Source organism: Trichosurus vulpecula, chromosome 8 (genome assembly GCF_011100635.1).
Source record: "Trichosurus vulpecula isolate mTriVul1 chromosome 8, mTriVul1.pri, whole genome shotgun sequence".
Lineage (NCBI taxonomy): Eukaryota > Metazoa > Chordata > Mammalia > Diprotodontia > Phalangeridae > Trichosurus > Trichosurus vulpecula.
In genome coordinates, this window is record NC_050580.1 from 124,325,018 (window position 1) to 124,469,196 (window position 144,179).

At 41.7% G+C, this 144,179-nt stretch overlaps 2 protein-coding genes across 2 annotated transcripts; one reads left to right on the plus strand and one right to left on the minus strand.

The window, feature by feature from the left end:
• The first annotated feature begins 3,484 nt into the window (after nucleotides 1-3,484).
• HAPLN3 (hyaluronan and proteoglycan link protein 3) lies at nucleotides 3,485-9,850 on the plus strand. The gene is made up of 4 exons (XM_036736913.1): nucleotides 3,485-3,608; nucleotides 5,501-5,869; nucleotides 8,513-8,815; nucleotides 9,564-9,850. Exons 1-4 carry the CDS (start codon nucleotides 3,485-3,487, stop codon nucleotides 9,848-9,850), a joined length of 1,083 nt encoding a protein of 360 aa, XP_036592808.1.
• Nucleotides 9,851-13,058: 3,208 nt separating this feature from the next.
• ACAN (aggrecan) lies at nucleotides 13,059-98,262 on the minus strand. Its single transcript, XM_036735915.1, has 19 exons — nucleotides 98,239-98,262; nucleotides 56,289-56,365; nucleotides 53,446-53,829; nucleotides 51,820-51,994; nucleotides 50,454-50,581; nucleotides 48,888-49,181; nucleotides 45,072-45,527; nucleotides 42,059-42,233; nucleotides 40,866-40,993; nucleotides 39,494-39,787; nucleotides 38,864-39,049; nucleotides 36,651-36,764; nucleotides 32,490-35,933; nucleotides 22,370-22,483; nucleotides 18,675-18,833; nucleotides 18,091-18,173; nucleotides 16,986-17,130; nucleotides 13,897-14,079; nucleotides 13,059-13,171 (listed from the first exon to the last, which is right to left on the minus strand). Exons 2-19 carry the CDS (start codon nucleotides 56,356-56,358, stop codon nucleotides 13,095-13,097), a joined length of 6,609 nt encoding a protein of 2,202 aa, XP_036591810.1. The 5' UTR covers nucleotides 56,359-56,365; nucleotides 98,239-98,262; the 3' UTR covers nucleotides 13,059-13,094.
• Between the last annotated feature and the right edge of the window lie 45,917 nt (nucleotides 98,263-144,179).

Here is a 144,179-nt window from a genome sequence, read left to right on the forward strand (position 1 = left end):
TGCTTATGGTCCAGCCGCAGGGTTCCCTTGCCCCCCCAGTATACTCTGTTACATCAAAGTGTAAGGAAAGGAGCACAAGAGGTCAGTAGACATAGGTTCTTCTCCCAACTTTGCTACTAACCAGCTGTGTGACTTTGGACAGGAGGCAGCTGGGTGGTCCAGTGGATTGGGCTTCAGTCAGGAAGGCCTGAGTTGGAATCCTGCCTCAGATGCTTACTAGCTGTGTGCCCTTGGACAAGTTCCTTCACCTCTCTCAGCCTCAGTTTTCTCATCTGTGAAATGGGAATATTAATAGCTCATTGCTCAGAGTTTGTAGTGAGGCTCAAATGAGATAACATTTATAAAGCACCTTGCCAACCTTGAAGTACTCTATAAATTGTAGCTATAAAATGAGGGGTTTATTAATCTCTAAGGTACTTTCCAGCTCTAATATTCTAGAAGGTGGTTTCATCCTCAGTCCAAATGATGCCAGGAAGATCAGAACAGTTTTGGGGAATGGGGAATCAGCCTGGTGCTCTGGTTTCTTCCTCTGAACGATTCATAATTGGGCTGAATCCTGGGCTCTCCCTGTTTGTATCCCAAAGCCAGAGGAAAATCAAATTGGCCTCCGGTGGTAGGGAAGAGCAGAGTATTGTGTGCCTGCTCTTTGGGCTCTTTTGTTCAATTGGATGCAGGATGTGAGTGGAGCAAAAGGATATGGGGAGTGTGGAATGAAGTCCAGGAGAGCAAGGTTAAGAAAGGAGTGTTCTCCAGTGACCTTGTGTGGGCAGAGAGGTATTTCCATCTCTCAGCTTCAGAATCACAAGAGTGCAAAATCTGGAAGGAACTTTAGAGATCATCTCGTCCAACGCTTTTATTTTATAGGTGAGGTAATTGAGGTCCAGCGAGGTGTAATTACTTGCCCATGGCCTTACCTCAATGGCAAAACTGGGATGAAAGTCCCTCTTTTACCTCCCTATTTGGGGTTATTTCTACTACGCTAGTCAGTCTCTCCAATTTATACTCTGGCTACAAGGGCCTATATATACTAATTTAGATTTAGAATATTAGACCCCTTCGTTGTCTCCAGCCTGGAACTAAAGAAATGAGAGAGGGGAAAAGTTGTGGGGAGCCAAGGTAGGAGAGACGTCAGAGCATAATAGAAAGAATGCTGAACCTGGATGGGGAGGCAGGCTGTCTGACAGAGGAGACTGAACCATCATTAAGCAAGTGGTACCCCGTCACTTGTCACATTAGATGATTAGAAGTAAGAAGACTTGGGTTCGAATTTAATTATTACCACTTAAGGGGTTCAGAAACCTTTATTTAATTATAACCTTCTGAGTTACAGTTGAGTCATCATCTGTCAAATGGGGAAGAGAATCATAACACAGGTATGTTGTGAGGAAAATGCTTTGTGAATGTGATGGGGCCTGACTGATGAGAGTCCAAGGACCATGCTCATGGGCCCCATGTAGATGATTGGTGAATTTGCTTATGGAAATGTGTGATGATGCTGAATGGAGGTCCTGGCCCTCAACTGTCTCCTGTCTGCTTAGTAATGAAAAAGAGGGGCCTTATGGGTGACTGGTGGCTGAGTTGGAACCAAAAGTGTATACCAAAGATTCCAGTAGTCCAAAATTGGAGGCTTTATCAGAGATCCAGTGACCAAGCTTGGGTAGGCAGCATTCCTGAGGAGTGACATGCTTGACCTGTCCCAGCTGTGGGGTGATGTTGTAGCTGAGATGAACTCGGAGAACTCATCCGTCTGCCCTGCCACATCCAGAAGTGAACTCAGAGGTAGGAAGAATGTTTGTAGCTGCCACTCTCAGTTGGAACCCACTCTCCCCAAGGACTAAAGTGGTTCTTCCAACCTTTCTAGCTCTAACAAAGTCCTTTGCCAAAAGAAAGAAGATACAAATAGGCTCCATCCCAGACATGGACTTGCCAAGGAGGCCACATGCTCCAGGGTTCAGAGAATTATCCTTACTCCTTGTGTGGAACAGGAAGGAAAAGCTGAGTTTCTCCATTGGAAGCTTTGGTATACACTCTCGGTTACAGTTCAGTGGCCAGCCATGAAGAAAGCAGTCAGGGAACCATCAGAGAATACCTGTGTGTGCTCTAACGTGAAGAACTGGGATCTTCCATCATTGCATCATTCCAGAAGCAGGCTCCTTAAACATCCATGTGGTTCCACTGGGCTTCCTCCCAGGGCTGGGCCCTCATTGGCCATCACATAAAGCCCTGTATAAATGTAAACTGCTGTTGAACCAAAGTAAGTCCTTCTTTCCCTTACATTCCCTGTAGCTATTGCTTCCAGGTTCTATGTAGCTGCATATGAACCCCAAAGCACCTAGAACAGTATATGGCACATAGTCTGTATTTAACAAATGCTTTTTGATTGATTGATTATGTCTTGTGGATACTGCTGGGAACATGAAACAGGGCCCAAAAACTCTAGTTATCAACACCAATGACAACTCTGTGGAGCTGGTGATTAGCTAGTACTTTTGGGGGTATCTTTGCTGTTAGGAGGACGTTCCTTCTATGTGTTCTTTAGCTGGGCAGGGACTGGCCTGAGAACTGGCTGCAGTTAACTCCTCCCCACCAAAAATAATCATTCCTGTTTCTAGCTATATGGTATTTAGTTGGAAGGTTGGGTTGAACATCTTTTTCATTTTTGGTTACTGATTTTGTTTTTAAATTTTTATTGATAACCTTTTGTTTGGTTGTTCTCCTGTCACCTCAGAGAGCCATTCCTTGTTCCCTGCAATCTTGAGTCCATGAGGGCAGGGACTAATTTTTTTTGCCTCTTTTTGTATCCCTGTCACTTAGCATAATGCTTGGCACATAGTAGGCTGATGAACTGTGGAGAGTGCAATATATCCATCAGGTGGGAAAGAGACACAGATTCATTCCCTGAGTCTGCTGAAGAGGATCCTTATGGCTCTAGTCTCCCTGTGGGGTAGAGAAGAATTTGGGGGTAAATGGAGTCAGAGACCCAGGTCCTGGAGGAGAACCAAAGTATGTTCCCTCTGGTTGTGGGCAGACTGCCTGACAGACAGGGCATAGTTCACTGGGGCAGCCAGCTGGACCACACTCAGCCTGAAGGGGTGGGAGGGCTGGCTGCCAATCTTTCTTAGCAGGGAGGCCAGACCCAGGGTTAAGCAAGACATTGAAAAGCTTAGCTTACCACCCAGGGCTAAGAAATGGGAGGAGAGAACGTGGATTCTGGTTTCTTTGTGGCTTTGGAGTCATCTGCAAGGGAATTTTTCATGGATTGAGAAGGAAGCTCAGAGAGGGCACCTTGGCCGTGGCCAAGGCAGGACTCAGCTGGGTCTCTGTTGCTTTACCAAACTGTCTAGACGTCCTAAGGATGTGTCCTGTACTCCTCTCCCAATGGAGTCATTCTCTTGGTCTAACCCATGTGCTCTTTTCTTTTCAGCTGGCTCGTTTGGAGCCCTCAACCCTTAGCCAAGAGCAGTGGAGTTTCTCTGGATGAGAAATGCTGCTGGTGCTGCTGATTGTGTTCCTGCTGCCCTCTGGCTGTCCTGGACTCCCTTTCTACAATGGTTTCTACTATGGAAATGTCATGAATGACAGGAGCCACAGAAATGGCAATGGAGAAGGTGGGTGTGCCACCAAGCCAGGGGACCTTAATTTTGAGTGTTTAACCAATCAATCAAACAGCACTCTTAAGTGCTTATCTATAGCCTGAACTGGCAGCTAGGTGGCGCTGTAGTGCACAGAGCCCTGGGCCCGAAGTCAGGGACACTCAGCTTCCTGAGTTCAAATCTGACCTCAGACACTTACCAGTTGTGTGACCCTGGGCAAGTCGCTTCACCCTGTTTGCCTCAGTTTCCTTTTCTGTAAAATGAGCCAGAGAAGGAAATGGAAAACCACTCTAGTATCTCTGCCAAGAAAACCCCAATTGGGGTCATGAAGAGTTGGAAATGACTGGAAAATGACTGAACACAAATATTCTGGTCACTGCACTGGGGATACAAAGAAAGCAAAAACAATCCCTGCTCTCAAGGAATGTACTTTTAAGAAAAAACATTTTAATTTAGATCTTAACAGACATCACATACAGTTCAGAGTTCTTAAAAATTCAAAGTTTTGTTTGTCTTTACAGTGCTGTATGATGAGAGCATATTGTTCTCCTGGTTTTGCATGAGTTTAAAAAATAATTTGAAAATGGCTTCCCAGATTTCTCTGAAATCTTCCCTCTCACTATTTCTTAACAGTGCAATGCTATTGTGTTACATTGGTAATTCTCAAAGGATGTGAGGCTAGTTCCACTGGGTGTGCCATGGAATTTTGGATGTTATATTAATGCAGAAAAAAGAAAAAATTTGAAATAATTTTGTTTAAATGCATTTTACTTGTCCGCCCACCACATGTAGTATGGCAAAGCACAGTATTCATAAAACAAACAAAACCTGCTTATTATTTGTATGTACTAACCTCAAAATGCATCAACCTTGAACTCACAGGGAACTCAACAAAAACAGCTGCTCTTATTTAAGGGAAACTGTGAATACTACAGTTTTTTGACTCTCTGTGTTGCCAAATTAAATGTTCATCCCTTTGAACAAAAAGTTTGAGAACTAGTGCATCGCGTTCATGGGTCCCAGTTTGATTCTTCTTTCTCCAATCAATGGGGATCTACTTTGTTTCCAGTTCTTTGCCACTACAAAAGTGTTGCTATGAATATTTTACTGTTGGGCCTCTATTTTTTTAAAATAAAAATTCATTGTAATCACAGCTCATGGACAACTCTTTAGCTTTTAGGTTGGACTGAAGAGGCAGCTTGTCCTTAGCTCCTTTCTTCCACTCTCTTCTAGGTAAGAAGGGAAGCTAGTTACCAACACCAACTCTGTGGAGCTGGTGATTGGCTAATACTTTCAGGGGTATCTTTGCTGTTGTGGGAGGACGTTCCTTCAATGTGTCCTGTAGCTGGGCAGGGACTGGCCTGAGAACTGGCTGCTTCTTCTAGTTGACTCCTCCCTGCCAAAAATAGTCATTCCTGTTTTTAGTTGTATGGTATTTAGTTGGAAGGTTGGGTTGAGCATCTTTTTTCTTTTTCTTTTTGTTTCGTTATTGATTTTGTTTTCAGATTTTTATCAATAACTTTTTGTTTTGTTGCTCTTCTCCTGTCACCTCAGAGAGAGCCATCCCTTGTAACAAAAATAAGAGGGGGAAAAAGTGGTTTAGCAAAACTAACAACTCCATCTAGTCTGATAGTAGATACAAAGTTCTGTACCAATACTCTCCCACCTGTGCAAAGATGAAAGGTAAAAAAGAGGTACATTTTATTCTCTCTTCTTCTGGGCCAAGTTTGCAGATTGTCTTTTTCTCAGGACCTTTTGAAATGTTTCCTTAGACCTTTAGTTGCTCTAATTTGGGTTGTGAGCTGTGGTTGTGAACTGTATGAGTGTGATAAATACTTCGGGACATCTTGATTCTTGACGTTGGCCTTAGACAATTCCTCACCTTGGATTCCCATCTCTCCCAAAAGGTTTCTTCAATGGGGTGAAGTTGGTGGTAGAGACACCCGAGGATCCCTTGTTCACTCACCGAGGTGCCAATGTGACCCTGCCCTGCCGCTACCACTACGAACCGGCACTGACATCCTCTCGTCCTGTCCGGATCAAGTGGTGGAAACTGGGGGAGAATGGGGCCCCCGAACGGGATGTGCTGGTGGCCATTGGGCTGAGGCACCGAAGCTTTGGGGAGTTCCGGGGTCGTGTTCATCTTTTACAAGAGAAGGAGCAGGATGTCTCCCTGGTGATCCGTGACCTGCGCCTACGGGACTATGGACGCTATCGATGCGAGGTCATTGATGGGCTGGAAGATGAGAGTGGTGTGGTGGAGCTGGAACTAAGGGGTGAGCAACTGGGGGAGAGAAAGATACACACACACACACACACACACACACACACACACACACAGAGTGAGAGAGAGAGAGACAGAGAGTCAGAGCCAGAGCCAGAGACAGAGACAGGCAGACAGACAGAGAGACAGAGAGAAAGACAGAGAAAGACAGAGAGACAGAGAGACAGAGACAGAGAGAGAGAGGTGCTTGGGGTAGGGGAGCCAAAGGGAAAGGGATGGGTGTGGTTTGACCCTCTCTGTTCCTAGGGTAGGACTGCTTTCAGAGTATCTCGGGATTTAGATCTTTAAGGGACTCTAGAGATCATCTAGTTCACCTCTTTCATTTCACAGATGAAGAAACTGAGGCCCACACAGAGAAATGAAATGATTTGCCAAGACTTACGCAGGCAGTAAGTCACAGAGCCAGGTTTTAACCCCAAAGTCTCCTGACTCCTCCTTATCTCATGTTCTTTCCAGAATGTTGCCTATTATATTCTTAGTATTTCAGCCCCTGCCATAGCTAGCATTTATATAGCACTTTGTTTTGTAAGGTGCTTTACCTATGTTATCTTATCTGATCCTCACAACCAGAGAGGGAAGGGCTATTCTTATCCCCACTTAACTGAGGAAGAAATGGAATCTGAAAGAGATTGAGTACCTTGCACAGGGTCATACAGTTAGATGTCTGAGGCAGCATTTGAACTCTGATCTTTTTTACTCCAAGTCCAAAGCTCTGTCCACTAGACCACAGTTCATAGCCCATATTTATAGAGCTCTTTTCATACGGTATCTCATGTTATCCTCTTAACAACCGTGTGAATATGATTCCCAATTTATAGATGAGGAAGTGATTTGCTTAGCTCTAAATGTCTGAAGCAGGCTTTGTGTCTGTATCTGCTTGATTCCAAGAACAGCACATGCTGTCAGCATGTCTAGCATGACTGCTAACATGCCGTTGGTGTGTCTAGACTGCAGAAGTCTGCATTTTTCTTCTCCTAAAGTGGGGAGGAGAGAGATGCTAAGAAGCATGAGGTAGGGGGCTTCATAGGATGAATGTATGGGCTTGATGTCTAGTCCTGTCTTCATCTTGGCTGCTTGCTGGCCTTGTGACTTTGGTCTCACTCACTTTGCCTTTCTCTATATTCACTTATTTACCTGTAAAATAGGGCTACTATCTCCCCTGATACCTTCATAGGGTTGTCAGGACTGAATGAGATACCATATGTGAAATCTCTTTGGAATCTGTAAAACTATGAAAACACAAAGAGTTATTATTTCTCTGATTCCCGAATCTGGGTCTATGTGAGTTTCCTGTGTGTAGGGAAGCAAGTTTGGTTGGTGACAGAGGCCATTTGCTGGATACCTCTCCTTTGTGGAAGGGAGGGCTTTCTGTAGTTGGGAGGGCCTCTCTATAACATCAGAGAGGTGTCTCTGTGGCCAGGGTGTCTATAGTCCTGTCAGGCTTGTTGCATCAGGAGCTAGGTAAAGGAAAGGAGTAGATACAGGGTTGAGAGATCCATGGGCTGGTAGGGGGTGGGGACTTGTAGGATTACAAGTGGAATGGGGGATGGTTGGGGGACTGATTAGGGAGCTGGGAGGGAGTAGACTCAAAGCAGTAGATAGGAGAGGAGAGGATGTTAGATGGGACAAGAGAAAATGAAGTAGCTGGGGGTCAGATGTGTGGTCTATGTGGTTGAGAGCCAGACAAGTTATGAAATGAGAAAGGAACCTTTATCTTTTCCATCCCCTCACCCAGACCTCTTCTCCCCAATCCATGCATCTTATTCCTGGTGTGTGGTGCCTTAGGCTTATCTAGTTGTTCAAATGTCTTGCTTTAGGATGTAACCTGAAGCTTGGGATGGAAAGCCAGACAAAGGTCGTGCAGATTCCTCAGAGATCAGGCCACTAGGAAGAGTTTCTAGGGTCTTAGGCCACTGCTGATGGCACCCTGCTGCTTCCTAGAAAATAACAAAAGAGTTGCCTAATGAGGTCACTTGAACCATAGGGCTAGATAATGAGGGCTAACCCTGCCCTTTACCTGGGATGTGAAAGCTGCCACACTGGATTCCTGATCTGGTGGGTTGCTGTCCTTCATTCTCAAAGAGGACCCAAATGACATCACTGTGCTACAGTCAAGTTTCAATGTGTCTGACTGTGGCTGATCAGACCAATATGAGCTCAGAATGCTCTCCCACAGGTCAGACACTAATAGTCCAAGTGAATTTTGGGGGTGGATACTCCAAATTTGGGCATTGCTGATCTGATCACTCAATGGAGGCCTTTCTCAGGACCTAGAGACAGGGCTGAGACATCCGTTTAGCGTTTCTTCTATCTCTCCTCTATTATTCTCCCCATGTACTTTCTCCCATTTCACTCTCTCCACTGGTTTTTTTTCACTTCACATTGGCTTGTATCATAGATACCTACCCGTTCTACCTCCTGCACTCCCAATACATTCTGCTAATATATAGTATAAAGAATAAAGTTTTTCTCTCCTCCTAGACTCTTTGTGGAGCAGTTTCTAGCTCAGATAACTCACAAGGACCTATCCATCCTGACCCTAGGCTTGCTTTCTGCAGAAGCCAGTCCTGACTCATCCATCCAAATCTTCCTTTGGTCACAACTTCTTGTCCTCTCTCTCTCTTCTGCTTGCCAGGTGTGGTGTTTCCCTACCAGCCTCCCCATGGTCGCTATCAGCTCAACTTCCATGAGGCACAGCTGGCCTGTGAGAAACAAGACGCTGTGCTAGCCTCCTTTGAGCAGCTCTTCAGGGCCTGGGAAGAAGGACTGGATTGGTGCAATGCAGGCTGGCTGCTGGATGGGACTGTGCAGTATCCCATCACCCTGCCTCGGCAGCCTTGCGGGGGGCATGGCCTAGCACCCGGGATCCGCAGCTACGGGGAGCGTCACAAGAGGCTACACCGCTATGATGTCTTCTGCTTCTCTTCCTCTGTGACAGGTGCGTGTCCCCTGGGAGATCCTCAGCTTTCCTCTGCATTTGTCTGGTCATAGGTCTCTGAGGAGGCTTTCCTGGATCAGATCGGAGGTGGGGGTGGGGGCTCGGTGACATTGGTCATGCTTTAGCATGGGAAACTCAGCCCAGAGGCTGTGCCAGGGGTCTTTAACTATTAAATCAGAATCAGAGATCAAAGAATCATGTATATTATATATATAATATCACATATTTTATATATGCATATATAGAAATATATGTAGAAATACATATTTAGATAGCTATAGAAATATGTATGTAGAAATATATACACTTAGAAATATATGTGCGTATATCTACGTCTACACCTGTATCTATATATCTTGTTCGTACATTGTTATCTGCATGTTGTCTCCCCCATGGAGGAACCCTCTGAGAGCTAAGATTATCTTCTGCTTTTCTTTGTATCCCCCACACTTAACACGGTGCCTGGCACATAGTAAGACACTTAATAAATGTTTTTAGACTCATTGGATTAATAATAATAATGACATTTAATAAAGGGCATTGATAAAGAGCTTTAAGGTTTGCAAAGTGCTTTACTAAACACAAATATTATCTCATTTGCCCCCTATCTAAACTTTGTATCTTCCTCAGTGTGCTCTGCATACAGTAGGTGTTTATTAAATGCTTACTAAATTCAATTAAAGTATGATCCCTGCTGTGTTGATGGCTTGAACGCTCATGGCTCTCCTTACCCCCAATCTCCCTACAGGACGGGTATATTATTTAGAGCACCCAGAGAAGATGACGCTGGCTGAGGCAGAAGAGGCCTGTCAGGAGGATGGGGCCCACATTGCCAAGGTGGGGCAGCTCTTTGCGGCTTGGAAGTTCTACGGCCTGGACCGTTGTGACGCAGGCTGGCTGGCTGATGGCAGCGTCCGCTACCCTGTCACCCGTCCCCGGCCTAACTGTGGATCCCTCAATCCTGGTGTGCGAAGCTTTGGCTTCCCTGACAAGGAGAGCCGGAAATACGGGGTCTATTGTTACCTACAGAGCTAGGGCTGAGGGGCTGGCCTCCCTTGGCCCCCACCTTCCTCCCTTTCCTTTTTCCTCTCCTCCCCCTGCTCCCCCTCAGGGCTGGTGTATTTATTGAAAGTCTCATTTTCCCTGAGGGTTGTGAGAAGATTTAGATGACTTTTTTTACATTTTTTCAACAATTTGTTTAAACAATAATATTTTTTATTATGCATTTTTTAAAACCAAAAGGGGAAATTGAATTTTCCTAAGATATGCCTTCTCACACATCTTTCTTACCTCTGGGCTCCATCCCTCACCTTGGGCGCCCAGTAGGAGCATAGAATCTTAATGCTAGAGGGAACTTCAGAGATCATCTAGTCCAATCATGTCATTTTATGGATGGAGAAATAGAGTCCCAGAGAAGGAAAATGACTTGTCTAAGGTCACGCAGCAAGTTAGTGGCAGAGCTTGAATTAGAACCCAGATCTCTAATCTCCTAGTCCACAGTTCTTTTAAAGTACCCTGGGTTCTCCCTTTTCCTTCTGTTGGTGGAGGTGGGGGGCTATTCCTTATGTGAGAGGAAAGGAGAGATTCAGGGGGTCCCTATCCATCTTATGTTGACATACAACAAGACAGGGGACTCTGAAATCAAGAATTTGGACAGCTCTTGCTAACTTGGCCTTGTGCCTCTCACACTTTCCTTCTCTCCTCTCATTTCACTGGGGACCACTCTTGTCCAGGTGAGTCCACATTGGTCCATCCAAGAAGTTGATGCTCCAAACAACACCCCAAGCTCCACATCTATGCCTGGTCCAAGGGTTTTTGTGTCTCACTCCCATTTTCTACTTCCTTTCTGGGGAACTGCCACTAGGTCCATGTTTCCCAAGAGCTATAAATGGTGCTATGACCTTTTAAACCAATTCTAGTTCCTTCTTGGTCCCTTTTCCTCCCTTTGTCTCTACCTACATAATTTTTTTGACTAAGCTTTGCTCCGTGGTGAGGTATGTCTGTGGGCAGAGAAAGAATCAGGGTGCTCACGTGTGTACGTGTTCGTTGGCAGTGGATGGGGGAAGTATGGGAGAATTACTGCTCCCCTGAGTTGGAGGCTACTGCCATGGAAATGTTTTTTTAAATGCATCCAATAAATTTGCGAAACAAAGAGTCATTTCTTAGAAGGCATCATCTGAAGGGAGGAATGAGAAGGGAAAGCTCCTGCTGTCTTAGTGAATCCTTGTTGCTCCTGGAGGCTGGATTCTAGGGTCAGATTTATTTTCATTACACTTTCACCCAGAGCTGCAACTCTGAGCTGAAAACATCTTCAGGCTCTCATTACAGATGCACTCTCTGCTCCTGGAGACAAATAATATTATAGTTATCCCTTCCACATCACAGGGATTAGGAGCATAGCACCCCCTTGATCTAGAAAATCCGGATAAAATTTTTTAGTACCAGAGAAGCCTGATTATTATTGTATTAAAAGACAAAATATGTTAACATTATACAATACTATCCATTTGTTTTATGCATTTCTGAGTTTCTAAACTTTTTCTGTGTCATCTGCTGGCCTTTGTGCATTGTCTGTGGCTTCTGCAAAACTCCCTAAAATTCCCATTTAATTTCTTATGCTGATCTGGGATATATCAAAACCTCTAGGGGGAAAGTCATGATGTGGAACGGATAGCTGTATATAGGAATTCCCTTTTTTGATTATGGTAAAACAATTGGAGAGAGAGAGGGGTTCAAGCAGAGAACCAAATGTGGCCGGTGGATTTCTAAGACCAGCTGGAGGGTCTTCCCTCTCTGCTCTCTCCCACTTACCTTTCGGAGGCCCCAGAAATCAAATGTGAAGGATGCATCAAATTCTGATCATCATTTACTGCAAATATTCTTCTGTGATTTCTCCCCCATTTTCTTCTCACTGTCTAATCCTTTCCATATATCCCCTCCAAGCGCATATACCAACTTCCTTAAGTATATTCTGTTTCTAGAGCACTGTATAAAGCCCAGTTCACAAGCCCTTACCTTAGTTGCTTCTTGACCTGAGCATAAAATGAATCCATGAAGACACACAAACAGATACGCATACACACACACATTCCATCGTATTAGCCCCAGTTTCCTTATCTCTAACATCAGGGGGGGTGGATGAGATGACCTCTAATATCTCTTCTAGCTCTAAATATATGGTCCTACAGAAATCGTTCTGATAAGAATAAGCCACAATGAGTTTTACTGTATATGGCTTATAGCAGCTTGTCTGCTGTACACACACCTAGTTCCAAACTTTCTTTGAACAAAAAGAATTTATAACCTGCAGAGAGTTAGCCAAAAAGCCTTTCCATTTCCCCAAATGTCCCTTCAGTAAGCCCTTAGTTCTCCGGCGCCATCCCTTAAATTATAAGGAAAAAAAAGGACTCTTCCAATTTTTTTTTTATTATCATCATTGTCAGTTTTCAAAAATATAAATAGGTGCACGGAACCATGGTGGCCTGCCCGGTCCCGGGGGGTGATGCTCGAACCTTGGATCAGGAGTGGCCCCCAGCCCTGCTGTGACACTGGCTGTGATGGCAGATTGGTGGTGAGAGGAAGCCAGAGAAGCTAATTAATCATAGAGTGGAACCAGCCCCAGAAGCCATCCTCTTTTGAGCTTCTCCTTCCTTCTTGCCCTCCCCATGTACCTTCCTCCCTCTTCCCCCCTCCCCTCTGACTCCTGCTCTTATCACAGACCCCCTACCTCTTCTAGCCCCTTCACTTCTGATACATTCAACTACAGTTCACTAGTACAGCATTCTCCAAGTCCTCTGGCTCTGGAACATCCACATGATCCCACTCTCCCTCTCCCTCTGCTAGCCCTTCTTGGAGATTAAATAACAAATAATTACATTGTTCTTGGATAAAATCAGGAAACAAAAAATAATCTTCTTTATTTAACTTAACCCCCTCCCCGTATCCCCTCCTCCCCCCGTCCCTGCCCTGGTCCCTGAAATAGGCACAACATAAAATTGAAGAAAAGTACCTAAACTCAGACTGTGGGGAAAAATATGTGACTGGAATCTAGTTTTTTTTGCTTTAGTGCTTTGTGAAAAGAAAATAAAACAAAATATTTTGGGGAATGATTTTTTTGGGGGTGGGTATATACATGATGTGGGTTTTTTCCTTTTTAATGTAATTCCTTATATGACAGAAAGCAACAAGAAGGTGACAATGACTCTATGAAATAGTGTCAGTTCCGTAAGGTCTGTCGGCTCATTCTGTCCTTTTTGGCTCTCTGGGGGGAATTGACTGTCTAGTGGGCTGTGCTGTGGACGTTGCTCCGCTGAGGCTGCGAGTTTCGCCTTTGTAGTCGTCGCTTGTGGGTGGCAGCTGTGGAATGGGAGGAGGGCATAGCCATTACTCAGTAGAAGGAGAACAGGGTGAGCCTACTCTGACCCCATTGATGGTTCCCTTCCATCTAGTTCACTCCCTTTGGTTCTAGCTTCTATTTGGTGATGTCAGCTTCTACCGGTATCTCTGGGCTTTGCTTCTTCCCCAGACCTACCTGACCTATCGGGTCTCAGCCATAGTTAACAGACAGGTAGAAAATCTCTGTTTTTCACAATAAACACCCTCATGGATACTATATTCCTAATATGATTCTGCTCAGCTTTATGGACCTATCGGGCCCTGGGGCCAAAGAAGGCAGCTGGGATTCCAAGAAAGTTCTTGGCAGAGGAAAGAATATTAGCATTGGAATCATGGGATCTGGGTCCCAGTCCTGACTCCACCAACTGTGTAACCTTGTACAAGTCATTAATTCTGTCTGGGCCTCAGTTTACTCATCTATAAAATGAGGGGATTGATCTAGATAACCGCTAAGGTCCCCTTCCAGCTCTAATTCTATTATCATATTTTCCTATGACTCCCTACCCCCATTTTTTTCCTAAGTAGGAACTCATGCATTTTTCAAGAGTAAAATTCTAGAAATTCTGGAGGAAGGATGCTTATGCTGAAATCCTTAACTCTCTATGTTAAATCTATTGATTAGATCCTCCCAGGATAGCATGGGAGAGGAAGGAAGCATTGAGTGAACAGACAGAGCCAGTACTTACGGTCTATGCAGGCTATCTGTGGCTCTTCCCAGTGTCCACTAGGTAAGCATCGGATTGTGGGTACATGGCGCTGGACAAAGCCCTCCTTGCACTGGTATCGGACCAGTGAGTTTATTTCATACCGGTCCTTTTTCTGTCCAAAGGTCCTAGCATGTTCGACGACAGGAGGGTCTCCGCAAGCCACTGTAAGATTGAGAAGGTGTGGTGAAGCAAAGATATACGTATTAAAATTTAACATCTTATTTTTCCCCCAATTACATGTAAAAATAATTTTTAACATTTGTTTTAAAAAGATTTTTGAATTCCAAGTTCTCTCCTCATTGAGCAGGCAAGCAATTTGATATAGGTTATACAAGTGCAGTCATGCAAAACATATTTCCATGTTAGTCATGTTGTGAAAGAAAACACAGATAAAAAAACAAGAAAAATAAAGAAAGTAAAGAAAAAGTATGCTTTGATCTGCATCCAGGTTTGATCAGTTCTTTCTCTGGAGATGGATAGCATTTTTCATCATAAGTCCTTCAGAATTGTCTTGAATCATCGTATTGCTGAGAATAACTAAGTCATTCACAGTTGATCATTATACAATATTGCTGTTACTGTAAACAGTGTTCTCATGGTTCTGCTCATTACACTTTGCATCAGTTCATGTAAGTCCAGGTTTTTCTGAGAGCATCTTGCTTGTCATTTCTTATAGCACAGTAGTATTCCATCACAATCTTATATAACAGCTTGTTCAGTCATTCTCCAATTGATGGCCATCTCTTCAATTTCCAATTCTTTGCCACCACATAATGACCTGCTATAAATGCCTTTGCATATATATATATATGTGTGTGTGTGTGTGTGTGTGTGTGTGTGTGTCCTTTTCCTTCTTATTTTTTTAATCTCTTTGGGATATTGACCCAGTAGTGGTATTGCTGGGTCAAAAGGTATGTATGGTTTCATAGCCCTTTGGGCATAGTTCCAAATTGCTCTGCAGAATGATTGAATCAGTATACAACTTCATTAACACTGTATTAGTGACTCATTTTCCCCATATATCTTCCAACATTGTCATTTTCCTTTTCTGTCATATTAGCCAATCTGATAGATGTGGGGTGATAGTTCAGAGTTGCTTTAATTTTCATTTCTCTGATCAATAGCAATTTAGAGCATTTTTTCATGTGACTATAGATAGCTTTGATTACTTCATCTGAAAACTTCCTGTTCATATCCTTTGACCATGTATCAGTTGAAGAATGGCTCTTATTTCTAAAAATTAAGCAAAGATATTTTTGAAAGGGCTTAGGGCTTCTGGGTTAATGAGGACTTCCAGATTAACCTTAGACTGTACCAAAATACAGCCACTTCTGGGATGAGATGGGTAAAGGAATGCAGAGAAGGATGATAGAGAACAGATCAAAGGCACACACTATCTACGGGACCCAGGGGCACGCCACTTAACCTCATTAGGCCTTACTTTCCTTATCTGTAAAGTGAGATCTTGACTATGTGAACCCGTAGGCCCCTTCCAGCTCTATCAGCCCAGTCTTTTGCAATCTCCTCTTGCGAAGCTAGTCTGGCTCTGGGGCTTTGCTCCCTCTGTCTCTTTCACTGGATATTTCTACCTTTAGACTCTCCCTCTGCTCATCCATGTCTGTTTTTTTTTAGGCTCAGTTCAAATCCCATCTCCTCCCTGGAGCCCTCCCATCAGACCTTATCCCATCAGTATCTTTTCCTCCTCTGAATTTCTGTAGCACTTGTGATCTACAATACATCTTACAATCTAGTCTATCATATGCTACTTTATATAATTTTCTAATTCTTTGATTGTAAGCTCCTCAAGATCAAAGTCCAGATTTTCTACCTCTGTTCCCCTCACAGAACCCTGGATAGATAGTGCTGTGCACAGAGTAGGTAAAACAGAAAACATCTCTTGATTTGGTCTGGGTAGTCCAGTGCCTCCCTCAAAAGTATCCTCCTGTATTCAGACTCTGAGATAACATTTCACCTGGAAGGTAGTTTAAAAAGGGCATATTATTTCAACATTTGGTTCAGTGCAGAGAGAGGCTTCCCTCTGGGAACAGAACAGAATCCTGGGTGAGTTCCTGGCAGCTGAGACTCTGAACAAATGGACCCCTTATTGTGGAATTTTTATCTGGATTCCTCTGGGATTTAGGAGAGTAGGAATAAAGGTTCATGGGCTTCTCCCTTGTCAAATCATAGCCAGAAGATCACAGATACAGAGCTGGAAGGGAACTCAGAGGCCATCTAGTTCAATCCCCTTATTTTACAAATGAGGAAACTGAGGCCCAGAGGAGTTAAGTGACCTAAATAAAGTCACACTGGTAGTAAGCATCAGATATGACATTTGAACTCAGATACACTGAATTCAAAATCTTGAGCTCTTTCCATTGTACCATGATGATTCTCCTAGTTTACATATATGGAATCTAGGTGGCGGAAAAGTTAGGCATTTGCGCATGGAGCAAGTGTGAACTAGACTTCAGGTTTGTTGTCTCCCAAGTCAGCGGCAGATAGATAGATAGATAGATGGATGAATAGATAGATAAACAGACAGACAACTATAGATAGATATTGACATATATCTATCTATAGATATCTATATAGAAACCTATATATCTATATCTTTTATACATTTATATCTATATCTATATATCTGCCTATAAATATATCTATATCTATCTATAGATCTCTTTCAATCTCTCTCTCTCAATCTCTCTCTCTCTCTCTCTCTCTCTCTCTCTCTCTCACACACACACACACACACACACTCACTCACTCATACTGTCCCAGTCTTTGAATCATCTTGGTCCATTCAACTGGGGCAATATTCCTCCTGTGAAGTGGATGGGATTGTAGGATCACAGGTTTACAACTAAAAGGGGTTATAGAGGCCACTGAGTGCAACTCTCTCATTTTATAGGTAAGAAAACTGAGGCCCAGGAAGGCTCTTGACAAGCCCATAGATAGCACGTGTCTTAATCTGGACTTGAGCCCAGGTCCTCTGATTCCAGAGCCAGTGTTCTTTCTTTGTAGGCCCTAAGATTCTCTTAGTGTTTGCTGTGGTGATGGCCTTAGCTTACCTGTGCCCTTCTTACACGTGAATGGCAGGTGATAGTTGCAAGGGACATCATTCCATTCACCCTTCTCATGCCAGATCATCACTACGCAGTCTTCCCCAGTGGCAAAGAAGTTGTCTGGCTGGTTGGGTCTCCAGTTCTCAAATTGCTGGGGACAGGATATGGGGCAGAAAGCGAGAAGTTGGCAAGGAGGAAGATGAACCCCTTGCTTCTGTCTGTGCTCAGTCCTGGCTTTCCTCAAGCTCCCTTCTCCAAATGTTCTACATCTTGCTCCTCATGTAGTGAACCTTAGTTTGTCATTAGAGCAGAAGCTGCTTAAAGCCTGGTGGCATTGTCTGTGGTACCTTGGAGAATGTGCTTCTCTGATTATATAACCTTGGCCTTCTACCCTTAGGATCTCAAAACATTCAATAAAAATTCACAGAATTTGCTGATGACACATGTCATTTTCTCTCTTTGGGGGGAAACTAAATGATCTGATTTTTCCAGTTTGGCCTGAAATGTTTATGTTAGAAATATGGGTTAGAACCCATGAAAAAGTCCAAAGAAGATTCTGTGGGGTTTTCTTTTCGGGAGAGAACACTCTCCCTTCCCCTTTCCTGATACCTGTCTTAGAAGTCTTAGCTCAAGTTCCATGAAACTTTCTAAGATCATTCCAGCCAGTAGCTATCAACTCTCTTTCAAGCCATATTTTATTTCTTATCTCTATCACTCACTTGGTGCTTATATTGTTTCATAAACTACCTTTTCACGTTTTTCTGACTAGATGATAATCATCTTGAGGGCAGGCACTCTGTATTAGGCATCTATTTATCTCCCCAAATGCCCAAACACAGCGTAAGTGATATTTAAATATGTGTTGCTTTTTTCCCCTTTCCTATGTCCCTTTCCACAAAGTTGAATCTCTATCCCAGCTTTTTAACTAATCAGTCAATAAGCATTTATTCAGCACTTAGTATATTCTAGGCACAAGTCTGGGATTCAAAGAAGCAGCAAAAAACAGTCCCTGCTCCCAAGGAGATTATAATGGGGGAGACTATATTAAATGTGAATTCTAGTTATTATTACTCTGAGCCCTTCTTTTTTTTACTTGGGTATCGTAACTCACCAAGGGGTGTCCATCTGACCAACGGAAATCACCTTCGATAGTTCTGTCATTGAGTCCAATCCATTGGTAGTCTTGGGCATTGTCTGGGGGGAAGCAGTGGAAATAGGATGACACAGTGAGGGAACTTGACTTAGGAAATAATAAACATAATCTGAGAAGATGGAGATGTGGAAAAAGTGTAACAGGGAGGTCAGGCATTTTACAGTTTCAGGCCCTTGTCAACCTGGTCCTGGGGGACTCATCCAACAGTGTAAGCCTGAGTACCTAGATACTCAGTCAGCACTAAACAACTTTCTAGTGATGGTACAGGTTGGTAAAATCCATGTGAGTGACCTATATTGTTTTGGGGATGGTTTAATATGACAGCAGGTTGCCCTAGAATGTGAGGTGGTCTGACTCAGAAGACTTGACTGAATTGCTAGACTGGGGCACACCAACTTTAGTTATTAGAGCTCGACTTACCTTCAACCCAGAATAGGCCCATGATTCCTAGACTCAACTATTCAGACTTTGCTCTTAAGATGCTGTCTCTGTGCTTGTTTTACCCCTAACTACCCAACCTTGGTGGTCCCCTTTCTACTCACTGTTGACGAACTCCTGCTCCTCAGGTGTGACAATGCTGCTCAGATGAGACTGGTGCTGTCGGCATTGGCTCTCAGCATTGACCCAGGTTTCCCGGTCAGGGAAGTGCCGGTAACAGTGTCCCTGGAATTTGGTCCATCCCTCTTCGCAAATCTCCTGGTCTGAAATAAACATCAAGGACATGAAGGGACATCCCAAGGGTTGAGCTGAGATCCTGGTCTTGATCAAGCCACCTCAAGTGCCAGGCCCCAAGTGAGGGGAGAGGCTCAGCTAAAGGATTCTATGGTCTTAACCTCACAGGAGTCTCAGAGCTCTGGCTGTGAGATTCTAGAGACCCTGCATCCCTGCCATTGGCCTAGAAATGTCTCTTTTGTTGGAAATAAGTTCCAGAGTACAGATGTCAAATGCATGGCCTGCAGTCCACTCTTGAGTAAAGACTGAAGTAGATTAAATTATAATTGGGAAATATTTAACAAAATAAATAAAAATACAATGAAACATAGGTAACATTACATTTTTTAAAACTAAGTCAATACATGGCCCAAAAGATCCTTATGTACTACTTGAATTTGACCCCAGAGGATGGGCATTCTCTTCTGAGCCTTACCTCTTTCTCAACAAAAATAGATTTTAGTTTGAAAAGTGGAGAAGAGAGAGAGAAAAGGCTAGAAGTCAGGTGGAGAGGATGAAGTAGTTTAGAGAAGCTACAAGGTACCACAGTCTTGGGTGGGCACATAGTGTTGGTAGGGGCAAAGGATTGAAGACAATAGAGGGATAAATAGTATAGGACATTTGGCACAGAGCTGGAGCTATCTCTCTAGCCAAATCATTTAAATGAAATAACTTCATGGAAAGATAGGATTCAGAGCTTTGGAAAGACTTGTTCCATAATGGGATCAATCTTTGGGTCTACCACCTTCATGTTATGTGAGGGACACACCAAAATGAGCACAGTTGGCCCTTCAGGGGATATGGGGAGAGGATTGATTCATTGACTAATCCTAGGGTCACATGCTGAAACCTTATGGAATACAAAGGAACAGAGGCTTATAGAAAATTATGGGATCTAGGGAAAGCCATAAATTATGCTGCCCCCTCATTTAACCAAGGGGATATATGCCAAGGAGATTTGACTGTTATTATTATTATTTGTATTTCCAATACTAATTTCTTATTTTACCCCCAACACCTTCTCAATTGAAATAGTTGAGCCATGGGAATGCTGGGTTTAGGCATAGTGGAATTTCTTCTTCTAGTGTGTGTGCAAGTTTACTTCTTTGGATTCCTGCCTTTGCAGGCTAAGGTCTGAATGCCCTGCTGAGGAAGCAGAGAACAGAACAAGTGGTAGCTGGAGAACTAAAACATTGAATGTGGAAATGGAGGCTATGGCAGATTTGAAGGCAAGAGGAGAGGCATCTATGAGCAGTAGTAAGTCTAGAAAGGAAGTACGAAGGGGATTAATGAGAATTTTAGAGCTGGAAAGAACCTTAGGTTCTTTATTTTATTGGGGGAAAGCTGAGATTAAGGTGAAGTGACTGGCCCAGAGTTATATAGTGTCGGAGCCAGGACTCCATCCAATTCTCCTCCCTCCTGTCTTGTCCAGTGGTCTTTCTATCATATTATGCCGCTCTCTTCATTCCTCCCATAACTATTGCCCACCCTTTTACCCATGAGACAAAATGAGGTGCTGAGGAGATCACCAGAGCAGGGACTATGGTGATACCAATTCCACTCCCCCAAGATGTTCGGCTGATCCTGGACAACTGGCCATCTTGACCCATCACTTCCCATCCAGCTCAAGAGGTGATGCTCAGGGCCAAAGTAGCTAAGCGAAGCAAGAGGGAGCAATAGCCCTGGGAAGGATGGAGAGAAGACTATGAAGGAGGACCTTCAAAAGGCCGAGAAGCAGGGCAACCAGAAAAGGAAGCCAAGTAAACCTTGAGAAGCAATGAGATCTAAACAGAGGATTTGTTAATACAGTTGCTATTGAAGAAAGCAGAGTCAAGATGGGTCAGAAGTCTTAGAGGGATTCGATCTAAGATGCCCATGACTAGGAAGATCAATTGAATTTTATCTGAATTCCTTGTCTGCTATTTTTGTTTGGGAACAGAGGTCTGTCATTATCTTATCCTCATTCTGAAAGATTTCACCTCCCTCCCACCTCTAGAATCAAAATTAATATTTTTGTGTATGTTCCAGAATGCTCTCCTTCATCCACTTTTCCATTCTTCCCCTAGGGGACGTTGTAAATACCCAAGCAACATTGGGGAGAAGGTTCTTGAAAGAGCTCTTCTTTCCCATCCCAAGTAAGATTCCATGTACCAACTTCTTGAGGGAGGTCGAGGCATTTTCTTCCAGAAGTATTACATTCCACTGTGAATTCTGCTCTCTTGTATGGAAGTGCCATGGGACATGGATTGTCGTTACTACATGTCTACCACCCCATCTCTTCCCCAATACTATATTCACATAATGGGACAAGGAACACCTATCCTGGGACTTAAATACATCTCAGTTGAGTTCTTGGAGTTTTATGATCCTCTCTCTCAATAGCTGCTGGCATAGTTCAAAGAAAATAGCCTATGTACTCCATGCTTCCACCTCTCCATGGAATATTGCTACTAGGTCTCAAGGATTTGCTCTTTCTAAGAAGAGATGCTTTCTGAGGTCCAGGAGGTCTATGATGCTTCCAGTTAGAGAGAAGGGGTTGGAAGGCACTGAAGATGAACCAGGTGGGTGGTCTCAGGAACCTGGAAAGGTCTATAAGGTTCAAGTGTTATTTAGCGTTTAGTACATTAGCATTGGTTTTGGTAAGCCCTAGGAAAGGAAACCTAGCCAATGTTCATCTAAAACCAGGCTCTTTTCTGGTATATTTCCTTCCATGAGCCTCCAAATCCACTTGCAGTAGAGGAAAGATGGCAAAGGAGAAAGAAAGAGAGGCTGAATGCAATGCCTGTTGCTGTAGCCACCAGAAGTTACAGAGATGGAGGCGTCATGCAGCTATCCCTGTTCATGCATAACCCTAGTTCCCCATTCATGCTTGAAAAACCAGAGGACTCCAAGATGGCAAATCTGTTTGTTTTTTTCTTGAGAGAAGAGAGAGGCAGCTCAGCCTTGGTGACATGGTGACTCCCAGGGCCAAGGAAGTTCCCATGGGAATATCAAGAGAGATAATGTCATTATTTCCATCCAGGAAGGTACAGGGTCACCAGGGAGAAAGCCAAATCTTGCCACCCCACAACTTCCTTCAAGACAAATGCGTGAAATTAGCACCTTCCCTTCAGCCTGATGCATTCCTGTCTTGGTGAGTTTTAGGAGAGCAAGGTAGGTTGGAAGTCCCGGGGAGGATTAGTGTTCCAAAGATCCCACATAGACCCAAATTCCAAGATTGCAGGTTGGCCCATAATCCTCTTTTGCATTCATATTTGCTAACGTCCAAAAAGGGGGGTTTCTAGTTGTGCAGCAAGACATCTCAGTCACTTCCTCAAAAACAGTTGCTTGGCTGGTGTGATGAGTCATAACCCCATCTACCTGAAGATAAAGCCTTCACTTGGTGGAGAGGCTGTTGCTTAGAGTTAGAAGTTAGATTGGAAATTCTCAGGAAAAAGAAAGGGAACAGCTGGGGGAGGTGAGGAGGAATGAAGGAAACATGGAATACGGTGGTTAGTAACATTAGCTGAAGCTGGGGTGGCCGTACCGATCTCACACAGGTCCCCTCCGTAGCTGGGAAGGCATAAGCATGTGAAAGAGTCGATGCCATCCACGCAGGTACCTCCATTCAGACAGGGGTTTGAGTGGCATTCATCGATGTCTGTAAGAAATGAAGGGCTGCCATTAGGACCTCTGGCAGACAAATCCAATGTGATGATGGCCCGTTGCTCCACTTGTCCAGGGCAAGACCTGCTTTTTGTGGAGAGGACTGGATGGGGATTGGTTTGGTGCCCTAGGTACTGTTGTTGTTGCTGCTGCTGCTGCTGCTCCTACTGAAGCTTTAACTGCCATACCAAGAGATTGAGGATAGATGCTATCCTGGTGGTAGGAGGAGGAAGTTGTAGGGAGAGTATCAGGTTTCATAGTTTGTTCCAGGTGATATCATCATACACCAAATGATTTGCATGAGATTAGTGGTGATGTTTCTCCAAGATATCGAATCTTCCTAATGTTCCAATAAGCAATTAATTGATCTGGCTTCTAGAAAGGATTCACCAAGAGTCTAGGCTATTGCAAAACACACTCAGGAGAGGCTCTTGAAAACTACTCATCACATTCCATTTCCCATTAGACCATAAAGGTCTTTGGTCTTTCTGGAGGCTACACATCCTGGAGTTCTGGACCAGTTTTTAATTATAAATAAGTGAAGGAGAGCAAAGTTGTAGATCAGGGATAGTAAAAAAAAATTTGCAAAGATGATACCTGTCTTTTTAAGAACTGATGAATGGTCCACTCATTGAATGTAGGATCGGCAAATGGCATTCATATAAAAGAAAATACATCTCTCTGTTGTGATTATCTTTTTCCTTTTAGTGATCTCTTCCTGAAGCTCCAAAGTACTTCTAAGACTGTGGGCACTAAATTTGTTGGGGACTTTGGTGGAGGACAGTAGGGGGAAAATGACTTGATTTTCTAGTAATCTTCCAAGGCCAGTTTCCTGCAGGCTCAATGTTCCAGAAGGTGATTTCTCAAGTCAGACACAACTTTAATGGTAGCCTGGAGAACTAGAAGCTTTGTATTTACTGGTTGCTTGTCAATTCATATTAGATGTTTCAGGAGCTAGTTTTATTCAGTCTTGTTATTACTTAGTTGTTTTCAGTTGTGTCCAACTCCTCATGACTCCATTTGTGATTTTCCTGGCAAAGATACTAGAGTGGTTTGCCATTTCCTTCTTTAGCTTATTTACAGATGAGAAAACTGAGGCAAACAAAGGTTAAAGTGACTCGCCCAGGGTCACACACAAGTGTCTGAGGATGAAATTGAATTCAGGTGTTCCTGAATCCATGCATGGTGCTCTATCCACTGTGCTGCCTACCTGCCAGATTTATTCAGTAAGTATGGGAACTGATGAGTTATGGGATGTTATGCTGCCAAGTTCCCACCTCTCTCTTCTGCCTCCAACAGACTCTTCCACTCTCTGTTCTTCTGATATCTAGATGATGCCACCAACAGTTTTTTTATTCAGGCAGGTGGACTAATATGATTAATTTACCCAGTGGCTCTGGGTAAATTAAAGTGTCAAGGACAAAGTCTGGATAAGAACTGAATAACCTTGAGTTGTTCTCTTTCACCTTGACACCCCACAATAACTCAAAAATTCCTTCCTCCATTGCCTGAATTTGACCCCAAAGACTGAGGATACCCAAAGAGTTCAGTTTGGTCCAGGCACATCGTGACTGGTGAGTATCTATCCATCTTCTCCCTGCCAGGCTGGAGAGGATATGGAAATGCTTCTTCATTTCCCTTTTGTCATGGTGCCACAGGATGATTGTCATAAGCTTTTACATTTCTTCATAGGGTATCACCAGAGTGAATGGTTATTTCTGGTTTGAGGGAGCCAGACTTTGTCCTATATGTTTGGACTCATGACACCACACAATTGTGGACCATGACTTCTAAATAAGAGACCTGGGGGGAAATTCCAGAATGTCAAGGTGCTGCTCTCATGTGCAGTTATATCACCTTCTGGCTCTTTTGTCCACCATTTGGCTGCAGCATATTGTTGGAATAGGATCCAGGTGTTGTGTCTCCATTGTGACAAATGTACAGAGGGAAATGTGTTAGAGTTTTCCTTGAATAATTTAGGGGTGTCAAAGCCAGATGAAACTCTTATTTGAGAAAGCCAAAAATTTCAAGTCTCTGGTAAGACAATTAAGAAACTTTCCTCTTGATTCTGACATTAGCTTTGGGTCTACAGGAGTCATCTACTTGGGATAGAAGGTGAGCTCACTCAGCTTGCAAGTTGAACATCTTCAGTCTTTCTTATCTTTAAATTTTCTTATATTTTATCTTCAGAGAAATTAGAGAATGGGTCAGAAATTGACAAACTCAAGTTAAGTCTACTGAAATTCATCCAGTTGAAGATTCAAACCCTGTCTAATCAAAAAAAGATAACGAAACCAAAAAGGAAAAAAAAAGGCAAATCCCAAAATGCACGGAGGGACTGATGATAATCCCAACATACACTAGGATTCCCAGCAGCAGCAGTAGCAACAGTAGGTCACACCAATCTGCAAGATAGAAGGTGGAGGTGGGCAGGGCTCTCACCTGAATAGGAAAGCAAGAGTTCTTTGTCCATTAGCTTCTATTATGTGTCAGGGTAAAGCACCCTGTTGGCAATGGGAATAAAGCAAAAACAGGAGCTAAAGCAGGCTATTCAGCAGGGAATAAGGTTGATCTCTGGAGTGGGCAGAAACATTCATTGATTGTTTAGAGAACTTGGTGCCATGGTCAGAGACTCTGACCAACCTAAGGTCAAGGAGGAAGGGAGGGAGACACAAAAGGAGGTCATACATGATAGCTCTCCAGGTGTTCACAAAGGGTGGGCTATACAAAGGAAATACTTAGTTCATCACCTCCATCCTAAAGGCATCAATCCATGGGACTGTTGTACAAATTTGATCATTGGGCACTGCACATGACCCAATGCAGATACGTGGGCTGATAGAAACTACAATGAACAAAATCATATGCTGAATTCTCAGAAACCAGATGTTCCATGGTCATCCTGGAGGTAGGAGGATAAGGGGAGAGAGACTCTTTATCAGGCTATGTATTCTTGGCTTATGCTGTAGTCAGCTGCAGTCATTCCCTTCTCTGGGCTGGGTGTGGGGGAAGAAAAGGCATCTCAGATTCTCAAAGGTTGTCAGCTCTTCCTCTGGTCTGGAGTAAGTGAGATCTTGACAAGCTCCCCTTTTCTCTTCATGCTCTACTTCCTCTCAGATAGAGTCTTAGAAGGTCTGGGATCCTTCTTCGTTTCTGAAACTGTGCGAGGAATTTAGCTCCACCAAATTTCATCTGAGAGATGAAAATTCCAAACAAATCAACAAGATTTAGGATGGACATTTGGCCATTCCATGTCTCAACTTTGGGAGATGGGGAGAGTCCTGTGGAGGAGGGAAATGCAAATCAAGTATTGTGGGGAAAAATGCCATAAAGGTACAAAAGTGAAGTGGGCGAAGTTCAGGAAATGATATTAGAAGTTGGGCCTCTCACATACGGAGGAAGAAGATCTTAGGGCTCATTGCATTGAACTCAAAGTCTGGCATTTCATGACTTTATGTCCGGTGTAAACAATGGGATTGTAATGAACATCTTGTGAGCATTGATTGGGCAATCCAGAAGGGGTCAAAATGCTTAGGGTTCTTTTCCAGTCTCCTCTCACCAAGTGGAATGGTTTTAATTAATGACAAATAATGTCATCCAAAGCACCTAAAGCTAAGATCTCATTCATCTTCATAGGAATCCTCTAGCAAAAGGGAAAATTCATCTTGGATCCCTATGTTAAGGTCAAGGAAATAGAAGCAGAGATTTGCAATGGTGTTTTCACCATGGTATCACCAGAAAGTGTTATTTCTCCCAATGCTCCGATCAATGTTCTTGCCCTATGGTCTGTCCATGTCAAAAATACAGATTGAAAAGTTATTCTGAGCTCAGAAAGAGGTGGTATTTGACCCATAAGAAGGGCTGAAGGAAGTTCTACAGGTTGTGTTTTTTTCTTTTTACCTATCATATTCTAGATAGATGATGCAAGGGTAATTCTCCAAACTGAGCAGAGCAAGGTTAATTGTTTGGCTTTTTGCAGAATATTGCACCCACACTATGTATATCTGATGAGGACTATGAAGAATAGGGGCAATTTGACATGAGAATGACTGAGAAATACAAAGTTCTTTATAATTTACAAAGCCTCATTTAAAGCCTTATCATTATCTACAGTAACAGCTAAAATTTGTATAGTGGTTACTATGTGCCAGGCACTGTGCTAAGTGCTTTATCATCATCATCTCATTCTGTCCTCACAACAGCCCTGGGAGGTAGGTGCTATCATTCTCCCCATTTTACAGATGAGGAAACTGAGGCAAAAAGAGGTTAAGTGACTTGCCCAGGGTTACACAGCTAGTATGTGTCCGAGGCCATATTTGAACTCAGGTCTTGCAGACTCCAGGCCCAATATTCTACCCACTGTGCCACCGGGCTGCTTTATATCTCATTTAAAGCTTCACAATATTTCTGTGAGGTAGATTCTAGAGCTATTATTATGAGGAAACTGAGGCTTGCAGAATGTAAGTGACTTGCACAGTATCACCTAGGGTGAATATAGGTGGAAGGGTTCAAACCCAGGTTTTTCTGAGTTCTAGTCCAGGACTCTATTCAGTCCAGACAGGCCTCCTGCCTCTAATTAAACAATGACGTAAAAAATACACTAATCTTGGTAGGGCCTGATTATTGCCTAATTGTGAAAACATATTAATCATCTACAAGTCAGCTTAACTGGAAGTTTAAAATATATGGTTTTTTTTTTCTGCAAAACCAATACAAATGGTAAGTCAGTACTTTAATATGCCAGGGAGAATACTTCCCCTCCCAGGGAGAAAAGTTTCTTTGAAATATAAACTTTCCCCGGGGAAAGAGAAAATGTCAGATCTCAAGCTCAGAGCATGAGATCAAGAAAGTGAGATCTGGCAGTTAACAGAAAAAGAAACCGATTAAGTTTTATGTTCATGGCCCTCTTAACTACCCAGTTAAGTGGAGCCCAAACAGTTCCATTGGTGAGCAGAAAATTAGATGTGAAATCTGGTTTCAGTTTTAATGCCCCCAGGTGCTAGCTAGCAATGGAAGGGGAGATTCTGAAATGGATTAGATTAGTGCGAACAGTTCTGCCTTTAGTCACTTAGGGATCAGAGAATTCATTAAATGGATGTTTATTGCAGTGTCAAAAAAGCTGATTAATAATTTATCAAGGACTTGTTTAGGGAATACTTGCTAAACAAGACAAAGATAATTGTCAAGTCCTTTCTCTTAGGCCTAATTATAACCTCAAACTCCCACGCCTCCTCCCCCGCCCCCCCCCCCCACAATGTGGGATGTTTCTTTAGTTATTCAAATATAGCAGTAAGAAGAATGCTATGTCTTTGAAAACAGCCTGGACCTTTGGCCCTATTCTGAATGATGGATGAACAGGAGTCCAAGTGAAAAGGTCCTGCTTTGGTTCAGGATCCACCTTTGAAAAGGCAATGACAAGTGAGTAAATGATGAATCATCTTAAGGACAGGAAAGTTATTTAGAGCTCTTCCTTCCTTCCTTCCTTCCTTCCTTCCTTCCTTCCTTCCTTCCTTCCTCCCTCCCTCCCTCCCTTCCTTCCTTCCTTCCTTCCTTCCTTCCTTCCTTCCTTCCTTCCTTCCTTCCTTCCTTCCTCCCTTCCTTCCTTTCTGCTTTTTTCCCCTGCCTTCCTTTCTATCTTCCATCTAACACTTAGTAAGCACCTCCTAGTGTGATGCCTTGTGCTAGCTTTAATGGTACAAAGGCCCTATGGCTCCCATAGAGCAGAATTGAACTTTTTTATTGTTGTTCAGTCATTTCAGTCATGTCTGACTCTTCATGATCCCATTTTTGCTTTGTTTTGGTTTTTTTGGCAAAGATTTTGGAGTGGTTTGCCATTTCCTTCTCCAATTCATTTTACAAATGAGGAACTGAGGCGAGCAGGGTTGAGTGACTTGCCCAGCATCATGCAGCTAGTCTGAGGCCAGATTTGAACTTAGATCTTCCTGACTCCAGGCCTGGTGCTCTATCCACTGCACCACCTAGCAACCCCCAAAATTGAAATGGTGACTGAATTTTTAGCTCACAGAGAAAACATTGACTTAGGACAAGCCATTTTGGTCTTATGTTAGGCTAGCCCAAAATAGGGGAGGCTTTACCATTTTACCTCTAGGGAAACCCCAACCTTCACAAATCTGGAGCCATGCCCAGCAACTCTTTCAGACCAGAAGCTGTTTTAAATGCTCATCTGGGAGCTTCCATTAGCACAGTGGGCTAAATGGATTAAGACCTAAATTCTAGTTCTGACTCCATCACTCACTTATTCATTGTGTGATGCTGGGTAAGCCTCCTGCTCGGCTCAGCTGCAGAATAGCTCTAGATACCATCTACCTCATGGGAGTGTTTGAGGAGTAACAGTCAGAAAACCCTGTGGAAACATAAAATGCTTAGCCAGTGCTGAATCAGAAGGGCCCATGGTAAATTAGGTAAGGTCCACTTAATAGCAATCTCCTCGTTTCAGGCTGGCTTGCTGCTCAAGGACATCAGTCCTGCTGAAGCAGCCAGAGAAAGATGTCTGTGGCTTCTTTTTTCTATTAACATTTCGGTATTAAGTGTCAGGCTGGAGACAGAGTTACTGAGAATCAGAAGGAGCTGAAAGGACAGAGCGCATTATTCTGATCCTGAAAGTCAGTCCTGGTTTTCTTAAAATTGATTTTGTTCTCTTAAGCCTAAGGAACTTCGAGTAACCCAGGGTGAATTAGAGGGGAAACTAGGCTGAGTATCATGTCATCCCTTTCATACAGCAAGACATTAACCTATGAGTTAACTTTCTTAGGTTTTCTCTGTTCTACCACTCAATGGTGAGTTTTATGGAAGGGATTCTGGCAAAATGTCCTGAAAAATTTCCTCCAGAGATGTTTGAAAATGGAACTTATCCCTACTCAGGGCTGGTTCTCTCATTCTCAGTTCAGCCATCAGCAGCTCCTCAATCCCAGCCCCGGAATGCTGGAAAGCACAGATATTCTCTCTCAGCTCCCTGCAAATACGTTTCATGGCCTCTTCACCCCAAATGGGAGGCAGCTGTGGAGATTTCAGCCCATATACCAAGGAGAAGGAGTCAATCCCATCCCTAGGGTCACCAGTCCCCACGGAAATGTGGATACCTTTGTAGTAAGGAAATTAATTTTGCTTGTAAAAGTCACCATTTGTTGCCCAAGAAATTAATCTCCTTGTAGTCAGTCTGAAAATCATCCTGGAAATGAACCCTAGCCACCCCCATAGAAGTAATTCCTCTGGAATGGGAGAAAGGGTTTAAGGATGCACAGTATTCGTATATAGCCACAGTCAAAAAAGGAACTATTTTTACTATATGAACTATATTTTCCAGCTTCTGTTTATATATACATGTATATCTCCTGTATATATGCTATATACAGTATATTTATTATATAGTTTATACCTATATAATATGTAATAAAGATGTTAGTTTAAATATATATATGTATATATAAACACAACGTATCTTATTGCATATATATGTCTATGATATTGGATATTGTGTGCTCGGTTTTGTTTGGATTTTTCCTTCCATAACTCTGTATTCATTCTACTAAGTGAATGAGGGAAAACAGATGAGATCCTTGCTATGGAGGCAGAGACCCCAGCTTTTCTGAAATTGACTGACCCAGACAGACCCCGGACATCTGCAAAGCAAGTAATGCATAAATAACAGTGGGTCCATAGAATCATAGGTTTGTACCTGGGAGGGTCCTTTGAGGTCAGCTAGTTCCACCCCCTCTCTCAACAGTTGAGGAAAGTAAAGCTGAGAAGAAAACTGCCTATGGTCACAGAGGTAGTAAGTGGAACAGACAGCATTTGAACTCAGGTCTTCTGATTCCAGGTCCAGCATTTTTGTTATGCTGTATCCACGATGATGAATTTTGAACTTTGCAGGGAAGGTCCTGGAGCATCTCTTCTTTCTTTAGATCATGTACACCTAAACGATGCTATTGCCTAGAAGCATTTGGGGTCATTGATGCTGCTTAAAAGGAAGGTGTGTTGATTTAAAAACTGCAATAGCAGTAACATGGTATGTAACATTGGGATAGGAACAGGGCTGTTAAGGAGCTGATGCTCAGATACCATGCTAGAGAATCAGAGGTCGGACTCTCATCCGCTCATTTTTTTCTTGCTGTTCCAAGTTGGAGGATCCATCCTGGCCACCTCCTGGCCCTCCTTCCACCTCTTGCCTCCCAGGAAAAGCAGCCCAGCTGCTCCGCTTGTAGTTTGGGGAAAATTCATTCAAGATAGTAGTAAATGTTAAGCACACATGTGATATTAGATCATGGGCCTTCCCTGGGCAGGTGTTCACTGTGTTGGGCAAAGGGGTGTGGGAAGCCAACTATGTTTCTCATTTCTACTTTGGTTCATAAGAATACTGTACTCTACAGAACCTATATCCATGAGCACATCCCAGTTCTTCCAGCTGCTGGCACTATAAAGCTATCATGCATCTTCTCATTATCCATATGTTTTCTCACTCATGAGAATATATGCTCCTTGAGTGCAGCACCTGTGTTTGCTTTTTCTTACAATAACAAAGGTCCCCAGCACCTAGTATAGTGTCTGATGAGAACTTAATAAAAATCTTTGCTGATGGATTGACTTACAACCTGGCTTTAGCCTACTTTTCTAGTCTTACGCTATATGATTCCCCTTCATGTACTATGGTCCAAACTGGCCTTGTTTTTCCACTGCATGACAGTCTGTCTCCCATGGCCATGACTTTGCACAGAGGGGCCCTTCATACCTACAATGTCCTCCTTTTCCACTTCTGTCTTTTAGAATCCTTAGTTCTCTTCAAACTCAGCTCAAGTGTCAGGGGATCTTCCCTGACCACCCCAGCTACTAGCGCCTCTACTCCTTCTCCAATTACCTTGTATTGATTTTGTACAAACTTATGTGTGTTCATATTATTTCTCCTGATAGAAAGTAAATTGTTTTAGGTCAGGAACTGTTTCATTTTATCTCCAACATCTAGCATTGTGCTTGACATGGGGTAAACACTTAAAAATACTTGCTGGGCAATTGATTATCCCATGTGCCATACTAGTTTAACAAACCCTTGAACTGATATAGTAGATAGAATTCATACCCCAAATCTAATCCTGAAATTGGGATAGAGAGGTGCTTCTGGGAATTTCCTCTTTTTCTGCTTATTTTCCTCTTACTCCAGAAGAGGGCTTAGGGAACTGAATATCTGCTTTGGCTCCTGCTGTTGGAGCTCTGGACTCTGAAGAGAACCATGGCAGCATCAATGTTGGGTAATGGATTATTTATATTCACTGCCTCAATTTGCTTATGCTATATGCTGTATTTCTCTTCTCATGTCCAGGTAAACTGAACTGGGGCTCAGTGGTGAATGCAGATGCCTCTTCTAAAGCTGGGGGAGTCTACCGGCCCTCCCCCATTTAGGCTAAAGAAGGAGCTTACCTATGTCACAGCGATTGCCCATATACCCAGGGGAGCATAGACAGATGACACTTCCCTCCCTCTCCTGGCAGGTCCCAGCTCCACATGGCTCTTCAGCACATGACCTATGGGTGGCTGCAACCAGCAGGGGAAGAGCAGATCAACCCGATTATCTCGCCACTTTGGGCAGCCACTTGGGCAGCCTGACTGACCTCTCAGCTAAGGGAGCTGAGGTCTCTGGAGTTCTTAGTACACCTGTTTTGGGTCAATATGTTTCTACCCAGCTTTGCTTTATTAGATGTCGAATCCCATTGATTTTGTGTGGGCTCTGTGGAACTTTGAAAAAGATGCTTTAAAAACAAAGGAGAGGTGGAGAGAGCCCACAAGAAGCAAAGAAGGCAAACTAATTAGATACCACTTTTTTGTACCTAGTAGAGGGGTCTACTGCATCATTTCTAATGATTTCATTCTCTTTTTGTGTTTAGAATCCAATAAACCACGTCTATATCTATATTATGAACAGCTTCCCCACCCCTCCACCCCACCCCCTCCACATATTCACTATATTTGAAGTCAGAAAAAAATAACCATACCTTCAGTTGTGGACTCTGATTCTTGTCTCCCATCTGAGGAAGCTTGAGATGCAATGGAAGTGTCTGTGGGGGAGGGAACTGTTCCAACTCCTTCAGTCTCTTCTCCTGATACTAAAGGACTAGAGGACTCAATTTCTGTTTGAGCCTCTTCAGGGCTCTGGGTCGGATACCTGAATTCAGTGTCCGAAACACTGGTGCTAATGACTACATCTGGCAAAGAGATGTCACCTGAAATTTCTGGCAGGGGTGGGGTTGGGAGTCCAGAAACTTCCCCACTTACATCAGTCCTGTTTTCAAGACTCACAGGGAATTCACCACTGGCCAGAGGCACAGATGATGTTTCTAAGTCCACATCTTGGGGGCTGGATGTTTCTCCATTAATATCATGTGTAGTAGATGTTTCCTCGGAGATCCCAGGAAAGGCAGATGATTCTCCACTCAGGTCAGGTGTGGAGGATGGGTCACTGGTCACTTCCTGGAAAGTAGATGTTTCCCCACTTCCATTTGATGATGAAGGTACTTCATGGTCAGTTTCATAAAGTGCAGATGTTGTGCCACTTACATCAGGGACAGCAGATGCCTCAGGATATGCTGATAACTCACCACTCACCTCAGGAACTGCTGATGCCTCTACCTCAGTTTCATGGGTTGTTGACATTCCACTGAACTCACCAGAAACTGAGGACTCTCCACTGGACTCAACAAAATAAGGAAGTGTCACGGTAGATCCTTGACCGAGTTCTTGTGAAACTGTTGGTTTGGTAACTGCTTCCACTAAATCTGTGGTAATCAAAGTGACTTCTGGAAACCCTGAGGCCTCTCCACTGCTGCTGGTGACTGCCAATGATTCTCCACTTACATCAGTGACCCCAGAAAAATCACCACTGAAAGATGGTGTGCTAGATGACTCTCCACTGGTCTCTATCAAGCCTGGCTGTGACCCACTGAGATCCACACTTCCAGATACTTCCCCAGAGGCTTCTGTTTCTCCTGAAGGGGTTCCACTGATTTCTAAGACCCCAAAAGGTCCTTCTCCTGCCTCTTCTGCTGTTGAAGTTGGAGTTGTGGATTCAACCAAAGTTCTATCTACAAGAGATACTGTGGGAAAACCAGACGAAAGTCCACTACTGTCATATTCTCCAGATGTCAGGCCACTTCCAGTCCCTGCTCCTGAGGGTTCTCCACTGAACTCCACTGATCCACTTGGCAGGCCACTAAATTCTGGGGCACCTGAAGCAAGCCCACTGGATTCTATGGTTCCAGATGATTGTCCACTGAAGTCCACAATTCCAGAGAAGTTACCTGATAGATCTGCCTCCCCAGAAGGAAAGCCACTTATTTCCACAGAACCTAAACCTTCTTCCTTTTCCCTGAATGCAGTTGGGGCCACTTCAACAAAACCAGTATCAACAAATGTAACACTGGTTGATTCACCACTGCCACTTACAGTCCCAGAAACCAAACCACTGAGATCACCCACCCCACTCAGATCAGATATTCCAGATGTTTCACCACTGAACCCAGGAACTCCAGATGGTTGCCCACTGATATCAAATACTCCAGATGTTGCTCCACTGAGGTCAGTTACTCCAAATGGTTGCCCACTGCCAAATAGTACTCCAGATGTCTCCCCACTGATATCTGTTATACCAGAAGGCTCTCCACTGGGTTCAAGTACTCCAGATGTTTCTCCACTGGCATCAGGTAATCCAGAGGGTTGACCACTGACATAGGGTATTTCAGATGGCTTCTGAGTTAAGTCAAAAATCCCTGATGTCTCTCCACTGGCATCAGGAAAGCCAGATGCACTGATTCCAAATATTCCAGATGTTTCTCCACTGGTCTCGGGAGTTCCAGGTACATACCCACTGACCTCAAATAGTCCAGATGTTTCTCCACTGGCTTCAGGAATTCCAGATGCCTGTCCACTTATTCCAAATATTCCAGATGTTTCCCCACTGGTATCAGGCAATCCTGATGCCTGTCCACTGAGCTCAGTTCCTGAAGGTAGTTCACTAGTTCCTCCACTAATATCCCACTCTCCAGATGGCAGCCCTGATATTTCTCCTTGACCACTGATTCCAATGGTTCCCTTCCCTTCTAACTGGCTGGCAGTGGTTGCTGTGACCACTTCCACCAATGTAGTATCAACAAGAGAGACAGTTGGGAATCCAGATGGAAATCCACTCAAATCAGGCAGTCCAGATGCGAGGCCACTTCCAAAGTCCACCCCCGAGTGCTCACCACTAAATCCAGATGGCAAGCCACTTGTTTCTGGAGTTTGGCCACTTCCTAGAGCTCCAGAAGGCAGCTCCCCAAGGTCCAAGTGTTCAGAAGCAGACCCAACTAAGTCTTCTCCTGAAGGTAATCCACTAACTTCAGTAGTGCTAGACCAGCCACTTACATCTGTTTCCCCTGAAGCCAATCCACTCTCCTCAGGTAGCCCAGAGCCTTCTCCAGATGAAAGGCCACTGAAATCCACGCTGCCAGAGGGCAGTCCACTTACACTGCCCTCAGAGGGCTGCCCACTTGTTTCAAACCCTCCTGAAGCTTCTCCACTGGCAATGAAGTCTCCACTCTCATCTGGAACACCAGATGGCTCTCCAGAAGCTGATAGTTCCCCACTGGCACTCACATCCGGAATACCAGATGGCTCTCCAAAGACTGATGGTTCCCCACTGGCACTCACATCTGGAACTCCCAGATCTGGGATACCAGATGGCTCTCCAGAGGCTGATGGTTCCCCGCTGCCACTCACATCTGGAATACCAGATGGCTCTCCAAAGACTGATGGTTCTCTGCTGGCACTCACATCTGGAACTCCCAGATCTGGGACACCAGATGGCTCTCCAGAGGCTGATGGTTCCCCGCTGCCACTCACATCCAGAATACCAGATGGCTCTCCAAAGACTGATGGTTCCCCACTGGCACTCACATCTGGAACTCCCAGATCTGGGACACCGGATGGCTCTCCAGAGGCTGATGGTTCCCCGCTGCCACTCACATCCGGAATACCAGATGGCTCTCCAAAGACTGATGGTTCCCCACTGGCACTCACATCTGGAACTCCCAGATCTGGGACACCGGATGGCTCTCCAGAGGCTGATGGTTCCCCACTGGCACTCACATCTGGAATACCAGATGGCTCTCCAAAGACTGATGGTTCCCTGCTGGCACTCACATCTGGAACTCCCAAATCTGGAGCACCAGATGGCTCTCCAGAGGCTGATGGTTCCCCACTGGCACTCACATCTGGAATACCAGATGGCTCTCCAAAGACTGATGGTTCCCCACTGGCACTCACATCTGGAACTCCCAAATCTGGAGCACCAGATGGCTCTCCAGAGGCTGATGGCTCCCCGCTGGCACTCACATCTGGAATACCAGATGGCTCTCCAAAGACTGATGGTTCCCCACTGGCACTCATATCTGGAACTCCCAAATCTGGAGCACCAGATGGCTCTCCAGAGGCTGATGGCTCCCCGCTGGCACTCACATCTGGAATACCAGATGGCTCTCCAAAGACTGATGGTTCTCTGCTGGCACTCACATCTGGAACTCCCAAATCTGGAGCACCAGATGGCTCTCCAAAGACTGATGGTTCCCCACTGGCACTCATATCTGGAACTCCCAAATCTGGAGCACCAGATGGCTCTCCAGAGGCTGATGGCTCCCCGCTGGCACTCACATCTGGAATACCAGATGGCTCTCCAAAGACTGATGGTTCCCTGCTGGCACTCACATCTGGAACTCCCAAATCTGGAGCACCAGATGGCTCTCCAGAGGCTGATGGTTCCCCACTGGCACTCACATCTGGAATACCAGATGGCTCTCCAAAGACTGATGGTTCCCTGCTGGCACTCACATCTGGAACTCCCAAATCTGGAGCACCAGATGGCTCTCCAGAGGCTGATGGTTCCCCACTGGCACTCACATCTGGAATACCAGATGGCTCTCCAAAGACTGATGGTTCCCTGCTGGCACTCACATCTGGAACTCCCAAATCTGGAGCACCAGATGGCTCTCCAGAGGCTGATGGTTCCCCACTGGCACTCACATCTGGAATACCAGATGGCTCTCCAAAGACTGATGGTTCCCCGCTGGCACTCACATCTGGAACACCAGATGGCTCTCCAGAGGCTGACGGCTCCCCGCTGGCACTCACGTCTGGAACACCAGATGGCTCTCCAGAGGCTGAAGGTGCTTCACTGAAAGAAGGCTCTACAGTACTTTCTTCAGGAATAGCACTAATGGGAGGCCAGGATGAAGGACTCACTGAAGGAGGAAAGGAAAAAAAGGGACTTTATTGATAAGCACTGATAGGACCCTGTGGCCCCTTACACCTAAAAGCCTAAGCCCACTTTTATCATTCTCTTTATACTACATATGTCATACTGATGGAATTCTTAACCAGGGGTCCATGGACCCCCAAAAGATTCAGAGGGTCTACAAACTCTTACAAAAAAGGAAAATATTTTGATAACTGTATTTCAATACTATTAGTGTCCTTTCTATGCATTATACTTTATGTATTTAAAAAACATTATTCTAAGAATGGATACATATTCTTCAATAGACTGCCCGTGACAGGAAAAAGGTTAAGAATCTTTGAACTAAAGACTTACAACATCCCTGGAAGGAGGAAAGGTGACACACCTCTGACACTAACTCACTTTGTGTCCTTGTGCAAGCCACTCAACCTCTGAGGGCCTTAGTTTTTTCAAAATGATGGTGGTGATAGCAGTGGTGGTAAGGACACTAGAAGTCATCTGTAGAGCCCTTTGTACCTCTTATATTTTATGACTTTGACTAGCAACACTACTACTATAAGTTTATGCTACTAATATCATGTTCAAAAATATTTTCACAGGTATGTTCTTTCTTCTCACCTCAGGAGTGGGTATTATTTTATGGACAGGGAAATTGAGGCACAAGAGAGGTTTAAATGAATTGATTCAGACTCATAAACTTAATCATTCTCTGGTGCTTCCACAGATCCTTCTAGTCATTTTCCATTAGTAGCTTCAAGTGCAGTCCAGGTTCACCTGTATTTTCACTTCTAGCAGTGACTTTTTCCTGAGCCCTTATGGGAGTAAGGGGCTCTCTCTGTCTCTCTTACCTCTCTGTCTTTATGTCTGTCAATGTGTCTCTTTATGATGACTTCTCTACCACATTTTAGAGAGTGGTGACATATAGTGCCAGTGCCTGGCACATAGTAGGTGCTTAATAAATGTTGATTGGATTAGATATAGTGCTACAATATGCATTCAATTCACCAGTTACTGAGTAGCTACTATGTATAAGGCATTATCCTAATACTGGGAATACAAAGAGAGAATACTTGTTCTCAAAGAGCCTTTGATGATACCTTTATGTAGTTTGTCCCATGATGGACTAATTATGGCAGATAAGAGAGAGAGGTGTTTCCTGGAATCAGTAATCAATAAAGGAACCCCAGAAAGTCCCTTGCTCAAAAATCTCTCTCTCACATATTCTAGTAATTGGAGAGTCCTATAGGAATAACTCTTTGGGGATACAAGTAGTCTTGATACTGGTTAAATCTATTGATCACTCATACTCTAGAGTTAAATGTTTTGATTAGAACACTATTGGCTGGAATGGGAATTTTTACTAGGGAGGTAGGTGGGGAGGAGGAGAAAGAAAAGGAGAATTGTAGAATTTTGGGACCCCAAAGACCTTCAATCATCTAGTGCCACCTCCTCACTTCTGAGGCAAAAGAAGCATGGGTCAGACTCTTGCCCGTATAACCCTCTTCCCCTTGGCACTGCCCAAATACTCTCTCTCTCTGTCTTTATACTCCCTTCTTTGAGGGACTATGAAACATAGAAGGTTATGGAGTCAGGAGTGGTCCTGCATATTTGAAGCCGATAAAAAGGAGGTACCATTTCTCCTTTCTTTTCCGTCTCAGCATCGTTGAAGTGATATACATATAGTATAATTGACTGGTAAATTAATTAATGGTGTTGTGGATGCTAAACACTCTCTTTGAGTTCAGAGCCTCAGAGACATACTTATGCAGGATTGCACAGAGAATCAATAACTGATCTGAGAAATAGGAGACAGGTCTCTGGGATTCCCATGGAGAGAAAGGATTCCCCACCTGAGTAGAGAGGGCATTGCTAGCAATGTGGTGCAGTGGATAAAGACCTAGACTTAAAAGCAGGAAGACCTGACTTCAAAACTCACTTCAGATCCTTATTAGCTACATGACCCTGGACAAGTCACCTGCATTGTTTGCTTCAATTTCGTGAAGGAGTTGGACTAGATAGGCTCGAAGGTCCCTTGTAGCTGTAAATCTATGATCCTTTGGTCTAGATCAAGATGTTTCCTAGGAGGCATGGGTTCATGCTGACCTGAGAGTAATGAAGTAGTTGTTGGAAAAAATTCTGCTTCCCACTCTGTCTGATTCTCGGGTACAGTAGTAAATTCTCCCCTGGATAGGGCTTCTCCCTCCTTTGGAGCCACCTGAGTTGGAATCAGCTCTTCTTCAATGATGGAGACCTGTGTGCCACCTTCTTTTTCCTCCAGAGAAGGCCCAGCTAAAACATTCAAGAAGAGACAGTGAATGACCTCACAAGCAGGAAACTCCTACCTCAGATTACTCAGGGTCCTGTCCCAGAGCATCCATTTAGGACATAGTTCTTGATCCCTGAAGAAACAGGGACAGACAAGAGGGAGGTTCTTCTGTCAATACTCACATTCTAATGCACTCAGGCAAACAACTTGGGCTTTGATGGAAAAGCAAGAAGTGCTGAGATAATAAGCTCATGTTGCATCCCTCTCTGCCTTTGCCCTATGTCTGGGAAATCTTTCTTTGTGATGACTCTTCTGCCCCACTTTTAGGTTATAGGATCATCTAACAGGTACATGGCTTGGAAGGGCTATAGGGAGGGGACTATAAAGACAAGTAATTCTGTAACATAAAGGGACCTTTCCTACTGCATTAGGGAAAATTGGGCAGTGTGAAAAGGGTGACATGGTACCTTGGAAACAGTAAACATGGTGCCGGGACAGGGGGTGAGGAAAGCCAGTCTGGTTGGAGTACAGGTAGACAGTTCTAACACCTGGCTTGTCCCCACCACATGCAGAGCGGGGCGTAATGATAGGATAGCGGACGCTGCCATCTGCCAGCCAGCCAGCATGGCATTTGTCCAGGCCCCGGCGCCAGGCAGCATAAAGCTGCCCCGTGGAAGCCAGGGTGGCGTTGTGCTCTTCACAGTATTCTTGGGCTTCTTGGAAGGTGAACAGCTCCGGTCGAGTGGCAAAGAAGACCTCACCTATTAGGAATATACAATTAGATTCGATTGCTCCCAGAGCCAAATACCCTGTCTAGAGGCACCCCTTCCCCGTACCTCCCCTGGGTTCTTACAGACATTTTCACACAAATACACATATATTCAAAGTGTCATCATCCCCTCCTTCACACATATACTTGTGGTTTATACAGAGTATGGCTCCAAACTACCTGAGCATTGTAGGGAACTGCTGGGTGTAGAAACTTCTTTCACCAATGTAGGTTAGCTACTAGTCTATAACCCAGAGTCTTGTTGAGTTGGCTGAGGGCACTGGGAAGTTAAGTCACTTGCCCATAGCCATGCAATTAGCATATGTCAGAGATAGGACTTGAACTCGGATCTTCCCAGTTCCTATATCTAGCTACCTCTCTTGAATGACACATTCTCCTATGACTAAATGAATTTTCCTCATTGGACACTTTGAGTGCTGCATACAAGTGCAATGTATACTTTAGTTCTTTTAGTGTGCGCATATGGCTTGGTGTTGGTGCTTTTCTTTTCTCCTGGTCTGTGGTTCGTGCCCTGGAGTCAAAATGTTTCCCTGTTTTGTGCTGGGGAAGTACCACTGAAGGTACTAAACAGAGAGAGAGAGAGACAGACAGAGAGAGACAGAGAAAACAGAGAGAGACAGAGACATAGAGACAGAGACATAGAGACAGAGACACAGAGACAGAGAGAAAGAGATAAAGACAGATTTAGAGACAGGGAAAAAGAGACAGAGAGAGGGACAAAGAGAGAGACAGAGACAGAGAGATAGAGAGACAGAAACAGAGAGAGATAGAGACAAAAACAGAAAGAGAGAGAAGGAAAGGAAGAGAGAGTAAGAGACACAGATAGACAAATAGAAGCAGATGCAGAAATGGAAGGAATATGGCAGTCTAAAAGAGAGATTGATCCACGTTTTTCCCCCACTGGATCTTTTCTGACTCAGAGAGTTGTGTAGGAAGGACAAATGGTACTTCTGGGATATTTGCCCATTGCTAAGGAGCTCCATCCAAAATTCCTCATGTTGGGCCCTCAACCCATACAGAACAGAGCTTTGGGGATGTTGATTCTGTACCCAGTAGCCAGTCTACGTAGCAATATACATCATAGGTCTCTGATGCTGGGCGTAGGCCATAGGTCCTGACGCCTGGGCTGCTGTCCTTATCTCCGACACACTGGGTCCGGGGACTCACAATGGGGTATCTGCAAAGGAAAGAGTGGAAAAATGTTTAGCTCCAGACAGTAGGAGACAGGGCTTTTGAAGAAGACGGCATTAGTCACTTATGGACTTAAAGGATGTCTTTGGTTCTTCTAATGGAAGTATGATGAGGAATCCTGGACCTAGGACTTCCAGGCACAGAGAAATATCTAGCTCTGATACAGTAGCATCATCATGAACATTAGTATTGGTTGTGAGGATGGATTTGGTAACTTCATAGGTGACCTCTGATTACAGAGAACACCCTGGGAATTGGGATCACCAACTAAGCAGGAAAGGATTAAGAATGAGCAGGGCAGTTATCTAGAGAAAAGGCAATGGGAAAGAAGGCGATGACTTAACCCATCTACTCAGTGACTCTTGGAGAAATAAATTGTGAAGACTTATATTAAAAGTCTTTTTTTAGTCAGGACTGTCCCTGGATGTCCGTTGTTCTTTGTTTTTTTTTTTTACATTGGCTGCAGAGAGAAATCAATAGCTATAGCTTGATTCTGGACTCCTAAGAATCTGTGAGGATGTCTCTTGAATTCATTTCCTGTGGCCAAATTCTGCTGTGCTGAGACTAGAGGTCACCATGGCTGGGAAATTGCCTAGGAGTGTTGTATTGGTGGAGCTACCTTAGGAATAGACTGGCCCAGAACAGACTAAATTCAAGTACAGAGTTGGAGGACCACTTTTTCTGGATGTTGTAGAGGAGACTGTAGGGTCATTGACATGGAGATGGAAGAGAATGGAGAGGTCATTTAATCCAACACCCTCATTTTGCATTTGAAGAAACTGTGACGTTGAGGAGTGAAGCGATATGTCCCAGGATTTCTGATCATAAGGCCATAGGTCCAGAACCAAAAGAGAACGAGAGGTCACTTTATCCAATGGCCTTGTTTTATAGACTAAGGAAACTGAAGCCCCGAGAAGAATCATGACTTGCCTAAGGATTCCTGCTCAGATATAGGTTGGATTAGATCTCCGAGGTCCCTTCCAACTTGGAGATTCTGTGATTTCTATCTGAAGACTAAGGGAGAAATGGAGGCCCTGGCTCTGGGGCTCACCTGACTGTCTGGTCCTGCAGCCAGCCAGCATCACATTGTTCATAGCCAGCCTCATAGGCTGCCTGTAGCTGTTCTGGTGTAGCAATGACAGCTCCTGTGGCCCTACAGGCCTGTTGGGCCTCTTCATAGGTGAGAGAGTATCTGGTGGAACCTGGACGGTAATGGAACACAACACCTGGTTGGAAAGAAAAGAAGGGAAAAGTCAGCCTCAGGTATGGGTGGTGGCAGTGGTGAGGGAGATGCAGATTGAGACTTCTTTTCAATCAGCCTAGTGATGCTAAAAGCATACTTCCTGCTTCTACTCCAAAGCCCAACATTCCAAATAATTTTTACTATTGCATCACACCTGTAGGTTTACTCATCGAATTAGCCAGACATACCACTAGGTTTCAAAGACTCAGTTATTCCTTTCATCATCATCATCATCATCATCAAACATTTATTATTGCCTTCTATGTGCCAGTTGCTGTGCTCAGTGCTGAGGATTCAAAGAAAGGCAGACACAGTCCTTTCCCTTGAGGAGTTCACAGAATAATAGGGGAGACAACATGGGAACAACTATATACCAATAATATATATATGTGTGTGTGTGTGTGTGTGTGTGTGTGTGTGTGTGTGTGTGTGTGTATAAATGGGAAATCACTTTAAAAGGGAGGCATTACAGGCTAGAGTTCATAGATTTACCCCTGTATCTCTTTCAAAAGATTTTTGAAGTTATAAGAGACTTTGGAGCTCATCATTTTACAGGTAAGACAACTGAGGCCCAGAAAGTTGAAGTGACTCTAATGATGAGAACAGCAATTATTAGAAAGCAGTACAATTCTAGAACTGTGGATAATTTAAAAAAATTATTGTTTAATTATGATCAATCTAAGTTCTACCTTCCCACCTCTCCTCCCTCTTTTGCCCTTACTCAGTCCCATACTCTGTGGCTGATTATTTTGAACAACTTGACTAAACCCTATGAACCTTGACTCTCTTTCCCATTCCCTGGACTTCAGAGGAAAATCTAGAGACTTTCTGGTACATTGATGGTTGTTTTCTTTTCAAGGGACTCTTAGGTGCTTGGTGTTTATCTCCTCATCTTGTTGCTTTGAGAGTCTAGGTCACTTAGTTGCTTAAAGGATTCCCTTTTATCCACGCCTCTTTCTTTCATTTCCTAAAGCTGTCCATTTGCCTAGCCACTCCTCGTTGGTCATTGGAATGGTTCTGTAGCTCTCATCTTCTTCAGGCAAGCTTCCTACCCCGTGAAAGTTGATTAGTTAATAATTGTAGCTTTTCTCCGCTGGTTCTTCCTAGTATTGTAAGCTTTCTAGCAGCCTACAGCTTTCCATATAAGATATCTACTCTTCCTACCAAATCACACTTACCCTGATATACAGATAACATCAATATTTTGCTATTTGGCAGTGAGATATGGAATATAATGATCACTGAAGAATTTGAAATGAATATCACAGAGAGCAATGGTGAGACCTAGGGTAGGGATGAGTAGGCTACAACATGTAGCCCAAGAGGAACTTGGAAGAATAAGATTAAAAGATGTTATCAAGGAGATGTAAGACAGGAAAATATGATGGACTGGTCAAATGGAGAAGAGGAGAGCTGATATTTAGATAACCAGTACTCCACTGGTAGAAGTGAGAAAGGCCTCCAGAACATTGGGTGGGTCTCCTGTGGTGTACTTATGGGAGGCTATGAGAAAGAATCCTTCAGAATAGGCAGACATGAAGGGGTCGTGATCTCAATCACTAGAGAAAACTCCTAAATCAATGAGATCACATGTCCTCTTGAGTTTTTGAATATTCGAGTATTGTTTTTTTTATTACCAGAGTCATAGGTCCACCATTTTTATCTGCTTAGAAATACACAGTCTTTACTGACGCTTCCACAAGTGTTGTCCTTCTGAGATCTTGAGCTGAAAGGAGTGGGCCTAATTCTCTTTACATAGAATCTGTTTATACGCCACTGCAAGTTGATTCTAAATAAATAAATGATATGATAATCTATCCGTTGGTGCCAGTCCTTGTGATGGCTCTTCATTGCTATGTGAGGTATTTGTAGGCTTCCCTGCAAGTCTGATAGTAATAGGACTATCCAAAGACCCTCTGAATTCCCTCAAAGGGCTTACAATCAAGTTAGTCTCTATGATTTGAAGGAGCTGTGGCTGTGTTAGATTATTTGATAATGCCTAATTCTGTCTATCTCCCTGCTCCAGACCCTTAACTAGGGTAGGGAAACTGATTTTCGATCAGTCAGTCTGTCAGCATTTATTAAGGTGAGATTATGAGACTGTTACCCCCAAATGGTGAATTTTGTTCAATAGAGAAAAGTTTTGGCAGGGGTAAACAGACATCTAACTAGCAATATTCTAGTGGTGAAGGAGGAAGGGAGAGTGGGGAGTGGGTCTCATTTAAGGTGTGTCCTGTGGGGAGAAAGCAAGATCCAGATAGCTGAAGTTGCCACACTACTGAAAATCCAATTGTTGAGGGAACCCTGATGATGCTGGGGTTGGCAGAAGGCCGCTGGTTGTATGAGGGTGAGATGGGCAATGGAGGAAGCACTCATGGGAAAGTGCTGTTGAATACCCTCTAAAGGTGTCACCGTGGGGTGAAGGGTGCTTAGCACATAGTAGGTGCTTAATAACATTTCCTGGCTGGCTGAAGACCAGCTACCTAACCCTAGTTATGGATCTGGGGGTGGGGAGAGGCAGTCATGTGACATAGATCATGAGCTTGAGGCTGCTAAGAGAAAGCCTGAGAAAAGACGGAACTTCTACTTCTATTGACATTTTTAAACCCCTAGAATCACATAATTTTGGCTGAAAGAGACCTTGAAGATCATTCTAGTCCAACTGCCTCCTTTTACATTTAGAGTGACTGAAGTTCTGAGAAGTTGTGATTTGACCAGGGCATTGATAGGGCAAGAACTCAGGTCTCCTGCTTCTCAGTCCCATGTTCTTTCCAATATAATTTATGGTGTGCATAGCACTGTGAATTGCCTGGTGATTTACCTGTTGGCGAGAGTGGTCGCTCAGGGACAGCAGCAACCTCTGGGACAGCTGTCACCGGTGCAATCAAGCCCTCTCCTGTGAAGGCTGTGGCAGGTCCCAGCTCAGGGGTGGCAGTGGCAGCCCCCTCTGTGACTTCACCAGGGAAGAGAGTAACACGGGAAGAGGCAGTGGCCTCCGGAAGGAAGCCCCATGGTTTGGTGGCCTCGCCGGTCTCATTTTCCAACACTGGGTAGCCTGTGCCACTCACTGTCCAAGTGAAGGCCTCCTCAGGCTCAGGCCCAGTAGGAGTGATGACATCCTCTGAGGTGACGATGCTGCCTCGGGACTCCTGCTTGGTGACATTTTGGGGCAGCTGCAGTTCCACATCGGGCTGAGTGACTGTCTGAATAGTGATCTCCCCTTCACTGCTCAGATCGTCGGTAAAACTCTCTGGTATGATCTCGACAAAGTCCTCCCCTGGAGTAGAAAGCAAAGGTCGATGGGAAATCAAGGGAGTGGGTCTGTTCAAAGTCTCTCTCATTTCCCCCTCCCTTTGGCAGTCCCATCTGGGCCATCCAAGATAGTCAAGGGAACAGGTTGAGTGGGAGTTACAGAGTTGCTATTAATGATCCACGTTGTGCCTGGCCTCTATCTCTTAGATGTTGCTCTTGTTGCCTGGGCAGCGCCGTTTATATGCCAGCAGGGAGAGAGTGGAGAAACCATATGGCCCTACATTTGTGTACAAGTGGCATCTGCTTGGCCATGCATAGCATGTGCTGCTCAGAGACAGATAACCTCTGCTGGAAAATTCTCAGGATGTCAGAACTTTAGAAGACCATTTCTACTATTACTACCTCTTATTTACATGGTACTTTATGGTATTTAGATTCATTGACAGCTCATTTAAATACATTTGTCCATGGAAGAGCTTCTAATGAGAAGGAACCAATAAATAAAGTATCTAGGGACTCATGACTCCTCAATGGATTGGACTAAAATTAAAATGTTAGAGCTGGAAAGAACATTAGGCATCATTTAATCCAGTCTTTTCATTTCTACAAATGGGGACAAAGACTTGGAGAGCTTAAGAGGCAGTGTGATGCAGTTCAAAGTGCACTGGGTAGGGGTTCTTCACCTGGGGATTCTGGACCCCTAGGGTTCCATATATTTGGATGAGAATAGCTTTATTTATTTATTTATTTTACTATTTTCAGTTTTATTTTTACTAACTTTTGGCTTTCTTTGTGATCCCATGAATCTTATGCTTTGCATTTTAAAACATGATTCTGAGAAGTCTGTCCATAGGCTTCTCCAGACTGTCAAAGGGATCCATGACACAAGAAAGGTTAAGAACCCTTATTCTAAGGAGATAGCAGTTTTAGCCAATTCTCTGCCACTAACTGGCAGCATAATCTTTGGTGGATCCTTTAACTCTTCTGTGACTCAGTTTCCTCATTTATAAAAAACAAAGGACAAGAATTCTGAGCCCAAATGTATGAAAGGTCTATTTTGAGGATCAAACGAGACAATATATGTCAAAGTAACTTCAAACTGAATGTTACTATACAAATGTAAGGAATTATTGCTTGTGTTACTATTATTAGTGACGCGGCCATTGTGCAGTATAGAAAGCTGGCCCTGGAGTCCAAAAGACTCTTTGGAGTTTAAGTCTTGCCTCTGATACCCAATTGCTAATATTAATTAAAATGACAATAATAACAAATGACTTGCCCACGGTCACACAGCTATTTAGTGATAGAACTGCAATTCAAACCCAGGTCTTTCATCTCCCTGCCTGGTGATCTTTCCACTTGAAACAAGGTATAGATAAAATTCAACAATGAACTCTTGTTGCCCCTAACTGGCACCCTCTTCCCCCCAAAAATGTGGGTTACTCTGTGGGTGATGGAGTAAATGCTCGAATACTCTTTGGAATAATGCAATCTCAGCTAGACTCTCCTTTTTCTCTTTGTTGCCACTGTATTGAGGGGAAACACTGGTGTATACTAGGATCATAGGACATAGGAACTTATAGTCAAGCCTAGGAGATATAGGCTAAAATTTCCCCTAGGATATAGGGGCATGGCAGAGTGGATAGTATGCTAGACTTGGCATTGGGAGGAGCCGGGCTCAAATCCCACCTTTGGTACTTTTTAACTGCATGATTCTGGAAAAATCATTTAACCACTCTGATCTTCACTTTCCTTATCTGTAAATTGGGAATAAGGACCTACCTCATCTGGTTGTTGTAAGGTTCAAAGGACCTAATCTATGTAAAGAGCCATATAAATCTGTGATTCCCTGTGACATGGATGCATATGAGAAGTCTTTATATAAGGCTGGGTGCTTTCTACGTATCTGGGGCATGTTTCCTTCACAAGTTGGGGTCAGGAAGGCAGGAGTAGGGTACCATTCACAGGTGATAGGGTTGGTTTTACAGTAGTAAGAATAGCTGGGTCTCTTGAGGTCAGAATGCTCCATCCTTAACTTTCTAAAGAAAAGTCTGGATTTTTCTCCATCCAGGGTATTCCTCTAACGTCGGGGGATCAGTATGGTCTAGTTCTGAACCTTTGGTGATCACCTTTCTGTTTGAACTGGTTAAACAGAAGATACTTTTCCCTAGCTGGTCTGCACTACCCCCCAACGTTGACATGGCAGAGTTGCACCAGGAAGAGCTGAGTTTGAGCCTGGTAAGAGAATTGCCTGTCATCACTACAGTAAGAACAACAGGGCCCCAAGACATATAGAGGTGGAAAGCAGCACAGGTACTCCTTTCACTGCCCATAGAAGATTGACCTGAGGTGCCAGCTACAGGCTCAGGGCTATGGGACACAGGACCAATCAAGCAGGTTCTTTTCCTGGGGAATTTAAGGGAGACAGATAAGGGCAAAGAGGTGTGTGTGTGTGTGTGTGTGTGTCTTAGATCAAGCAGCCTTGTATTTGGTGGTGAAAGGTCAGGGATTGTAGGGAAGAGAATAGCCAAGGCTTGGAAATGTGGCGAAGCTGCAGCCTTGTTTGGTCCTGAGTTTCTCCACCCCTTATGTTGTTACTGTGCCATAGGTGGTATCTGGATTGATCTTGGGGTTGTAGCTAGCACTGCCCCACATGTACTAGAACTGGTGAAATGAGTGTTAAATTTAAAGGCTGTAGTCAGCTCCAGCCTAGGTTTGCCTTGTTGTTGTTTTTCAGTCATGTCTGACTTTTCATGACCCCATTTGGGGTTTTCTTGGCAAAGATATTAGAGTGGTTTTGCCATTTCCTTCTCCAGCTTGTTTTACAGATGAGAAAACTGAGGCAAACAGCATTAAGTGACTTGCTCAGGGTCATACAGCTAGTAAGTATCCGAAGCCAGATTTGAATTCAGATCTTCCTGACTTCAGGCTGGGTGCTCTATCCATTGTGCCACCTAGCCTCCCTGTAGGTTTGCCTATCTGGATGCTTGCTAGCAACTGAGCTTATTTCTGATTCCTTCTCCCTATAAGAAAGAGACATCTAAGGGGAGAACCATAGAATCATTCAATGGTAAAGTTGTAAAGGACCTTAGAGATCTTCTAGATCAACACTATCATTTTACATATAGGGAAACTGAGACCGAGAGAAGACAAGTAATTTGTTCAAATATATTCCACAAATTAGAGGCAAAATAGAAATAAATGTTCACGTTCACTGGCTTTCTCCCCAGTGTAAAGTAGACTGGCATGTGTGTATGGGGGGAAATTGGAGGTATAAGCAGTTATTTGATTCAGGTGCTAAGCCTATCCCCCTTTTCTTTTCTTCCTCTCCAGGAATTGCTTGCCTTGTCCCTCACCCCAAACCCTGACATTGCAAGAAACCTACCTGTGTAGCAGATGGCATCGTAGCGGGATAAGGGATCCGGGTAGCCCGTCTGATTGGCATGCAGGTACACAGTCCTTACCCCTAGGAGGTTGCCCCCGCAATTAGGACGTGCCTTGGAGATGGGGTATCGGACACTGCGGTCAGCCAGCCAGCCGGCACTGCACATGTCCATTCCACTTTGCCAGGCTAGGTACAGCTGCCCTGTGGTTGCCAGCCGGGCTCCCAGGCGCCGACACTCATTTGCTGCCTCCTGGAAGGTGAATTTCTCCGGGGATGTAGAATAAAAGACTTCCCCTGGAAAGCACATATTAACTAATGTGAACATTTTCCTCTCTTTCTCTGATATGACCTTATCAAAAACCCTAGTTTTCCAGGTGCCTAAAATCTCGATTTTCCAGGTTCTTTTCCCCAATTCTTCATATTCCTAAAGCCACAGTTTTCTGGGGTGCTAGGAATTTCAGACTCCTGTTTATCCATTCCTTAGGTCCTTATTTTAGCAGGTCTTTGAAAGTCTCAAACCTTGACAAGAACCCATCCCCCAAAGAGCCTGCTCCCACAGATTCAAGGCTCCTGATCTCCAATGCTGATGTTGGGCAGCCCAACATCAAGAAAACAGAGAGAGTCAAAGGAAGAGCAGCTAAAATGACAACGTGGTGGTCAAAAGCAAAGCTGGCTTTATCTGTGGTCAGAGTAGGTGTGATATGAGGGGTAGCAGGAAGGCTCTGCAGCCTAAATATGGCTCCTCCACTGGCCTGTTTCTAGTACATGAATTCCCACGCCTACAAATGGATTCCTGGGCACCTTTTAAAATAGAAATTCTCCTGGGAGTCACACATAGTAAATAAGGCCTGGATCATCACGACCTTTGGAAGATGTCTTTCCAAATAAGATTCTGTTCATGCAATGCCTGACATCTTTGTATAAATAAGCTTATCAGTTCTTTTCTCTAAGGCAAGAGGAGGTATGTGAGAGTCCTGGACACCTGAGTTGGAAGTCGGGGGAGTACCCCCTCCAAAAGAACAGGCTAGTAAAAGGGGGGAGGGAATGCAGATGGCATATCCACTTCAGTTACGACCACAGCTTATCACATTTTCCCAGTCAAGCCTCTGAATTAAGCAGTTATTCCCAAACTACTTTTTCCCCATTCTGATTCATGCCAAGGTCATACATAGACCTTAAAACAATTGAAGATGGGGTATTGGACACTGTGGTCAGCCAGCCTGGCTGAGGAAGTGAATGTAGGGGTACCCTGAGCATAACTATGAAAATGGGGAGCTAGCTCTATTGGGATGGAGTTGAGAGCTCCATTTACTGGGACAGAAGGAAATTCTGGTTCAGGAGTATACAGTATGGCCACAAAGTAAAATAAGTGAATCCTCCAGATGGTAGGACACTAGGCAAAGTTTTAAGGGAGAGTAGGCTATACTGCTCATTTCATTCCTTTGCTGGAAGAACGGAACAGGATAGGTTGCTGCATAGAACCCTGGGTAAATGCCCATCTGTTTTGTGGCCCTGGTGGTATGTCTTTTGGAACAAATGGGGGTTCTAGTCCTCAGACACACTTACCTTCCATCTCCTCTGCAAAGCAGTACACGTCATAGGTCTCATTGGTATCTCGGATGCCATAGGTCCTTACTCCAGGGAATTCATCTTTGTCTCCATAACAGCCCTCACGGGGGCTGTGGATAGGGTATCTAACAGAAACAGAGTGAGAGGGTATAGAAGACAGAATGAGAGGGGAACCATCTGCAGGCTGAAGAAAGCCTGACTGTGACTGTATGTAAATGTATCAATGTAGTTGCAGATATGTAATCCAGTGGTGTCAGACCCAAACAGAAATGGGGAGCCATTAACCTGTACCTAAGAATCTTTGTGGGCCACATATGATGCAAATTTTAAAATGTCATATTATCTATATTTTATTGTATTTTTATTTATTTTGTTAAATATTTCCCAATTATACTTTAGTCTGGCTTAGGCCACATTCAATAGAGTTGTGGGCTGTGTGGTGACACCTCTGGTATAATCTATTTATTCAACTACTTTTTAGCATTTGTATTTTTTTTAAAGTATTTGAGTGGCAGTTAGGTGACACAGTGACTAAAGTGTTAGACCTTGAAGCCAGGAAGATCCAAATTCAGATTCTACCTCAGGCAACTTACTACTCAGTTTCCTCAGCCTCAGTTTCCTCATTTGAAAAAATGGGGATACTAAAAATACCTACCTCATAGGGCTGTTGTGAGTATAAAACGAGATAATATGTGGAGTGCTTTGCAAACCTTAAAGTGCTATAGAAATGTTAGCTGTTATCATCTGCTCTTCCCATCTTCTCTGTCTGCTTTGTTTCAACTAGATTGTGAGCTTCTCGGGATGAGAAAGAATGTTGCCGCTTACTGCTCTTTGTTACTATCTATCACTGATAATACAGCAGCATTCACTCTGGGAGTGTTTGATAAAGTTTATTTGAATTGACCAAATGCTCACTAAGAACGGTATTTGAATCCAGCATTTCTAAGATAAAATAATAGGTTATTTTTTTGCAGGGGTAGGGTCTGGACCTGTGATTCCAGTTGTGTAGGGTATTCTTGGTATGGAAATGCCTTCCACCAATGTAGATCAATAAGCTGTCTGCAGCTATAACCCAACTCTAAATGATTCCCTTAGAGGATTGGTTGAGTTACTGAAAGGTTAAACGTCTTGCTCCTGGCCCCACATTTAGAGTATGTCAGAGATGGGATGTACATCCAGGTCTTCTGAATTCTAAGAAATGCCTTCTCTCCATTATAATATATTTATTAAGTATCTACAATGCCTAGGCAAGGAATTCTCCTGACTTTCTCTTCTGTCCTAGTTTCCTAGTCCCTAAATCTATGCCCTTCCTCCACTTCTCCTTCCCCATGGTCTTATTTTGAGCTTGCCATGGAAAGCCTACCTGACAGTTTGGTCAGCCAGCCAACCAGCATCACACTGGTGGTAGCCGTCGTCATAGGCAGCCTGCAGCTGCTCAGGAGTGGCGATGACTGCACTATTCTGTATGCAAGCCTGCTGTGCCTTCTCAAAATCCAGGGTGTAGCGGGTAGAGATTGCTCTGTAATGGAACACGATGCCTGGAAAACACACACACACACACATGAAGGTGTCAGTCAGAAGCTCTGATGCCTTGCTATCATCAGATTTGGATGCTACCTCTCTTTTCTGGGGAAAAGGATTCTCAAAGTCCCTTGGAAAATGAAAGTGATCCCAGTAGATTTCTTAGCTATCCTTGGATTTGGAGTCTTTCCCCTAAGGCAGGGATTCTTAACCTCTTTTTGCGTCATGGATCTCTTTGGCAGCCTGGTGAAGCCAATGGACCCCACCTCAGAATGTTTTAAATGCATAAAATAAAGTACATAGAACTACAAAGCAAACCAATAATACTGAAATACTGGTTTGAAAAGATATGTATTTTTAAAACTCAAGTTCAGGGATCCCAGGTTCTCTTAATATCCATTTGGGATTATCTTTTGAGAAAGATGTAGAGCTGGTCGTCTTTCCCAGAACTCCCTATCTACTTGTCTTCTGTTGGGCAAAGCCTGGTAACAACGTGGATTGGTGCCAGAACATTGATGTTGTCCAAGAAAGACCCTATGTTCTCTTTTTGGTGTCATAAAGAAAACAGACAAGTAATATAACTTTAGTCACTTTCTGTGACTTCTGGGATTACCCCAGAGGTGGGGCAGCATAACATAGTAGGAAGTGCTAGACAAAGAATTGTTACTGTTCAGTCATATCCCCAGTGGGGCTTTCCTTTGTGACTCCATTTGGGATTTTCTTGGCAAAGATACTGGGGTGGTTTGCCATTTCTTTCTCCATCTCATTTTATAGATGAGGAAACTGAGGCAAATGGGGTTAAATGACTTGCCCAGGGTCACACAGCTAGTATGTGTCTGAGGCCAGATTTAAACTCAGGAAGATGAGTCTTTCTGGCTCCAGGCTCTGAACTCTGTGCATTATGGTACCACCTAGCTGCCCTGACAAAGAATTAGGGGACGGTATTCTAAATTGCAGCTCTGCTACTGACTTGTTAACATGCTATTAACTTGCTGTGTGACCCTAGTTAAGCCACTAGATCTTAGTCTCCCCATGTGTAAAATGGTAATGTTGCACAGTATTCTCTGAAGAATAAGCAGGAAAATGCATATAAATGCATTTTAAAAGTATAAATGTGAAGTATTATTGTTACTTCAGAGGATAAAATCACTTCCTTTGGGCAAAGATGGACAGGTTGTGAATACTCAGGGAAGTAAATGTGGAGGAAAAAGGTATCTTGAAGCTATCCTAGGATCTTAAGACCATAGATTTAGAGCTGGGAGGGACCTTTGAGGCATTGAAGTCCAACCCTGTCATATAAGAAACTGGCACAAAAAGATTAAATGACTTGTTCACAGTCACATAGCTTGTATGTTTCTGAGGTGGGATTTGAATTCAGGTCCTCCCTGACTCCAGGTCTAGTTCCCAATCTAATACACCTGAGTTGGGATAGAGGGTTCCCATGGTGAGGAGGGAGGGGGATCCTCACCTTTCACAACGACCTCCAGGGTAGCCTGGCTATCCTCGATGCCATGCATCACCTCACAGCGGTAGATGCCTGAGTCATTGGAGCGAAGGTTGTTGATCTCCAGCGTAGCATCGCTGGGGATGGCGGGGTAGTTGGGCAGTGAGATCTTGTCCTCGTAGGCACTGTTGATCCGCACACGCCCCTCAGTAGCTACCAAAAGGACCACCTCCTTCTCTTCCGAAAGACGGCTCCATTTGATCCGGGGGGAGAGCGGGGGTGTGGAGGGGGCCGTCGTCACGGGGTGCACAGGGTCAATGAAATAGCAAGGGATGGTGAGAGAGTTCCCAAGGAGGACACGGAGGGGAGAAGGCTCTGGGATGCTCACACTCAGTGAGTTACCATGGTCTAGAATGGGAGAGACAGGTCATTATAACACACAAGGAACAAACTGACAACTTCAGAACATTTAAGGACCCTGTTATTCTAAATTCAAGGGAGCTACCCCTCCTCAGATTCACCAACAGGGGTAATGCCTTTGAGTCTAGGGCAAAAGCTTGGTGTGTTCTTATTGCCCAATGCATTGTCCCATTTGATGCACTTAGCATCAACTCTACAACTGAATGGAGAGGCATTTTCTTCAAATTCCCTGTGATAAGTAAGGATTCATGAAAAAATGAGGCAGGGGGAAGTTCTAAGCATTACAGAATTCAAAAAGATCCAGAGAAGGGAAATGTAAACATTGGAGAATTGACTAGAGCTCTTCGCTTTGGAAAGACAAAGGCTGAGAGAAAATAAAATCAAAGACCACAGAATCATAAATATTGCCAATAAGATGAACACAGACTTATTCACCGAATCCTAGGACACTAGAAACATCCCTTACTGCTTATAGAAGGTAGTTTGCAGATAAATAAAATTTTGAACAATGAATAGTAGAAATAGAAAAATTTTTGAGGTTATATATGCCATGCTAAAAATGTAAAGCAGTTAAAGAAATTTTGGGAAGAAGACAAGGATGTTTGGATTATATTCTTAACTTTTTGAGCCAAAAGGCATGAATGGTAATTGCTAATTGAGAGACCAATCAATCGCTGAATCAGCATTTGCTAAGTGTCTACTATGTGTAGACATTGTACTAGATGCTGGGGATATAAATCAAGAGTGACAGAGTCCCTGCCCTCAAAGAGCTTAGGGGGAGGCAATCCAGATAAGAGAGTGGTAGCTAGGGAAGGGAATTTTGGCTTAATTGGTCAGGGATTGTGAATAGAGTCAGAGGATAGTAGATTTTTATGTCCTATCTGGCAGTACAATGGTAATTTTGATTTAATTAATGTTCCCTAAGCAAGAACAAGACATAGGAAGAGGGAGGGAGAGATGGTGTGTATAGGATCATGGGACACATGGCAAGATGCTTTAGATGGGTGGGCCCTAGTCGGTGAAGGACCACTGCTCCTCTGACTCTGAATATCATTTCTTACGTTCTTATGAAAGAACTTAAGACAACTCCAATGTCCAGCAAATGAGTAACACTCCCTCTTAATGTCAAGGAAAGGGCTTATGACACTGATTTACTCTGGTCTGGTTGAAGTTTGGTTTTGCCTGGATATTGCATAATTCAATGATGTTTTATGATGGTATCATAGGCTCTTAGAGTTAAAACAAACAGACCTCAGAGATCATCTCATCTAAGCCCTCCCTGAAACACGAAACCCTTCTACAGTGTTCCTAATGGTCATTTCACCTTTGCTTAAACATGTTCAGTGATGGAGAAACCTATTTGATGGATCTTTTAGTAGGTTCCTTTCCACCTGCTTCACATAGTTTCCTTCTTTTTTTCTCCTTTTTGGCTTTATCTTTTAAAAAACTTTATTTTTCAATTTATCTATGCCTTATCTTTGTCTAGGCTCCCTGTGCCTCCAAGTTAGCTTGTAAGAACTACTGGCATGTTCCAGCAAAGAGGCATTGGTGGTATTGTAGTGGTATCAATGAAATGGCCTCCTCGAAGATCTCTCTGAGTGATTTAAGATTACCCAAGATAGAGGCCAGTAGAAGGTACCACTGCTGCTGCCGTTGTTATGTTGTTGTCGATCCTTTGTTTTTGAAGAGGACCAATGACATCCCAAGAGTGATGTCTTGACTTGCATGTGACCTTGCCACTCTTACTCCCGCATCTTCTAACCAGGTAAAGCTCTGTGGTGTTACTGTGTGTTGTGTCTGTATCGAGTAGGAACTAAGGAGGAAGTAGAAATTCATCTCCTTATCGGTACTCTTCAGGTACTTTATTTGAATAATTTTCTCCTGCCTGTGTGTTTTATCACCTCAGTAGAATAAAGAAGCTATAACAACAAACAAGGATTGCCCTTTTTGTTTTGTCTCTGTATCCCCAAGGCCTGGCACAGTGTCTTATACCCAGTTGGTGCTTAATAAGTGCATATAGAATTGGATTGGTACTCTCATCCATGCTGAGCATATAAGCAGAGGTTGAGTTTTAGAGGTTTCAATGTTTGGAGTGCAAGACCAAAGTGATTCTTGGATTAGAGGGTATTTATGGGTGTGTGATGATGCAGACAATAACTTTCCACACGTTAATCTTTGGCCAGGGGTATGGCCAGAGACCGTGATCACTGCTGGCCTGCCTTGGGCTGATAACCCTCTCTGAATTTGTCTAGGCTGGCCCATCCTCCTACAACAGGCATATAATAGGCCTATACTTGGAGTCTTTCCATCTGGATAAGTCCTGCCAGGACTGACTCTCAGCTGACCTAGTCTTTGAGAAGCTATGGGCCCCTGAATCCAGCCTCTGGAGTACCTTAGGGGAAGATTCAGTGGCTACTTAGAAAGTTCAGAAATGTTGGCGCCCTTACCTGAAACCTCCACAGAGATGGCTGCAGTGATGACTCGCAGGCTCAACAACACTAAGAGTAAAGTGGTCATAATTTACCTGGAATAGATAAAAAAAGAAACCCAGAATTTGGGTGGTTAGCATGGATTGAAGCCAAGGAAAAACACAGAGACCCTGGAGAAAACCATCTAGGAAGGCTACACTCTAAAGCCAGAGGTGATATAGTAGATATGACGTTGGACCTCGAGTCAGGAAGACCAGAGTTCAAATTTGACCTCAAGACACTGACTGTGTGATACTAGACAAATCACTTATGTCTGCCTCAGTTTCCTCATTTGTAAAATGGGAGTAACAACGGCACCTACCTCTCAGGGTTGTTGTGAGGATCAAATGAGGTAATATTTGTGAAGCATTTGGCAAATCTTAAAAAGTGCTATATTAATGCTAATTATAATTATAATTCCTTTAGACTAAGGAACCTCCCCCTAGTGAAAGGAGACATTCCTTCCAGAGACTTTTGGCCTCACAAAACCTTTAGAAGAATGAGATTATGTAAAACAAAACAAAAACAAAACCCCATCAAAGGTAAGAAATAAAAAATAATCATAGGACAACTCAGTGCCTTCCACATATTATTCACTTAATAAATGTTTTTTTAATTGGTTTTGCTACAGTGAGAAAGCTCTTTCCTTCATGACAGTGATTAGTCTCAATGACCTCTACCCTTTTAAAGACAATATTCCATCAAGAAAATAAGTTTCAGTGATGTCCTTTGTCCTTACCTAATGGCCTTTTTTGGATATACCAACAACGAACCCCTCCCATAACAAAAAACCAAAACAAAACAAAAGACAGTTAAGAAAAACAACCAAAACACAGTGACCACATGTAACAATGCATCTTTTTGTCCTCATAGTCCCTAGCTTCTCTTCCAAGAGGAGAAGGGTATATTTCATTATCTCTTCTCTAGGATGACTACTGTTTCTTCAATTACTCAGTGTTCAATTTCCTTTAAGTGATCTTTTTCATTTATATTTTACTGAGGATGGAACTGAGAGTCCAAGAGAATGACTTGGCCAGTCATCCTTACTGTGCTTCTTTTATCCCTTCCCCGATTTCTAATACAGGAACCTTGCTTTTTCTCTTGGAAGCTAACAGATTTAGGAAGAATTTATGGGTCCAGTTCAGAAGAAGGGATGGAATCCAGATACACACAGCAGCCACAGAAATGTAGTACCATTCAGCACGCAAGAAGATGGACAGAAGGGATTCTCCACAAGATGCTATGCCCCAAGAGAACCTGACTGGAACTTAGAAAAATGTAGAAAATAGCTGAAGACAGTCTTTAATTTGCACAAGAATTCACAGAATTTCAGCGTTTGTAGGGACTTTGCAGACCATCTGATCCAACCTGTAACTGAACTAGAATTTTCTCTGTGTCGCATCCAAGTTCCACTTGTTGGAACTGGCTATCTAGCTATCTAACTGGCTATCTAGCCATTGCTTGAAGACCTTCACTGAAGAAACTCTTTAGCTTCCCTAGACAGCCCAGGCCACATTGGGATAGCTCTGATTTTCTTATCTCAAACCTAAATCTGTTGCTTCTCAACTTCTACCTTCTGCTCCTACCCTGGGCAGAATAAAACAGATTTCTCTTCCATTTAGCAACCCTTGAAATATTTGAAAGCAGATTTAATGCCCCCCCTACTATGACTTCTGGTTAAACATGCTTTCAAACTATCCTCCTAGAGCACATATTCCCATTCTATCCCCTCCCTTTGCTTCAGATATTAACCATGTAAGTATTTAAGTTAATTTAGAATCATATAATTTTGAGATGGAAGGGACCTTAGAGAACTTATCATTTACAGGGAAGGAAACTGAGGCCCATATAGAGGGGAAGCTAGGTGGTACAATAGAGCACTGGGTCTAGAGTCAGGAAGATGTGATGTCAAATCTGGCCTCAGACACATAGTAGCTGTGTGACCCTGGGCAAGTCACATAATCCTGTTTGCCTCAGTTTCCTCATCTGTAAAATGAGCTGGAGAAGAAAATGGCGGACCATCCCAGTATCTTTGCCAAGAAGACCCCAAATGGGGTCACAAAGAGTCAGATACGACTGAAACCTTTCAACAATAACCACAGCTTTACACAAGCTGAGGAAAGGAGGAAGGAGGAAAACTTGAAATTAAAGTGTTAGGATTTACTGTTAAATGAAGATCGATGAAGTATAAGATTATAGACCTAATGTTGGAGGGGCCATCTAGTCCTACTTTCTCATTTTACAGTTGAGGAAACTGAGGAGATTAAGTAACCCGGCTGAGATCACACAGGTAGGGTCATGAATTGAATCCAGGCCCAACTATTACAAAGCCAGTGTTCTTCCCACGGTTCCTCAGAGCCCCCAGTGTCTCATAAACTATAATGTTAAGTCAAACGTGAAATAGAATTTAGCTTTTAGAAGGAATTTTTTAGGAAGGTACTCTTTGTAGAAATATCTTCCAGTAGATGTCACTATTTGCCTATTCATCAGCCACTGCAGAAGCTATTTTCTTTAAAAGAGCTTGTAGAGAAAAGGACTTGTAGCGAGAAAGGCCCAGGAGGGGGAGCTATGGTAGTGTAGTCTTAAGGTGTACCCCCATGCACCTCATTGGCTGCTCATAAGTAAATCAAGGTTTTAACTGCAGCAATGGAAATTTTGACTCACATAGCTAGAATTATATTCCTTTAGACATCAGGGGATTCTGTTCCATTCAACCCAATTCGAACTAACAAACATGTACTTAGCACCTTTTATGAATAAAACACCCCCAACAATGAAAAGATTAAATACCCAGTGATCCTTAACCTTAAGGATTGGGTAGGATTATGCCTTTGATAGTCTGCTAGAGGGAGAAGACACAAACATAAATAACTGAAATAGTTTAGAAAATAGTGAATACTTTAGTGTGTTCATTTTAAGATGAAGCCAAATGATATAAGATGAATTGGGTTCAAATCCTTCCTTCAATGATTACTACCTGTGTGACTGCCTATAAAATCACTTAATCTCCCTAGGACTCAGTTTCTACATATGTAAAGAGAAAATGTTGGATTACATGGCCTCTGATATCTCTTTTTTCCCTATTTCCAAGATCCATGTCTCATGCTGATCACAGTCCCTCCATCACTTTATTTTTGTTTTAAAAATAATTTTAATTTTTGTTATTTTGAACTTGGTAAACAACAAGAAACATAAATATTTCCAGGAAAAGATGAAACACCTCATTATGTACTGCTATCCTGTTGGACATATCTTCTTCTGAACCTCTTTCTGTTCTCTTCAATTCATTAAAAAAATGCTGCAATGATCCCCTTTTGTTTCTTTTTTTTCTCTCTGTATCACTTTCATCACTATTCCCCCTCTCCCTCCCAAATCTCCTCCAATCCCTAATTAAAGAGAAAAATATCTTTTTAAAAAAAAAACAAATAAAACTGAAAAATGAACACAAAATGAATACAAAGGAATACAAAAAGGAATACAAACATTAATCATGCAGATGGAGACTGCTCTCTCCATCTGCATCTTGAATCCTTCGCCTTTTTGCCAGGTGGTCCTCACCACTTCAGAAATTTCTCTTTGTGAGTTGTGGTGGCTAAGAAAACCTATCCGAGGGAAATTAAGCTGTGCTGATGAAACTCTCTGAACTGACCTAGTATAATCTTCAGATAAAAGACAATAACCTATCAATGACTGAAGGCAAGGCCTTTCCCACTTGGTAGGACACACCAGAGTCAGTGTTCTGCTGGCATTCTTTGCTGTGGGGCAGCTAGGTGGTACAGTAGGCCTAGGGTCAGGAAGATTCACCTTCCTTAGTTCAAATCTGGCCTTGTACACTTACTAGCTGGGTGATGCCAGCTGGATAAGTCACTTAACCCTGTTTCCCTCAGTTCTTGTAAAATGAGTTGGGAAGGAAATAAACTACTCTAGAATCTTAGCCAAGAAAACCCCAAATGGGGTCATAAAGGGTTGGACACAAATGAACAACAACAAACAATAACTTTCATTGACAATTTAGTTCCTATGTGAAAGATACTGCACTAAGCCCTGTGGAAGATACAAAGATGGCCATGACCACTTCCATGCCAGAATTGGAATGAGACTACTGTTACCAAAATTAAAACTAAAAACCCTTCCAAACATGATAATATGTAAGAAGCTACCAAAAACTGGGCAAGCCGATCAAATATTGACCCATTGGCAACCCTAAGGCTGACTTGAGGAAAGGCTTAAGTTTTTGGGTGAGGTCAGAGTGATCTGAAAGTCTCGAGAAAGGAGACAAGGGACAAGATAAAGGTGGTGAATGCTAGGTAGTGAAGGGACATACCATAGAGACTGTTCCTCCAAAATACATTAGAGTCGAGCCTCTTCTCCATTCCACTGCCTTTTGTTTTGTATGAAATACCTCTTGCTGGTATCTGTTCATTAAAGCAGAGGTATCAAACTCATAGGCCCTGGAGCCAGTCCAGACTGCAGCCAACCAGATGAAAATATAATGGTGAAATATTTCACAAAATAAATAAAAATACAATAGAACATAGATAATGTTAATATGTGGTTTTCTAGGTTGATGTGTGGCCTGCAGGAATCCTTACATACAATTTAGCGTCTCCTGTTTCTATGTGAATTTGACACTGTTGCATCAAACCATTTACTGAGCGGCTCCTATGTGAACGGCACTGTGCAATAGCCTATAGAAGGTATGAAGGTGACCAGAGCTATAAAATTACTACCATCTTGGAAAGTTTAGTGAATTCCAGACCTCCAAAGAGCCCTCCTATCTCTCAATTCAATTCAACAAACATTTATAAAAGGTCTGCTATGTTCAAGGTTATGTGTTGGATGCTGGAAATACCAAGAGGGAGGTAGCACTTGAAGTCAGAGGACCTGGGTTCAAATCTCAGCTCTGCCACTTATTAAGTGCATGACTTTGGGCAACTAATTTATGCTTTCTTGGCCTTAGTTTCAACATCTGTAAAAAGAGGAGCTGCTACTTGATGGGCTCTAGGGTCCCTTCCAAAATCTATGATCCTAGAAATAAAAATGACAGTCTTTGCTTTTAAATAGTTCACAATTTCGTGGTGTTAGGGGATGACATGTATATAAATAGCTACATTAGATACATAAGAAAGTCCAAATAGTGGTCTGAGACATTCAAGGAAGTCACTTTAAAGGCCAGAGGGAATTAAGGATGCCTTGATTTATGAAGGAGATGGTACCTTAACTGAGCTTTGAAAAGCAGAAGAATGACAATTATAGGAGACAGATGGGGGCAATCCATTCCAGAGTAGGGAGGCAGTCTGTCCAGGCATGCGATGGAGGCCAGCGAATAGTCCAATTAGGCTGAGGCATAGATCTTATAAAGGGAGGTGAAATAAGGTAGGAAAGGAGATTGAAGCCAGAGGAAGCTATATGTGGTAGTAGAAAGAACACTGGACGTGGAGTCAGGCATTCTAGCTGTGTGACCATTGACGAAGCATTTAACTCCTCTGGGACTCAGTTTCTGTTGGGAAAATGGGCATACTAAGACATACACTACCCATTTTGAGGGTTCTTTTGGGGTAAATCACTTCAGGGTCTACTAGATACTATATAAATGTGCTTTATTTTGGTGGGAATCCTTGGATGCTGGTGCTTTGCCCTTGAGACTTTTAACCCTTGTATCTTTGGGGCAGGTGCTGACCATTAGTCCTGCCAGTCCTCTCCTTCCAAACCAGCCATCAGTCCAGTACCAAAGACCCTTCTGAGTGAAGTTCTCTACCCCTGGGGAAGATAATTTATTCCACAGTAGAGTGAGCCTTGGGGCAGAGCTGACCTGGCTGAGGATTAGAGGGTGAGTACCTAATGATTAAGGGCAGGTAGGTGGTGCATTGGCTAGAGTATCAGGCCTGGAGTCAGCAAGACCTGAGTTCAAATGTGGCCTCAGACACTTACTAGCTGGGTGACCCTGGGTGAAGGCATGGGCTGTCTTTTGCCTCTCTTTATATCCCTAACACTTGGCACAGTGCCTGGTATATAGTAGGTGCTTTAAAATTGTTTGCCTCAGTTTTCTCACCTGTAAATTGAGCTGGAAAGGGAAATGGCCCCAAATGGGGTCATGAAGAGCCAGACATGACTGAAACAACTGAACAGCAACCTAAAGCTTACCTTATCCTTGTACAACCAGTCAGGCCTCAGGATTTCATGGTCCTCTGCCTTGACTATCAGGCAAGGCTAGAGACTCACCATTTACCCCACAGCTGTATAAGTACCTCCTCCCACCCACCCCCATCATCCTTCCTATGATCAGCATAACCATTGCCCTTGTGAAGGGCATAACAATCTTCGGTCCAATGGCTCCACTCAGAACCTCCCGAAATGCCTGGGCTGTGAAGCTTCCTTCCCTGGTTATGGACTTCGTACTCCCTTATTCCATCCATGTCAGTCCCATCCTTCCTCTGTCTCCATTCCACTCTACCCCACCCTTCCATCATGCCCCATGGACCTTGCTTTCTGGTGCTATCAAACTGGTCTTCCTATGAGCCCTACACCCTTCCCTGGGACACTGCTTTGTATCTAATTTCTGTGTACATGTTGTTTACACCCAATAGAATATAAGCTCCTCAAAGTCAGGTTCCATTTTTATTTTTATCTTTGAATTCAAGGCATTTAGATTTGTGTTTAGCTCCTTGTGACTGATACTCCTCTGAGATTTTGACTAGTCTATGGGACAGCTTCTCACACCCAAAATCAAACTCATTACCTTTTCCCCTAAATCCTCCTCCCATAACTAATTTCTCTATTTCTATTGAGGGCAACACCATCCTCCCCATCCCTCAGGCTCACAACTTTGCAGTCATCCTAGCCTCCTCACTGTCTCTCACTCCCCAATCTGTTGCCAAGGGATGTCAATTCCTCCTTTGCCATATCTCTGGAATCTGCCCCCTTCCCTCCTCTGACACTGCCACCATTCTAGCGTAGGCCCTTAGAACCTCTCCCTTTTATTATTGCAATAGCCTGCTGGTGGGCTTGCCTGCCTCAAGTCTCTCCACACTCCAATCCACCCTACATTCAGCCACCAAAATGATTCTGTTAAAGTGGAGATCCATCTATGTCAACAAACTTCAGTGGCTCCTAATCATCTCTAGGATCAAGTATGAAATTTTCTGTTTAGCCTTCAAAGTCCTCCAGAACGTAACCCCTGCCTATCTTTCTGTCTTCTCATATTTTAATCTTGCATAGACTCTTTGATCCAATGATACTGGCCTCTCTGTGTTCCATGAACAAGACACTGCGTCTCTTGGCTCCACCACTATTTTTTCTGGCTTTCCCCCATGCCTGGAATGCTCTCCCTCCTCATCTCCACCTACTATCTTCCCTGGCTTCTTTTAAGTCCCAAGTAAAATCCTGTCTTTTACTGGAAGCCTCCCCCGACCCCTCTTAATTCCAGTGCCCTCCTTCTCTTAATTATTTCTTATTTATTCTGTAAATAGCTTATTTGTATATATTTGTTTGCTTGTTTTCTCTCCCATTAGACTGTGTGCTCCTTGAGGGCATGGGCTGTCTTTTGCCTCTCTTTATAACCCTAACACTTGGCACAGTGCCTGGTATATAGTAGGTGCTTTAAAAATGTTTAGTGATCTGCTAGATGTAAAGTCTTTAGTTGGACTTTTTGCTCTGGGAGGGCAATTAGACTTTTATATTCTGCTGTTGAGAGCCCCTTGATTTCCACCTACTGTATCTGTCTTCCTTCACTTCATCAGCAAGTTGTTTTTTTTAAAGGTGTTGCCTGTTCCTTTGCTCCCTGAACAAGCTCAACATTGTCCTGAGATGCTGTATTTCTTCTGAGGGCTCAGTGCTTTCTGTTCTTAGCTTAGGCCAGGAAATGGGAATGAATTAAAAGAGAGGGGGATTTTGGGGAGGGAGTAGAGTGGGCAGAGAAACTAATTTTATTTCTTTTTAAATTTTACTTTAAAAGACAAGCTTTGGGATAGAAATATCTCAATAAATATGCTCTTGTGCTTGTGTGTGTTTTCTCAGCTGTAAAGAAAATAGGGAGAAATATTCCATTCTGTCTGAGTTCCAAACCATTCCAGGACTAACTAACCTCTTTATGCAGGGCTGTTACCTTTGCCAGGCCAGTCCCACCACAGGCCAGGACACAGGGAGGCCTTTCTCCACTGAAAATGAAACGTGGCAGCGACTTCTCTAACATTATGTGGACAAGGCCTTGTGTGGGTTGGGATGCAGAAGGGCAGTGAAGAGATTCCGGTTCTCATCTCCACATGGTCTCTGTTCTTGGTCTACACTTGGGCTATAAACAGAGATGGGTTGAATAATGTGGGGAAGAGGGAGGAAGATATGAAGGGGAGCATGTGGAAAGGGGGCTTCCTATTAGAAAGCAGGAAGGTATGAGGTACTAATAAAACCCAGGTTCTTATGGGCAAATCTCTATGGGTGGCCTTTTGGAAAATCTTTGATTTTTGCATTATTCCTTAAGAAAGTATTCTTTTCAGGACTGATTGGGAAAGGTGAATGGATGAAGTGAGGGGAGGATGGCATTTCTCTTCACCCTAACAAAAAGACATGTGTTTCAAGGGAATCAGAGAGGGGACTGGGAAGATGAGTTAAGGAAGGTAGTATTGGTGTTAGTGAGGGATTTGGTTTATATCCCATACCAGGACCTGGCCCTGTACTGGGCAGGGGTATGAGGGTTGCAAGGTTGTTTCAGTGCCTTGGGGTTCCAAATTTCCCCTCTAACACAGATGACTTTCTGATTTCGTGTATGAACTCTACTCTGTTCTCTGCCCTAGAAGTTGGAAGGGATGTTAGAGGTTATATTATCAAGCAGTCAACCAACCAATCAATCAATATCTATTACCATGCCATTATATGGCAAGCACTATGCTAGCAATACATAAATGAAGGTGAAAATCCCTGCCTTCAAAGAGCTTCCATTCTATCCCTCATCCACTAAAGGAATACCTTCTACATTGCAGAATCATAGAATCTACAAAATCATGTAAACTCCTTGAAGGCAGGGACTGTTTCCTTTTTGCCTTTGTATCTTCAGCATGGCATAATGTTTGCCATATAGTCAGCACCTTTATTTTTAATAATATTTTATTTTTTCTAATTATATATCAGATGGCACTTGTAATAAATGCTTGTTGATTGGTCTTGAGCTGGATGTGACATTAGCTAGCTTGTTAAATTCTTGAATCGTTGTTATTCTATCCCTTCCATTAGTATAGACCTTTCAGTCTATAAAAGACTTTCAAATGAATTAGTTCCTCCTAACAACTCTACGAGATGGGGTGGGCAGATATTCCTAATCTCACTTGGCAAATAAGGAAACTGAGGGTCAGTGGAGGAGAAGCGATGTACTCAAGATCACTCAACTTGTAAGGATTGGAGTAAGGATTAAAACCCAGGATTTCTGGCCCCTAGATTTTTTTTTTTTTTTTGCTTTTCCTCTTACATTATGAAACCTCCCTATCTTGAACATCCATGGCATGGGCATCTAGTTTCTGTTTTTACTGACTGTCCGCCATACCTGGAATAATCTCCTTCTTCATCTCTGCCTCCCAGTTTCCCTGGCTTCCTTCAAGTCCCAGCCAAAATCCCACCTTCAACAAGAAGTCATTCCCAATTACTCTTAATTCTAGGGTCTCCCCTCTGTTGATTATCTCCATTTTATCCTGTATATAGCTTGTTTGTACGTAGTTGTTGTCTCCCCCATTTAGAGCAGAGACTATCTTTTGCCTTTCTTTGTATCCCTAGTGTTTAGCACAGTGCCTGACATGTGGCAGATACTTATTAATAAATGTTTATCGACTGACTGCTTTAAGACTTCTAGGGAGAAGGAGATTGCTGCTTCATGAGGTAGCCTATTCCATTGTTGGGCAGCTTAATATCAAACTGTCATCTTGAGCCAGACTCTACGTCCCTGTAGCTTCTACCCATTTGTCCTGGTTCTAGCCTTTGGAGAAATAGAATACTCCTTCTTCCACCTGATAAATCTTCTTGTATTTGAAGACAGCAACAAGCTTCTCTTTCACTTTCTCTCCAGGTTAAACGTCCCTGGTTTGTTTGTTTTTTCATTCTTTCTTGATACGTTTTGGTTTCCAAACCATACATAACCATTCTGATCACCTCCTGTGCTCAATACAAAACCATCCAAACCTCTATAGAGTTTGGGGGAGAACCAAACGAAATAATATGTGTGAATATCTATATAGATATAGATGTACACGTATACTTATATGTGTGCATGTATATATTACATGTATGTGTGCGTGTATGTATGTGTGTGTGTGTATGTATATATAAGGGTGCTCATCCTGTGGGAAGTAGAGAGGAGCTCCTTGGTGCTTTCTGACTCTGGTCGGAGTGGGGGAGCACACCAGTGCCATGTTCCTGGTTATCACATCCAGTGTGAGTTCTAGCCTCATGGCTGTTGGATACATCTCTAGCTGAAGAATCAATCGCTCTTAAGGTGCTACTCTCCTATTGCTATACCAGAATGTAAGGAATGAGCAGCAGGTGGACAGAGCAAGAAATCCCATGGCGCATCTACAGACACTGCTTCATCAACCGGCTGCTTTGTTTTCATCAAGTGATCGCATACCTAAGGCCGAGTCACAAGCCACACTTTTCTTGAGCACAGTTGATCACAGTAAGATGCTAACAAAGCCAAGGTTATGGTTCAATTCTAGTTTGGGTCACTTAGCTTCCCAGGACAAAAAAAAAAACAAAACAAAAGAGAACACTGCTCTGTAGCCACAAAAACGTATCCTTGACCCCAGTCACTCCCCTCACAAATACATGGTAATAAATATTACTGAATTGAATGAGTTAATGATCATAAGGGAAACCAGATAAAGGAGGGTGGATGGCTCCAGATAAAGGAGGGTGGATGGTTCCATATAACCTATCGCTAAAGTACAAATAACTCATTGTTCATGTCCAACCTAGGCCAACACAGTAATCAGAATTGATCGATCTATGTGTATGTATATATATATATTTATATATACACATACATGTATATATATACATACATGTATATATATATACATGTATGTATATACATGTATATATATATATATATGAAACATCTTCGTATCTGAAGGAGGAGACGTTTTAAAAACCTAGTAGATGATAACATTGTTAGAGAGGTGTATTCGCTGTTTCAGATCACAAGGGGACTATTTACTCCACAGCACTGTGGGAACAGGAGAGGGGGAGTACCTATGTATACTATTCAACAAATCATAAGCCTTTATTAAGCCCCTACTACGTGCAAAGCCCTGTGCTGGGGACTAGAGATATAATCTCTGCTCTCAAGGAGCTTGAGGTCTCCTGGGAGGAAGACAAGAAGGAAGAGGAATATAGTAACAAGCTAGGGAATGATGTTGTCAAAGGAGACATCCTGATAAAGTACTCTAGGAAAATGTGTGCATAGACAATGGTACTGGCAATGAATATCTCCATGGTGTCTCTGGTGCCCTCACCAGAACCAGAGCTTTGGTTCTCATAGGGAAACGTCATCTGTGGTTCTTAGTTAACCTTCTCTAACCAGATCAGAGGTGGTAGATCCAACCAGATAAGGGCTTCATCTGGATTTATGCTGATAATCCTCTGATATGTTACATTGAGTAAGATCCACTGTTCTGGGTTGTTGTGATCATGGGAGCTGCAGCTCCTGGTTCCTTTAAGAACTTGGCATTCAACTCTTTCCATCAGGGGTCCTTAACTTGATGTCAATGAATTTGCCATTGTTTTTGAGACTTAGTCTCCTTATTTCACCCAGGCTGGAAGTACAGTGGCCAGGCACAGGTCTAATCTGACTACTAATTGACACAGGAACCTTGACCCCACTTCCTTGCCAACCTAGGTTGGTTTAGCCCTCCCTAGGCAGGCTGGTGCCGCCTCCTCCTTTCTTGGAAATTTGGAGGGGGTAGTGCGGGCATTGTCTTATTGTTGCTAGATTTCATGAAGATACCTGATCAGCCTGGACAGCTAGTTGGTGAAGCGAAAAGAGCACCAGATTTGGAGTCAGGAAGACTCATCTTCCTGAGATCAAATCTGACCTCAGACACTTACTAGCTGTGTGACTCTGGGTAAGTCATTTAACCCTGTTTGCCTCAGTTTCCTCATCTGAGCTAGAGAAGGAAAAGGCAAACCACTCCAGTATTTTTACCAAGAACTCTCCCCCACTTCCTAAAAAAAGGTCATGAAGAGTGGGACATGACTGAAACGACTCAACAACAAAATTGATCAGCCTAGCTCTATGCAGCTCAGAACTCCTGAGCTCAAGTGGATCCACCCATCTCATCCTTATCAGCGGCAGAGACCACAGCTGTATACCATCACACCTGACCATGAACTCCTTTTAGAAAATATTTTGATAACTGCTTTTAATATAATTAGTTTCCTAGGTTTTTAATTTTTATAAAAACATTATTCTGAAAAGGGATCCATAAGCTTCATCAGATTACTAAAGAGGTCCGTGACACAAAAAGGTTAAGAACCCTTACTTTAGACTCTAAGCTCCTTGAAGGGCTGTCCTCTTCTGTTTATACCCTTAAGACATATTAACTATTTCATTCATTCATTCGTTTATTCATTTACCACTAAGTAACTAATAACACTTTGAAGGAAACAAACATAAAGGAATAGCACACAGTGGATAGAGTGCTAGGCTTGATCCAGGATGACCTGGGTTCAAATCCTGCCTCTGACCCTACTTTGTAAATAAATCTGTGAAAGACACACCTTCCCCTCCACTCTATGAATGCAAGTTGTCACCTTCTCTGCAACTTAGAGTTTTAGACAGCTGCCTAGAAAAATGAAAGTTTGAGTGACTTGTTTGTCCAGGGTCACGCAGAGGTGGTAAAGTTTGAACTCACATCTTCCTGGATTTAAAACCATCCCTCTCTCCACTATACCAGTTTGCTTCTCACCCGTGCTTAAACCTACAGCTAAAGCTTCACCTCCTCTGTGAGCCTTAGGTGGAGACCTACTACCTGTGCGACCCTGTATAAGTCACTTAACCTTTCTCAGCCTCAGTTTTGTCATCTATAAAACGGGGATAATAATAGTATTTATCTCCCAGGGTTGTGAGGATAAAATGAGATATTTGTTAAGTGCTTTGCAAACCTTAAAGCAATATATAAATGTTATTATTATTATTGTATTATTATCATTACTATTACTATGGCCCATAGCGGATAAGTACTCTCTCTTTTGGACTCTTTTAGTAGAGTTGTACAGTTGAACATTTAGTATTTAATTATTTTTCAGTTGTTTTGAGTCTGTTATTTTTTTCTACCCAATTAGATTGTAAGCATTCCAAGGACAGAGAAGCCAGGACCTGACTTCTTTAGCTCCCTACGCAGTAAAAGTAACAAGTATGGGCGCAGAAGCACACCACAAACACTTGTTGAATAGATGGACAAACATCTTAAGTGCCCACAATGTTTGGGGTTGGTTGGATTGTTTGTGCAATAACAAACCAGATCGCGCCAGCCTCGGAGTTTTCCTCTGTGGGTGTCTTGGGCACTTTGGCAGGATATTGAAAGAGAATCAATACCTCTCCCAATGTACATGATTTACTCACAGGGAGCGGCTTACTCATTAATAAGATTTGGCCATTTAAGTATAAAGGTCCTTAGAGCTGTGACTTTTGGGTTTAGGTTTCAAATCCAGTGGAGGAAAGATGCCAGGAATCATGTATTAAGAGGGATCTCATTGAGACAGATTCAAAACTGTAGCCTTTTCTTTTCCATTAAGTTAATTATAAGATGTGTGACAAGCCAATGTGCTGTGGTGGAAAAGAGCACAATCCAGGTCAGAACTCTGGAGACCTAGGTCTAGTTCCAATGACTCCCTGTATCAACTTGGGTAAGCCACTGAATTTATCTGGGCCTCAATTTTCCCCCAGTCAAGTGGGAATACAATAACAAAATGTGCTCTATCTGCTCTCAGTATTAGTATATCACATGGAGTCATGCAGAAGAGAAAAGTAAAGTGATGCAAAAATTATTTTTTCTATGTTTTCCTTGTGTCAAATTCATGAATTGTGGTGAATAAATTTGAAATCAGTTCCTAGGACTTTGTATTTTGACTTCTTAAAAGGTGACAGAGTAGATAGAATGCTGGACCTAGAGTCAGGAAGAACCGAGTTCAACTGTGACCTCAGAGAATTACTAGCTGTGTTACCCTGGTCAAGTCATTTAACCTCAGTTTTCTCATCTATAAGACAGAGATGGGACCTACCTCATAGAGTTATTGTAAGGGTCAAATGAGAAAATGTTTGTAACCCTAATGCTCTATATAAACGCCAGCTATAATGACAACAACTAACATTTATAATGATGTTGTCCAGTCATTTTAGTCATGTCTGACTCTTTGTGACCCCACTGTGCCACCTAGCTGCCCTAATATTTATATAGCACTTACTATGTGCTAGGTATTTTACAATTATCATCTCATTTGGCCCTCGCAGCAACCCTGGAAGGTAGGTGCTATTATTAATTCCATTTTGCAAATGGGGAAATTGAAGCAAATAGAGGTTAAGTGACTAAGGCCAGGGCAGGGAGGTGGCTCAGCGGATAGAGTGCTGGGCCTGCAGTCAGAAAGACCTGAATTCAAATGTGGCCTCAGACACTTACTAGCTGTGTGACCCTGGGCATGTCACTGAACCCTGTTTGCCTGAGTTTCCTCATCTGTCAAATGAGCTGGAGAAGGAAATGGCAAACCACTCTAGTATCTCTGCCAAGAAAACCCCAAATGGGATCATGGAGAGTCAGATACGACTGACAAACCACTGAACAACAACAACTTCCTGTCTACAGGCCTAGTGCTCTACCCACTGAGCCACTTGGGTGCCCATTATTACTATTATCATTGTTATCAGCTTGCAAGCACCCTGTCTATAACTGCTCTGCCTTGAGACCATATAGAATGGAAGAGACCAATGGTTCTCAAGTTTTTTCATCTCAAGACTCCTTTACACTCTTAACAATTATCAAGGACCTCCAACAGCTTTTGTTTAGAGGGGCTTTATCAATATTTACTCTACGTGAAATTAAATTATTGTAGTATTATTATGAATATAGTTTTGACCTTGTGGAACCCCCTGAAAGGCTCTCAGGAGCCCAAAGGGGTCCAATGTGTGGTTCTAAACCACACTTTGAGGATTTCTGATTTCATCCAAACACCGCATTTTGCAGATGAGAAAACCAAGACCCAGAGAGGCTCATTGACTTCTCCAAGGTCACATAGAGAGTAAACAGCAGCCCTAAGATTCCAGCCCAGGTCCTCTAATCAAAAATCCCAACACTATTTCCACTGTACCATGTTGTCTCCTCACTGATACTATCAACAATTGGCCTTCACTGGGCAAATGGGCAGGGCAAAGTTTCTTCTTTCTGGTCTACTGGGTCCCAGGACAATGACCCGGCATTTCAGAAAGAAGAATTGAACAAGAAGAAGCATCATGAGGACTTCATTAAACCTTTACCCCATGACGTAGACAGTATTATAATTCCCTTTCACAAGTGAGGAAACTGAGGTCCAGAGAAACGATGAGTGAGGTATTGTAGAAAGAGGGATAGACTTGGTATCAGGAGAGACCTAGGCTCAAATTATGCCTCTGACACTTACTAGCCATGTGACCCTTGGCAAGCCACATCATCATCATCTAAATAAATTTACAAAGTCAACTTTAAAGTTTACAAAGCACTTTACATGCATTAAAATTCTGTGCAAATGTCAGCTATCATTATTATACTTGCCTTTCTCCATCTCCTGGGGTTGTGAGGCAAGAGATGCACAAATTTTAAGGGGTGTGTGTGTGTGTGTGTGTATACACACACACGCACATATATACACATATATGCATATACGTACACACATGTATATATACATATACATAAAACACACATATACATATGTATGTATGTGTATATATGTATATGTATGTGTGTGTGCGTATACATATACATATATATATATATGGAGCTACGGTCATTATGATGATGATGGAGATAACTGGTATTTGTCTGAGTTCACCAGCTACTAAGCATTGGAGCCAGGACTTGCTCTCTGGCTTTCTGACTCTCAGACCAGTATTCTTAACTTGAAAGGACATTAGATATAGGACTGATGATAGGAGAGGACCAATGCATCAATCTCACTGCTAAAGAGGGCAACCAATGCATTGCTTAATGCATTGAATAAGGAGTGCCCAACCTGTTGCTTGGGAGGCAGCCTCAGGAAAATAATCTACTTCAAAGAAATGAAGGAGTGATTAGGGAGCTTCATGAAAAAGGAAAGGCCCTGGGGAATAAGAATGTATACACTGTTAGTGTGAAGATAATTTTGATACCCTTACTCAACTTAATCAGTATTTACTCAGTTCATTATGATTTAGTGGATATCAGTAATTGTATTAGTGATTTAAGTGGAATAAAGTTGAATTTATTTAATGCTATGTAGGCTATGAATGTATGAATAAATTATTAATAAATGTTAACACTAATTACTGAGCTATTAATTAATGTATTAATGATTATATTACTTATATGGGATTTATAGATTAGATTTATAATTATTAGGCCTGCTACAAGGATTTATATTAACTTGTGTTATGAATTTGCTATAGTAACACAATCCACCCACTACAATGTGAGAATTATGCTTAAAAAAACACATTTGCCTTGTCATAAATGTTCTTCCTTGCTTTTGCCCCAGATTATTACTGATGAGTGGCAAACTCCAAAACCTTGCTAACAAAGTCCTAAGCCCCTGAATACTGCTAACAACAGGGAAGGACTAGGTAAGCAAGTAAACAAGTGATGGAATTGAAACTAGTTTATCTTTGTCTACTGCAGGGATAGCCCTGGATTCGAGCCTGAATCATTTACCCATGGTCACATAGTTAGTGAAAGTGAGTTAGAATTTGGACCCAGTTCCTTCTGACTAAAGACCATTTTCCTCTGTACTATACCACCGCGGCATCTTATTTAAATGATCCTTATATCTTTACTGTTGGTATCATTCATTTAACAACCAATGTATCATATTTTCTATCGTTGTCATGAACGGTTATCTTTTATTGCTATTTCACTTCCCATTTTTGGATCTTGTCCTCCCTAACTGGAATATAAACTGCTTGAAGATTGGGTACTTATCCTATATTCTTTTTGTATCTGACAGTGACTAGCACTTAGTAGGTAGCATGGGTGTAATAGACCAATAGATGGAGCCAGGAGATATGGGTTATGGGTTCGTGTGTGTGTGTGTGTGTGTGTGTGAGAGAGAGAGAGAGAGAATATTATTGTATTATGTATTGTAATATGAGTTAGAACTGTGCCTTACACATCATAGTCACTCACTAAATGATTTGATGAGATTTCATCTCAGGGTAATTTATAGTTTGTTGCCCCATTTAAAGGATTATGGAAATGAAATGGAGTCAGACTTTCATGATAACTGCTTGCTGCTACTTATGTTATGCTCAAATCAGGTGGAAGATTTAGGTTGAACTAAAATCTTCCAGGCTGGGAGGTAGGATTCTAACTGTGCCTTAGCACTTGTAGCAGCGCAGGGCTCTTCACAGAACTCTCTGTGCCTCGGCTTACCCCCTCTGTGAAGTGAGTACCAATGACTCCTCTACCTTACAGTAGTGAGGCATTCAGTGGGGGGGAATTTGTTTTGCTGGGCTAGGCAGCTATGTATTGAGAACTTTGTTTTCGTTTTTAAATTTCACTCAGTGGGAGGTAGTGGGAGGGACAGATTAACAAATGAATGAATGAATAAATGCATGAATTAATAAACAAATAACTCTGGGAAAGCGGGAATGAGTCATTAGAGATTCAAGCCAGGGAAGCACAAGCGGCTCCATTTTTATGGTAAGGTAGTCAATGAGAGAAAGATGTGGATAAAGTGATAGATAAAAGAGGGCTCTCGAGTTTTATTCAAGGCTTTCCAGGTGGTCTGGAAAACAGGAAATTCTATAGAAATGTTAAAAAATAGTCATGGGGTGTTTGGGATGAAGAATATGTATGTATTCACGCATACTAGCCTTGAAGCCTCACTGTCGGGTTCTGTATTTGGAAGCCCCAGACTCACTTCCCAGACAGAAATGTGCTGTGCGTTCATAAGTACTAGCTCCCTCTCTGCTCTCCCAGCATACCCTCCCTCTCCGGAGTCTCACCCCCTAGCCCAGACCCCTCCCAACAGTTAGGTCAGGCAAACTGCCAGAAGGCGCCAAAGAGAAGGCAGGAACGAGACAGATTCGTCCCTGGACGCCAAATTTGGAGACAGCCTTTTTTGACGGCCGTCTAGAGAATTGCAAAATGGGCTTTTAAAGAACTTTAATCAAGCTGTCCCCAATTAAGCAGGTCGTGTTTCAGCAAACACTCCCGTGAACGTGAACATCATTTGCTCAGATGCATCCTGAGTCCTCCTCTCTGCTGACTCCTCCGAAAAGCCGGTGGAGAGCACAGCGGCGCTGAGACGTTGGGTGGGGGGCGGGGGAACATGGATATCTCTAGACTTAGGACCCTCTCCTTTGTCAGGAGGACTATCACGTCAACTTGCTCCTTCCCCAAACGCTAATCGCCAGAGGGGAAGGAAGAATTGGAGCCAAGAACACAAGACCAGGGCCTTTGGGCTCTCGAAACAAGCCAAATGGAACTGTTTTTGTTGCCTGTGGCAATCTGTGGCCAACCTCACTGACCAGAGCCAAGAGGAGATTGGCCAAACACTAAACTGAAACTGGTTTTAATTTTATGAAGGGGTTGAGTTGGCTTGTTGGGGGGAGAAGTCTGTAGGAGATGTATGATCTGCAGTACAACGGGAATCTGAGAAATCAGATCCCAGCTCAAGACATTTTGCCTGGAAAATATTTTTAGGAAATGACAGCACTTTCTCCCTCTCCTGGCCTCTTTTCTTTGGCTTAAATCAGCCTCCTAACATATAGAAACTTCCCCAGGTCTCCTCTCTCTTCTGACTCCATTACCTGACTCAGGGCTGCTAAAAAGTATCACAAGCACTCGGCTCCTCTCCATCTCCTGCTCTGCTGGGATTCACTTTGATCCCAGACTCTAGGGAGTTCCTCTCACCTAAGTATCCTGAAACCTCAGTAGGGGAGCCCTTCCTATCTCCTTTGTCCTTTTCAGACACAATGCAGTAGAAATCCCATCTCAAGGTATAGAGGAAAGAACACACAGATTTTAGAGTAACAGGACTTGGGTTGGAATTCTGGCTCTTCTAATTTACTACCTGTCTGACTTTGGGTAAGTCATTTAACCTAACTGGGCCTCTATTTCCTCACTTGTAAGATGAGAAGGGTGGAGCTTAAAGATGATCTTTAAAGTGTATTCTAGCTCTAACATTCTATGATCCTTATTATGGTCCAAAGTTCCTGGTCAATATAGGCGTGGAGGCTTATTTAATTTGCTTTTTGCAAGTTATATTGTTCCTGGCTCTGAATATTTTATGTCCTTTTTCCACTTGTTATCTTCCTATGTGTATATAATTCAAATGCAATAGGGGGTAATTTCCTTGTCATATCTATTCAGGCCTTAATATAGAACTGTCATTGGTAACACTGCAGTGTTCAGTCATTTTTCAGTCATGTCCGACTCATCATGACCCCATTTGTGGTTTTCTTGGCAAAGATACTGGATTTGTTTGCCATTTCCTTCTCCAGCTCATTTTACAGATGAGGAAACTGAGGCAAACAGGGTTACATGACTTGCCCAGGGTCACACAGCTAGTAAATGTCTGAGGCCAGATTTGAACTCAGGAAGTTGAGTCTTCCTGATTCCAAGCCCAGTGTTCAATCCACGGAACCACCTAGATGCTTTTAAATTGCAGTACAGTTATCCTTTCCACACCATGGGAGTTAGGGGATGGTGCCCCCACAATTTGCAAAATCCATGTAAAATTTTTTGGCCCTCCCTTCATACTGAAAAAGAAGTCTGAATTATTATGGTATTAAAAGATAAAATGTTGATACTATACAATAGTATGATATATTTTATGCATCTCTGAGTTTCTAAACATTTTCTGTGTTGCCTGTGGCTTCCACAAAACTCCCCCAAAATTCTTATTTAATTTCTTATGCTGAGCCTGGATTGGGAAAGTCACGATGTGGAAGGGAGAAGTGTAGTTGATCTCCAAGGGGCCATTTCTTGTTTCTGTTCATTGACTGATTTTAGATTTGTGCTAATACTGCTAACTGTCTGTAAAACCTTCCTTGCATTCATCTTTGAGGTAAGTGGTAGGACCGTTAGCCCTGTGCATTTCTCAGCCACTTCCAGGGTTGGTAAATGATCTGTTAATAGCTGCACCACTGTATAATCTAGTGTGGGAATCTTTAGACTAAAAGGTGTGTGTTTCCATCTTTTACCTATAGGAGGCAGCATAATGCAATAGAAAATGTGTTGGTTTTAGAATTCAAGGTCCTGGATTTGAATTCTCACTCTCTGTCACTTGCTACCTCATGATCTTGAACAAGTTACTTAAGCTCTCTAGGACTCAGTTTCTTCATTAGTAAAATGAAGGGGTTGAATTATATGGCTTCCAAGTTCTCCTCCAGCTCTAAATCTATCGTTCTATTTTTTAACAGCCTGATTTGACCTGCTAGTGGTGTTTGAGGCACCACCTTACTTGGGTAGATACCTAATACTTGAGAGAAATAGCTTCCAGCTCCACACTGGACTCTGTACAACACAGGACCCTACACATTCTTCAGTGTTTTAATGCCTTGCTAGCTAACGTGCCCTTCTTTGTTACTTACTGGGATTGCAAAAGGAAGGGCAGAAATGATGTGCCAGACACAACGATGTGCTCGGCAGCTAGACGTCTCAGTGCATAGAGGACTGGAAGAGTTAGGAAGACCTGAGTTCAAATCTAGCTTAGGAAACTTTCTAGCTGTATGCCCATGGGCAAGTCACTTTATCTTTCTCTGCCTGTTTCTTCATCTGTAAAATTACATCATTGTAATAAGAATCGAATGAGGTACTTACAAAGCTCATTGTAAACCTCAAAGTGCTATAAAACCCTTGCTATTATTCCAATTATGGTTACTATGATTGTTATATGCCCAGGACCCGGACAGTTTCAGTACTTTGGGCATCCAGGTGAGGCTCCTCAACAGTTAGAGAACCTGAGCTAAGGCTCATTTCTTTTTCAATTGGAGGTAATTTGGGGGGCAGGGACAAGGGGAACATTACATTAGTCATAATTCACCCTGCCTACGGTGACTATTTCCTTTTCACTGCTCTTGTCTGGAGGGTTGAATGATGCCTGTTTAGTCAGCAGAGCAAATTTCCATGATCACAAACCAGCTCAATAGACAATTATAGACTTATAACCACTGGTCAGAACTTCCAATAGTAGAGTTTTTAGGTGACACAGTGTGTTATCACTGAGAGGCCATTGTGTGAAGCTTCAGCTTTCCCCTACCCTTCCCCAAAAGGTGTAGACTGCCCTTCAGGTCACCAAAGAATATTGAAATATCCTTTGAGGATAATCTGAGCCTGATGGTCTGGGAGCTTGTACTATAATGATCTCTGGAACTAGGCAGTGGGGTCAAGATTTAGAAAGCCAAAAAAGGATTAAAATGCTCATTTATTATATTATTTAATCCTCACAGCAACTCTGTCAGAAAGACCAGGTGGGGCGAGGCTGGTATAACTGGCCCCAGTTTAGAAATGTGGAAACTGAGGCTGACATCCTCCAAGATCACGTGATTACCAGATAGTAGAGCCAGGTTAGAACCCAAGTCTTTGGGTTCCTTGATCCAAGGAGTACACATATTTTGGGGACAGCTATGTGGCACAGTGGATACAGCTCCAGGTCAGGAGTCAGGAAGACTCATCTTCCTGAGTTAAAATCTGGCCTCAGACACTTACTAGCTGTGTGATCCTGGCCGAGTCACTTAACCCTCTTTGCCTCAGTTTCCTCATCTGTCAAATGAGCTGGAGAAGGAAATGGCAAACCACTCCAGTATCTTTGCTAAGAAAACCACAAATGGGGTCATGAAGAGTCAGACATGACTGAACACCAATAGCACACATCTTGGGAAAGCCTACTTGGCTAATGAGTTTTATTTAGTCCAGACTTTTGAGTCTGAAATTATTCTCAATGTCTCTATCATGACAGCTGATTTCAGCAAAGTCAGCAGTTTCTGGGAAGCACATAAATTTAGACATTATTTATGAGGCAGCTGGGTGGCATGGTGGATAGAGTGCTGGGTTTAAACTCAAGAAAACCTGACATAAAATCCTCCCTCAGATAGTTACTAGCTGTGTAACTTTGGACAAGTTACATAGGATCTGTCAGCCTCAATTTCCACCTCTCTCCAACGAGGAGGATTATAATGGTACCTATCTCACAGGGTTCTTGTCAGGATAGCATATGTGAAAGTGTTTTGCAGACTTTAAAGGTCTATGCATGTGTTAATTAAATTATCATTATTATTATTATTAACAGAAAGTGTTCTACCTCTTGATGAATTCTCAAGCTCCATTTGAACCAATTCATCTTTTTAAGGGGTTTTATCGACCCAGTTGTTCCTGGAGCTGGCGCTGCCGGTATCAGAGAATGACTTCCCTTTCCCAGCTGGGCAGTTCCCAAGCAGCTTCTCTCCTCTGCTGATCCTTTTGTCTTGCTGCATTGTTCTCTCACACTATAATCGGTCTGTTTACCCTCTCAGGAGTCACCTTGAAACCGCATTTAGAAGGACCACTTGACTAATGTCTGTGTATACATGTCTCCCTTGGTATGAATTTTTATTGGCCAATATCCTTGAAACTTGACTGGTATTTCATAGCCACTGCCTCCAGTCATCTAAAGAAACTGTACCATATCTATAGCTAGCACTTTAGGAACCTGGAACAAATAACTCAAAATGTACCCTTGAATAAACTTCTTAAGGCAAATTCAATTGGTGGGTCAGAGGGAATCTTTGGAGATAAAGAGTTGGAGGATCTGCCAGATCACCTACAGTTGGGGGAGAAGGGAGTAGAGCAGAATAGGGCTGGTCAGAGCCAAGGAGAAGCTCCCTGGGGTATAGCAGCAGTAGAGAACAAGTCATCTAGTACTTTTTTTTTTATCTTAACTAATTAAACTAGCTGATAAGCTCAGTTGTTTCTATCCTGGTGAGGGAGAGCAAGTGCTGTCAGTATCCTCCATATTTCTCTGCCCTGGAAAAAATCCCCAGGTTTCACTTAAGGATGGAATAGATTCTGCCTGCCAAAATTTACTTCTCTTCTCAACCACACTCAGAAATTGAAAAATAAGTTTGCAATGTCCTATGTCCAATTTCCATAGTTTATTCATCTTGATCTGGGCGTACTCCAGAAAGTAGATCCCAAGATCTCTAAGCTTCAAGTCAGTCATGATTCCTTAGGTATAGCTTCAGACTTCAAATAGAAGCCAAATTGTATTGTAACTTTTAATATGAAAGATGCTTAGCCTGGCAAATTGCTTTCCAAGATTATCAGGCAGCCAAAATTCTATCTGGCAGGGTTTGAACAGGCCCCCTCCCACATATTAATACCATGTCTTCCTATGTTCTTTCCATTCCTATATTCTTCTAGGATTCTCAGAGTTTCCAAGCTGAATCAACCAATAAATAGTCATAAAATGATGACAATAGTTCCTATTCTACTGAATTCCTACATGGAAGCCTCATTCAGGACTCTCTGTAGTCTCAATGGCCATGTGTTCAAAAAACTAGGACAGTGGAACGCAAGGCCTGGAAATGCTTATTGTTTTGGAAATATCTTGAATATGACCTTGCAATGAGCATTAGGTGTATCTTCTAAGTCTAGCCTACTAACTAAGTTTGGAGGGTTTCATTTCTGAAAGGTTGCCCTCCCTACCTCCGCCTGCCCCAGTGATTTTTCTGAAGCTACAATAACTCATGTTTACCAAAGCATGGAGGAATTGGATATTTGATACTCCATCTGTATGTAGATGGAACAGCCACACAGATAAGAATGTGGAAAAAAAATATAGGAAGAATTTGGAACCAAAGGGCCTAGATTCAAATTCCAGCTCCATTATTTACTAGTTGTGTGGCCTCGGGCAAATGACTTCATGTCTTTGGGCCTTAAAGTCTTCATCAGTAAAATGAGGTGCCCAGACTATATAACCCCTAAGGTCCTTTTTAGTTCTGAATCCTATGATCCTAATCTCTAACCTCCCATTTACAATATAATTAAAGTGGTTCAAACACTTTCCTTAAGACAAAGCTATGAGGCAGGTAACACAAGTGTATTCCTCCCCATTCTGTCGTTGTTCAGTCATTTTCATTTGTGCAGGACTCTTCATGACCCCATTTGGGGGTTTCTTGGCAAAAATACTACAGTGGTTTGCTGTTTCTTTCTCCAGCTCACTTTATGTTCTACAGATGAGGAAATTGAGACTCTAAGAAGGCCCAAGCTTTCTTACCCCAAGTCTAGTGCTCTTTCCGTTACACTACAAACATTCTCCAACATTTCTAGGCTGTTCCCCTCCTGCCCTCCTTTTCTCCCCCTCCCCATTATTCACTCAAACACAGCTTTCCACGAAAATCAAACTGTAAAACAGAAACATGTAGACCAGTATGCCTGTCTGGCTAGTGACCAGGACCTAGGGTGACATGAAGTCATTGCCTCTGCTCTATATGACCAGTGAAATTCAGCTTTTCCCAACCCCATCTGCAAAAAAAGTTCCTTTTACTTGATACCTGCCCCCTTCCTGTTCTTAAGTCTTGCTGTCCAATGCTGGCACCTAAAAGTTTGCTCTGCATTAATTTCAGACTTTGTGTAAATATTAGACCCAGATTTTTTTGGAAACAAGTATGTTTCAGCCCAAACTTTCCACTAGGCACAAGCACCTTCTCTGTTGTAGAAATCACGGGCTAGCGGTTTACTTCTTAATCCTGCCTGACCCCTATTGCCAACTCAGAGGCAGTTATTAGAAGGAAGCTTCTTTCATGAAGCAGAATCATGAGAAGGCTGGGAAGGGACCTGTAGGACAGAATGGCGACGTCTTGGTAGACACTCTGAGCTGGATGTTGCCAATTCATTCTGGAACTTATTTGAGACAGAGGTTTCTGAAACCACAAAGCTTTAGTGAAACCTCCTGCCTTCCAAAGAAATGAAATGGAAGGAGAATCAAATTTATAGGAGAATTCTTGCAGTGGCCATGGGAATTGATCTAAGATCCTTTCTAATTCTGAGGGTCTATGATTCCCTGTGCCATCAGAAAGACTAAGTGCCAAGGACTCTATAAATGGGATTGGTCTTTTAGCCAAAGAGCTCTAAACAATTATGTTTGTACATAATTGTTGGTCCATTGGTCCAGGTAAGATGGCAGAAGTAGTTTTCATATCTCCCTATACTAGAAGGAACTCCATTTTCAGTTTACAGAATTGTGAGAGAAGGGAGACCCTATGGAAAGAGTTGTGGGTCTAGTTCTCTGGAGATCAGCATGAAGGTGCATATGGAACCTTATTCCCCCGAGGGGAATGGCATTGCTCCATTCCCTATACTCAAGCACAGAAAGCCTAATGGAGCTGTTCTGCACCTGGCCTGTATACTGGCCCCAACTCTGCCAAAGGCTACATGGCCCTGGCAAAGCAGCGAGGAGTTAGCCCCATTGTAAATGTCACGTAGGTCCTCTGGGGTTGGGGGCACAGTTCCTTTTTGATTGAAGGGTGAGAATGAAGTCGTTCTGGCTACTCTGACTTTCTCCTCTCCATCTGGCCATGAGCCTGAATGGAAGGAAGAATAGTAGGGATACAATAAGGTTGGCAGCCCTTTTTCCCCTCTGCAGAATTTGAAGTGAAAAACTGAGCCCAGTGAGTGTCTGCTCTGGTTTGGGGGAGGGAGAGAGGTGGGGCTCTGGCAGAAAAATTCATTGAGAGATGACTTAGATCAGGAGTTCTTATCCTAGGATCTATGAACTTTTTAAAAAAATATTTCATAACTGTATTTCAACATTATTGGTTTAACCCTATGTATTTTATTTTATTCAATTAAAAACATGATTCTGAAAAGGCATCCATAGGTCCAAAAGGCACTGCTTTTGGGTACATGGCAAACCTGAATGGCCCTTAGATTGTTGCAGCAAGGTTCATGGTAATGCTTGGGGACCTGGAGGGTACATCGGCAGATTGAATGGCAATGTGGGTCAGGTCTAGAAAGCAGGGCTGTGGAAAATCCTAACATGCAAAGTCACATTTTTAAAAAAGCATCAGTCCAATTAGTTGTGTACAGCACTGTGTCAGGGACCACGTGGAATGATTTGGATGAACAGAATATACTCATTGAGGTAGAGAGGAAGGAGGGGCTTACAGATTAAAAAACAGATTATGTGCATCAGACTAGAACAGACTTTTCAAAAAATCTGACTCTGCACTTTAAGATTTTCAGAGCCCTGCTTTCTAGACCTGACCCACATTGCCATCCAATCTGCCAATGCACCCTCCAGATCCCTGGGCGTTGCCATGTACCTTGCTGCACCAATGTAAGGGCCATTCAGGTTTGCCATAGGCCTGGTAGCATTGCATTTTGTAACTATAGGGCTTGTCATCCACCCTGCATCTGCCCCTTTCTATTCCTGTTGTCTTCTCTTATTGAAATAGAAGCTCCTTGAGACCAGGAACTGTATTGCTTTTCTATTGGGATGCCCAGTTCTTGGCATACTGGTTGGAACTAGTAAGCTCATTCATTCATGCATTCCTTAATGTGGGGAAGAGAGCAACAGACTGGATTCTCAATCCCTGTGTTCAAATCTATATCTCCCTTACTTGCTTTGTGAACTCATGTCAAGTTACTTCAGCACCAAGGAACATCTTAAATACTTTAAAGCCTCGATTAATACTCATAGGTTGGTTGATGGATTGACTTCTCTGGCATTAGCCTCATCTGTCAGGGTAGACAATAATGAATTCTCTCTCTTCCTTCTTTTGTGAGAATACAAGAGGCCTCCTAGGTAAGAAGTGCTTGGTTTCATTGTCAGAAAGGCTTGTTATAAACTGATCATGAAAAGAAAAACAAAACACACAAACTAGGAGATTTCTATAAATAGTCCAGTTATCCTAAGTGCATTCTATGGAATGGAGGCTCTAGGATGAGACCTGAAAAAGCCAGTGGGAGTTTTTTGTAGAAGCTGAGACTTTGCTGCTCAGCTTAGCATCGACTCACTTCTATCTCCTGGCTTGCCCCCAGAAGCAGACAAGTTTCTAGAGGGGGCCAGGGAACAGAATGTAAAATATTTACACTGTTGTCTCTCCTACCTTGTTTCTTCCAGCTCTAGTATGTCTCCAGCATGTATTTCTTTACCAGGTTCTCCTGGCTGCCAGACAGTCCCCTTCAAGGGTGTCCTGCCCTTCAAGACTACAATACCTAACTAAACACAGCCTTCCAGCTGAGCAGACAGAGGATGCTGAAGCCAGCAATCCTCACTAAGAGGTTTTCTAGGAACTCAGTGAGCTGAAATCTCTGCCCAGTCTTCTCCATTCACTTTTTTTCAATGACATTCCCCCCAATGATAGTCACCTGACTTGGATCAAGCCTCTTGATTTCATTTTCAGCAGGGATTCCAGAGAAGGGAAATTAATCTTCCTTTTCTGGCACTATCAACCAGAGAGTTTTACATGTGGTTCCAAGCAGACGGCTCACACAAAGAGAAACAAGACAGGGAAAAGGCCGTTGTCAGCCAAACTATCACGTGAAGGTGTGTATCAAAGTGGGACAGTTGGAAGAAGCCCCTGGCAGGAGTTCTAAGGGCTCAGAAAGAATTTACCTTTAAAGCTTGTACAATTCATTCAAGTTTCTGCTCACAACCCTAATCCCGAGGTCCTGACCCCTTGCCATCAAGAGTGCTTATTTTGGGGCCAGACTGAGAGAAAGATGGTGCTCAGTGATAGTAGCCTAAGATTCTTAGTTTAGCCTATATAGATGTAAAGAGATATATTTTTATATACAAACACAAAGTTCTAGTACCGAAACTAGGTCTCTTGATTCTGGTGCAGTGCTTTTTTTTTAAACATTATGACATGTTATTTCCCTTGCATATACATACATAATCCAATAAATACTGCTGTGTTCTGAATGAGGCTTCATTTTCTAGTTTGTAGAAGCTCTTGTAGCTTGTAATCAGAAATTATTTTATAATTGTTCACTGCATAACTCTACACACACACACACACACGCACACACACATATATATGTACATATATGTATGTTTCCTGTCAAAGAGCCTATTTAGGGACATATTTAGAACAATACAGTGTGAACACACATAAGACATGTCCCCTCCTGGACACATGAAAGCAGGATTTTATTGCTTAGCCTGTTGAATTTTATATGTATAAAATACAAACAAATATGATGGTTAGACTGTAATGTTCTGTTGTCTCCAGTCTTTTATTAAAGGATCATCAAAACCACTTTCAGCAGTACATCAGTCTCTATTGTGAGTCAGGATTTCCCTGCCAATGGACTTTTTAGTCCCAGACGCAGACTCTGGCTTTGGTTGTGGTCAATGATGAGAGACAGCATGATATATACTGAATAGCATACTGGAGTTAGAATCAGAAAAACTCAAATTTAAATTCTGCCTTTAGATACTTACTGGAGCTTGGGATGTTGCTTAACCTCTCAACTTCACTGTCCTCATCTGTAAAATCAGGTTAATAATGCCCATAGTACCTACCTCCTAGGATTGCTGTCAAGCTCTTTGCAATCTTTAACATATTATATAAAGCCATCTATTGTTGTAGATATTTGACATAGGTTAAGGGAACCAAACTGAAGTCATAGAGTGTTTGTTAGTGATGGAAAAGACCAAGAGGAAGAAACCAAGACCTAGGGAAGTTAAGTGATGTGTTAAAGGTCATGCAGCTAGGACTCAAACCCAGGCTTCCTGACTCCCAGCCTAGCATGCTTTCCATTGAACCACATGGTCTTCAAGACCTGCAGTTCTGCCTACAACAGGAAGTCAATAACTTGTTTTGAGAAATCAGAGAGATTCGGGGCTGGATTTATAGTTATATTGATATCTATAGTGACAGATGTTTCTATCTGTCGGTCCAGTCCAGGGGTGGGGAACCTGCAGCCTCAAGGCCACATGTGGCCCTCTAGGTCATCAAGTGTGGCCCTTTGAATCCAAACTTCACAGAACAAATCCCCTTAATAAATGGATTTATTTCATTTATTTGAATGAAGACCTTCATTTAAGAGCAAAACCTCTGTGCTTCTAAATTTTAAATGAGAACATTGGGAAAAACAAAAAATATCATGGAGACACCATTCAGGAAGCTGACGTTTGCATATCAAAGCCAATATACCAATCAGAATAGAAAAGAGTTTTCACAAATTAAATGTCAGCCAAAGTACTATCACTTTTCAGTGGTTTATCCTGTCTCACCTATAGATCCTTTTATTGGGCAAATCTGAATAACAAAACTATATATAAAGACCATTGTTCATCTGGCCCCATGGTGCTAGACAACTGAAAATGGAAATTCTTTAGACATACGCGAACAAAAAAGCATTTATTAAGCATCTACAGTCTGGAGAGGCAGCTAGATGGCTCAGTAGATAGAGTGCCTGACCTGGAGTCATGAAGACTTCTCTTCCTGAGTTCAAATCCAGCCTTAGACATTTAACTAGCTGGGTAACCCTGAGGAACTGTTTGCCTCATTTCCTCATTTGTAAAATGAGATGGTGAAGGAAATGGCAGGCCACTCCAGTATCTTTGCCAAGAAAATCCAAAATGAGGTCAAGAAGAGTCAGAGAGGATTGAAAAATTACTAAACAACAACAAACAATATGGAAATCACTTGTCAGGGAGGACACAATATTTTGACAAGGTATGATCTCCACCCTAGAGGACTTTGTAATTTAGTGAGGGGATTAACACACCAACGTGGATAGCTATCATACACAATATTACTTGGTTAGTGCAGTAGAGTTACAAAGCAGAGTACTTTGTGAGTTCTCAAGGGGCAAGTCATTACCAACTGGGGGACTAATGAAGGAGGAGATAGAATTTGAGCTGGGCTTTAAAGGCTGAATAGAAGATTAATTGGCTAAGATAGGGAGGGCATTCTAGGCACAAGGAAGAAAGAGCCAAATGAGGGTAAAAGGTTGGAAGTTTGGCTCACGTCTGGGTATAGAGCGATTCAACTTGATTGGGGTATAAAGTGAATGAAAGAAATAATAGAAGATGGCACTGGAAAGACAGATTGGTACGAGGTTGTGGAGGGCCTTAGCTGTCTAAATTTTATCATCCACAACAATTACACAAACTGAAAGAATCTTCATTTGTAAAGTATTGCTAGATTCTACCTAATTAACTGTGAGGAGGTACCATGGAAGTAAATGGGAAATTAGAGGACAAATTCATGTGTTCTTTGGAGGTTGGATTTGTTGTTTGGTCATTTCAGTTGCGTCCAACATTTTACAAATGAAGAAACTGAGACAAGCAGGGTTAAAGTGACTTGTTCAGGGTCACACAGCCTGTAAGTGTCTGAGGCCAGATTTGAACTCATGAAGATGAATCTTCTTGATTCCAAGACCAGTGCTCTATCCACTTTGCCATCTAGCTACCTTGGGAGGTTAGGTGGGGCAATGGAAAGAACATTCGAATTGGTGGTTAAAATGTTTACATTCTTTTTCAGGCCTTGCTAGTGACTGGTGGTATTGACCTTGAAAGAAATTATACAGTTAGAAAAGTCTGGGGGCAGTTGAAGCTTTAATAACCTAAAACTGAACCAAGACTTCTGGGGCACCCTGGGTGATGTTTCTAGCTCATCTAAAAAAATGGAAGTTTGAAGAGTAGAATCATAGCATTTTAGAACCGGAAACTCAATTGAACAATCTTAATTAAGTGCCTACTGTGTGCAGAGCACTATGCTTGGCCCCATGGAAGATACAAAGTGGATATAAGACTCTGCCCTTATGGAGCTAATAGTCTAGGAGGGAGATGGCACATATATAGATTACTAAAATGCAAAATAATAGCATGGAAAGGACCTTATACTGTTGATCACCCAGTCCAACTACCCCTGCTCTCCAATTTAAAGACACTGAGCCCCAGGTAGAGTGGCATGATGCAGAGAAAGTTGGATTTGGAGTCAGGAACATTTGGGCTTAAATCCTGCCTCTTATTAGCATGGGTGACCCTGGCCCAGTCATTTGATCACCTTGAAACTCAATTTTCACATCTGTAAAATAGGGATAATTATGCTTGCAGTAGCTATCTCGCAGAATTGTTGTGAGGCTTAAATGAGATAATTTTTAAAGTGCTACATGAGCGCCAGCTTTTATTATCACTGCCCAAAGCGAAAGATCTAATTAGTAATGGGGCAGGGCTATATTGGGAAGAACATTGGAATAACTGATAAAATCCTTTATGATCCATAATAGAAAAGGTATATATCACAGCATCAAGGATTTAGAACTGCAAGAGCTCCTAGAATTTAATCTAGTCCCCAAGGGCGACTGGAACTTAATCTGGTCCCCAAGGGCCCCTAGAATTCAATCTAATCCTCAAGGGCCACTAGAACTTAATCTGGTCCCCAAGGACCACTAGAACTTAATCTAATCCCCAAGGGCCTCTAGAACTTAATCTAGTCCACCTCTATCATTTTACAGGAATGAGGACCAGAGAGATAGTGACTTGTCCAGGATCACAAGGGATGTAAATGGCAGAGCCTGGAGTTAAACCCAGGTCTCCTGGGCAGAATTCTTTCCACTATACAAAATTGTGGAGAAAAATATGGTATAGACATACATCTAAGGAAGAGAAAACTATAAGTCAATATACAAAGCAGAAAGTATTGCTTATCTCCTTTCTGTTCTAGGTCCAGATGAATAGGAACAAGAGGAGTTATAGATGGAAGGATTTATGCACCACTAATGCCCAGTCTGTCTAGTGTGGTGACTCTTCTCAGTGGTCAGCAGGGCTTCTGCCTTACCCTCTATTCCAAATTCTTTTAGTGTTATTGCTCAATCAGACTTTGCCCTCTAGATTCCTTTAGTGGGACCTATCATTCATTTGAGTTCTTAGTCTAAACTTCAACTGGAAGATAGCCCCAATCACCCCATATCCTTCTTTTTGTACACAACACACATCCTTATTCTATGACTAACCTTTTTGTATTTCACATTAGGGGTCATCTGTAGGTTTGACGAATTCACGCGTGTTTCTTAGAATAATAGGATTTATAGCTAAAAAGAACCTTGAGAATCACCTAGTCACTTTACAGACAGGGAAACTGACATCTAGAAAGATTAGTTGACTTGTCCAAGAAAACATATAAAGTAAGTTCTTTTCCTTAGCCTGTCCAGACTTTGATAAACAGAAACATATAAATGTGTATACACACACACACATATATATATATATATATATACACACACACACACACACACACACACATAGAGAGTGAGAGTGGGGGGGGGTAAAAAGAGAGAGAGAGACAGAGAGAGAGAGACAGAGACAGAGAGAGACAGAGAGAGAGAATTTATTTTACCCTTCACAACACAGCCTCTAAAAAGGGAGTTTCCACACAACCTTGTTTCATCAGGACAAAAGCTTTACTCAGGAAGTCCTTCATTACATTTAACAGGTTTTGTTCTATGCTTAGGGGAGACAGAGGACAGTTTGTCCCTTGAAATATCATTTGATATTACCTTTCCTCTCTGAGTCCTTTTGTGTGACCTCCTCAGGCTTGTTTACTCCCTGAATTTTTGGACACATTCTCTTTTTCTCCCTTTTACTTTCTATAGAAAAGAACAACTGCCACATTCCTGAACCCCATACTCAGGTGACTTAAGGCAAGTGAAATATGTGTCCTCGCTCCGGCTTCAGACTCTATCTCCTTCTAGAGTATGTGTACGTGAGTAAGTGGAGGCCAGATTTGAACTCAGATCCTCCTGACTTCAGGGCAGGTGCTCTATCCCCTGTGCCACCTGCCCCAAGCACATACTTTTAATGCCAGAAAATTCTGTCTTCTGCTGCAAGGTGCTGTGAACTTTGTAATTAGTGGTCATGTGTGTGACAGCAATGGTGGAAAGCCTCTAAGGGACAGTACCCATTCTCTGAGCCTGTGCCTTTTGTCTGGGTGTCCCCCATGCCTGGAATGATCTCTCTCCTCATCTCTGCCTCTTGGCTTCACTGGCTTCCTTCAGGTCCCAACTAAACTCCCATCTTCTACAGGAAGCCTTTACTAATCCCCCTTAATATTTGTACCTTCAGACTTGAGATTAGCTCTTTATAGTTTTTGCATGTTGTCACCCCCTTAGACTGTGAGCAGCTTGAGAGCAGGGACTGTCTTTTTTCTTTCTTTATATCTGCAGTGCTTAGTTAAGTCCCTGGCATACAATAGGAGCTTAATAAATGCTTGTTGACTTGACTTGTCTGAGTCCCCACCCTGTATACACACATAACATTTTTGAAAGTTGCATTCAGCTTACCAATGCCTTATTCTTTCTTTGCTCTTAGGAAAGGTGAAGGAGAAAGGATGGAATTTGTCAGGCAGGTGGGTGCGTAGTGCTCTTAACTTGCAAATGTGTTTTATGAGTCCTGAGTATAGATGTTATAAAGGCATAGGATGATCAGGTAAAGAGGACTTCTAGGTGGGTTGGGAGAGGGCCAAAGGGATAAAGTTGTGGAGAACCAAGCCTTTAAAAAAATTAAAGTAAAATATGGGCCTGAGAAAAGTACTACAGCCAGAGTCTAGCCTTAAAATAGGAAGAAAAAAAGTCAGGAATGTTTGGACTTATGTGTAAAGCTAGAGGGGACCTGAGAGGCCATCTAGCTCATTTTACAGATGAGAAAATTGAGGGTCAGGGCAGACGGGTGACTTGCTCATGGTCACACAGGTATTAAGTGTCACAGGTGAGATTCAAACCCAAATCCTCTGAATACCACACTATCTCCCACAAGCTTTTGCCTTCAACAAATATTTATTGTTCACTTTTGGCTAGACACTCGGGACACAAAGAGAAGGAAATGAAACATCTCTTGTCCTTAAGGAACTTATATTTTAGTGTGCACAGAAACGTAATGCAAATTTGGTAGTGAGAGGGACAAAGGAGAGATCCAGATGAAGTGAATGAGGCCCAGGGCTCGACATGTAGTAGGCACTTAATAAGTGTTTGTGGACTGACTGATGGACTGAAGTGAAGGTATATCTGAAGAGGGAGAGACCACTTTTTGGAGGGTGTGAACTGAGCTCCTAAGGAACAGAAGGATTCTGAAGGAGAAGAGGAGGATGTTCATTCCAGGCATGAAGGACAGCTGCTGGGAAGGTACAGAGGTAGAGAAGGAATGCCATTTTTAAGAAACAACCAGTGGTCCCATATGGATGTCATTCACATATGTGTGAATGGCAATAATGGGAAATGAGGTCGAAAAGGATGTTGGAGCTGGATTGAGTGGGACTTACTGGTAGGATGGCTAAGGAATTTGTAGTCTCTCCTAGAGGCAGTAGAAAGCCATTGAAGATTTTTGAGTAGCAGAGAAACATAGTCAGTCTTGTGCTTTGGCAAGATGATTTTGGCAGCTTTATAAAAGGTGGATTGGATGCAGGAGATGACCAGGAGGTGGGAGATGAGGAGAACAATTAGAAGGCTGTTGCAACAACCCATGTTATAAGTTGGTAGACTTTAAGTTAGGAGGCCCTTAGGGTCCTTGAGTCCAACCCCCAGGTCAGTGGTGATGGTGGCCTGAAGCTAAATAAGGTTAGCAGCAGTGTGAGTGCAGGGAATGAGTGCTCATAAGAGAAGTACAGCTGAAACCAATGAGAATTGCAAAATGATTGACTCTTTGCTCTCTCTTACTCAAAGGTGGAAATATCTCTGAGGCTTTGGACCTGGGTGACTTGAAGGGTGAGTGACAGAAATAGGGAAGTTGAGAGGAGAAGTGGGTTTAGCAGGGAAGAGGATGAGTTTAAGTTGTAGATTTGTTGACATCCACATGGAGATACCCAGCAAGCAATTAGAGATGTGGGTCTGGAATTTGGGAGAGAAATTTGGGGCTGGATTCATAGTTATATTGATATCTATAGTGATAGATCTTTCTATCTGTTTATCTAATCCAGGGATGGGAAACCTGCAGCCTCAAGTCCACATATGGCCCTCTAGGTTATCAAGTGTGGCCCTTTGAATCCAAACTTCACAGAACAAATCCCCTTAATAAATGGATTTGTTCTATAAAACTTGGACTCAGTCAAAAGGCTGTACCCAAGGACCTAGAAGGCCACATGTGACCTCAAAGTCGAAGGTTCCCCGTCCCTGGCTAATCTTTCTATCTATCAATCTACAAAATACTTGGAAGTTCCTTTAGTGTCTAAAGTATTCTGTACAAAGTAGATTTTTAACGAATACTTTGTGAATAAACCATGGTTTGTACCTAGAGGGAATCATGGAGTACTTTAAACAATGAAAAGCAAGCTGAATAATGTGATCTATATCTGTGAGATATCTCAGCTGTATATGTGTGCTTGATACTCCCTCATACTGTAGCAAGGTTTAATTGTACGCTGGAACCATCTGTGACTTGCTGTGGGCAGAATGGGTAAGAGGGGTACTGATAGAGAAACCAAGGAGTGGGGATTACTAATGGAAGAAATCTCTTCTCTTTTTATTTCTACGTGGTGGTGAAGAATGAAGCCAGATGCTTAGTTTCGATGATTTTAAAAGCCCCAATTCCTACCTCAGTGCTGTAGACCAAACTGGCATACACTCAGTAATTTGTGTACTTGGCATAGTGACTCAAACGTAGTAGGTGCTTGATAAGTCCTTATTGTATTGAAATGAATAGGTTTCATACATTAAAGAAGGGAGGAATCCATTTTGCTGGGTCTCTGAGGGCCACCCTTCAGCCTCCAACATGTCTATTCAGTTTCCCACTGTAATGTTAATGGTAAGATCTTCCCCACCCATTAATAGGCCTCACGTGGAGCCCATTAAGGGAAGCTTTCTTAGGGGAGGCTTGCTTGTAGGAAGGCTTTCACACCTTTTGCTAATTTCTAATTAAGCACTGAGTCAGGAGGGTTGTGATGCCTTCTGACTCTGAGAAGCGTATATATACTCTGAGTTGGTGGTTTGCTTTGGGGGCTTGCTTATGAGAAGGACCTTGTGATTCCCTGGTCAAGACTGAGTAGCCACATGTTCAGAGCTCACAGGTAAGGCTCTTTCCATCCAGTGGTGCATGTAAAGTGTATAGCAATATTGCTTTGATTCAGGCAGTTAGGAGTCTGTTGGCCTTTATGCTAATTTCTCTTTTCTGTATTTTCTCTGATGTCCAAGGTGCTGACCCTTCCCCTGAACTAGTAAATGCAATTAAAAGAAGATTATTGAGATCTTTTTGAGCAGTCTTTCCTAGTAAAGCAGCTAAAAGAACTTGCGGTAGCAGCCATCTTGGGTATGCTTGTGGTTGCCTTTACACCCACATTGGCTGCTTCCCTGATAGACAGTATGGCTACATCTATTGGGTAGGAAGAGATATGGAAGACCTGTGGCTGACCTGATTTGGACTTGGGTTTCTGTGCTACTGAGGCTGGGGCGTCTATTGCCTGGCTCCCAGTTTCTCCCTTCCTAAGCATATTCCTGGCCTCTGCCCCCTTCACAGTCACAGCAAGAACAAAAGAAACCTAGGAAGAACCCAGATTAAGTGACAAAGAGAGATGCCTCAGTGAGTTTACCAACCAATTTACTTTGAGTGAATCTTGGAATAACTGCTCAAGGCTGCACTTCCCAGTGGTACTTGTCTGAACATTTATGTCTAGAGCTCCTAAGCATGTGAAACAGGGAATAGAGTACCTTCAGCAGATCCCCACTATCAGACAAAACCCATATTACTTGTGGCATTTACAAGCTTCTCCAATCTGACTCCAGTTTTCCCCATATTATTTAGTATCTCTCCCTTTCCTGTCCTCTTCCACCTCTGTGCATACATTTCTGAATGCCAGCACCCCATGACTTCTTTACATTTCTGCCAACAGAGATGCTTCATTGGAAATTTCTAGGCAGGAGAAGTCGACACTAGCAGATCTGTAAGAATGAGGTTTCTCACTGACCTTCCTCTTAAACCTCCACTACTTTGTTCTTTTCAGGGAGACCATCTCTCCATCTAGTTTCTCCCTTGATGTCCCCAATTCTTATTTTTATATCACTTACATGTTAGGATTCTTGCCCCCAGGACACAAAATGTAATTCTGTCCTGAGTAACTTATTCTCAAGAAATCTATGGAAAGGGGAAGTGTCAGAACAAGTTTCTTTGGGATAATAATGATAATAATAAATGAAACTTGTATAGTGCTTTAAGATTTTCAAAGTATTTTGCATTCCTTATTTTATTGGAGCCTCATAAAGACCCTATGAGATAGGCACTACAGGTGTTATCTTCAACTTAAAAATGAGGGAACTAAAAGTCAGCAAGGTTGAATGTCTTGCCTGTGATTACACAGCTAATAAGTACTGGAGGCAGGATTCAAACTCGGGTTTTCTGGACTCCAGATCTAGTCCTCTATCCACAATACCCTAACATAGGTATTCCTAAGACCCCAGACTTATGCTCAGTGATAGGAATTTTCCACCATGGACAGCCAGAAAATGCATCTGGGTATAAGAAGGGGTAGGGTGATAGCTACCTTGGCATTTCAAATTAACAAGCAATAGGGTTCAGGGCTGAAGCCAGATGTTCTTAGGACCTTCCTTGGCCCTCATCCACAGTCTCAAATCACCTTTAGAAAGACAGAAAAAAAACCAATCCCAAAAGAGCAGAGCTTACATGGGGGGAGGTGACTTTTTTTTTCTTTTTGGTCTTAAAAGGAAAAAAAATAACCTCAGTGGGAAACAAATCTCCAAATCTTGATGCCCAACATTACACGCCCAAAATCCATCTATTCATAAGTTTAACAAAAAGCTTCTTTAGGTTATACTGTAAGTCCATTGAGAGTGAGGAAAGAGGGCCACTCACACACATACACACTCCCTTATACACACAGACGGAGCCACAGATTCCTCCCCCCTCACACACACACAGATGGGACTGTTCTGCTGGTTCACAAGGAGGCACTGAGTTTTTAAAAGTAAACTCTACAGTTTCCGTTCTTGCCCTGGATTCAACTTTTTTTAAAAAAAGTAACCGTTCTCTCCCATCTCCCTCCTGCTCTCCGTCCCTCCTCTCTGTCCCTTTCTAACAGCAGTGAAATCAAAGGTTATGTTACAGCCACTCAGTCACCTTGTGGTGCCTAGGATCTTCTGGACAGAGTTTTGTCAACCTGGAGAAGATGGGCTTGGATGGGGTCAGAGAGTCCAGCAACCACTGGGCTTATTGAAGCCCAATAAAGATTGAAGAGAGGTGAGGGGTAACAGCAAGGCTTGCTATGGGGGATGTTCCACATAGTGGCACCCCTTCCCCTTATCTCTCATAGCTCTGATGTGCCGAAGATGAAAAAAAGGAAAGTAGAAGTGCCCACAATTAAAGAGAAAGGAAGGGAAGGTACCAGTGCTAAACAGAGCACACAGAAAAAGCATAACAGCACAGAGAAAAGATTATTCTCACGCAACTCTTGTCCCTCTCTAAGCTCAGTAACCCATTAAGCTTTTCCTCAGGATTTTCCTCTTCATTTCTGTCACACTAGTACTCTGTACATTTCTACATTTTCTCTGAGTTGTTCACTTTTATTGATTCTTCTTCCTCTTTTTACACACACACACACACACACACACACACACACACACACACACCCCTGCCTCCAACTTAGATAGCTGTCTTGGTTCCTAAGCCAAGGAATATCAACTCGAGTTCCAGACAATAAAGGGTTAAGCAGAGGTTCCAGAGGAGCAGCTGGACGTCCTGGCCTGGCTGTCTGCACAAGAACAGCAAGGGGGCCTCAGTGCCTCTGCCACTAGCCAGGAATTCTCAGTGACAGGGAAAACATCTAACTCAGTTCCCCATGTCAGAGAGGTCCTCCGGTAGCCCATGTAGGATGTAAATGAGACATTGTCCTATGGTTACTCTCTAATTTTTGGTGCTTAAAGGCATCAGAAAGGGGGAACCTCTGGAAAGGGTTTCTTGGGAACGACCCAGGCCACCTTGGGAAGTATGAAAGGAAGGAATGAGTAGCTTTCTGGTAAGCTCACTTTTGGAATGTGGAGGGCAATTCAACTTTCCAGGGAGTGTGCAGGTGGGATTCATGGCAATACTGAGTGTGCTGCGGCAGAGTACGTGTATTATGATGAGTATGGGCTTGGGAGTGTGTGATCAATGAATGGGTATGCTGGCTGAAAGGAATGAGTGTGAGTAATAACTGTATTAGTATTCATGTGATGCATATTCATGAATATGGAATTAGATGAGACAATGTAGATGTTGGACAAATGTATGATCGTCTCTCTCTTTTTAATTTTTTAAGTTAATTCACGCATATATGGATCCGGATCTATCACTTTGATATAGGAAGGGTCTGTGCCTTTGACTTTATCTCTGTGGGTAGTTCTACATGAAACTCCTTCCACTGGTACAGATTTATAGCTCTCATCTATATGTTACTAATCTGTATATAATCTTTAAACATATATATATATGCATATATAGATAAACTATATGCACACATATGTATACATGTGATAAAAGGGAAAGGAGGCTGGATTTGGAGTCAGAGGACCTTGGTTTCAATTATAGCCCCAATATTAGCTACTTATCCAACTCTGGGCAAATTATCAAGCCTTTCTGGGTCTCAGTTTCCTCATTTGTAAAGTGGGATGGTTGGTCTGGGTCACATGATTCTAATGTCCCTTCCAACTCAAAGCTCAATGATTCTATGAGTGTATATCGAGATGGAGGGCATGGGATGTGTGAGATCAATGTGTTTGCTGAGCTAGGTGTGAATGTGTAAAATCAGAGGATGTAATGCACTTGCAAAAGCCAGTGCTGGAATGTTGCAGGGAAGTACACCAAGAGAAAAGCCTTATGGGAGTCATTTTTCTCTCTCTGGGCTCCTTATCCCTTCAGTTTGCTGACCAATACATCAAACATATTTCCCACAAAATGAATAATGGAGAAAGGAGTCTAATTTTAATATTTTTTCCACTAGGAATTTCATTTTCAAAAGCTAGGAAAAACAAGTAACCTTAAATGAAATAGCTACTTATTTTTTTTAAATGAAGGTATTTTTCTTGAAAGAAGTTTTCTGTTCTGAGGTAATTTATTCTTTCTTCACTGAAATCCTTTCAGAGAGTAGGGTAACTTCACATTATGTTCTGTTTTCAAAGAGAGACACCCATTCCAAACACTCCTGACAATCATACAGCAATATTTCCCTTCATTTTTTGTAGGACTTCTATTCCTAGGAGTTCAGTGGCAGATGCTCCTGCCTCCTTCACCCACCGTACACCATCTTGCCCACTTTACAGAAGGCATTAGCGAGTCACAGAAAAGTAGTTATAAATCTTACGTAGGAAGGGAACTCAGAGGTCATCTTGTCCAACCCTTTTATTTTACAAATGAGGAAACTAAGGCATGGTAGGTCAAATATCTAGCCCAAAGCCAAATAGGTAAGAAATATCAACAGTAGGACTTGAACACAGATCCTCTCTCTCTAGAACACACTGCCTCCAAGTGACTTGGATCAGCTGAACTAGAAGGGGAGTTACAGGCTATGGCCCTAGTGTCTGCACCCTCAAATCCTTCCCACCTATTCTAGGGGCCAGAGGGGAGTGGTGGTGGTAATACGAAAACAATTTTTTCCTATTTTACAACATCTTTGTCTTACACTGCCCTTCCCCTTGCCCCATGCTTGAATATACACACCTGTTGAAATATGGAATGACAGAGTTCATTAATAATGATAGTACAGTGGAACCCCATTATGACACAGCTTGTAATTACATGGATATGAATATCGCACTGACTCCTGAAACCTAACAACTATACAGAGTGAAAACCAGATCCCAACAGTGCTCATCTATAAGGTAGGCTCTTAAAAGGGGTGGGCAATGTCAGAATGAGAAAAGTTCTCTATTCACTTGAAGGTAATTCTGAGGGAAATCTGCCTCCTTCTCTTTCCTAAACTGTAACTTGACAAATGGAAATTCTTGGGCATGGAGATTTTATACAGGCAAGTCCTGCTTACTTGTGGGGGAGGCAGCCCCCCTTTTCCTACATGCTCACTGCCCATCAGTGTCTTCTCTTTTTTTTCTCAGTCCTGTTTGGTAGGGCCCTGCTCTTATTGGAGACCTTGGAAACCTTTTAGTTCCCCTATTTACTCCCTTGGCAGATGAAGCGAATAGAAAGACAGAGAGGTCTGTTCAGCTCCATTTCCAAACAGACCCAGCAGACTCTTGGGTTAAATGAAACTCTCGAGAATTTGGAGTAAAGGGTCTTATTCTCTATTCTTAATCTGTGGGGCTAAACTTCATTTTCTTCCAACACACTTTATTCAGAAAACTAATTAATTTGTCCCATTTATGTTCTCTGTCTTTCCATCAGCCTCTCTCTCTTTCTATCTGTATCTGTGATCTCTGTTTCTCTCTCTCTCTCTCTCTCTCTCTCTCTCTCTCTCTCTCTCTCTCTCTCTCTCTCTCTCTCTCCGTTTCTGTCTCTCATTCACTCAGGTTGAGAATAGGATCAATAAAAAAAAAAAACTGATATCTGGGGATTCCCTACACCAAGCATGGGCAACTACCTAGTCACAGGACATCAGCCACCACCCCCATCCCTCCTCCTAGCGCGGAGTTTGTTTTATCTGAAATGCACCAGTAGGTTGGGGAAACCGTCAGCTCCGAAATTTCCCTCTTCCCCAAAGTGGAGAAGGAGCCAATCAGCTTAAGCTCCCAGCCGCGAGTGCGTTCTGAGTGCCGGCAAAGGCGAGAGCCTTAGGGAGGAGAAAAGAGAAGAGAAGAGAAGGCGTTACCTTAAACAGTACAGCGCAGTCCAAGAAGTTAAGTCCCATACACCTGGCAGAGCAATTGAAGATTTCCTTTGGGTGATGGAATGATGAAAAGTCCGTCCCTTCTTGCTCCTGAAGACCTTCTCTTCACAGCCTCCAGAGAGATGTTTCTGTCCTTAAATTTTTGCGCTCCCCCTCTGCCTCTCTAGAAAAAAGGCAAAAATCCCTCCCCACCCAGTGTGATGTTCTCAGGTTCTTTTCAGGCTGTGACAGCAGCAGGAGAAGCAGCAGGGTTAGAGTCCTGGTCGTGAGCGTGAAAGAAAGCTAAAAGATCTTTCTGTTTTTTTCCAAACCCCTTCAGCCCAGAGTCAGATCACTGCCAGTGGCTGAAAAGAGAGACCTTTAAGACTCCTCCTGTCAGCCTCCTTAGACACCTCCTGGCATGCTATGTACTCAGGGATCCACCTCTAGCGCACTTAGGGTAGGTAGGCAGGCAGGCATCGAGGGAAATGACACATAGGGTGGGGGTGGAGGTGGGGGTGGAGGAATGGGAGGGTGTTAGTGAAGAAGGAAAAACCCTCCCTCCTAGGGGAGGGGGAGGGAGAGAAAAGCGGGGGGAAAGGGGAAAAAGGATTCTGAACTGCAAAAAGGGAGCGCTGACGGAGGGCTCTGATAGTTAACTCCCTTCGGAAACCCACAGCTGGTCCAGCAGCGCTGGGGGATCTTAAAAAAAAGATGAATTTAAGCCATGAGAAAGAAACGAGGAGTTATCCAGGGACGGATGTGAAATTAAAAGATCAACTTAATTAAGAAAGGGTTGTGAGGAAAGCGTTATAGTAACCGTGTGTCTGCATTGCAGTCAATAGCACTGCAGTCTGAATGGGAATTAACATACTTCCGAGCAGCTGAAAATGGGGATAACCCTGGATCATCTTGAAAGTTTGGAACGCTCCGGTGTGGTTTATCTGTACGGCTGAGGGCAATGGGAGAGGGAGGGGAAAAGAAAGAAGGAATCTGGGGAGGGAATGCTGAGTCCAAGTGTTCAGGCTTGGGGGGTGGGATGGGGGTGGGATGAAGGGACCCTCAAGCTTCGGGATGTGATGAACCAGTTCAGAGGAGCGAAGGAGCTTTTGGGGGTCGGGAGGTGGAAAGGTGGCTGGGGATACCGCGCTGGGAGCTCGTGGCCAGAAAATCGAGGAAAGAGCAAAGGGAGATCAGGGAGGCATAGCTAGGATTCAGATGAACCAGGAGGACCTTAGTCAGGACACTGACCAGCTAGAGCAGTCCAGAGGATCCAAGTATCATAGATTTAGAACTGAAAGGGACTTTGGAGCCCATCTAGTCCAACACCTTTATCTTTATAGATGGGGAAACTGAGGCTTAGAAAGAGTAAATGACTTGTCTTTAATCACATAGCTAACACAAGTATGAGGGCCAGGATTTGAACCCAGGTCTTCCTGATTCCAAGTCCCAGTGCCGTATTTGTTATAACAACCTGGTAAAGGGGATCCATTATTACCCTTCTTGTGTCCTGTGGTCCAGCCACGCGGAGACCTTCTTGATTTTCCTCATATATGACACTCCTATCTTCTGTCCCCAAGCATTTATGCAGGCCCTCAGTGCCTAAATCCGGGAGACTGCCTTCCTACTTTCATCTCTCAGAATACTTACTTTCCTTCAAGCCTTGGCTCAGGGGCTACCAGCTACAAGAGGCCTTTTCTGATTCCCAACCTTTGCTACCACCACCTCTCCCCCAGCTGCTGATGCCTTCTCTACTACAAATTACTTCGTATTTACTATATATACATTTGTATCCCCGGTGCCTGACATAGTTAGCACTAAATAACTGCATGTTGATTAATCATTTGGTAGATTAATTGAAGTAACTCAAGATGTTTAGTCTAGAGAAGAAAAGACTTGGGGAGGGGGGAGGACGGTAGCTGTCTCCAAATATCTGAAGGCCGCCATGCTGGAGACAGATTAGACTTGTTCAGCTTGGCTCTAGACAGCAGAATTAGCCAGAGGAGCACTGGATGGAAACTACAGAGTTCAATTTAGGTTTCTAAGATAAAACTTCCCTGCAATAGAGCCGTTCACAACTGAATAGGGCTGCCTGGAGAGTGAATGAGTTCAAGGGAAAGCTGGATGACCACTTGTTGGGGATGTTGTAGTGGTGATTCTTGCCCAGCTATGGCCTCTGAGGTACCTTCCAACTCAGAGATTCTGTGATTCGGTAACTCCTTGGGTCTTCCATTGTACCACTGAGAGAATAATGGGACATACTCATTACCTAGAGGGAGGAATATGCTGAAGAAATATGTCTTCGCTGGACCAGTTCTGGAGGACCCTAAGAATGATCCTTAGGGTCCTACAGGGCCTCTGACCACAAGATGATCCAGCCCTCACAGACCAGACCACAGTCATAGCTCAGAAAGCCACACAGAATGAGTTAGTTGCTTCAGCTGAATGATGTTCTCTCCTCAGCAAAATGGAAACCAAGTTGATGACATTTTAAGAGGAAACTAATAGAACAGAAGAAAAGAAAGTGGAGGAGAAGAGGGAAAGAAGAAACATTATATACTACCTCTTTCAGAGATAATAGGGAGACTTTACTTCCTTCCCCTTCCAAAGAAGGTGAGGTGAGGCTTCCCACATTTGCAGATCCTGGTTAGTTTTATAGTTCCAGAGCTGGAAGGGAGACTGAGCATCATATAGTCCAATCAGAGAAGTTTGCCTAAGGTCACACAGATTCTGAGCAGCAGAAGTGGGATTTGAACCTAGGTTCTCTGATTTCCACTGTGTTATGCTGCCTCTCCAGGTCCCCAACTGGCTAGGGAGCTATGTGAGAGTTTCTGAGAGTCTCTGCTAACCTCAGCAGGGTCAAATTTCCTATAGGCTATTGCTGAGAATCTCAATCAGAATATGGAGCCTGGAGGAGCCTGGAGGAGCCTGGAGACAGGCTGATGAAAGGTACTCTTCATGAAGAGACAGTGTGGCTTTGCAACCCACCAATAAGTTGACAGTCTTGTGGTCGTCAGAAAAGTCAGAATGCCCTCAGAGGTGAAAAGGATGGTTTTCAGTGGCCTTAGGCTAGTCTGTATTTTTTGCATTTTTCCAGCAGGGGGAGAGAGAAGTGCTCTAGGATGGTTTGCCCTTCCTGGAAACCATGGAGTGCATTGGTAGAATTGGAATTGGTCTAGCTTATTTTGTGGTAGTAGCCAGACTGTGGTATGGTGCAGTGGGAAGAGCATGCAACTGCTTCAAATCCCAGCTTTTCCACCTGTGTGACCTAGGGTAAATCACTTCATTTGTGTGGACCTCAGTTTCCTCATCTGTAAAATGAGGGGGTTGGACTTAATGACCTTTCAGTTCTAAATCTGTGATCCAAACTTTAGTACTGTAACAACAATTCTTAATCTTGAACAAACCACTTATGGGTAAAATTAGGACATTGCCTATTTTCATCCCAGGATAGAGAAAGTTAAAGAACAATGAGTGTATTTGATTAAAATATTAGAGAAAAATTGATACTAGTTCCCAAAGAGGGGGAGTCTTTTTCTTCTTGGAGATAGCTAAAGGATAGTTAAGATTATTATAAAGTCCTTATTCAACTTAAATACCCTTGTTCCCATGGAATATTGATGTCAGATGGGCCTTAGATGTAATTTAGTACAATTGATCACCCATTTCAAGAATTTCTTCTACTTCATTCTTGATAGATGGTCATCTTGGCTGCACATTAATACTTAAAGTGATAGAGATCTTACTGACTAAAGGTCTTATGCTGTTTTTGTTGTTGCAATATTCTAATTGACATTTCACTTCATTTAAAATCCACATATTAGTCCATAGTTTTGCCTTCTTTTCACAAAAGAATGTGGAAAGATACACATACAGATACCAAATCTCATCAGATATTTGAAGATGGCTATCTAATGTCTCTTTATCCTCTCTTCTCTAGGCCAAACTCCCTAACAGGCCAAATTATCAAATGGATATTTCTTTCAAATATTACCGTGTAGACGGTTTCCAAATCCCTCACTACACAGGTCTCGCTTCTAAGTTTCTAGCTTGTCAATATCCCTTTAAAAAAATGTGGTAGCCCAAACTGAACATAATATTCTGGGTGTGGTCTGATTAACACAGAGTACAGTGGGACTCTTATTTTCCACCATCTTGGAGACCCTACTTCTATTAACATAACCTAAGACTGGCAGCTTCATCACTATTGGCTTATATTAAACCTGTGGCCAATTTATTCCCCTCTCTCTCCTCAGCCCCCATCTTTGTTATATAAACCACTGTCTAACCAGATCTCCACCATCTAGTACTTGTGTAATTGATTTTTTTTAAGTCTAAATGCAGGACATTACATTTATCCAAGTAAAATTTCTTTTTGTTTCATTTGGCCCAATGTTCCAGCCTGCTGAGAATAATTTTATATTTCCATTCTGACTTGAATCATATATTAACTATCCTTTCCAGCTATGTGTCAGTTGTAAAATTCATGAACATATCTTTTTTTTCATGAGTATATCTTTATCTAAATCAATGGTAAAAATGTCGAATATGGCAAGGTCAAGGACATCATGCTCTGGCACTCTACTAGAAATTCCCTTCTAGGTTTATACAGATCCATTAATTAAGCTCTTTGAGTATGGTATATTCAATCAATTATTTATCCACCTAATACTAATATTGTTGTATTATCATCTAGCAATATGACAAATGTTTGAGTCCTGGTTTCGACATTTATAGGAGAAGTTAGTTTTTCTGAGTGTCAGTTTCTTCTGTAAAATGGACATAAATATACTACCTATCTCAAAAATATGCTGTGAAGAAGATGCTAAATAATTATGAGTTATTAATAATCACTGTTGAGATCCCCAAAGCAGATGACTTCCAGTATTTCTCAGACAAATGAGTATCTTCTATGCTGTTTTTTGGTTTGTTCTCTAATTCAAGCAATGACCAACCGTGTCGAGGGTCTATGATGAAGCATGTTACCCCTTCCCGAGAGACCAGTGGTGGATTCAAGGTGAACAAAGTGGCATACTTTTTTTTGACATTGCTGCTGTGGATATATTTTTCTTGACCATGCTTATTTATTAGAAGTTTTTTTTTCCCTCTGTTTTAAATTGGGGAAGAAGTTGAAGGAGAGGGAGAGGTTTGACAATATTGATGCCCAAAAAGGAGACCTTTGAAACATTTTTTAAATGCACAGAGAGAATGGAAGGAAGTTCAGAAAGAAGTACAGACAAGCAGGACAGTTTTGAAAGTAATGTGTTGAATGTATTATGTACTTTCTTAAAAAGAAACAAGAATGAAATGCAGACTCATGGCTATATATATATGTATGTATATATATATATACATATATATGTATATATATACATATATATGTATATATATACATATATATGTATATATATACATATGTATATATACATATATATGTGTATATATACATATATATGTATATATACACATATATATATGTATATATATAAAATCTATTTTGTATTCTGCAGTGTATGTGAAACTGTTCTTTTTTTGGTGTCTAAGTTCAGAATTTTAAAAATAAAATTAATATAAAATATATAAAGTATCTAAAGAAAGGGAAGAGTCCAAAGTAGTGAGAAAAATCTTATACCTTATTGACACCAAATAGGGTTCCTGTAAGACATTGATAATTACTGACCCATATACCTCCTCTTCCTTCTATACAAGATCTTTAATAAGGCTATCTATATACACATTGAGAGTATCCTTGACGAAGGTATTGGTAAAGGGTTAACAGACTTTTGCAAATGATTTTCAACGATGGAACATACCTTTATTTTGTAAAGTCTCATTATACTTACTGTTTAATTACCAAAAAAAATCATTCTATTAGATAACAAAATGCTACCTTTTAAGGTCTTGTACAACAAGGCATCTCCCATCCAAGTGTCAAGATCATTCAGGATTCCTTGGATGGCGTAACAACACAAATAATACTAATCAGGCCAGGCATAAAACAGAGAGATGTATGATCACCAAAAACATTCGCTGCTATGAAGGAGATACAGTTTAGAGTCTAGGTTGAAGAAAGCCTCCCAATAGATAGTGAGGTCTTCCAAATGCTCCTGCTTGCAGATGACATTATGATAATTGTGTAAAACCTCAACACATTGCAGAGCCATGTGGGAGGCAATCAGGAATCACTCAAAAGAATTCTTTCTGTCCATCCTTACAGAAAAGACCAAATGGAAGAATGTCTATTGCTCAGATTTCAACATACATCTGAATGGACACCCCTATAGAGCAGGAATTTTCCATCTATGATCTGTAAACTTTAATACACAAATAAATATATATGGTTAACTGTGTTTCAATTAATTGGTTTCCTTTTGTAATCCTACGAATTACATTTTATATATTTAAAAACATTATTCTGAGAAGTCCAGAATCTTCACTAAAATACCAAAGAGGTACATGACCAAAAGTTAGGGTTAAGAACCTTGCTACAGAGTTTGTCGAACAGTATATATATTGGGGACAGATATTACAGATGGGCAATGACTGGACCCAGATATTAAAAGGAGGGGGAAGGGGGTCTGAATTTCTTTCAGAAGATTACAAAACAATTTTATTGATCCCAAGCTTCTAATAATATCAAAGACCCATCTTTCCTAACACACACGTTTTATCCATATTGCTGTATAGAGGTGAGACCTGGAACACTACTGCTTCTGTAGAGTTTCAATTGGATATCTTTCCTAACACACACGTTTTATCCATATTGCTGTATAGAGGTGAGACCTGGGTATCACACAGAGGGAAATGAAACAATGTGTGGTGAGTATGAGCAGGCTGTAAAATATAACCAATGAGGAACCACAAAGAAGAATGGACCTAAAGGATGCCATTAAGGAATTGTATAACTGAGAGAAAAGATGGGTTGGTCTCATGGAAATAATGAAATATTATAGCTGGATGGCCAGAGTATTCCACCAGTACCTTTAAGATGTCAGGAAAAAGCAAAGAAGGCATTTAACACATGGAATGGGTCCTCCCTGGTGAACTTTTGGGATGACAGAGATGTGAGTTGCAGGGTTGGGCAGGCATCAATGTGACTTGCATCTGGTAGAAAGGAATTCTCAAACTGATAAGATCGTAGATCCATTTGAGTATTTAAGGTTTGCAAAATACTATCCTCACCTGAGAGGCAGGTGATGAAGCGTTATTGTCCCATTTTATTGTTATTGTCATTGGTCCTTTGTTCTCAAAGAGGACCAATGACATCATGAGGGTAATGTCTTGACTTGTGTGTGAATTGGATATACTGTACATGAGGCTGAGCTGCACAAAGTCCCCATTTTATACATAAAGGTGAAGTGGTTATCAGAGAGCAAGTCCAGAGAACAGAATTGAAATCTGTCCCTAAGTCATCTGACTCCAAGTCCAGTACTCATCTCAGTGCAGCACACTGATAACATTTACTTGGCTTGCCTCATTGGTGGGTTGTATAGATAAAATGAGGATTATGTAAAACACTTTGTAACTGGAAGTGGTATCTAAAAGTGAACTGTTATTTGTGGGATCAAGGTCTGCTATTTTACAGCATTCCCTTTGTTGATCAACCCTAGCATCTTTTCAAAAAGCAAATACAAATAATATATAAAATCACAAGCCATACTTTTCATGCCACTTAGTTCAAATAATTTCATAAATACTGTCTTTCATGATAAAAATCCAACATTCTAACCTATTGAAAACAGCCATTCACTGATAAATCCATCCATAAATTGCATAAATGGTTTTAGCTCCAAGATCCCTCAAGGACTTGGGTAATGATGAATAAACATGCTTTGGCTATACTAATCAATCAATCAAGAAGCAGTTATTAGGTGCCTACTATGTAGTACGCTCTCAACTAGGCATTTGAGACATAAATACAAAGAATGAGACTACCCCATACCCAAGGGCATTTTCTTGGGGGAGACAAAAAACATATAAGTATATACAGAATAAACATAAAGACAATAAATGTAAGACAGCTATATGCAAGATGTCAGCTAAGTGATGCAGTGGATACACTGCCGGGACTGAAGTTAAGAAGGCTTTATCTTCCTGAGTTCAAATCTGACCTCAGATACTTACTAGCTGTGTGACCCTGGGCAAGTCACTTAACTATGTTTGCTTCAGTTTCCTCATCTGTAAAATGAGCTGGAGAAAGAAACAGTAAAACCACTCCAATGTCTTTGACAAGAAAACCCAAAATAGAGTCACAAAGAGGCAGACACAACTGAAACAACTGAACCACCACCACAACAAATGCAAGATAGTTTGAAAGGGAGGGTACCAGTAGTGAGGGCATGTGGAAAAGTTCCATGTAGAATGTAGTGATTGAACTGCATCTTGAAGGAAGAGAGAGATTTCTATGAGGTGGGAACAAAGCATTTCAGATGTGGCAGTTGGCCAATGCGGAGTCTTTGGGAGATGGAATACCATGTGTGAAGAATAGTTTGGTCAAATTGTAAAAAGTGAGGAGAGTAATGTACAATAAGATTGGAAAGATAGGCTGGTTCCAGGTTATAAAGGCCTTTAAAAGTAAAGCAGAAGTTTGTATTTTATTCTAGAGACAATAGAGAACTACTGGAGCTTATTGAATAAAGGATTGGTATGGACAGATCAGCACATAAGGAAAATCAGTTTGGCAGTTAAGTAGGGGAGACTAGAGTGAGGGGAGTCAGGATAGCATAGTGGGAAAGTGTAGAACTTAGAGTCAGAAGGCCCTAGATTCAAATACCACCTCAGATCTAGCTGGGTGACTCTAGGTAAATCACTTAATTTCTCTGAGCCTCATATGTAAAAGGAAGATAGTAGTGGTGCTTACCTCACAGGTTCATTGAGGCAGGTCAAATAAGGTAACATTCATAAATTGTTTTGCAAACTTTAAAATGCTAAAATAAAAGTGAGCTATTATTATTAACACCATGAAAATGTAAGCTATTCTGATTATTTGCTTTTATTGAGTGGAAAAACAAAAGATTGAAGCTGAACATACTGTGGAAACACTTGAATTCATTGTCTGGTACTGGAACCACTGCAAAACTCATTTCCATTTGGAATTTATTGTTCTTCTTAGGCAAACTTTTTTCTTTCTCCCTCTCCCCTCTCCCCATTCATCCTTTTGATTCTATCCTGCTGTATACACTTTTTTTCTTCTGAAAATTAGGCAATGATGACCGAAATGTGCTGGAACAATTCTATCTCTGGCCCTACTATAACATCTTCTGGCTTGGGGACAGTTTGGAGTATAACCCAGAAGGTCAAAGGCAGAGATAACAGAAAGATGGAGTAACCTAGCCCAGCATGTAATTTCTTCTCTCATTTGCTTCCTTATTCAGTCACAAGAGTTGGTAGAGCCCTTAGAAATCATTGTCTCCTTCCTACTCCCTACAAATGGTGAAACTAAAACCCATGAGAGATTAAATTGTTTATGTAAAAAGTACATTAGTCTTGGAGTCAGAATTAATGCATTCAGTTATCAGCTCTGGCTCTGACACTAGTGTTTATTTTTTTAAATATAAATAGTATTTTATTGACACTAGCATTTAATTGACTCTGAGCATCTTCCACCTCTGAGATGTTTCTTTTATAAAATGGAATAAAGAACTTTACCTACTCCATGGGGCTATTGTTAGGAAAACGCCATGATCTCACCCATGCCTGTTATATTTGTGAACCTTAAAGCACCATATAAATGAGAATTGTCATTATTAATATTAATATAATATCATTATATTAATAATAATATTAAGTGCCTACTTGGTTAAGTACAATCTTCTGTGTTAGAGATATACAAGAGTAAATGAGATATGGTTCCTACCCTCAAGAAGTTTACAACCTATTAGCGGATTTAAAGGCTTAATCTTACCTCAAGTTATTGGTCAGTAGCCATCTCATGATCTGACTGCTTTGTCTTGTGTGATAATGATAATGAAATCACCTTTCTTTTTTATTATTTATTTTTATTTTTAGTTTACAACAGACGGTTCTACATAATTTTGAGTTCCAGATTTTCTCCCCTCCCTCCCCCCACCCTCCCCAAGATGGCATGGAATCTCATATAACTACCACGAATGACTTCACATTGAATTAATTTATACACTAGTCAAGTTGCAGAGAAGCATTATGACCAATGGAATGAATCATGAGAAAGAAGAAACAGAACCAAAAAAAAAACCCCAAAAACAAAAGAGAAGAGGAAAAGGCGAGCATGAAGTGTGCCTCAATCTGCACTCAAACTTCGTAGTTCTTTCTCTGGATGTAGATAGCATTCACCTTTCTAGAGTCTATGTCATTGCTTGAGCCTAATGGCTTTTCCAATGTTAGAGCTGGAAGAGACCTGTGAGATCATAGTCTGACCAGTCTGATCCCTCACTTTATATATAGGTAAGGAAATGAAAGACACAGAGAATCACAGTATCTGGTACATAGTAGGCACTTTCTTAATGTTTATCAATTGATTGACAGAGCTGGGACTAGAACTGAGGTCTACTTATTTCCAGGACTGTACTGGCAAATGTTTAACAACCAGATCTCTGGAGAGAAATGTACACATAACGCACTTTTAAGTTTAATCTGCATTGTTAACATTTTCTCCATCACTTCCTAAAGTCTGGACAATCAACAAAACAATAAATCAAGCCCTGATTGGTAGCATTTGCTGATTTTCATGGTTCAGATGCTCACACTGAAAATTGAACAATCCAAAGCTCTTTTTTTCTGTGCTAAAGCTGTCCTTCCTTTGTAGCCTCTCTTTACTTGCAACAAACATTTTATTTTTGTTGTTATGTTCCCAGAGACTAGCACAGTGTTTGGCATTTAGTATGCACACAATCGATACTTGTTGACTATTGACTCTAGGGGCTTTTATGATGGTTCGGTCAGCTTGGTTTTGTTTAGGTCTGTTTCTTGATGGTGTGAAGATGAAGATAACTGGGGTACATTTCTTCCCACTCATTCACTTGAATGAGTAATTTCATTCCAAATCTGAGTCTTCGTGTTAATTCCCTTTCCAGGGTGCAGAGAAACTGTGATAAAGTGTACACCCCTCTCTATGCATTTTTTTTGGCTGCAAAAGGAGGTAAAATATCTACCTCAAAGCAAAGTTGTAGTGATAAACAACATATATGATGTTATCAAGGAATGTGGTGATAAGAAAAATGCATGATATGGGCATGATAAGGTTTGCTATGACGTTACTATGGCTCTTTGTTTCCAAGGTGCATAGTAACACAAGGTATAGAAAAATCTCCCTGATTCAGAATTGGCCTGGTAGAGTGGAATCTTCTCTGACTCAGTACCAGCTGGAAAAAAACCCTTTTATTACTTTTCACTGCTATGGAAATTATTGACGGAGATGTAAGTGGAAACTAACATATAAAATGTGACAAATTAACAAAACAATTACAGCTGGTGATAATAATTCTAAATAATTATGACTCATTTGAAAATAGTACTTTATTCTTTTCAAAGGGCTTTCACTTTATCCTCGTGGTAATTCTGCAAGCTAAACAAAGTAGGATTATTTCGCCCATTTTACAGATGAGGAAATGAAAGGTTGTTAATAAATGCCAAGTCCAGGCCTAAAACACAGGTATTTTGATTTCTATAGACAAAAATGCATCATAAGCAGAAGAAATTTAGGTGCTTAAAGTATGCTTGTAGATTGATTTTTTAAAATATAAGAGTTGAATGAGAAATGAGAAATGTGAAGGCACCATTGAAAAAATCTTAAATTCCTAAGTATTGTGTTTGAAAATCTATAGCTTTTACATTAGATTCTCTTTATTCACAAGAAAGATGCTGAAAATTTACAACTGAATTTATCATATACCTTTTATTCAACAAGAATTACGCACTGGTTTTGATGGCTGCAAATGCCAAGTGGCACCTGACTGACCTTTCCCTCTGTTGATTTATATTGTCATCGGGATGATCATTATTAGCATTCTGAAGCCGGGCTGCAGATTAGAGGGAGTGATTTGTGAAATCCTATCTTATCTCAAGTAAGCAGCCCAAAAAAAAAAAAACCTAAACCCCCAAGACCTACCTTAGGCTTGAGAGAGAAGGGATAAGTCAAATTATCAACAGAAACTACACATATGGAAGACAGGACCAAATTTTTTAAAAAGATCTTTGTAATGACTAATGAAACATTAAAGTATAACGCCCTTTTTGGTGGATTGGTGGACTGGAGGAGTTGGAAAAAGGCATATATTTCAGACATGGTCAGTGTCCTGCTTTGTTTTGTTTGATTCTTTGCAATAAATTGGTCTATGGGATCAGGAGGAGAGTCAGCGATGTCCTGAGCTCAGATCCCATCCTCAACTTTAACCAGCCATGTAATCACAGACAAATTACTTAAGAATTGATGATGAAGAATGCTCTTTTTCTCTTGAAAGAGATGGACTAAATATGCAGAGTTAGACACCCTTTTTTTGAACATGGTCAATATGAGAATCAATTTTCCTTGACTCCTATGTATATATTCCAAAGGTTTTGTTTTTCTTTTTAAAAAAAGTAAGCTGGAGGGGTGGAGGTAGGATGGGGAAAAATAAATGCTTAATAATTTTAAAATAAAAAGAAATGAAAAGACAAGTCCAAGTGGGGAACTATACTGAAGTCTGAGACCCTGGACAAGCAAAGGACAGCATAGAGTACCTAGGTGACTGGGGGTGGGGGTGGAGGTAGAAGAAATAGGAACTGAATGGCAAAGAGGTACCACAGGAAGACTAGGTTTAGGAAAGAATCACTGAGTGAGTCACCATCTACTTCATACTTTTGCCTAGGAACATCACTTTGATGCATTTCCCTCTCAAATGAGGGGATTGTCTGAGTGTGGTGACACTAGTCTATAAATCCTGCCACTTGCCTGGAGTCCCAGGTGCTGTCAGGGAGGGTGAGGCTGATGGATCTCTTGAGCTTGGGAGTCCTGAGCCCTAGTAGGGTTAAAGTTGATTTGGTATCCACACTAAGTCATGTGACAATATGGTTACCCTCCCACCCCACAGGAGGGGCCACCTGGTTATCTAAGGAGGTGGAACCAGTTCAGATTTAGAATGGAGCAGGTCAAAGCTTTTGTGAAGATCAATAGAGAGATAGGGCCCACAAGTGGCCATTGCACTTCCAACCTGGCTGAGATGGGGATATCCAGACTCTAAATCAAATAGTCAGTAAGCAATTAAATAAATGAATAAATGAATGTATAAACAAACAAATAAAATTTAAAAATAAAATGAGACCGGACTAGATTATTTTCAAAATCATTTCAATCTCTAAAAGCTATGATCTTTTAACAAATTTGTCTTGTTCAATACTGCCTAGAAGCTATAGACAGACAGAATTCATCTGATAGTATTGATTGCAGATGAAGGGATGGAGATCTATAATTATTCCTTAGGGCAGAATACAGCCATAGTAGACATCTTAGGATATTCCTATCCTAGTTTTTTTATTAAATGTCAAAGGCTGTCCATCAAAAATGTCCAGATTTCCTTTTACTCCTCTTCCCTGTCCCATAGATATCCTTTCTGGCTTTGGCTCCTCCCCAATGTAAACAACATCTGGTAGGAACCATTTTCTGACATCGCTTAAACTTTCTGAGTCTCACTTTCTTCATCAGTAAAATAGGGATATGCATGTTTGTTGTGAATATCAAATGAGAGAATGTATGTAAATTGTTTTATAAAGTGTTATGTTATTTGTACAATAAATGCAAAAAAGCTTCAGTACAGACTATGACCAATTAAGGTAGAGATGCAGAGGCATGGTAAGGGGAAAATGGAGAGGGTAGAAAGGAAAGCGGAAGATGAAGAAATGTAGTGAGAAAGAGACACCGAAAAAGACAAGGAGAGAGATGAACACAAGGAGAGACAGAGACATATTTACATACAAAGGAAAAAAAGGAAGACCCAGAAAAATTGAGTAAATCAACAGTATGACCCTTTCATTGATACTCACAGAAAGAACCAGAGAGAAATATAGATACCTTTTCCCATAGCAACATGGTGCAGTGGTAAATATTTGGATTCTGAGGACCTAGGTTCAAATCCCAGCTCTGCCTCTTACCATGTATGTCACCTTAGGCCAATTATTTCATCTCTATGGGACTCAGTTTCCTCATCTGTAAAATGGGGAGGTTGGAAGACATGACCTCTAAGATCTCATTCAGTTCTCAATCTATTGTCCACAGAGTAACGTTTCTTCTATGTTGCAACTGATGTCTTTTAAAGCTTTGTTACATTTCTGCAGCTAAAAGCATTGGTAGGGATATAATTTCTTGCCACTTGCCCCATGGTCAGATGAAATTAAATTGAGGTCTGAATCTTGTTTGTATGGACTGGGGGTTTTTAAGAACGTGTACCTTAAAGAGAAGAAGCCAAGGAATAGTGGATGAAGCACTATCCTTGGAATTAGGAATGCTGCCTTAGATACTTACTAGCTCTGTGACTCTGGGGAGGTCTTTTATTCTCTCTTAGCCTTGGTTTTTTCGTCGATAAAGTGCAGATAATAATAGCTCCTACCTCATTGGGTTGTTGTGAGGATCAAAGCAAAAGAGATAATATATGCAGGGGTATTTTGGTAAATGTTTAACAATGGCTCTCCGGGGAAGCACCTTTTTAAGTTTAATCTGTGTTATTAAGGTTTTCTCACTTACCTTCCTAAGTCTAGACAATCAACAAAACAATAAATCAAGATTGGTAGTGTTTGCAAATTTGAGAAGTGTAAATGTTCATACTGAAAATGTAATCTTTGACTCCCCTGAGTCAGTTTGAGCTGGATCCAGTAAATCTTTCAGTTTATGTAAAGTGCTTTGCAAACCTTAAAATGCTTTATAAATGATAGCTATCATTATTATTAACTTGCTTGGCGTCACATGGTTAATATGTGCCAGAGGCAAGATTTGAACCTGGGTCCTCTTGAGTCAGGTACTGCTTTCTATCCACTATTCCATGACTACTTCTCCCTAAAGCACATAAAAAGACCCCAGGAAGCAGCAGCATCTAAATGGTTTCACATTAATATACTGTAAAACTAAGTGAGAACATGAGTGATGAGAGTATGCAGAAATAAGGTAAAAATGTGGTCGGAGTGGGAGGTGGTGGTTAAGAGTTACAGTTAATCGGGGGAGCTAAAGGGAAAAGAAAAGCCTTAGTTAAACCTGGGAGGTAAGGGTGGGGGTGGGAGCGTTAGATGGAGTGGAGTGCTCATCCAAAAGCACATCTTTGAAATTGTTCGTTACTTCCACGGGAGCCAACTCCCACTCTGACTCGGAATCTCACAAGTACACACTCCTCCCCATCCCTAGTTCACTTTGTCTCCTTTAGCTGGAAACCTGGCTTTTCCAGAGTCCAAAGCCAGGGGACAAGGCATCTATTCAACCTGTTGGGATTGGAATTCTCCTCTGAAATTCCTTCAAATGCAACGCCTTCTCCCAAGCACACTGTGCATCTTTTCAAATTTCAGACATAAACAGCAGCATGGCCCTGCCTGGCCCTCCCTGTGACTCCCCAGCTCGTGGTTTCTCTTCATTGCCCGATAAATATAGAAAAGGGCTATGATGGGGAAAGCCGTGGACACAGTAGGGTTTTGTTGATCAGCTGTTTGCATCGGTTTTCTATACCCCCCCTGTGTCTTCACAGGTGTGTCTTCAAGGGGAGTGGCAGGCTGGATTCTCAGGGCAAAGAGTCATCTCTGGAACTTTGCCCAATTCCATCTTGAGCCCCAGATACATCTTTGTGGTTGAACTCCATGTTCAAATGAAGGACATGTTTAGACTTGGTCACGGTCTAGGGTGCAAACAGGAGCACGAGGGAAGCAAAGACAGGTGGGGGTCATTTCAGAAGTGAAACACCATTGCTATTAACATAAAAACAAAAACAAACAAACAAAAACCCACTGCATAGGGTAGTGTAATGTAATGAAAAAGCATTGGATTGGGAATCTGAGAACTTGGGTTCAAAACCTGGGTGTGCTACTTCCTGCCTATGTGATCTTAGGGAAGTCAGGTCATTTCATTGGGCCTCATTTCCCTTGTCGATAAAGGAGGGAATATGACTAGATGATCTCTAAGATACCACGAAGCTATGAATTTTTTTTTTCCAACTGACATACGCTACGTGCTTTTCATTCCCCTCCTTCAGACATCTGTGATTTCATCAAGTCACAATCTCCTTGGGTCTCAGTTTACTCATCTGTAAGATGAAAAGGTGGGACTAGAGGTCCCTTCGAGCTGTCCATCTATGATCATCAGTATGAGTATTCCTCCCCCAACATAGATTGTAATCCTCAGCAGCTCTATGCAAGTGTCTTCAAGAGTTTCAATGGCCAAAAATTTCGTCACCCTACAGCAAAGAGAATGAATGCTTTTTTAGATTCACTAGACTAGTCCTTGGACAACAGCCATGCAAGTCCTTCTCTAGGCCAAGACTCGAAGCTCTTCAAGCCTGGGAAGGCCTTGTGCTTTGTTGGGAGAATCCAAGGTCCCCTCTACACTATGATAGATGTGTATCAGAGGAGGCTTTAATGGAGGATGCTGGGTGTCATACGAGCATAATTATCCATAAAGTCCATGTTCTCTCTAAACCTACTATTAAAGGACAGACCCTAGGGTTTCAATTAATGCTTCCAGATAGCAACATATAAATGGCAGATAAAAAGACAAACCATGTATTTCTAGGAAATGCCCAACTTATCTAGGTAGTTCTATAAGCTCAACAACTCTTCCTTTACGGTGCTCTGAGATGCTCTTTTGTTTCCTCTAGTCAGAGAAAACATCCTCTAGGACACTACTCTGGTTCTTAACCTTTTTTGTGTGACGCATTCCTTTGTCAGTCTGGTGAAACCTATAGATCTCTTCTCAGAATAATGTTTTTAAATGCATAAAATAAAATGGGTTTGATTACAAAGGAAATCAATTATATTGAAATAGAGTTATCAAGCTTTTTTTTAAATTCAAGGATACCAGGTTAAGAATCCTTGCTTTAGCTAGTAGCCACTGATTTCTTTTCTAGATCTGAAACTTGTAAGGAAAGGAAGTTGTACATTTAAGCACCACTTTTTAGTTCTGTGCAAATAATTTATATTTTACAACTGTGTGAATCATTAGCTATATAACGCTTTTAAAGGCTCAGAGACGGCCAATCAATATTTATTAAGTGAAGTGCCTATTATACATCAGGCAGTCTGCTAAGCCCAGAAGACAAAGACAAAAGCAAAACAGACTTCATCTCCAAGGAACTTACATTCTAATTATGTACATATTAAAATTTAGAATATAGATATAATAAGAGATAGTTTTGAGAGGAAGGGAATGAGCTGTAAGGGGTAGGGGGGAGGGAATCAGGAAGGGCTTCGTGTAGAAGGTGGCACTTGACCTGATTGTGGAAAACCCCCCACAGATTCCAAAGTAGCAGTGAGAACAGAGAGCATCCCAGGCATGGGGGATAACCAAGGCAAAGGTATGGGAATGGGAGATGAAGAGTCTTATGTGAGGAACAGCAAGTAGATGGCTGGACCATCGAATATGTAGAAGGCAGTAATGTGTAAGAAGAATGGAACGGTAGAGAGGGGACCCTTTTCAAAGAACGTTAAGTTCCAGGCTGAGCTTATATCTGATCCTAGAGGTGATAGGATGACATGGTAAGATCTGTGCTTTAGGAAAATCACAAAACTACATGGAAGATGGGTTAGAGTGGAGAGAGATTTGAAACAAGAAGATTAATTTTTCCTCAGGATTGTTGTAGAAAGGGCTCCTACATTGAGAGGGAGGTCAGACTAGATGCCCTCTAAGAGTCTATGACTCAAAGTTAGCCAGCTGAGTAAGTTTATTATATACATGTCAAACTATAACTAGACATTCTAGCACCTAGGGGCAAATTCAGGTGAGGGGTAGGGAGAGTACAGAGGAAAATCTGACCATGGGCCTAGTTATAATGGCAAGATGGCCCCTGGCTTAGAAAATCCAGACTTTCATGGGAGTTGGTGGGGGTAGTGGAGGGGAATAGGTCTTGGGAAAGAGGTGTCATATCAATAGGTCCCTAGGGATAGTGGCAAGGGCAGCTAGGTGGCACAGTGGTTAGAGCTCTGGGCCTGGAGTCAGGAAGACCTGAGTTCAAATGTGGCCTCAGACATTTACTAGCTGTGTGACCCTGGGCAAGTCACTTGACCTTGATTGCCTCAGTTTCCTCATCTGTAAAATGAGCTGGAGAAGGAAATGGCAAAGCAGTCCAGTATCTTTGCCAAGAAAACCCCAAATGGGTTCATGAAGAGTTGGATATAACTGAAATAACTAAATAGCAACACAACAACAGAGATGGTCACTCAACTGGGTGAAGCTATATTTGGTGGTATGAGCCAGCAGAAGAACATGAAGCAAAGTGCAGGGGCAGTGGAGACCACCCTCTTCCCAGCTCCCTTTCCCCCAATGTTGGCATCCTGGGTCAAAGCCCCATTTACCCTTTGCTAACTGTGGTTCTGAGGATAAGTATATATTAGGATTATTCATATATTAGGATATATTAGGATATATTCATAGAAATTCCTTCCTTGAACATAATCAATCTCTTGCAAACCAAGGAAGATATCCAGGAAGAGGAAGGATTCTAGAAGTTGCTTGAAAGAAAGGGAAGAAGGGGGCTAGTGGGAGGAGGAAGATGGTATTTTGCTAAGAATATGACAAAGCTCCAGAAAAGGGCAAAAGTCATTTGGAATATACTCCACTCATTCTTTATGCTCTTTCCTCAAAAGGGACAGAGGGGTCAAGCTGAGGTTTCAGAGGAATCTAAGAATGTCCCCAGAGAGAGGTAAGACTAGATTTTCCCACAGGGGAATCAGAAACCTGTATGTTCTGGATTTTTAGCATTTTGGAAAGAGGAGAGAGCAGCAAAGGCCTGTCATCTCTGGAAATTTTGTTGAGTGGCTTGGTGCCCCAGGTATTTGCCTGGTCTGATTTGTGAAAATTGTTTCACCTTGAGTAGAGAGGGATCTAGTGAACTATCCCATGCAGTATCAATATTCTATGAACACATCTTAGCCTTTGATACCCTTAGAAAGTCATACTCCAAACAGAGGTACAGTCAGGATGGCTTGAGCTGGACATGGGCATAGGAAACAGGCACCTACAAGGAGCTGTGCTGCTGGAAAGGTTCACCACCAATGGATTAATTTCTCTTCCCCTATTCTGGGCCTGTTACTTCAAACAATGGGTGTTTCCTTAGCCATGTGGGAGTAATGTATGATCTTCTAATTTCTCCTAGTTCTATCAACCACCTTCCATTTGGCAGTGATATGACCTCAAAATTAATCTTACTAAACCTAGAAAACCCCAAAGGTTAGAGGAAGCAAAAGAGGTTGAGAAGTGAGATCTATATATTTTGCTATTGCAAGAGGGGGTAGCAAGGTATATTAGTAAATCAGTTAGTCAATAAGCATTTATTAAGTGCCTATTATGTGCCAGGCTCTGTGCTAAGAGCTGGGAACACAAATACATGTAGAAAGACAGCCCTTGCCCTCAAGGAGTTTATATTCTAACAGAGACAACAAATACATAAAAAGGAAGTTAAGGGGTGAGGGGTATGGTGGAGATACAGATTTTAGAATTGAAAACAAGAAACCTGGGTTCAAGTCCCACCCTGACACTTATGAGCTGTATGGCCGTGGACAAGTCACAACCTCCCCAAGACTCAGTTTCGTCTTCTATAAAGTAAAGGTAATAACAGACTTGTTTTAGAAAAAGTGCTTTGTAAATCTCAAAATCATATAAAACCATTAACAATTAAGTGTTCAAGGCACTGTAGCAGGTGATGTGAAGAATTTGTGGTTTCCTTATTGTAGGGGACTTCTAGTGTGGGAACTCCCTCCAGCATCATAAATCCAAATCCATTTAACCACATATAACTTAGGAGGTAAGTCCTAGGGAGGTGCCTCAGTCATGTCAAGGTTAAGTGACTGGCCCAGAGTCACATAGCCAGTGTCAGAGGTGTGATTTGAACAAAGTTCTTTCTGATTCAAAGTCCAGCACTCTGTCACCTAAACCATTCTGGCTCTACAAGATGGTAGGGTCCCCGTGAAATCAGAAGCCCCCACTTTAAAAGAGGCTACAATCTAAAAGAGTATGACCTGTACACAGCAGTGAAGGTAGAATATTATGAGGGCAAAGGAAAGACCCGGGCAAAGGGCTCTGAGAAAATCTGAGGGTAAAGAGATTACTGATTCCTTAGGGATTAGGAAGGGCTTCAGCAGAGGAGATGATACCTAAGCTTGTTCTTGAAGGAAGAGAAGAGTTTCATAAGGAGCAATGAGGGTTGTACATTCCAGGCATAGGGGATAGGGCAAACTACACGAATGCACTTGTGTGAATGCCAAGACCTGGAAGAGTCCAGGGTAAGCCTAGGGGACAACTTCTAGTTCTAGTTTGGCTAGAACATAGAGGGCATCAAAGAAAGTATAACCTAAAATGAAACCCTCTTTCATTTTTTTCTTTGTATTTCTAGCATCCAGAGCAGTACCTGGCACATAGTAGATTGTTGAAATAAATTGAGAATAAAATGAAAAAAGGATAGAAAGGTAGGTTAGAGACTGATCATTTGGGCTTTCAGTGCCTGGTTAATGAGTCTGTATTACCTAGAGGAATAGAGAGTCAATGAAGGTTGTTGAGTAACAATATCTGCCCTGTGCATTGTCACACCTATCATAAAAGCAGCACCAGACCTGGCAAACATTGTGCCTGATGTAAATGTTATGGATTAGTAATACTAGCTGTAGCTTGGAAGCAGGAGCTTCTGCACCCCCAGAGAAGTCTATGTACATGCATCAATTTGTACTAGGTTGCAAATGAACTAGGTTTGGTTTTGGGGGTGTGTGGCTTCCTCTTGCATTGAGACTGAGAACTGACTTCCTCTAGAGATGGCCTTCCTGGTCCAATTTCCAGGTAGCTACATAGTACCGTCTCCAACAAGCCATGCCTTACCAAGTGGAAAGTTTTGGTTACAGCAACTTTGCCCCTAGAGAGTGGCATAGACTGCTGCTCTCTCTAACCCTCTGGGAGTTTCATAACTATTTAGCTGTGGACTCCAAGTTGGTCTTGCTCCATCCCACCCTATTTGTTTGTCTGTCTGGGTTTGTTTCTCCCAGTTGGTTCATCTCTCATGCCCAGTTTCACACTAGGCCTGAAGTCATTTGGTCTTTTGGCCTTGCCCTTCTCCATTCAAGTCAATGTTCCAGGGAGTGTCCTTTAACATTTATACCTATATCTTTTCAAGACTTCTTCTTCTACCTATGCATGCTAAGCTGAAAAACAAAGGAACTCAGGACCAAGAGGAATTTGTACAACGAGTGGTCAAAAACTGAGTTTATTTTACTTTCATCCTCTTCTAGGCCAGAGTCACGACTCAGTTTGTAGACTCTTCTATAAGGAGAAGGAAACCTGTTTGCTTTTCTCATTCTCTATGGTCTAGTACCATCCAAACAGCTGGCTGTTGACGTTGGGAAGAGATGCAGAGCTTATGCCAGGGGAGACAGCTTTCCCTGATTTGCTCTGAAGCCAACACTCCTGTCCATAGTTGGGTAAGATATGCTCCCACTTCTTTTCAGAGGAATCCATAAACCATTTCACTAGTGGATCACTTTAGTGGATTCTTGCAAATGTAAGACTTAAAATTTCTAGCTGGGTCTTATATGTAGCAGATAGTATCAGATTCAGTAGAACATATCAAGGAAAGGCTAGAGTACTGCTATATTTGTCGGAAAAGGACTTGAATACATAATAGGGCAAGTTGGATACTTCTTGCAGAATATGGCCTCTTTACCCTATAAACCAGGGCAACTCTAGAGAAAAATTGAGAAAGCCCCCAACACCAGAGTCAATGTGTAGCAATTCCTCATGAGGTCAAGGTTTATTGGGATCCAACCAACTTTCTTAGTAATTCATCCTGGGCTATCTGGAGGCCAAACTGAACAGGCCCCACAAAAAAGCTTCCCAGATAATGCTTCTCTTCAGTGTATACCTCATTAGCATTGGTGATCAGTGCAAGCAGTCCATTTTTACAAATACCTAACTTATGAACAACCCCTAACTACTACCAAAAAATGAGAGGAGGGACAGTCTACTCACCTGAGATTCTTCCACTCCCTAACTATCCAGGAAAGCTACCTGTTTTTCAGTTATAATTGACTCTTTTCTTTTACACATGAAGATAGTGAAAAAGTGACTGGTGTTTCAAGAGGCTGGGAGCTTTTGTTGCCCATGCAGAGTGACTCTGATACTACCACCACCAAAAGGTCCAGATATGTTCTTGGCACTCCTAGTTGGACCTTGGAATTCATTTACCTGTATAACCAATGTTATAAATGGTGGTTAACATGACATTATTTCTTCTTCTTCGCCTTCTCCTTCTCCTTCTCCTTCTCCTTCGCCTTCTCCTTCGCCTTCTCCTTCTTCTCCTCCTTCTCCTCCTTCTCCTCCTTCTCCTCCTTCTCCTCCTTCTCCTCCTTCTCCTCCTTCTCCTCCTTCTCCTCCTTCTCCTCCTTCTCCTCCTTCTCCTCCTTCTCCTTCTCCTTCTCCTTCTCCTCCTCCTTGTCCTCGTCCTCATCCTCCTTGTCCTCGTCCTCGTCCTCATCCTCCTTCTCCTCCTCCTCCTCCTCCCATCCTCTTCCTTCTCCTCCTCCTCCTTCCTCACCATCATCCTCATCTTCATCATCAACAAGCATCTATTAAGGGCCTACTATATGCCAGGCAGTGTGCTAAGCGATTGGGGCCACAAAGAAACAGGAAAACACGGTCTCATTCCTCTAGAGCTCAGTTTCTAATTGGGGAGACAACATATAAATATGTTCCAGATAAAATCTCTCCTACAGAAGCCTTTTCTGATACCCCTTTAATTCTAGTTCCTTCCTACTGCTGATTATTTTCAATTTATCTTGTTTAAAGACTTGTTTGTATGTAGTTGTTTGCATACTGTCTCTTTTCTTAGACTATGAGCTCCTCGAGGGAGGAAATTGTCTTTTTCCATTTCTTTGTATCCCCAGTGCTTAGCACACTGCTTGGCACATATAGATACTGAAAAATTTATTGACTAACTGCCTGTAAGATGTGTACAGTGTAAATAAGAGGTCATCTGGGGGGAAGCAATTAGCAGACAGGGGAGGCTAGGAGAGGTCTCTTTTAGAGAGGTAGAAGGTGAGATTTGAACTGAATCTTGAAGGAAGTCAGGGAGATCAGGAGGTTGAAGTGAGGAAGGAGGCCAATCCACACCTGGATCACAGACAATGAACGTTAGCACTTCAGTGATCTGGTACTCTTTACACTGACACAGATCGCAAGCCCTCTAAAATGTAGGTGATGGCCTTTCATGCTTGTGACTGAAACATTTATCATCCTATGATCATCTGGATGGTTAGCCTGTCCGAAATTAGTGAGCATGGCTCTTGGACAATGGACATTTGGTTCATTACTGGCCCTATACTCAAGGTTTTTCCAGTTTGGTAGGATCTACCAGAGCTTAAATCCCAGCAGCATAGCCTTTGAGAGCCCAGGGTTACCACCAGGCCATAATAAGGTATCAGAGTGGAAAAACAAAGATACCAATAGTAATAATAATACCTATCATTGTATATGCAGGAAGCTAGGTGGCGCAGCAGATAGAGTGCCAGGCCTGGAGTCAGGAAGACTATCTTCTTGAGTTCGAATCTGGCCTCAGACACTTACCAGCTGTGTGACCTATGGGAAGTCACTTAACCCTGTTTGCCTCAGTTTCTTCATCTGTAAAATGAGTTGGAGAAAGAAATGGCAAACCACTCCAGTATCTTTGCCAAGAAAACCCCAAAATGGGGTCAGCAGGAGTCTGACATGACTGTAAGATGACTCAATAATCCATTGTATATAAATCTAGGACTTTATGGATAAAAATGTTTTCATATATGCTCTCTCCCTAGCTTCTTATAATAATCCCAGGAAGCAGACAAGACAGGCATTATAGCAACTTTTTGCAGATAAAGAAAATAAACATACAAATGTTAAGTGACTTGCTTAAGATCATATAGTTAATGAGTGGCAGAGCAAAGACTAGACACCAAATATCTGCCTGCTGGTCCAGTCCTCTTACTCTACCTCATCTTTCCAGAACTTGATGTCTGGCCATTTTGACTATCTGGAACCCATCTGAGAAGCTGGAAACAAGCACATTTCTGAGGAGCTAGAATAGATTCACAAAGGCTAGTCTACTAAAGCTTTTCTCCCACTCAAAAGTGTCTTACATAAAATTCTAATAAGTTTGAGAAGGTACAGAATAGTGGGAAACAGCGTGAATTTGGGGTTATTCTTGAGATCTGAGTTAGAATTTTGGCTTTGCTACTAATTGGCTTTTAGTGTGGACACTTTCTCCAATGATAAAGGACAAAATTGGCCTAGATGATCTCTAAGGTCTCTTCCATATAAAAATCTATGATCCTATCTGACCAAATTTAGAAAGTAGTAGGAAGAGGAGAAGGAAGAGTAGCAGCAGCAGCTAACGTTCATATAGTGCTTACTATGTGCTAGGCACAGTGCGAAGGGTTTTACAATTATTATCTCATTTGATTCCTGCAGTAATCCTGGAAGGTAGGTCTCATTATTATCCCCATTTTACAGATAAGGAAACTGAGGCATTAAATCATTTACCCAGGGTCACACAGCTTAGTAATTATCTGAGGCCAGATTTGAATTCATGTTTTCCTGATAACAGGCCCAGGGCTCTATCTGCTATATTCTAACCCATACTGTTGGAATTACTGAGGGTGCAGCTGGTGGGTATCAAGAGATTAAGGGACCAGATGTGGTGATGAACAACTATAATCTTTGCTACTAGGGAGGCTGAAGTTGGTGGATCACTTGATTTGGGGAGTGCTGAGTTGCAGTAGGCTAGGTTGATTGTATGTCTGCACTGAATCAGGCACCAATATGGTGAACCCCCAGGGGCTCAGGGACCATGAGGCTGCTTAAAGAAGTGTAAAGGGGCCCAGGCCAAAGCTCCCAAGTTAATCACTGTTGGGCCTGTGAGTGGCTACTATACTTTGGACCTAGGTGAGCTAGGGAGATCCAGGCTCAAAGCAAAAACAAAAATAAAACAGAGATTTATGGGGTCAGGGGCATGACTGATGCAACTCTTCCTGTGTAAATAGGTGTGTCAAGTACACAGAAGTATAATGAGTCAAAGTGTCTGTGCTACCATAGTTCAGACTATACTCATTATTTTTTTTACCTGTTTGCTTAAACTCTTGCAAGAATATGGAGTGAGTGAAAATAATACTGAATTTGCTTCGACCCAGAGTTCCCACTGTTAGCATATACTCCAAAGAGGTGAAAAGAAGCTCCCCAAAGATTTATAGTAGCACCTTTTGTTGTGGCAAAGAATTGAAAACAAAATGGATACTCATTGATTGGAGAATGGCTAATCAAACTGGGGTACATGGATGTATGAGAATATTACCTTGACATAAGAATCAAGGAAGCATGAGAAAATTCAAGAAGGTGGCTCTTGAATCAAGTCTTGATAGAAACCAGAGATTCCAAGAGATAGAGGGGTGAGGAGGGAGGGAATTCCAGGCATGGGGGCAGCCAGAGCTAAAGCATAGAGAAGGAGTTAGAGTATGAAGTGTAAAGAACAAGAGGAAGGCCAGTTGGTTGGACCACAAAGTACATGGAGAGCAACAATGTCTAATAAAATAAGACTGGAAAAGTAGGATGAGGACAGTTTGAAAAGAGCTTTAAATGTCAAATAGAGAGGTTTATATTTAGTCCTCGAGATGATAGAGACCAACTATAATTGACTGAGTAGGAGAATAACGTGGTCAGACTTCTAGTTTAGGAAATCACTTTGGCATATGTGTGGAGGATGGATTGGAAAGGAGAGAAAGTAAAGCCCGGCAGACTAATTAGGAGGTTCAGGTAAGAGGTGATGATGGTCTGCACTATGATGGTAGTTTTGTGAGTAGAAAGGAATAGATGTACATGAGAGATTTATTTTTAAAAACCTAGTGTTTTATAGCACCTATTATGTGTCAAACACTGTGCTAAGTGCTTTACAAATATTATCTCGTTTGATCTTCACAATAACCCCGGAAAGCAGGTACTATTATTATCCTGCTTTGTAGTTGAAGAAACTGAGATTATGTGACTTGCTCAAGGCCAAACAGTTCTTGCTAAGTGTCTGAAGCTGTGTTTTAATTCAGTTCCTCTTGACTCCAGGTCCATGTGTGGTATCTAGCTGACATAGGGGTATGTGTGTGCTCTCGTGCGAGAGCACGCACATATGGGGGGGGGGAGAGAGAAAAGGGGGAGGGGTCAGGATTTGGCAACTGATTTTATATAGGGTGGGAGTGAATGAAATTGAGGAGTTGAGGACATCACTAAGACTGCAAACCTGGGAAGGATGGTGGTACCCTGAAAAGAAACAGGGAAGTTTGGAAGACTAGTGGATTTGAAAGGAAAGACCAATTCTGTTTTGGTTATGTTTATCTTGAAGTACTTATGGAAAATTCAGTTTGAAAGTATCTAGTAGGCAATTGTTGATACAGTACGGGAGCATGAAAGAGAGACTAGGACTAGATAGATCTGAGAATTATCTGTGTGCAGATGGTAATTGAACTTACAAGAGATGACAAAGTCACCAAACAAGAAGGAAAAGAGACTAGGACCCTGGTCAGAGTCTTGAAGAGGTACATTCACAGTTCTCAGGCATGACATGAATAATGATCCAACAAAAGACAATGAGAAATATCAGTCAGATGGGAAGGAGGAGAACCAAGAGGAGGCCACTGTCATGAAAACCCAAGGATGAAAGAGTATCCAGGATGAGAGGGTGGCCAACTGAGTTAAATGTTGCAAACAAGTCAAGGTTGAGGATTGAGAAAAGGCTATTGGTCTTGGCAGTTAGATCATTGGTAACTTTGGAGAGAACATTTTCATTTAAGTGATAAGGTTAGAAGATAGATTGCAGAAGACTTCAGGAGATGGGCTGGTAGAAGCAATCAGTGTTGAACATTTTTTTCAAGAGATTTGGCTGAAGATAAGAGAGAGATATAGGATAGAGGGCCTGGAGAGGACTTTTTAAAAATAGGGATACTGGAGTATGTTTGTAGGGCAACAGGAAAGAAAGTAGCAGACAGAGAAAAATCGAAGATTAAAGACAGAGAAGGGATGAGAGTGGGTGAATTTGCTGGAGAAAATAGAAAGGAATGGGGATTAAGTTGGGTGTGCTCAAGCCAGTTTTAATTAGCCTGAGAGAGCCCATTGTTAAACTCCCAGCATGAGTATTCACACCTCCAATTGAAATCACTACAAATCAAAGCTTGATTTGTCATTTTGTTGATTGTCTAGACTTGAAAAAGAGTTAATAATGTGAACTCAACTTAAAAAAATGTGTGCGCACACCTCCACCTCCGCAGCCTGGTTGTTAAAAATTCACCAGCACACCTCTGCATTACTTTATAGACACTGCTTGAACTTAGCAGGAGTGCAGTAGAAGGATCAGGAAATGAAGTTATCACCAGACTAGAGACCTGGTGACTGTAGGTTATCAATAATAATTAGTTATAAGAATAAGAATTGGAATTTACATGGCCCTTTAGGGTTTGCAAAATGTTTTACCTTCATTATCTCATTTGACCCCACAACATCACTGGATCAAGTGTATATGTAGAGAGGATTTGCTTTGCTGAGGAACAGGATCACTTCTTAATCAGAAGCTGGAGTAAAGGAGGAGATCGAGGTGGGGTAGGGGCATGTGATACCAAGGGGTTGTGAGATAAAGAAAAAGGGAAAAGATGAGTTTAATGCAAAGTCTCCATTTTCTCAGTGAAGTATGATACAGCATCCTCAACTGGGAGGATCGGGTAGGGGAGGTACAGGAGTCTTAAGGAGACAAGAGAGGTCTGGAATAATCCACTGTGGTTAATGAGATACAAAATCTATTAGGGAGAGTAGAAGGATTGTCTTGCTGTAGTGAAGATTGAGATTATTGAGGTAGAAGAGTCTTAAGAAGAGAAGAGAGGTGATTTATCTGGGGTGATTGGGATACAAAATCAACTAGAGAGAGTAAAAGAATTGTCTTGCTGCAGCGAAAATCTGATTGAGATTAAATAACATAAATTTATAGCAGACCCAGGCAGCCCAGTTGAACGACTTTTTTCTAGATCTATTCCACAGCCCATGAATGAGAACTGAGAAAGCAGATGGGTTGGGATTTGGCATGAGGTAGCAAGGGATTCCACAGCAGAGGATATTGTAGACTTGAATTGGTTCATTAAGGAGTCAAGATCAAAAAGGGAAGAGAGTATTGTCAGGGCAGGGAGTTATTGCTCACAAAAGTACTGGTGGAGGTATTGGAAGTCATGGTTAGGATTAAACAGAGAAATAAAGCATTAGGAAAGAGTCAGTGGTTGGTTGCTATATTCGGATAATGGAATTTCACGGTTCTTGATTATGGAAGTAGAACATACGGGTGAAAGCAAGATCAAAGGTGTATCCATCCCTGTGCATAGCTGAGGCAGAGTGAAGAAGCAGCTTATGGGGGTTGAAGTATATGAAGGAGCACCAATATGTATGTTAAAGTGTTTTGGAATAAGGGCAAAAGTCCCATTGAAGAGGAAGAATATTAGCCAAGCATTGAATTTTTTGAAAAAAAGTGGGAGAATGTCTTGATGATAACAGCCACCAGGGTCTAGATTGAGTGATAATTGACTATAACAATGTAAGTGGGGACTTAAACAATAGAAACAAAAAGTGTGTGTGTATATACGTAATCTAGATGGCACAGTAGATAGAGTGCAGGGCCCAGAGTCAGGAAGACTCTTCTTCCTGAGTTCAAATTTGGCCTCACTTACTAGCTGTGTGACCCTGGGCAAGTCACTTAATCCTGTTTGCCTCAGTTTCTTCATCTGTAAAATGAGCTGGAGAAAGAAATGTCAAACCACTCTGGTATCTTTGCCAAGAAAATCCCAAATGGGGTAGCAAAGAGTCGAACAACAATGAGAGACTAAACAACAAAGAGAGATTGGGGGGGGGAGGGGAGAGGAGAGAGATTTAAAAACAAAATCCGTAAATAAAATAATTTTTTAAAAAGATTATTTGATCTGGAAGCAGAAGACTTGTGTTCAAACCCTGGCCCTGCCTATGATACTGGTGTGACTTTGGGCAACTCATTTAACCTGTCTGGGCCACAATGGCCTCATCTTTAAATGAAAAGATTGTACTAGATGAACTCTAAGGACCTTCTAGCTCTAAAGCTATAACTAAATCAGATACTACCTGGATGATGGGACTCTTTCTTTTAGATTTATTTTGTTGTTCAGTTATATCAGTTATGTCAGACTCTTCATGATCCAATTCGGGGATTTCTGCCCTTTTGATTTATACTCCTTTATAAATGTAGGCTACAGAGCAGCTAGGTGGTACAGTGGATAGAGAACTGGACTTGGAATCAGGATAGACTTGAGTTCAAATCTGGCCTCAGATATTATTAGCTGTGTGACCCTGGTCAAGTAACTTAACCCTGTTTGCCTCAGTTTCCTTATCTGTAAAATGAGCTGGAGAAAGAAATGTCAAACCACTCTAGTATTTTTGCCAAGAAAACTCCCAAGAACAGTCAGACTGTACTAAATGACAATACATGCTTTTATACCTTACTACTTTTACTCAAGTGATTTCATTGGCCTAAAGTGTCCTTCATTCTTCTTTTGCCTATTTAATTCCTGGTCATCCTTTAGCCTAGTTAAAATGTCACCTCTTACCTAAAACTGTTCCTGATCTTTTTAGTGACCTCTCCTCTCTTCCCTCCTTCCTGGACTTTGTATAGCACTTGTTTTGTATTTCTTTAATGCACTTAGTTTGAATTATAGTTATTCATGCTTTATTCTGCACCACCACCCTCCTCCTCAACTTCACTCCGTTCCCTCCCCCATCCACAGCTGGTTAGCCACCCACACCAGAGGCCATGTCTTGGAGGAACTTCTACCTCCTGTTTTTCTGATTGTTGACTGCCTACTTCAAGAAAATCCTCACCTTGCTTCACTTCAATTCTTTCTCTCCAACCACCTCCTCCACAAACTCCTTGCCAACTTTCTCCCTTCCCTTGTCACTCCCAGTTCTGGTACCATGAGTCACAATCATATCAACTCTGTCACTGCTCCTGGATAGGGTGTGCCAATCTATTCTCCTATGGCCCCATTCACCATCCCTGTAATTTTCTGGACCAAAATGCTTCTCCCTGGCCATCACTCCCTTGTGTCTTTTGCCTCCCCCCTTAAAATGTAAGTTCCTTGAAGGTAAGGACTGTATTTACTTTTGTATGTATATCCCTAGCACTTCCAGCAGTGTTTGACACCTATAAAACCTTAATAAATGATTATTTATTTATTTATTCATTCATTCTGTGCTTGGGTCTTCTCTGACCCCTACATTATAAACTTCAGGAGGATACAGATTGTATCTTATTGAAACTTTTGCATCTAACTTTCTCTTAAGTATTTGGTGAACGAATTGGCCTTTGTTTAGTTACTAATTTGGTTAAGTTACTAATGATAATTATGTGCCCAATATGATCTCTGTCATTCATTGTCTCTGACTATGATTTGACCTATAGCTATATGAGTACTTTGCCAGGAGTTAGTGTCTTTGTAACAGTCACTAGCTAGAACTCACTACCCAATCCCTGAAGACTGGGATGAGACCTGGAAGAAGAGAACATTGAGAGCAACAAGTGACAGTAAACAACCAAGAAAGGCAACAGACCAAAAAAAAAAGAAGTAAAGCTGCCTGGTGGACTATTCAGGGTCAGGTCAAAACCCCACTTAACCTCAGGAATCCCTGAGAGTATCAATGGATTAGCTCAGTATAATAAATGATGTTCATGAAGATGTCCTTGTCTTTACCCCTCAGAATGATGCTTATGTTTCAGTTTATCTTCGTCCTGTCACCTGCAGTTATGAGCTGTTTCTCTCCATTTTACAGAAGAATAAACTGAGCACCCAAGAGCCATCTACGAGTCAAGGGAAGGGACCTGATCCCTCTGTATCTTACTTGGGCTGCTCACGTACTTTTGAGGGCAGTAAGGCCAAGACATTGGCTCAGAGAATATCCCTCAGGCTATCACTTCCCAACACACCTGAGGCTTTGTTCCTACATGTAAAACAGAACTTTCCAGCTTTAAGAAAGAACAGACCCATGGCCCCTAAAATATCCTGCATGGTCACAGTGCACTCTCACTGTCCTTTTCCATTAGCAAAACTTCCCTCCTGCCAACGTTCCCCATCCTCTCTGAAGGGGCAGTTTTCCTCCTCTCCCCAGTTCAGCTTGATGCCTGGATGGCTCCTGTAACAACTGCATGGAAAGCCTGAAAGAAACTGAAGCCCTGTTTCCCTTCCCAGTGGGGGTGGCTGGTTCCTTCTGTGGGCAGGCCTATGGAGAATCCTGGAGCTAGAGGCTTGGGAAACAGGCTGGACTCTGTGAGAAGCTGAAGCAGCAGGCCTGAGAGGAGAGAGCCTTAGCTCCCTGAGCGGGGCCTGAGAATGGGTTCTAGTGTGCGGTTTGTTTTCTTTGGTTTACTGCAAAGAAAAAAAACACACCCTATTTCACACATAATTAGGGCCCTCCAAAGCAGCGAGATTGTGTTCATGGCCCTTTTACTGGAAATTTCAAGAGGGGGGACAAGGGAGAACTGTATTCCTCCTGCTCTGGGGCTGGAAGGAGGAGCAGGTACTGGCCAGTGAGACTACGGAGGACAACAGGGAGCGTTCACAGGGCAAGAATGGGAGCCTTCACAGAAGCAGGGGATGGGCTGGGTGTGGGGCTGAGGTGAGGGCTGGAATGGGGTGGGGTGGAAGGTGGGGAGAGTTGGGGGCTGCTTGGCTGCCCTAGCCTTGCCCATCTTTCCCTCCCATTGGTTCTAAGTGCCAGCTGAAAAGATGAGACCCCTACAGGGAGAAGTGGTGGTGTGAGGAGAGGGGAAGTGAGGGGGAGGAGGGAAGAGGCCTAAAGAGGGAATGAAGCTGAAGAGAAAGGATAGAGGAAGGAGAGAGATAGACAGAGACAGGGAGGGAGAGAGGAAGAGACAGAAACAGAGAGATGGAGGGAAGGAGGGAGGGAGCGGGGAGCAGAGGGAGGGGGAGAGAGGAGCCATGGAGGGGGCGGGAACGGTAAGGGGGTAATGTATCTATAAATGTCTCTTGGACATTTTCATGTGGATTTTCAGTCATTTCCTCAAACTCAAATCCCAAACTGAATTAATCATTTTCTGTTGCAGCAGACCTGGGTTCACAGGGTCACAGGCTTTAGAGCTGGAGGATCCTTTGAAACAACTGTTCTCCAAAGGGTGGTCTGCAGGCCCTGAGACTCTTTCAAGGGTTCCATGAGATCTAACTTTTTAAATAATAATATTAATGTTATTTGCCTAGTAAAATACTTCTTACCTTTCCAACTATACATCTGTGTGAGGCTGGATTTTCTTCATACATTTTAACCAAAATAACACATGGCAACAGATTAAATGCAGAAGCAAATATGAAAATCCAGATGTCTTCTTTTAAGCCAGACAATAAAGAGATTTTCAAACATATATAAAACAAAGGCCAATCTTACTAATATTTTTGTTTTGGAAAACGTAATTATTTTTCACAAAATATGTGTTTATGTTAATTTGTGATGTGTTTATTATTTTTAAAAATTAATAATTTAAAAAAGATTTATCTGTTTTAATTTCTAATACAGTACATATCTATGGATATAACTAGAGATATACTGGAACAACCTGAACTGGCTATGAGCTGATTGTTAGACTTCCAGTGTTAGTATTTACACCTTAGAAATCAGCTACAAATCCTGGTTTGATTTTTTTGTTTTGTTAGGCTGATTGTCTAAACCTAAAAAAGTACTGGAGGTTAAACGTAAAAAGTTTCTGGTAGGCTGAATGATTGAGATATATATATCTTATATATATACTTTGTATACCTTAAAACTATAAACTATAAAAAGCTTCTTCTTCTTCATTCTCCTCCTCTTATTCCTGCTTCTTCTCCCCCTCCCTCCTTCTCCTCTCCTTTCTTCTTCCTCCTCCTCCTCTTCCCCCTCCTCTTCTCCCCTCTTTCTCCTCCTCCTCCTCCTTCTCTTTCTTCTACCACTGAAATCTGTCACTCATTGCTCCTAATTCTGTTTTCTGGGCACAAGTAAATCAAGTGTTGCATTTTTATATTTTAACCAAATGGGCTAAAAACTCAACCAAGCTCTTTATTTGGATGATTTTAAAACATATTAATCAATAAAATTTTATTAAGCAGCTACTATATGCCAGATACTGTGCTAAGCCTTGGAGATACAAATATGAAAAAGAAAAATAATCCTACCCTCAAAGAGTTTACAATCTAATGAAGGGAAGAGACCACACAAAAGGAAGCTGAAAAAAAGATTAGGGGAAAAGATAGTACCCATGGAGGAGCATGATGTAGAAGTCAAAGGAGTGCATTCAAATGGGAAATGTTCGAGAATTCTGTTTCTACTTTCTTAAAGTTTAGGATTTTTAAAAAATAAATGACAAACATTATTACTGGCAACAAAAGCTTAGTTTTTAAAAGTTTTATTAATTGTGACAACTTCACATTATCATTAACTAATATTTCAAAAGCACACTATATGCTCAGAGAGAGAGATTCTTTGTTAATGATAGTGGCTGTTGTACACCTGTATTTCAAATAATCTTAATAACTGCCTTTTTTGGAGTCCACTTCTCATTAGATTCTACTTGTTTGTTACTGTATTTACCTTGAAATATGGCTGATGAAGAACTTAGTCAATGATTAGAAGTGTTAGCTCTACCATTTTCTTGTTGGTCACCTGTGGCTTGAATTATTAGTATCATCTTCAGTCCATAACTTCTTTGTAGGAATTTTTTATCAACTTGCTCATTTTGTGATAGTAATTTAATTGAAACTGCTAATGGCAGCCTTGGAAAAGCTATAAAAATTGTATGTGTTCTCATCCAGCTGTCCAGTGAGATGACAATGAGAGGTTGTGATGGACCCTCTCAACCATGCAGCCTCTGGAGAGGATGAGGCAGTCAGTCACAGGACCCAGACTCCAAATGGACTGGGAAATCCTTCCTCCTTTCTCCAGGGAGCAGGATCGTGTGTTTCTATCTTCTTTGGTGGCTACAGAGTTGAGACAATCTATCACTAACTGTCCCTGATACCTCTCTAGCCACATGATTCAGAACACAACCCTCCCCCAGATTCATCCATCTCTCTGACTCTGTGATTGAAGATTTCCTGTCCCCTTTTGTAAGTTTAGTACCGAGGAGACTTGGATCCACAATAGACCAAGCTATTTAAATCATCTCTTGATACTGAGACTTAAACACTCATACTCAATGCCATTAGAATGGGTAGACAAGTATTCAAATCCAAAACATGTCCTCAACACTCTCAATGAGACATTAACAATCCACGTAAGATTTGTAGCTGATTTCCAAGGTGTAAATACTAAAACTGGAAGTCTAACAATCAGCTCATAGCCAATTCGGCTGGTTTCAGTATAACTCTAGTTATATTGGTAGATAAATAGATAGACAGACAGACAGACAGATAGATAGATAGATAATAGTCCTCATTAAATTGTAAGCTTCTTGAGGACAGGGGCTATCTTTTGCCTCCTTTTGTATCCATGGCATTTAGCACTGTGTCTGGCACATAGTAGGCATTTTATAAATATTTATTCACTCACTGACTAACTACTAACTACTGACTAACACATCTCCATCTCAAGGTGCAATCAAAGTCCCAAACAAAAGCTTCCTGCTAACTTTGTAAAGTCTATCAAGCTTCCATAAATCAACTTTTTATACCAAGGAATAAAATTGCCAGTAGAATAAGCTATTAAGTAATGAGATGCCCATCACCGGAAGTATTTAAGTAGAGATTCAATGGCTATTTGTCAGGTACACTATGGATTGCATTCCTCACTGAGAGGTAGATCTCCAAGTTCCTGTAACTATGATCAGTTAATATCTACATGCCTTTTACATATTTGACAGTTTACTGCTTCTGGTATGGAATCCCTTTCAGTCATACCCCTCCAATGTATGGTTTATAGTTATAAAACAGTAACCCATTTTTCTGTGCTAAACTCATAGTTTCTATGCTAAACAAAGGGTTATATTTGCCTGGGTAGTGCTCATTTCTCAGTACTTAAAAAAGCAGGAACCAGCAGAAGCAAGAAATGTAAAGAGTTGAAATGAGTGGGATAGCAGTACATCTTTCTCCTCTTTTTCATTGATGCAACATTGACATTTTTAATGAATACTTTCTTCAAGAAGAGTCAAGAGGCATTGGATGTGGTGAGCAGCAAATAACATCACAAAAGTGAAACTTATCATTGTAATAATATAGTTGGCCTGTGTACTTGGTAGGTTTTCCCAGGCAATACCTGAAGGGCTGTTGCAGCAATAATTCATTCCTGGCTTTTGTCCCTACTTTCTACGAGCCTACAGGAAATAGGCTTTCATATTAACTAACTGACCATATCTTCTTTATGCCCATTTGAAAGTCCCCCAAACCCACGAAGTCTCAGGTCAAAAAGAGACTACCTAAGAAGGAAGCCCTTGCTGGCCCAGCTTCTAAATTCTATAAGTATGAAAAAATGTAATACTGTTCTAAACTATTGGAAAATTATGAAATACTTTCTATTTCCAATGCTCCTATCCTTGGTTGTTTGTGAGCTCCCCTTCTCATCAATATCTTCGCTATTTATATTTGTAAGGACTTGATTTTTCACAGGCCCAATCACAGAAAAGAGAGCAGATTATAAGATGTTAAATTAAGTGTAAAAAATGTAGCCATACCAGGTGATTCCTTTTGTGAAGTGTAATTAGATCCCTTAGTGAATCAGAAAGGAAGAAATGCTATAGAAAGAAGACTGAAAGGCCACATCTTAAGGCAACCTGACTCCTGAAGACAAATTGATGAGGAACTCAGACATGTATGGAGCTGAATATGCTTGGAGCTGAAGAAAGAGAAGCTTTTAGAAGCCATTTGGAGTTAGGAGAGCAGAAGTGAAGGCAGAAGGAGTTGTTACAAAGAAAATGTCATTAGCAAGGCTGCTCAGACAGATTGGAAGGAGGAGTGGAAGAATAGAAGCTATGCTGTTAAACTCACTGAGACTATAGACCCCAAGGTGGTCATCCTGTATTTCTTTTATCCTCTTAGGCTCCTTCATGGAAACGTGAAGCTTTTTTCTTTGGGCCTAGAGCAAGCCTGTTTATCTTTGTTTAAATATTCACTTTATCTTTATAAACCATGTTAATTAATGACATTTCCTACTATGTGTGTACTTATTAGGAATGCAGTTGGAAGGAGGAAATTGAAGGGGGTGGTGTGGGGAAGCATACTCTTGAGAAGAGAGAGAAACAGATCCAACACTAAAGTGTTTTTCCCGAAGTGCTGGATGGGGGCTCAGAGCTTTAAAAAAAGAGATAAATATAGGTCTTTTTCATACAACATCTTGGCAGAAAAGGAGCATTCTATCAGGAAACCCTTCTAATTAATGAGTCAGTAGTAGAATGAAGGAGGGGAAAATTGAAATGGATGAATAATGCTGTTCACAGCATCTCACCACTGCTATGTAATGTTACATATGTGATCAAATTTGTGAAACCATATGGTTTATGAAACATAGCAAAATTGTGAGAACTTTGTTAAGCACTTTCCTCATGGATTGCTAAATGTCATCATCTCCCAATCTACCTTTTGCCTCTTCCTGGAGATCATGGGAAGTGAAGGGAAGATCCTGTGTGTTTATGACCCATTGAGGGTCAGTTTCATGAGCCAGGAAGAAAAATGGGAAGAAATGCAAAAGGTGAAAAAATGATCTCTTTGTCTTCTCACCTATCAGTGAGTTTTCAAAGTAGTTGCCAGTTCAATGTTTCCCCAGCTCTTTCCTTGCCATACAACTCATATCTCTGACCTTGGAATCAGTCTGGTACCCATCACTGACCTCAGCCATACTGGTTGCTGGTCCTGGTTTAAGCAACTGTCATCATGGGTGCTACAGTGGTGGCAGCTAACATTCAGAGAACTTTCATGTCCCCACCATTCTCCATCTTCCTCTCAGCTCTTGGTCCTAAACTGAATGGAGAGAGTGGAAGAGGAAGGGTTCTAATCTTAAGGGCAGAATAGAGAAACAAAACATCTCATGCGACACATCTGCATTATGGGTTCCTCATAGCTCTGTCTTCTCATCCTGTGTATTGTCCAAGTTTGTACTCAAATCTCTTATTTCATCATTATTGTCCTTTGGGCCCAGGGGAAAATAAAAATAATTCAAATAGAAGAGGAGGAAATAAAAAAAGAAAAAAAAGAAGAGGAGGAAATATATTAGCACTGGTTATATCATATTTCCCCACATAGGAAACAATCTACTTACTGATTTGGGAGTAATTTCTGAATCAGCTGTGTGCAATCAGATGACCAGTTTGTTTGAGCAAAGATCAAAAATAATTCCAAATGAGAAGAATAAAAGTGGGAGGATATGGTGTACAATTGAAGCAACTTCAGCCTTACCTATTTAAACACATTGCTATTGTCAAAAATGGGAAATGGATGAAAGAACAAATATGGACACAGATCATTACCATTACATAATGAAGTTTAAGTGATCAAAATCAATTTCCAAATCGAGGAAGCTTAACCAAAAAAAAAAAAGCCTAGAAACTACCTCTGCCAATAAACATGTGTTTTTCTTGCCAAGCCTGGAGATATGGCAGCCAAGGGCAACACTGGTAAACTTGCTTGTAAAATCTTACAGAGGAGGATAGTGGAAGATTATGAGCAGTATCACACCAAAAAACAACAAGAATCAGTGGACAGAAAAACATGTTTACAGAAAGCTTGGCAAGAGCCCCAACTAGTAAAATCATCCTGAGAGCATTTGAGGATGAAACTAGAAGAAAAATAAACAGATGAAAAATGAAAAAGATCTGTAACCATTTTCACAACAATCTCTTTTCACCATCAATGACAACACAGCCATTTGAATTCTAAAATCACAGTCCTGTGTGTGCTCCATAAGGAAGTGGAAATAGCACTGAAGAAAACAAACATGGGAATAGTAATTAGACTACATTAAGTATACACAGAGGAAGTCATGTTGTAAGTGATAGAATTTTGAGAGTGTTAAGGGATCAGTTCTTAAGGCATCTGGAAAAGGGGATGATACCAAAGGATTGGAGAAAAATCTTGATTTTTTTACTTAGCAAAATGAGGCAACTGAGAGGCAACTAACTATTGGTCCATATGCCTACTTTTCCATCTCTACAGAATTTCTATGAGTCCATATACACGTCAAGAGCATCCTTCATGAGGAATAGAGAAGAGAATAGGAAGGCTTTTGCAAATGCTACTGTAGCACATTATGTCTTTACATTAACAAAATTGACTGAAAGGCATTTATAACACTAGATCCTATTGTTTGTTGATAGAAAAAAATTGATACAGTATAGTAAACCACTGTCTTGAAGGCTCTCCCTCCAGAAGGTATTTTCCATGCATGTCAAAATCAGATGAGAGTCTGGAAAATGTAACAAAAAAAGATAACTCTATTTGATGATCTCTAATTATCGAGTCAATCTAGGCATAATACAAGATCTAGTGTACTTATCCAAGTAAGCAGGACTTATTTCTCCTTTTTTCCCCCTTGTTGATACAACCCACTCATCTCTCATAGGACCTGCCATATCCAATCCTAATCTGATGTCATATAAGAACAAAGCAGCTGCCTAAATTCCGATCAGTGCTTTAAGAACCATTCCCCTTATCATTTAAACCCAATTTTCTAACCTGACCTTTGTTCCTATAATGCTGACCCTTATACTGAGGCAGGCTTTGGCAGACTTCTAGAGGGCATAGTGGATAGAATGAGTCTCAATATTGCCTCAGATGCTAAGCTAGCTTTGTGACCTGGGTCATCACTTAACTTCTCTTACCTCCAGTTTCCTCATCTGTAAAATGGGGATAAAAATAGCACCAACTTCACAAGGTTATTGTTAGGATCAAATAAATGATTGTTTAAAATGCTCTGCAAACTTTAAAGTGCTGCATTATGTATTATATACACATATATAATAAACATAATATATTTAGGCTATTATTAAGAAATTAGGAGGTACTGAAATGTCCTTTCTTCCTATTCTGTATATTCCTAGGAAGGTCATGCTTAGGCTCCGTTTTTTGACCTTTTCCTTCTCTTCCTTCCCCTTCAGACCAAGTCTTCTCCTGTTCCAATGCTATAAAAACTTACTCTTAGAAAAGAACCCAATATCAGTCATTTAAACCTGTGTGTATTTAATTCGCTATAGTTGTTCTCAAAGGTATTTGTTTTTAAAGCATTTAATTTAATCTCCCTCCTTCCCCCTTTCCCCCTCCTCTTTCTGTCTTTCCCTTCCTCCGCCCTTCCCCCATCTCTGTCTATCTCTCCCTGATCTGTGATTCCACTGGTATAAGACACTCCTAGTAAAGAGACTCCCTGCATTAGTGCAGCTAGCCAAGCACTGTGCTACTTATAGTCTCACTGACAAGATTAGTGACTCACCCAGGGTTACACTGCCAGTATGTATCAGAGGCTCGACCTGAACCCATATCTTCATGACTCTGAGGCCAGTTCTTTCTCTTTTTAGCCTCTCTATATCTGGACAAATCTTGTCACATAGAAAAGATATATAAGGGGCAGGTACCTTACTATGCTTAGAACATCTCAAGGCAAGTCTCAGTAAATGTAAGAGGGATGGGGGAAAGTTCCTGCCATCTACTTACAAGGTATCTACATAGTTTCAGTAACCTGGATGATACAGGTCAATGTAAGTTGAGGACCAGAATCAAGTCATTGTGGTTGCACTGATTTGGCCAAAAGGTGATTAGAAGGCTCAACTTCCTATTATCAGTACCCCTGGGTTCCACCTGGAAATCAAGTTTCTTTTCCATCTTTCCCTTTTTCCAGCAAATAGTTGTAAACACTTTGCCCCCTCCTAAGTGTGACATTAAAAAATATTGAGAGCATAGTTTCTGGGTAATTAACCATTTTATTCCTAGTGCTACCACTTTATTAATAAAAAGGTCAGTGGCGCTCTTGAATGCCAAAGACCCCTCATGGTGGTGGGCTTATAGTTTATATGTCCTTGGAAGAGTGGGTGTTCCTGAGGATAGCATTCAACTTTGATTGGTTAACAATTAATGAGAGAATGAATATTATAATGAGAGGTGGGTTATATTCCAGTGAGGGTCTTGAGGTACATGACACTGAGCGTCCAAATCTTGGTCAAATAGACTTATCAACATACATATCACAGAGGGAATCTACTTCTACCCCAGACCTGTCTGACCAAACACAATGAGCAAAAATCCATCCAATCCACCTAACCTTAGATTTTCTTTTACTGTCTTTGATTATCTTAGACATCCTGGCAGGATAAGTCTTTGAGAAAGATTTCCGACACTGGTTGGTTTCTGGATGAGGAAGTAGAAAAGGAGAAAAACCTTTGTCCTGATTCAATAATTAGTTACTAATAAAAGAGAGAAAACATCATTTTCCTCATAATTAATGACCAGTAAGTAACTAGACTCAAAGGTGCTCAGATTTTGCTTAACCACTAAAAACGGCCAAATACTCATGGTTTGAGAGCAAACATGAATATTTAATCATCCTATTATTATAACCCATTCCGTTTTAAAAGTCTTTACCTCCCTCTCTGACCTGACATACTCCCGTGTGTGCTTGGGTTACAACTCCCTGCAGAGAAAAGGAAACCCAGGTTTGTAGCTATCCCTCAGTGGCTCCCCACATGGAAGGTTTTAGGCTTTAACCACAAGTACCAAATACAGTAGAACTGAACCTTGCCCGTAAGAGCCTAAGTCTACTGCTGAGGAACAGAAGTCTACAGCCAAATTATTAGAAAGGATAGGGGCTCTGAGATTCATTGTTTCTCTAGATAGAGGTTGCTGTATCATTCACCTCCCCCACTCTCCCAAAGTCACTTTTTCTGTGTTTTCTCCAAGTTTCTCCTCTTACCATCATTAGAATGACCTTAGGCAGGGAGAACATGGAACAGAGTGGCAAACTAGGAATATGGATTCCTGCATTCCAAATCCAAGACTGGTAGAAAGTGTAAAATGGCTGAAATTCAAATTTTATATTTTCCCTTTGCAGGCTCTCCCTTTTCTACTCCCTCCTACCCTCCTCTATTCTCTCTGTTATGCTCCCTATGGAAAGTGACTATTAGATCTTTATTCAAGGAGATATAAGATTTAGATGTCTTGCATTTAAATAGAAATCAAAGTCAGGAACCAAGGGATTTAATATTAATATGAATAATGGTGATGTCCAAGTCTAATTGCAACCTTATTTGGGAGAGGGGTGGGTGGGCAGGGATAAAGTAAAAACTGCACAGCAGAAAACAAAAGAAAACCTACAAGGAAGAAAAGTAAAGCTGGGTAGCTTTGAAAACAATGTGTAGTATTTATTATATAGGTCTTTTTGTCTGTTTATTTGTTTTATTTTGTTTCTAGGTACAGAGCCATGACTACATCCATGTAGAAAAGTTCCAGCAGAGTAATTCCTCTGACCAACACAAGTTAGCAACTTGTCTCTAAGTCTTTTTTATTAAGATTTTTTATTTTTAGTTTATAACACTCAGTTCTGCATGATTTTGAGTTCCAGATTTTCTTCCCCCCCCCTTTCCCCCCATCCCTCCCCAAGACGGCTTGGAATCCGATATACCTTCTACATGTAACTTCGCATTGAACTTATTTACACACTAGTCAAGTTGTGAAGAAGAATTATGACCAATGGAATGAATCATGTGAAAGAAGAAACAAAACAAAACAAACCCCAAAAACAAAAGAGAAAAAAAAAACAAAAGAAAAAAAAAAGGAGAACAGTTTGCTTCAACCTGCATTCAGTCTCCATAGTTCTTTCTCTGGATGTAGATAGCTCTCTCCCTCATGAGTCCTTTGGAGTTGTCTTTGAACCTTGTATTGCTGAGTAGAGTGAAGTCTATCAAGGTTAGTCATCACAGAATCCGTATATCTGTGGTTGTGTATAATGTTCTCCTAGTTCTGCTCCACTCACTCAGCATTATGTCATGTAGGTTTTTCCAGGTTATTATGAAGTCCATATTTTCCCCATTTCTTATAGCACAATAGTGTTCCATCACTTTCATATACCACAACTTGTTTAGTCATTCCCCAATTGATGGGCATCCCTTTGATTTCCAATTCTTTGCTACTACAAAAAGAGCCGCTATAAATATTTTTGTACATGTGGGTCCTTTTCCCACTTGTGTGATCTTTTTGGGATACAACCCTAGAAGAGGGTCAAAGGGTATGAACATTTTTATAGCCTTTTGGGCATAGTTCCAAATTGCTCTCCAGAATGGCTGGATGAGTTTACAATTCTACCAGCAATGTAACAGTGTTCCAATTTTCCCACATCCTCTCCAGCATTTATCATTTTCCTATTTTGTCATGTTAGCCAATCTGACAGGAGAGATGTGGTACCTAAGAGTTGTTTTGATTTGCATTTCTCTAATCAGTAGTGATTTCGAGCATTTTTTCATATGCCTATAGATATCTTTAATTTCTTCCTCTGAAAACTGCTTGTTCATATCCTTTGACGATTTCTCAATTGGGGAATGACTTGTATTCCTATAAATTTGGCATATTTTAGAGATGAGTCCTTTATCAGAGACACCAGTTGTAAAGATTTTCTCCCAATTTTCTGCTTCCCACCTAATCTTTGTTGCATTGGCTTTTTTTTTAATACAAAAACTTTTCAATTTAGCACAGTCAAAATTATCTGTTTTTCATTTTGTAATGCTCTCTATCTCTTGTTGTGTCATGAATTCTTTGCTTTTCCATAAATCTGATAGGGAAACTATTCCTTGCTTTCCCAAATTGCTTATAGTATCAGTCTTTATTCCTAAATCATGAACCCATTTTCACTTTATTTTGGTATATGGTGTAAGATATTGGTCTATGCCCAGTTTCTGCCCTACCATTTTCCAATTTTCACAGCAGTTTTTGTGAAATAGTGAATTCTTAGCCCAGAAGCTGGATTCTTTGGGTTTATCAAAGAATAGATTGCTATTGTTGAGTACTGTGTCTTGTATACCTATCCTATTCCTCTGATCCATGGCTCTGTTTCTTAGCCAGTAACAGGTAGTTTTGGTGACTGCTGCTTTATAATACAGTTTAATATCTGGTATGGCTAGGCCACCTTCCCCAGCATTTCTTTTCATTAATTCCATAGATATTCTAGACCTCTTGTTCTTCCAGATGAATTTTGTTATTATTTTATCCAGCTCTGTAAAATAATTTTTGGTAGTTCAATTGGTATGGTGCTAAATAAATAAATTAATTTAGGTAAAATTGTCATGTTTATTATATTAGCTCAACCTAACCATGAGCAACTTTTCCTGTTTATTTAGATCTGACTTTATTTTTGTGAAAAGTATTTCATAATTATGTTCATATAGGCCCTGGGTTTGTCTTGGCAGATAGACTCCCAAATATTTTATAGTGTCTACAGTAACTTTAAATGGAATTTCTCTTTCTATCTCTTGCTGTTGGGCTTTGTTAGTAATGTATAGGAATGCTGAGGATTTATGTGGGTTTATTTTGTATCCTGCAACTTTGCTAAAGTTGTTTATTATTTCAAGTAGTTTTTTACTTGATTCTCTAGGATTCTCTAAGTAAATCATCATATCATCTACAAAAAGTGATAATTTAGTTTTTTTCTTTGCCTATTCTAATTCCTTCAATTTCTTTTTCTTCCCATTGCTACAGCTATCATTTCTAGTATCAAATTAAATAATAGGGGTGATAATGGACATCCTTGTTTCACCCCTGATCTTATTGGGAATGCATCTAGCTTATCTGCATTACAAACAACACTTGTTAATGGTTTTAGGCAGATACTATTTATAATTTTAAGGAAGGCTCCATTTATTCCTATGCTTTTTAGTGTTTTTAATAGGAATGGGTATTGTATTTTGTCAAAGGCTTTTTCTGCATCTATTGAGATGATCACATGGTTTCTGCTAGTTTTGTTGTTGATATGATCAATTATTCTGATAGTTTTCCTAATATTGAACCAGCCTTGCATTCCTGGAATAAAGCCTACCTGGTCATAGTGTATTATTCTCACGATAAGTTGCTGCAATCTTTTTGCTAATATTTTATTTAAAATTTTTGCATCAATATTCATTAAGGAAATTGGTCTATAATTTTCTTTCTCTGTTTTGACTCTTCCTGGTTTGGGTATTAGTACCATATTTGTGTCATAAAAAGAATTTGGTAGGACTCCTTCTTCACCTATTTTCACAAATAGTCTATAAAGTATAGGAATTAATTGTTCTTTAAATGTTTGATGAAATTCACATGTAAAACTACCTGGCCCTGGAGATTTTTTCCTAGGGAGATCATTGATGGCTTGCTCAATTTCTTTTTCTGAGATGGGGTTATTAAGGTATTTTAATTCCACTTCTGTTAAGCTGGGCAATTTATATTTTTGTAGATATTCATCCATATCCCTAAGGTTGTCAAATTTATGGGCATAAAATTGGGCAAAATAATTCCTAATTATTGTTTTAATTTCCTCTTCATTGGAGGTGAATTCACCCTTCTCATTTTTGATACTGGTAATTGGATTTTCTCCTTTTTTTAAATCAAATTGACCAAAGGTTTATCAATTTTCTTGTTTTTTTTTTCATAAAACCAGCTATTGGTTTTATTTATTAATTTAATAGTTTTCTTGATTTCAATTTTATTAATCTCTCCTATGATTTTCAGTATTTCTAATTTGGTATTTAATTGGGGATTTTCAATTTGTTCTTTTTCAGTTGCATGACCAATTCATTGATCTCCTTTTTCTCTATTTTATTCATGTAAGCATTTAGAGGTATAAAACTTCCTCTAAGAACTGCTTTTGCTGCCTCCCGTAAGTTTTGGCATGTTGTCTCATTATTGTCATTCTCTTGAATGAAGTTATTAATTGTTTCTACGCTTTGTTCTTTGGCCCACTCATTCTTTAGAATTAGCTTATTTAGTTTCCAATTAATTTTTAGCTTATTTTTCCATGTTTTTATTACGGATAATTTTTATTGCATCATGATCTGAAAAGGATGCTTTGAGTGCTTCTGCCTTTCTGCACTGGACTGTGAGGTTTTTATGCCCTAGTACATGGTCAATTTTGAATATGTGCCATGTACTACTGAGAAAAAAGTATATTCCTTTTTATCCCCATTCAGTTTTCTCCAGAGTTCTATCATATCTGCCTTTTCTAAAATTCTACTCACCTCCTTAACTTCTTTCTTGCTTATTTTGAGGTTAGATTTATCAAGTTCAGAAAGGGGGAGGTTGAGGGCCCTCACTAGTATGGTTTTGCTGTCTATTTCTTCCTGTAACTCCCTTAACCTCTCCTCTAAGAATTTGCCTGCTGTACCACTTGGTGCATATATCTTAAATAATGATATTGCCTCGTTGTTTGTGGTGCCTTTTAGCAAAATGTAGTGTCTTTCCTTATCTTTTTAAATTAGATCATCTTTTTTTTTTTGCTTTGTCTGAGATCAGGATTGCTACCCCTGCTTTTTTTTTCACTTTACCTGAAGCACAATATATTCTATTCCATCCTTTTACCTGTACCCAGTGTGTATCCCCCTGTTTCAAATATGTTTCTTGTAAACAGCATATTCTAGGATTATGGTTTTGAATCCATTCTGCTACCTGCTTCCATTTTATGGGAGAGTTCATCCCATTCACATTCACAGTTATGATTACTATGTGTGTCCTTTCCTCCATCCTATTTCCCCCCTGTTTATGCTTTTATTTCTCCCTTTCCCTTTCCA

Coding starts and splice junctions, on each gene's coding strand:
- HAPLN3 (XM_036736913.1), top strand. CDS start 3,485: ATGCTGCTGGTGCTGCTGATTGTGTTCCTGCTGCCCTCTGGCTGTCCT. Junction 3,609..5,500: donor CAGAAATGGCAATGGAGAAG/GTGGGTGTGCCA, acceptor CTCTCCCAAAAG/GTTTCTTCAATGGGGTGAAG. Junction 5,870..8,512: donor GGTGGAGCTGGAACTAAGGG/GTGAGCAACTGG, acceptor TCTGCTTGCCAG/GTGTGGTGTTTCCCTACCAG.
- ACAN (XM_036735915.1), bottom strand. CDS start 56,358: ATGACCACTTTACTCTTAGTGTTGTTGAGCCTGCGAGTCATCACTGCA. Junction 39,050..39,493: donor CCATGTTTACTGTTTCCAAG/GTACCATGTCAC, acceptor TGAATGTTTTAG/CTGGGCCTTCTCTGGAGGAA. Junction 13,172..13,896: donor ACAGATAGCCTGCATAGACC/GTAAGTACTGGC, acceptor CCCATTCCACAG/CTGCCACCCACAAGCGACGA.